Here is a 144,179-nt window from a genome sequence, read left to right as displayed (position 1 = left end):
TTGTTCTTTCAGTCTCCGTTCCCTAATTTTCTCCAAAATTTGTTCCTAAGAAAATTGGTATTCACCTCCTAACCCCAATGTTTCGTTTAAAGCCGAAATTTCTACTTGACTCGACATTTTCCTAATTTTCCTGCCCGATCTTAGAATCATAAACTATTCTCAAGATTTCTATATCCCGGTATAGAGCCCACAATTTGCGACTGTTTGTAAATTAACCCAATGTGCCACCAATATGCAACAGGCGCCCCCTTAACTCCCAACGCTACTCTCAATATCTGTTCCTTACGCTTCCCGTTCCTCAAAGAATGAATCCATTGATTGAGAACACAATATAATCCAATTCATGAATAAAGAAGGGTATTACTGATTATTTTAGTAACCGGAAATGTACTATTTTTAAAATTTTTCTAGATTCTTCTTCTTCTCCCTCCTTTACCTTCCACTATACTATCTATGCGTTCCTACCTGAGCAAAGACTTAATTGATTCCTTATCTTACCGTTCTCTCAAGGACTTCCTTCTCTTTCCTTTAACTTACTTAGAAGCCGGGAGTGCAAATTGACTCGCTTATAAGTAAAATGTCTAGGGGATTTTTACTTAACTAAATCAACTCTCGGATACGATTTTTTAATATAGAAATCATAGACACTTTTAAAATTTAACTATTTATTAACTAATTTAAAAGGTGTTAATTTATGAAATTCTAAGATAAAATCTAAAATTCCTGACTAGAATTCTTAATTGTTAATTGAATCTCTAGTTTGTCCATTCAGTGACTAATTAGGATGGGCCTGTGGAGTTACTAACTCGCGTTCACTTACAAGCTGTTAGTACACTCCTTAGTTAGTTTCTATCAGCAGTGCTAATCATTTAAAGAGTGCGTCATCTAATTCCCTGTCTTGGAACTCATCTTACCTGAATCCGTTCCACAGAGGAGACTAGCTAATAATTTAAGGTTAGGTATGGGTTAGGTTAAGGGTATTGTTGGATCTGTATATTGAATCCGGGAAAATTCTTTGATCAGGGAAGTACTCTATCGGCTTCGTCTATATTTCAAGACTAGGCGTCAAAATTATATGGAGTCCAGACTATTGGACTCTCACTAACTATTACAAACCGAGTACCCACTGTGTACTCGACTGAACATCATTTTTGTCCAATTCCCTCTATCCTTCTCTTATCCCTCTCTCATTGGGAAAAAAAGAAAAACTAACAAAATTAATTCCCTATCTACAACCCATCTAAAACACTTCTCAATCCATCCCAACGTAAATCGAACAACAAAATTTATAAAATTCAATATAACTGATTTACTAGAAACTAACTAAAACTAAATCCTTAACCTTGGTTCCGACTTAGAACCAAACCTAGGACCACATTACTGAGTGGTTCCCTATCCACTGACTACCTTGGTTCTCAATATGAACCATCCTCTACTGCCACATAACTCTGGGCAAAAATCAAAAAAAGTTAAAAGAATTCCGGACTAACTTGTCCTCATTCAAAACCTACCGAGCCACCTCATTCTGGGGCTGTCTTCAAAAAGTGAAGCCCTGTTACACAATTCCCGTCCGTATTTATAGCCGTTCGAAAAGACAAAGTAAGGGGCCACTCGCGGGGTGCGGGGAACTAAAAGTTCCTCTTGAAGAAGAAAAGAAAAAAATTCGCTCCGGCAGCCCCAGCGAGAAGTGTTTCCAACCTAAAGAAGAGTTAATTAAAATACAAGAATTTACCAGTTAAATACACAGTTTACTAGATATAATATTACTAAACATATATATTGATTAATTATCTACACCTATAATTTAAGACCAGGGCTGGTATATTTAATAAATCTATTCCATATTAATTTAACAAGTTAAAATCTACATAGTTTATATATATATATATATATATATATATATATATATATAAAGATATACGAATATATATGAATATATATATAAAATTAAAACCAGCAAGGTTCGCCTTGCACCATGACAAACACTTTACTATTTTACCTCGGTAAAGTGGCCGTGGATGTGTCAGTTGATGACGATGTGTTTGGTGGGTCAATGGTTCATGGCGGTTGTGGGACGGAGTGGATCATACTATGAGGTGAGTCACAGAGGGTGAGGGAGGGTAGTGGTCAGTGGTTGCTGGGTGATGGGTGGGCGCTGGGCCCGTAGGTCGTGGATCAAAGTTTCATTGACCCGCACCTTCTTCAGATTAACTGGTTTGCATTCAGTTTAAAGCTGAAACAGAATGTGTCCGTTTATTTAAAAAACAAACCCCATTTTGGTTCAGTTTTGTCAGAAAACAGACTCTATATCGCCAGTTTTCAGAATAACCGTATATATCCTGGAAAAGTTTTTCAAACGATATGTAACGGTTTCGTTTTAGGTCAAGTTATTATGAATCTGCTTTCTCAATTTTGAATGGAATTACGATTCCGCTTGTTTATTTTTCTATATATATTTTTTTATGAAAACACGTTAAACACGAATATAAAATACAACCGTTTTCCGATTCAGATTGGTTTGGGTTAACAGCTTGAAAATGAAAATCACACGTTTAATTTCCAACGATTATGGCTGTTAGGTTAAGGAAGACTATGATTAAAACAAGTGAATTATGACAGACGAATTGCAGTCATGAATATATAAGAGTTTCCCGAGAATTTCCACGAGCACAATGTTGTCCTTCTCAAGCTTACTTGCCTTGGAAAGACGCAGGTACCACTTCCATCAGATACTTTAGTAGGCGGGGTTCCAATTTTGATTCCCGGTAGGAGAGCCTAATAAAATGTCCTCTATGTATCTGTGTTCGTGTCCCTGTCGTTCAAGGTTACTAAAAATACCTGTAAAACGAGAATAACCGAATATAATAGGGAGAGTTACGAAGATACTCCCGGCTTTTTTTAAACTTGAATTCTCTGACAATATAATATTTTATCACGACAAAAATCAGTCTTCCATCGTTAATAAAATATTGGAATCGTAAACGCTGGAAAATATTTATGTAGACGGGTGTTTCTTGACTCTTACTTAAAAGAGTAGTCTTAATGTAGTGGCTTGAGAATTCGTTTCGTGAGTTAGGCGTCCGGGGTTCAATTCCATCCGAAAATATCCAGAAAAAATATTATTTAGAATGTTGAAATTTCTGGTGTATAATAGTTTGCAAATCCGTCAATTTCTCTCGTTCTTACAAGTTAGAGTTAAAACGTCTTCCTTCACATGGGAAAAACTATCAACATGACATCACATTCTACAATCTCGGTTACTATTATCTCAGAACTTCGCGTGTTTCGCAAACAATTCATGAATACAAACGGGTCATCAAACCTAGTATGACTCATAAATTTCTCTGAAATGTCATTGTGGAATTGATCCTAAGATTTTCCACTCCTACTAGAAATAACAATATTTTGGTTCCGCCATTTTCAACACATTCCATATATTCGTTCAACTAAAGTAGGTAAATAGGAACTATTCTTTTTATATTAGTATGTATATGTTTTAAAATATTGTGAAGACATGTGTATTTGGACATATAATGAAAAAAATTATTTCGAACTATGGCACATTTTATTTTAAAATTCATTACTGTGAAAAGCATAATCGTTCATTTAATGCTGAATCACTTATCGTTTGTCTTCTAAATTAATTTGCTTTTCCTACAAGGAAGTTTTCTTCTTGTTTGTCATTTCTTTCTTACACTTGTAATTTCTCAATCAATAAAGCAACATTTTGTTTTACTGCCAGCTTTCGTGTCATCACCTCACCTTTGGTTAATCTATAAGCGCACACTTTTCATCGAGACTGAAGAAATAGTGAACGTCTCACGATATTAACCCGGAGGGGACATGGAACAAAACCATTGCGACACTTTTGGGGAAGAAGTTGTTCGGATGGCAAGGGAGACGAGTCAACCTGTAGGAGCACGAACCACAATTTCGTTTTTACAAGAAGTTTATCTTGCTCTAACTTAGAGAGCACTTGGCCTTAGTTAACGTTGTACTTATTAGTTGAAATGGATAATCCGTCAAAGAGTAATTTCAACTTTGATTAGGTTTATGTATTCGCAACGTTGGTTTTCCTGCCCGGGTTCCGCAGACTCTTAACACACGACTACCTAGACGCTCAGCTGACCAGAGAGAAGGATGGACGGACATCAATCCACTGGAAGTATCATCGAGAAGACAACACCAGGATTTACAAGTAAGTGCAAGTAGATTAACCAGTCCTAAAAGTTACTCCTTTCTCACTCTTTTCCCCCTTTTTGACATTACGATCTGTTTCTTTTGTATACGTTTGATGTTATTTATATGCATCCCAGATCAGATCCTGTACTTTACGCTCTACAAAATTCAATGTTTACAAAATCCTGTGCAAAACTTGTCAGTTCTGACATCCCCAATTACGCTATCTACAAGCGCATCATCTGAGTTCTCAGACTTACAAGGGGCGGCCGCAAAATATCAGTATAACGCATACATAATGAAACATCTTTTACCCAGGGAAAGGGTGTTACTACGTATGAAGTGAATCCTACTTCTATGAAGACAAATCCTACTTAGTTTCTGTTAAGGAATCGGAAGGTTGGATTTTCATATTGTCCAGTAGCTGTCACCTACTCTTTTCCCCTCTTTTCCCCTCTTTTCCTTCCAAAGTATCCTTTATAAGGCAATTCGTCCTTATAGAGGATCCGAAAAGTTTCTTTTCATGTTCTTGACTTTAGTATGAGTATTTGCATTGAAATAGGACGTAATATTGAGGTCTCAAATATTCAGTAATAATAATAATAATAATAATAATAATAATAATAATAATAATAAGAAGAAGAAGAAGAAGAAGAAGAAGAAGAAGAAGAATAAGAATTTTAATAATAAATGTATTAAAAGTTTTTTAGATCCTAAAATTTGGTACCCCAAGAAAGCTATTATAAGCAGTTATAACGCCTCCACATAATCTATAATTGAAATCTTGGTCTTGTTCCAGGAGGGGTACCAGGGAGGGGAGACAGCGAAAGATTATTCTGTTAATATCAAGCTGCAGCAAAATTCCTTCACCCTATGATGACGGAGAGATATATTTGAATTTAGTCCAGGTGTCTTTTCTGTTTTTTGAAAGTAGTAGCGTCTACAAACAAAAGTGGCATTTGCATTCAAACTTTAAAAAAAATGTCGAAGATTCTTCCACTTAAGAAATATGTATACTACCTACACCTAGTACTAGGGTGTTATTGCTGGAATTTTAAACAAAATTCAATAAACTAATTTCCTGCAAATAAAGAAGCTTCACCCTTTATATAGATCCTATATATCTAATATCTTAGTAATTATAAGAAACAATATGTTGAAAGTTACTGTGCAAAAGAACAGTTTGATTTTAGACACAATTATAACTCTTATAATTGGTACTACAAGGGCAGAATTTTTTAACTGCCGTGAGCAACAGTAGCTCAGCAAGTCTTAGATTGCAAAATTCATTTCAGTGCTAAATAATCTATATACTAATTCTATAAATTGTAAAAGTGATTAGTATACGATCACAATCAATAGAATTTATAAATGTTTCAAGATACTCAAATCAATTCACAATATAACAGCGTTCTTAGACCTCTAGTGACGCAGAAGAATTCTGATTGATAATGTAATTCATATGGGAATTCAACTTGTATATAAATTTAAAAGAAACGAGACGAGGAGTGTGTTTCCGAGAATCTAGAGGGGATAAAAATTTTCGAATATTTAGGCAAGACACGACTATACTTCTACAAAATTTACGAGACGAAATAAAAGATTTACAGGAATATCTATTCAAATTTTATCTGAACATATTCGGGGTAATATTAAACGTTGATTAGCCAATGATTTCATTAAATATTAGTAAATATTATTTTGGGAGTCGAATTTTCAATCATCGGATTTGGAACTTAGAAATCGGCAGCAAACTCTAGATTTTCGACTGCATATTTTTGTTTTCAATTCTAGCCTCTTCATTTACATTGTGGCGTATCAGAGAGAAATAAGTTTATTAGTTCTTCCTTTATAATACCTGATCTCTTAGAACTACCTCCTGGGTGTTAATTCCAGGATGGTCAGGGGAACTAAGATAAATTATAAATTGCAAACATATGTCACTTTTGTGAACATCATTTTAGCAAATAGTGTCCCAGTGAGGCAGTTAACATTTTGATGTTGCCTTTTTTCCCTCAACATTCTCTCGAAGAAAGTCTGATCCTACTAAAGTAGGATATTTGTAAGTAAATAGTTAATACTCGTACTCAATGTCTCGTACATTTACAGATGAGATAGTTTACATTTGCACACTCACTTTTATCAAATAATTTATATTATTTTACTATTGGAATTCTTTGATGTTTCTAGTCGACGGCTTACTGAAGATTAGGCGTTTTAAAAAAAAATATTCCTTATCAGATGAGGGTGAATCTCGAAGATGGCCGCTGGCATTAAAAAAGGGTTATTTTCTTTAAATTTCCTAAGCATTGATCAGATTCTTGCTTGCATAATACGTAGTACACAAAACTCGATAAATTTACTGGTATGCATCCATATTTCCTTTTTTGTATTGAAAAAAAATACTATTTTAGAGCACCTTGCTCACGGAGAGCAGAAACGTTATATTAAAGTTCTATTATTGAATTCCATAGCGGTGGGTTGGAGTAACCTTTTCAAATTGGGTGCTCTGACACTTTAAGGGACGTCACTTCAAAGAATTTCAATTGACCAACCCTAATGATTGTTTTCATCATCCAGACTTATAGTTTAAGCTGGAGTAGAAATTGCGCAGACTTTATGATGTATACTTCAAGATTTCCATATGAAAGACTAAGATGATCATTTAGAAAATTATGTGTCTTGTACATGTACTTCTTCTTCATGACAGTATTAAGTTTATCCCATCTCTTCATTTTTGTACGATTCAATGTGTTATATTTTCCGTTAAGAGAAAAGTAGAATCATCTATTTTAAATGTTTAATAATAATCATTTTATAAAAACTACCAATGATGTTATCCCTTCAGTGATATCGTTATGTCTACTGTATACAAATCATTTAAATATATATTCCATCTTTAGTTGGCAACACTGTACGAGCTCCGTACTCCATCTTCCTTTCAATCTAAAATACTAATTTATGTTGTGTTGATCACTTTCACTTTAAAGTTTTTCGTTGTTGGATTGTGTGTGTTTATTTTTAGTCTAAGCCAGGTAGACCCAATTTTACCACTTACATTATTATTTGAGAAACAGTTTGTGTAGTGCTTGCATTTACTTTATGGGAAATTCAGAAGATATTTTCCAACAATACCAGCATTCTTCTTTATATAGATTGTTTTGTGTTAATGTAGTAAAATGGCTAGTAGATTCGAATCAAATGTTAGAAAGAGTCAGACATGTGCTAGAAAAGAAACGTGATGTTTTATGAAGATGATGATGATGAAAATGAATGTACTGATTCCTGTATTTACAGCGACTATGATGCTGATAGTGACGCGGAATCCAATAAGAAAGAGTCTGTTAGTGATGAAATTTACTGTTGTAAAAAAATATGGGTAAAGATAATGAAAGAAAATTGAAAAAGAATTGCGAAAGTAAATGTACCCGTGCTAGAAATATTGTGTCTTTTCGTAAAGCTGTGGAGTTCCAAACTTCAATGAATGCTAAGACTTTTCATAAAACATGATCTGTGTTTATAAAGTTGATATAATTTTTACTAACACAAATAATTACGTACATACAGAAGCTAGCTTAAAAGTATTCAGAGCAACAATTTACACATCTTACCAGTATTTCTGATATAAAAGAGCTCATAGTTTTGTTATATATGGCCTGTGTGTTGCATGCTGGATGTCTTAGTGTTGAAGAATTTCGGGAGCAAGATGGAACTAGGTGGAGACTTTTCGGCTACATTGTCCTTACAGAAATTTTCTCTCTCCTTGTTGTGATTTGATGAAGATGATACAAGTAAGGAAACAAAATTAGAGAAATTAGCATCAGTTCAAGACATTTTGAATTATTCGTAAATCCTTAGACAAATTGGTATGCTAACAACTTTGGAAGAGAAACTCGTCGGTTTTTTAGGAATAATATATTCCTATGTATATGTCCAAAATCAGATAATACTGACTTGGAATCGTACAGAATACTAAACGGAATTCTACAGAGCTTCAAATATCAGCGACAAGATTGTCTGAATTGAATTTGGAAGAAACTCCCGTAGCACCTCAGATTAAATGATCAGTTCATGTCTCAACGGTAAAAAAAATATTGGTCCAGCAGGCCAAACGTTACCATTTATGTGACTTTTTTCATGTTTATCCTGTATGGATAAGTAAGATAAACTTACTTTCTAACTAAATTATTTTTTTTTTGTTCAGGAGAAGGGTGATCTTCAGGGGGAAGTTTTCTTATTCAGATTCCAAATTAGTATAGAGTTTCACCATTCATAAAGCTTCTTAAACATAATAAATCAACTGAACTTTATTAAGGTGCCCGCATGTAACTTATGCGCAAACTGTAAAAATTTATTCACAGATGCTCTCCAAAATGTATTGAACACTATTTACCAACTTTAGCGGGATCATATTGATCAATGTGCACTTGGCTTCAAAATTTTCTAGACACAAGGTCACTTTACGGGTGTATGTCAATTTGACACCTAACAACTTGCACAAAACTTTGTTAAAGCGGACAATTTTCCACATTCTTTCTGAGCAATTTTCCGAACTTAGGTAGTTTTTTCAACGAGAATTTCGTCACCGAAAATTTTGTTATGATAATTTCTTCACAGGTAATTTTGTCCCAAACTGTTAGCATGTAGGTAATTCAATCACAGAAATTTTTTACATAGTAATTCCGTCATCGGTAAATTTATCACCATAGTATAAGCATATAGGAAACTTTGTCACGATTATTTTTCCACTTTCTTGAACTATGCACAGAAAAGTAAACGTCCAAAACAGCTTACTTCATCTCAATCAAACTTGAAGAACTATTCATTTCGTGTTATATTTTTGATTTTTCAATGTATTCCTATATCCCTATTAATCTTTGTATCTGAATAAAAAGCATGTGTTGGTATGTTAGGAATAGTATAGAGACGAGACGAAACTCAATACACTCTCGGTCTCGTTTAGAGTCGAAAACATAGTATCAGTCTCGGTTTTGTTTCGATAAATACATATAGCTTCTTGTTACGATCGCACAATAAATACAGGTCTACATCTCGTATAGCTCTCTCTACATCTCTTAATCTGATAGCTTTCCTCCTCCATTGATCTTGACTTATTCTGGAATTCCTACTGTCTGCCAATCTTAACATATCCTCAGTTTCAGAACAAAGTTGGTATAACATGATCAGTTGCAGTAAAAAGGTAAACATGTCTTTCCCAGGAAAATTTCTAAGCTGCATTGAAATAATGCTTGGAAACTAAAATATTATTTGTTTGTTTTACAAACCTAAGATTCAGAATATTTTGGCAACGTTGTTTTTATGTCGTTTCAAAGACTGGAATAAGAACGAGATATATTGAATCCCAATTCAACATTATGTGCTGAATAAAACATTTACAAAATATCAATTTGAAACATATTTTATATACAATTCGAGTTCAGTTTTTCCAATTTTAAATGCAATTGCATTTCATAACTTCAAGAATTGTGAAATTAAGTCTTTAAAGTACAAAAATAAAGTTTAAGAATTGAACACCGAAAACAAAAATACATGAAGTTGAGAGAAAAACGAGAGAATCGATATTTGTGTTACGGATGTATCAATGTGTTTTTATATTACATATATAGGAATGAGTAAAATTATTTGATATACATATTCATATTATTAAACATGCAAATTATTAAGGAACAAATAAAATTTTTCGAATAATGAAAACAAAAACCTCATATCGTATAATATGCGTTAATTCATTCAATCTTCGTTGCTGCCTTTCTCGATTAGAATACTACCAAATGTAGAACTAGTTTTAAATAAATCAGAGACGCAAGAAAAACGGATATCGTAAGCTGTGGCAAAGAAACGTTAAATGTTTTTACTTTGAGGGTCCTAAATGCTTTAAAAATACTGTCTAAAATAAGGTAAGTGTTTTACTTTTAACTTTTGACGCGTTTGTAACTACTTTTCTTTCCTGAAAACAGTATGTCTTAACTGAGGCTATTACAATACTTTCAACAAACTGTTAGCTTTGTGCGCGCTAATTTTTTCTAAGACATTTTAAAGTTTCCAACAATTAAAATTGAGGAAATTAGGAACGATGATTTGAAAGAAACTGACACTTACACCTATAGAATATCAACAAGATGTGAAACTTTCAAATTATTTCGACTAACCCCACTAGAATCTAAAAAAGAAAATAAATTAAATTTAGAACATATACGATAATATAAATCTGTAAAGAGTGTTGGCAGAGATTGAATTATTAGGGAAATTTCAGGTTGTAACTAACATTTTGTGTCAATAACAAGTCAATCTTAATTAAGGGCCACTTCCGCTACCTTACAAGAAAAGACAATTAAATATAAAAAAAGAATCATGAAAAACAGCTCTCTTCGTATACAGCTGCTTTTGTAAATGCGAGGGAAAGCACAGTTTCACGAAGGTTTTATCTGTGAAAAATCAGCTGATTGTAGGAAACTATAAATAAGGTCTCTGATATAGGCTACAACAGTCAGATTTTGTTCAAAGTCCAATCCTTGTTACTGAGTGGTAATAAACGACTAGACGATATTCAGAATATAAGAGAGGATTTGGGGGAACATCATCAGGTACCTTTAGGCGTGATTATTTAACATCTTGAGAAAGCCGGTAGTTTTAGAAAAATCAGAAAGCGAGCATGAAACTAAACAGGTACCATATACTTTCACCCGGTAAAATCATGAGTCGTTTGTTCTTTAACAAGAAGTAAAGAATATACCTATTACATGCTAGTAGTCAATATTATAGCGATCTTTGGTTTATTCCTTATCGGACGTAACGTGGTATTAACAACATTAACGCACGAGGTGGTCGCTGAGTGATTGCATAGTGCTTACGTACTATTCTTATATTGCTTTTAGTAGTTAGAAAAGACACTGTTTTTTTTTATTTTGAGCACTGTTTCTTTATTTTGGGCACTGTTTCACAAGCCAATTTAAAGACATGCATTTACATTGCACTATAGTTCTCTACGAAGGCACTTCGCCGTCCGCTCTGAACACATTTTCCACGCAACAATAACGATTGCTTTTTGCTGAATGTCGGACCCACACAAAATAAACACAGAGACACCACAAAGTTTTAGTACCTATTCACCACCCCCAACTCCTTAGGACCCGAGTACGGGAAGATTTTCGTACTTGTGTTCCTTCATGCACCGGTACTATATTGAGTTGTAATAATGGATTTTATATTACATATCAAATCTTACTTATATATACTTTTGATTATACATCAAAATATATTGCTTTCATGCATTACGAAATTATTAACATTTATGTTTTTCTGTAGGCATCAATTCCACTAAATTTAATTGCTTGCATCTTAATAGATTACTTTTTACGATAATTGTATGATTTTAGGTTTTATTAATCCCTGGTTAAAACTCGCGGTCGACGCGTTTGTACACTATTTACTTATGGAAAAACTGTCTCAATGATTTTAGCACTCTATATTTTGATAATTTATATCCGTCCGGTTCTCTTCGCTAAGAAGATATGACATCGCAAGTGAGCATCTTTGGATCTGGTGAATTTGTATTGTCTTCTTTCACTACAGTCATTTGGCAAATACATATTTATGCATTTAATTCATTTTAAGCTAATACTGAATGATTTTCTGGCTTGCAGCACAAATAATTATGATAACTACATTTCAAACGTTACTATGTTCATATGCACCTATTCGTCTTCTAATGTTAGCCAGAATAAGTTCACTCTTGCTAGTCTTTCCAAGCGGGTGCTCCCAGCTACCAAAGCCACACAATGGGTAACGTAATTGTTAAAAGTAACTAATATGAATCCTGTTGATAGGAATGCAATAAGATGGAATTTACCCTCAACATCACAGTTTATGACCATATTCAGAGAAGTGAGAAGACTTCATGCGTTGCAGAAGCACATGCATACATATACACTTTTAAACATAAATTAAACATAACTTTCTTACAAGGCTGTCTGTATTCTTTATTATAAATTAACGAGAAATGTAACAGTTTCGGAAGAGAAAAAGATGATTATTGATTGGTAGAGATAACAAATTATGTTATGTTACCTATGATTTCAGTTGAAATAGTAGTCTGAAGAAGGAAGTGATATACTTCCGAAACTGTTACATTTCTCGTTAATTTATAATAAAGAATACAGACAGCCTTGTAAGAAAGTTATGTTTAATTTATGTTTAAGATGGACACAAGGCCTTTTTATAAAAATATACACTTTTGTGTTTGCGAAGAGAAATTTCTCAGAACTGCCTTGATACAAGATTCACTTAAAAAGTTAAACATTTATATGACATCGCCAATAATGTCATAAAGGCGCACGCAGAGACGTTTGTTTGAAATGTAATGAAAAACAAACCGAACCCTGTAACGTTAATCACTCCACTATTGTCACAAAGTTTCTTACATTGGTCTTCAAAGGGTTAAAATTCATGAAGTCTGTTTATGATGAAAGAGAAGCTATGAAAATTTATTAAAGTCCATTCGGAAGTTTGGTGACGAACACGTGGGTCATACAAAACGAATTTTGAATTAAGTTTGGACCATAGTTTTAGTAAAGTCTTTTATTATTTTCATACCTGTTATTATTAAAATGCTTAACAGCCAAACTTTTAAACACATCAAAATACAAACAAAGTTATTTCTATTTTCTTTCAAGATATTATACTTGATTATTTGAATAACTAATTGTTGACATTATTTACAAATCACATTCTATTCATGAACTAACCAACTAGTTTCTGTAATATAAAATAATTACTAATGTAATGCCTTTTACTCTAACCTTTACATGTATTAAATTTATTACTATTATAAGGAAGTATTTATATTCAATATTTACTTTCATTAGCAACTTCATTCATATTACAAAACTAACATAATAAATATATGTCTGTATTCATGTATTTCTTATGTGTTAGTATTACTTTAACAATTATTACTACTACAAAACAATCATATTACACACAAATTTTATTCAAGCAAGAATATACGTAAATAGTTTCAAAACGTTGGGTTTTAATACCAAAATATACTTTAATATTCATGGTAACACTTTAATTAATTATGATACTACATTTATTACATTCCCGATACATTTACTAACTAGGAGTGAACCATGTCATGGATGTTTTTTCAGACCATTATACTTTTAAAATACGTACCACCCCAAATTTAAAAGACACCACCCACGTTAAAAATATATATGTTTCCCATTCCCGAGACGAGGGAGAATAAAGGGTTGAAATTAAAATAATAAAGATTTGAAAATTAAGAAAATTGCCTATGCTGGACATTACAAAAAATAATCCCAAAAACGTCACCTCATGCTTTAGTAAGCTACGTAGCATATTTTACCATCTTCAGTAAGACTTCGGAGGTACGGAAGTGACATAGTGGGACAACGGACGCCTATTGGCGCCGACATGAAATTAACAAATATATCAAAGCGTTTTACTCAACCTCTTTTCTTTATACCTTAATTTGCTCTGCATATCAATACTTCTGATAACATTTCAATATATTTTGTTTGCGTTTCATTGAAGTTAAGGAAGACCAATCCATTTTGGTTACACTGTTGAAATTTACGTACACTATTACATTAAGTTAATATTATCAAACTACAGCATGATTAAAGAAAATAAACTAAAATCATTGCAATCGTCATATTCATAAAATACTAGCAATCCGGCTCAAAAAAATTTGCTTTTATCCAACACATACTTTAGGTCTTTTCGACACAAACACAATTTCGAAAGACTTTATTTGCCAATAAAGAACTAATGTGGATTTGTAAGCTACTATATGGTTTCCACCAATTCTCTTAGGAAGCAGTACCTTTCCACACAAATTTTGTTTCACAATATTTATGGTAACTCCATTACACAGAAATCGACAAACTTCTTCCTGCTTGTATTGCGATTTTTTCTCTTTCATGATATTTCTCTGTGCATGCAAATTTTACTGATTTTGGATTGAACACTAGATTACTTTTTTCGTTTCACTAGGTTTTCCTTTTACCTATGTACTTAAACTTCATTACTGCATGACAATCAGCTAAATATTTGTTTTCAATTCTAAGAAAGGAAATTATGATAAACTTTATAATGAGTTAGCGATACTAAATTAGCAATATCTAAATTAATATACGGATCCAAGAAAAGCAGTAGAAGAATTCTATTCAGTAACTTAAGACATATTTGAGAACTGCATTCCAATGAAAAGGTCGACGCAAAAAGCTACCTTTGCTGGTTTAGTAACAGTATAATACAAAACTACAACTTAAATGGCAACATCGCATGGCTCAAGGATATAGGAACGACCAACCATCAATATCATTATAACTAGTACTGCAGGCTATTAGAGAATTGAAGCGTGAAAAGGCAATATCACAATGATTTTAAACTTAATGCTGAAAATAATATAACCGAAGACACACATTTCTGGACCTACATTAGAAGTAAATCCCGACATCTCTCTTCTAAGTCTATGGCCTATGACTGACGGAGTCTGACTAAAAGTGTTGAAATTGTGAAGCTTTTGCCTAACACTTGCAGTCCATTTACAATAAATCCTCCTCCTCAACTAAAAGTAGTATTGTCTCACATGAGAAAAAATAACCACAAGGGAAATATCAGAATTTATTTCATATCATGGAGATTAGTAAAAGAGATATTGAGAATGCAATAAAGAAACCGAACCCCAATAAGGCAATTGGATCAGATAATATACCACCTTATATTGTTAAGGGTTGTTATAATATTTTGAAATATCCGCTATATACCTTATTTAACCTCTCAGCAAGGACAAATGTTTTTCTGGACCTATCGAAAGAGTCAATAATATGCCCGGTCCCAAAACCCAGCAATAAAAATAGCATAGAAAACTATCGTTCAGAAGCTATATTACCAAAAATATCAAATGTATTTGAAACTGTCATTTATCATCATATCATGCATCATGCTAAATATTCAATTTCAATATATCAACATGACTTCCTACAGAAGAGATCCACGATTACTAATCTCATCATCATTTCGAATTTACTTCATCCTTCGATAATAATGGGCAGGTAGATGTAATATATACCAATTTTCATAAAGCATTTGACACTGTGGATTATGACACACTAATTCAGAAACTTGCCACTTTCAATTTTAGTCTCCCAATGATAACAGTTTTCAATTCATACTTGACTGAACGTAGGCAATCCGTTCTGTATAAATAATTTAAAAGCTTTGGTGTAAATTTCGGAGTCCACCAAGGATCTTATGTTGGACGTCTTTTATGTTTATTATTTATTAATGACCTACCATTTTATATCTATAATTCTCAGAAATTACTCTGTGCAGATGGTTTAATATATTTGCAAATGTGAATTCTGTAGGTGACTGTATACTCTTGCAGCAGGACTTAAATAATATACTAAACTGGTGTATTAAAAATAGATTTGAAGTAAATACTAATAAGTGTAAAACCATGACATCAGTAGATGTGAAAAAACGTATGACTTTACTTATTCGACCAATGTAATAAATTTAGAAAAATTACATACAAATAAAGATTTAGATGTAATATTTGACAAAAAATAATATTTGCGCATCATATGGCAATTATTATCAAAGATGCATATATAAATCTTGGGTTTCTTAACAGAACGTACAAAAAATTTATAAATGGTAACAGTTTAAAGTAGCTTTATTTTTCTTACGTAAGATCCAAAATTGAATATGTCTCACTTATTTGGAACACGACTGTGAAAACACGTAGTCAAAAAGCAGAACAGATACAAAGCAAATTCATACGTTTTCTCACGTACAAGAGGACAGCACTTTACCCTAAATTCGAACCGTAAGATAATTTACTTGACAACTTTACACCTCAGACACTTGAACAAACACGGCCGTTGAACGGCCTCATTTTCTCACACAGACTTTCGCGCAACAAAATAGACTGTATAGACATAACTGCAAATATAATGATACACGTTCCATTCCTCAAAACACGCAAAAGAAAGAGTGGTCTATTCTTCTCCAGAAAGACACAAATGCATTGAATATGTCACCTACATGGAGAATTTGTGCTACATACAATGAAATCATAAAAGATTGTGAAGTTAAAGATATATTTCATTCTTCAGAAAAGCTATCAAACAACTAGTATTGAGTGTTCTGTATAAAAAAGGAGGCACAGTAACTAATTTAATTTAATATTCTGTATTCAAGCATCAGGTTCATTATATATATATATATATATATATATATATATATATATATATATATATATATATATATATATATATATATATATTTGTATTCAAGTTTTACGTTATAATTATATTATAACGTAAGTTCATATGTAGACACTGTAATTGGGCAATAAAATGTTGTGTTATTAAATAAATAAATAAATATTATAATGTCACACTACTAATAGTAATTCCTGACCGACATTTGATTTTGCTTCTTAATTTGATTTCAAATCGTATAGTTGTACGCGACGTACTCACCCTCTTAACACATTCTCCTGAAAAGGTTTACGATTCTTATTAACAACATATAATACATGGTTGGCACCTTAGGAATTTACTACGTTGTAAACTTATAAGTTGTTACTGTTATTTGATTTATGATTTTAATGAGTTTTCTGAAAGGCATGTGAGAACGCTGCTTCTCGGTATGCGACAAAACAATTGCATTCACACTTTTTAACGGTGCATTACATTGACAACAACAATTATTTTTTCAGCGAAAATTTACGAACAAACTTTGTAAATTTACGGAAACAGTAAAACAAACATTTTATTCTTTATAATTTTTGTCTGATTTTACGCATTTTCTTTTTATATTGAAGGTCTTTTTTACTACAACGAACATATATATTTCTTTACAGTTTGCCAAACAAAATGTTGTGACCTACTGCAATTTTCTTGACAGTTTTATTTTGCTTTCTCACGTTAGAGAGTTATTGTTACCATCATAAAGCCTGCTTTGCATAAAACTATTTTTACTAGTTGCTAGACTCATAATTTGTGTGCGAATGACTACACAGAAAGTAACACACCCTAATTGTTTTACTTCTATTTCTATTACATTCAACCTACAGCTTAAAGAACTACTCCGCCTATGATATGTCTCAACCACCGTAACATACACACAAAAAAATAACAAGTTCTGAGAAAAGGAACACATTGTAATTTATTGGCTAACAAGATGCCGGGGAAGCAATTTTGCTACAACAAACACAACACACTACAACTATGTTTGAAAGGTCTATACCTACCTTTTTTAATACAATATATTACTATTTTAGTAAACCTCTTCGTAGTATGATGCTCAAGAACTTTCCTTCTATCTTCACAAAAGAATCAAGTGACTACAGAATCAGCTAGTCGCAGATTGACATATGTTTCTACAATGGTCGAAACTAACCCTGTCGTTGAGCGTAAATATCGAGTAACCGTTTTTCCAATATGTGGGTTGCATTTACTACATTTAACCGCAACAGCATTATCCTAAATAAGACACAACAAATTCCTGTGCCTTGTGTAACTTAACATTAACTTGACTAACAACAGGAATTATTTATTAATTTACAATCGGATATTTATTTAACCTGTTCAAATTTACTGTCATGAAATTGAATGGTAGCCTGACTTACAATAATAGGTTATGACTGAGGATTAAAATATGATGAAATACTACAACACTCAACCCATTCATTTTTCACTGTTTGTACGTATATTTTTGGACTACAGGGACAACGTTTTACAAAATGCCTTCAAAAAAAGGTAGAACCCATTTAGAGTTACTTTTAGCAAATTTTATGTTTAACTGTAAAATCTTACTCTTATAACTTTCATAATTTTGAGTACTTTCCAAATTACTAACGTTTGCAGAAGCTTAAATGTTACAATCTTAGGAGAATCAGCAAATCAAACCCGTTCTTGTAACACGACTTGACAATATATATATACTGATCATCATTGGAAGCCACATCATTACAAACTTTGTGAAACTTTAAGTACCGTTTTTATATCCTTTCAGCTTTCCTTTCTTTTGCAATTCGTACAATATCTCAATTTTCGTAATGAAATCTGAATCTATGCTTAAATTGGGACAAGGTAAGACTTCTCTTTGATTTTATCTAACAAAAGCCTACTCATCTTTAATGTCTTGATAAAGGTCAGATTTACGTATTTCACGCATTTTAGCAACAATTTTATCCTCAAGTTTGGCTCTATATTCTATTTTGTTTCTAAGATGGATTTTGCAATTTCTTTCTTAACTCTTTTTCGAATTTTACACTTTTCGTGACCTGCTCTCAAAGTATTCTGGACTTCAGGCTACGTAAATGATCCCTTTCAAAACTACTTTGATTTTTCTACTATTAAATATTCTGTTTCTACAGTATTTTTCGTATTTCATGGAAAATAGGTATTATGCCTCTATTTACGGACATGATGATTAATTTGTAAATGCAAAAACAACAAAGTTAAATAACACTAAAAAGGCAGAGCAATTCTTCTAACCAAAAATACAATTGCGCTTTTACTCAATTCTAGCAAATATTATATGAACATAGTGCAAAATGTCTCACTATTTACTGATTCTCGTGTAAAATCAATTCTAATATTTTTTTCTTCGCAGACAGACGAATATGTATATAAATATGTGAGTGTGTGTGTGTCTGCGACGGAAGCCTTGTTGGACCCTCTCTCTTCTCCAATTAAGGTCTTAAAATGCAAGTTTAAAAAATTTCGCCCTGAATGAATTCAACGAAAAGTATCATATGTTTTTAACTGTTACATCAATGTGTTGGATTGCATGTTTCTCCGCTGGGTAGAAACACGGCGAGCCGAAATAGAACAAGATTTTCTAACTTAAAAATGACAACAAATAATACCGCACAAATTATGATACATTCGAAATACAGTCAATTATATTGTCTGGTAAGACGAACAACCTATGCAATAAATACTGATGTGAATATTTATGATAATGTTATTCTATCTTCATAGTGAAACGTGATAAAATAAACAGAAAAGACAAACTACAAAATGAGTGAGTACACATCGTTACTGATAAAGTCATTCCAACTTTGAGAAACCAACTGCACAATGGAGAAATTTCTACATATCCATTACAAAAGACAAAATGGAAAGAGAAGGAAAATCCCATCTTCCGACTTCAATAACACATCCATGGAACCACCCAGGAATCCTCTTTAATTACATCAATGCGAATGACCAGAAAAGGTGTAAAACAAGTTAAAGAAATAATGTAGTGAAGTTCAATCGATATCGAACTGGCAGCAAAGATAATTGAGCCAAGCGTAAGATTTCATCATCGTATTTAAATCGCGTAAATTAAAGTGTCAAAGACTAATCGAATTTGTGTCAGTGTAGTTTTTTGTCATTAATTAAAAATTATACTAAAATATTATAATCTCACTTATTCTTTCACAATATTGTACCGCAATAATTACAATGGTTTTAATATATGTTCTAAGATTTAAGAGAACTAACTAACTTTTTCTTTTCAGTATAATAATATTAATGTATATACAATGTAATAATATTTATATTATTAAATTCTTACAGCATTAGCAATACAATTAGAGTGAGTCATAATACCTATTTCCCAAAATGTTCTGACCCGAACTCTGTGTTCCACACCGTAATGCTCAGTGGTTATATGATCATGATTAGACCAAGCCTTGCACATGAAAGAAAAATCTCGAGACCTTCTCTCATTGGTTTGGTATGTTTTATATATGAATTAGTGCATTTGCCTAAAACTCTACGCCCATATATGGTTAAACGGCAGAGGAACTGATCACGTGATTGCTGCATTTCTTGTAACTGTCTCTCTCTATTTGATTTTCGGGACTCTTAGTTGTCGCCCACGTACTGTTGTATTTAAAAGTTGATTGGACAATGATTCTGGTCATAATGTTACGAGTGAAAATCGGGATTTTCCTGGCTGACCATATACAAGCCATAGTTAACTAAAACAACCCTCAGTACTGTACACACTCTCTTAGGCGCGAGACCCGTTGTGGCCGTCATCCGAAAAAACACCCACGAAGGCACGCGGGATGCCTTGTTCTAAGGTGGACCTACGTTATCTCTCCATACACGCTCCCCTGTACGGGTTGAGCTATACAAGTTCAGTTATGATCCAGATATTAAATAGCTATTTTGAGTGTAAAGGGAACTTAGTATTGGTGATAACGAACTTATGAGCTTAGTAACAGTGATATGTGATACTTGCAAACGTTTTAGAGTTATTTCGTGTTGCCATATTTCGAATAACAGTGTGCAGATGAAAATTCCTTAAAGCTATATCTGAATTGCTGAATGGGAGAGTACTAACGCTTCAGCGCGGACAAATCTGAATCATCGTTTACGGAACCCAACAACAAAATTTTGGGACTGTCCAATGTGCTGCGCAGGAATTTTCTGTGGATGCCCTGCATTTAATCAGGACTCGATATCAGGACCAGGATCGTACCGAATAGGTTGACCGCTCAAAGATCACAGTGATTACGATAATGTGTTTCAATATTGTCACCAAGCCACCAAATATTTGAAACGAATAGTCGTAAACGTTATAATTAAGGATTTGTTTGGTATCATTTGATATGTCATTTTATATATCACCATAATCCGATGAGATATAAGTAATGTAACTCATCAATTGAATTTTCTTTTAGATGCTTACAAGATTGGGTTTAAATTTATTGTTTACTTTTGATTTAAACACACATATGTATTTAAATATTCAGTCATTTTACAGTTTTACGGTATTTATATTTTATCCACTGCCTCGCAGCTCAGGATGCGATAAAACATAAGTATTAGACAAATCGACTTTCGCCGTGGTATACCTGAGAAAACGAGAGAAGAAAAGCTAATAAGACGAGTGATGATTCGTTTGTATTGGTAGGAAATTCTAGTCACACGAAAGCCTAGATTACAATTAATTTTGGTAAAAGTTCCAAACCAACGTTAAAATTACATAAAATCAAACAAACAACTCAAATCCAAACTGTCATATGCTATATATGTCGTTAGAGGGAACAAAAATATCAATGGATTCAAACCCACGACAGGTACATTTAGCTGTCTCAACGATACAGGAACCTTGTACAGTCATAAAATGGTGCCATTACTAACAGAAACCATTTCTAGAATTGCGTAAAGACGACACTAATTGTATCTTTAGTTAGAAAAATTGTAGAGCCCTTTTAGTGGGAATTGAGAAAGAAAAGTTAGTTTAAAGAATATACAAACGCCATTTAGAGTACCACAATGTTCGTAATAATAAGGGTTTCAGTGTTGACCGGAATATAAATTGTCAAGTCGTATCATCAAAACGGGTCAGATTCGTAGATTTTCCTGAGATTGTAACTTTTGTACACGCTTCTGCAAAAGTTAGTAATTTAGAGAGTACTCGAAATTATGAAGGTTGTAAAAATAATGTAGTACTGCTAGACATAAAGTTTGCTAAAAGTAATTCTAAATGCGTTAAACTCACGTTCAAAGGCGTTTTGTTAAATATTGCCCCCGTAGTCCAAACATTATACTTACAAACAGCGAAAAATGAATGTATTAAGAATTGTACTAGCATTGATATTCTTGACAATAAATTTGAACAGGTTGAAGAAATATCTAATTTTTACAGTTATAATACTGTTATAATATGAAGCATATGACGAACGTAATACTAGACAAGAATACCGGTGTAAAGAAAAGAAAGTGCGCCACAGTAAAGATGTCGGAACAAACAGATCCCATGATATTGTAAAACAAATGAAATTACCTGCTCAGTTTAGACTTACTATTCAAGTCCAAAAATTGGTATTTCCCAAATACAGTGGGCTTCCTGAAAGTATAAGTGCTCGTTCGTATATTCAAGAATTGCGATTGAAAGCTAAAATTTTAAATATAAATTGATTACGACTTGATTAACATCATCCTTCTCCCTTGGATAATCACACCAAAGAGTGTAATAGTAACCACAACACTGGGTTAAAACTTTTAAAGAATATTAAGGTTCTACATTAATGCCTTTGCCTCTTAAACTACCGTAACTAGCCAAATCTCATCGTGCAGGATAATGAGCTTCGATACTAAAATGCAAGAGACATTTGAAACTTGCGATACACAGCAATTAACCGATTTAAATCTGGAAATTTATCGAAGACCATAGCTAAAATAGTTGAAATTTTAAGAATTATAAGAATTCAGAGGAATTAACTTTCCATCAATGTACAACATTTCAAAAGTTTTTAGATATTCTTACTAGAACAGAATCTCTAAGGCAGTCCTATAAATATTATATAAACAACAGTAACAATGGTAAATAGGCTATAAGCCTAATCTACAGCTGTGTGCACACAAACAAAGCGAGTTAGGTAATCATTCAAGTAGGTACCTAGAAGTAGATGACAAGACAGAACGCGTAATAATAGTAATAACAGAAATAACATGTGAGGTAAAGGAAAATTTTAGTAATAATATTCGTAATTACGCTCAGGTGATCCAAGTGAATAGATCAGTAGAAGTAAAACCTGGATCCAACGGTGACAGCAATTCGGGAAATAACAAGGATGGAAATAACAATATACACAACAACAAATCAGGAAAAGTTTGTAATGACAGGCAAAATTGGAGAAATAGGAATTGGGACAGATGTAATCAATAAGAGAATCAGAATTGAACTCAACAAAAATCTGGTAGAAATCTGAAAAAATTTAATGAGGGTAAACTTAAATTTCAACGAGTGATGATCGCTAGATTTGAAGACAATCAAGTTCCCAATAGCATTTATCGTGTAAAAAATTTTAATTACAGTTCAATTCTAACTTAGATGAAATGCTAGGAGTGACAACGATGACAATGAGAAAAATATACTTTTAAAGCATATTGTTGACTATATTCTACATACATTCATGGTCTTCTAAACAGAATTGTAGTCAAAATTCTCTTGTATAGTTACAAAAAGAAATAAATTATGAACTTTATCTTATCAATTACATCTGACCGAAAATGTTTTAGTTGTTGATTATAGTGATAAATCAAACGGTCAGTCCACTCAAAATCGATTTACTTATATCCACGCCAGAAGTCTTCGTAGCAATCGATTTAAATAAAAAATCAAAATTCGTCTGAATGCCTTTGAGCATATCAAAAGCTTTATGAACTTGAAAACATTGACCGCCATGTGAGCCAAATGAGGCTTACACTAAACTGCTCCGTAAGAACCCGTGAGGCAAACATGACTCACACTAAAACTACATCTGGGGGCTTTCGAATTTTGAACTTGAGGCGTGGAATTTTGTTTGCAGTTATCTGAGGCCCTCCAAAAATGATTATGTTTTCTTTTTCAATATGGTGTTTTGGATCAAGTTTGTGACTATACTGCATGCACTTTAGCTTTTCTAATTATACATTCATATCCAAGGAAAAAAGTAAAAATGTTAACTTGTTGAAAATGTGAAAATGAAGTATGCTTGGGCTCTTATTCAGCTCTGATACTTTGCATTTTAGAATTCAGAATACTCAAATAATACGTACCTTGATACCTAAATATTTAATACTCCAAATTTCTTTTTTGAACCAGATCTGGCTTCTGACGGGAGAAAATGCATGAGCATTAAAGAGCTCACCGTCCTCAAAAGAACAAACTAGACATTGTGAGCCATATGTGGCTCATGTGAGATAAAAGAATTTGACACTTTTGCACTAATAGTACATTGTTGCATGCCATTACAAATGAAGTATATGCAATAATGTATTGTTAATTTAAAATGTCAATTTTTTATGTGAGCCACATATCTCTCATAAGGCCTAGACGTAAATTCCTTCCTCTGAGGCCTCGTGAGCCACACGTAGCTCACGCATTTTATTCCATCAGCAGCCAGATTTAGTTCAATATAATTGGAATATTGAATATTGATGTCCCTATGTATGAATTGTTTGAACATTGACTTCGTGACTTGGTGGTGACCATAGGGTAAACAAAGGTTTGGTGCATGGTCCAAGCTCAATAGTGATCATAGGCAGCCAAAGTGTTAATAATGAGAATGTAGAGTAACCCATGCAGTAATTTGTACCCAGATAGTAATTCGCACTTTTCCAGTTAATTTTAAAATAATATGAAAACAAATCAGTTTTTTGAATGTATCCATTAACGGATAACATCACTAGTCTTTGTTTTTACATTATTTTCTGATATCTTTGTATTCGAGTAAAATTCATTTTGGAAAAGGTTGATATTTTTCCTAAAATTAAATGTGGTCTTATCTTATAAATTTTTTAAGGATGTTTAAAGAATATTTACCATCTTTCTGACCTATTAAATGTTACTTATCTTTTGGTTTATTGTGATTGCAGGTCAGGAACTATCAAAATTTGTTTCCCTTCAAGTAATCTTCTAATATATATCTCCATTGTTGAAAACATGGGGGTGCCAATCACTGTATGAAAAAGTATGTGTGTAGATAGTAATTGGCAATCCCCTGCCAATTACTATCAAATTAATATTTTGTACATGGTTATGATATAAGGCTTTTAAAAGCTTTTAATTAGGGAATCATAATCATCATTCATCATTGAACAGAACGCTTTCCTTCCGGGAGAAGGGAGAACTTCTTTTCTAGCAGAGTTGCTACTCTACCCTTGCAGTAGATTTGTCATGTGTTATCGTGTCTTACGTCTTGTGTGTCTGTCGATTAGGCTATATGTCTAACTCGTGCAAGTGAGATGCGTCTCGTCTGGTTCACTTAATAGGTAATACTTGTTTCTAATACTTTTCTGTCTGACCTCATACATTTGATACAAAAAAGTTATAAACAGTGTTGTGTGTATTGTTATATTATTTGTTTGAGTGTGTGGTATTGAAATGAAATGAAATCTGAGTTTTACTTCCCACGGTTATGACGGTTAGCCTAAAGGAGACGGTGATGATGAGTGATGAATGAAATGGTGGAATGAAGAAAGTGGGAGGAAACGAGAGAACTCCGAGAAAACCGACGCACACGGTGTTTGTCCACCACAAAGTCCACTTGGCGGGGTGTGTGGTATTGGTTTCAATTATGGAAAATAAAAATGTACTAAATTCTCATGTTCCTACGTTGACTCTTTCCATTTAATAGTACCCCTGACAATTACTGTATATTGTGGTGCCTATCTCTGTAATTGCAAAATAATCAAATTGAAGAAAGTTGATAACTTGAGCTCTTAGTTTCGATCGCGTGTAGTGATTTTTATTTCCATGGCTTGCCAAATAGAGTAAGCCATAAAACAGAAATTCAAAGAAGTGACGTTTTGCCTATTGACGCAAATCACTGTCCGTTTTTTTTCCTTTCTTTTCTCAATTGAATCATTGAATTTGGAAACCTGTCATAACCATCGAAACAATTCTTTGCAGGATATGGCGCGTTTTCAAACTAAAGAAACATTTCAATGCTTAATATTTTCTACAACCAGTTTGAGGAGATGACTTGTTTTCAGTTTAAATGGTGTTCCCACATCAGTTGAGCTGGAAAATGGAAGAATCTGAATTTTGTTAAAAAGTGGAGATGACTGGTGTCCGAATTCATCGATTCAATTTATATTTAAGGCGGTAAGTTGTGGTCATGTAAATTATTATATCTTGTACTGAAGCAATTTCTGTTGGTTAGGGACCTAGCCAAATACTGCAATATGCCAAGAATTCGAACTCTTAAATATTATAAGGAAATTCTCGAAGATGCTCTCCAAGCAGTTTCAGAAACATAGAAACCAAAAGCGCCTCGAAGATGTACGGTATACCAAGATCTACACTGTAATTCCGTTAAAAATCCTAATTGGAGAGTACATGGAGTGTTCTAGCTGAAAAGGGTACCAAGCCATCTATCAAGTTAATGCTAAAGATTCAGTAACAGTAATGTTTCATCTAACGGTGATACTACTACATCAATGATAGTGTACCCTTATGTCCATATTCCAAAAATGTGGCAAAGTCTGTTCCAAAGGGATGGGGTTTTGGACACAGTAACAACTGTTGGATGAAAGGTGAGGTATTCTACGAATACGTTGCTAATGTGTTATACAAACAACAAAAGATTAAATTTCCTCCAATCATTTATTTTGTTGGTGGACATAAGACGCACCTAACGCACAAGTTGAGTCCACCATGCTGTGAGTTGCAAATAGAAGTTATTGTTTTGTACCGAAATGCAACGCGAGTATTTCAAACAACATATGTTGTAGCATTTCGAACAATAAAGAAGGGGTGGAGAAAAGTGGTTCGGAATCGGAGGCATAACCATCCTGATGAAATGGTAACAAGCTGAATTTTATTTTTCTTTTTAAAGAAGTAGTAGATAATTATATTTCTCAATCAGCTATTAAAAATGTCTTTTTCTCCTTTGGCTTGTTTCTCTTTGACCTAAATAGAACAGACTATAGTAAATGCGTTAGAAACACATGTACATCCTCACCAATTTTTGCCGAGCATTCTTGTACGGAAACAAACGAAGCTATTGTCTTAACAGCTGATCAGTTCTCAGACATTGTAAGAGTAGATGTGTTGCAATAGTTGGAAAACACTAAAGTGGAGGACTCGAAAAAGAATCGTTGTGTGAAAATGTCAAGCTTATATTGTTTGTGGAGACATTTCAAAACATCTACACAAAGCGGTAACCCAGATTCGTTAGGGAAAGGAATTAATCCAAATGTTCTTCAACATTCTCTAGTAGAGGAACAGTCAGTCAATTAAACAGAAGAAATACCAGGTGTTGCCACATACAAACAAGAATCAAACGCATATACTCGTTATTAAAATAACTCCAACAAAGTTAGACCATCATTATTTTCCGGCATTACAAATGCAGAGACATTTGAGAATGAAGTCAGTGCATTGTGTTCAGAAAGTGATGAGGCGAGTAAAGGCTTAAGCAGGTAGTTGAAAACGCAATGTACATTATGCGTCATTTGATCATCTGCATTGGCCAGAGACACCTAAACACAAGGGAAAACGTAATATAGAGCGCCTACCGTTTGTTCTTACCTCAGAGAAATACGAAGAAATGATAAGGGAGGATGAAATCCGGAAGAAGCAAATTGAAGAAGAAAAAGCCAAGCGGAAAAGAACGAGAGAGGAATCGAAGGCAGAAAAGGAAAGGTAATGCCAACAAAAATAGGATATAAAGATTGTTCAGCCACAAATGAATCGAAAGATTGTACAGCCAGAAAGGAACCAGTAATAGATGGAGAGTAGTGCCAGGACCGGAAGCATTTCTCCTCAGAATTCAAAACAGGAGCAAACTAATAAGAAATCTGTTTGGTGCCCAAACGAATGTCAGTAAGAACTCCAATAAATCATGTCGAAAATGTGTACTACCGTTAAACGCTTACAAAATGATAACGCGTTCTTTGTGTAGGAATAGTTTTAATTTATAATGCATTCCTAGAGATCACAAGATTCATATCCCAGAAGACCTGCAAGATGATGATTTTGTGTGCCATATTTGCTACGTTCTGGACGATAACAGCGAAGATATAGATATACTAGGTTATAGTGATAGTAATATCATTCTGTCTCTATAATTGAAATCGTGTGACCCTTGTTACTCGTTTCCTTTTTAAATATTCAAAGATTTATTAAGATAGAGCTAAGAACCATGGGTAAATTTACCTGAATTTAAATGCTATTGTTGTAGAACGTTATAAACAATTCTAAGTGATTTTTTAATTATTGTTGAATGGGTAACCTGATAGTATTTTATTGCTGCACATACTGTAAAACTATGTTGCCGTTTATAAATAAAAAAAACATTTGTGTTGTGGATTACTAGCAGTGCCAATCACTATACGAATAAGTGCCAATTACTGTATTTTCAGTGCTAATTACTATAGTTTTATACGTGTGTTCACTATAAGTTCTGCAAACATTTTCTGCTTCTGAAATATGTACAAATATACAGTCAATGTATATTTAGAGAAAAATGAAGCGAATATATTAAAAAGATGAAAGATGTAGACATCTATATTTTAAAATCTTTAAAGTGCCAATCACTTTATGGTTTACCTTACGTTAAGAATATTGTGACTTCAATATTGTTGTTCGTTATTTCCTATTGAATCTCAGGAACGTGTATGTGCTAACAACACTATTGTAGAGTTATATGAATATTACTATCATATCTCTCTGGAATGGATTTCTTACTAGGAATCGGTACCATAGTCTTCTCCAAGAAATTTGTTGGTCGCTCGTTTGCTTTGCATGGCCCATTACAGGACAGAACTATTATTTCTTACCCTTAAATACCATGTTCTTAATGAATTCGATTGGCATATCCCTATTCCTCTTGCCTTACCATTCCTAATACTTGATAAAACGGTTTAAAATTCTACTAAGAGGAAATAAACATTCCTCTGCGTTCTAGAGGTTTCTTTTGTAAAACACTTTCCTAGCTCTGTTTCCCTTTGTAAATATTTTAACTGCTTGTACATGTTTCTTTGTTGCTATTTATTAATTTGTTTCCATGCGATATTTTCCCCCAATTTCCGCAACATCTGTTGTGAAATCCTACTACTCTTTCTGCAGCCTGGTATATGAAAGTTTAATATGCTTGCACCTTCTGTTAACACCTGCACCTGCTCTTCCTGGTGTATTTTTATTCTAATATTTCAATGATGTTTTCTTATTTCGTCACTTTTTATCCTGTCAGTATTAAAAAGTTTGTTGCCAGTTTGCATTTGCCCTCACTTTTCATTTTAATATCCACTTCGCGTGCATATGGTTATAGGAAATGAAAATGTGGGCATCGGGAAAGTTCTTTGTGTATTCTAAGATTTTGCGATACCTATCCCGAACCACAACATAGTGTAGTTGATATCTTCAACTGTCTATTGAAGATCTCCATGTATATCTTCTTCCCTTGTGCCGGTTTGATTACGTGTTCGCAATTATTAGTGAAATATGTCTATAGAAATTGACCAGTGTGTCTCTCCATTTCTCTCCCTTAATCCATATTTTCATACGATACTTGCTTTCTTTCTCTCGTAACTTCACTCCTTGTTTCCCTGTATGATTTGTTATATCTTTTACATAATTTTCATTGAGTTCGTTAGTTTTTTTTTTTTTTTTTTTTTTTTTTTTTTTTTTTTTTTGCTGTTCGGTTCGTATGTTTATATCATTATTAGATTTTGCATTTCCTAAAGTCTCAACATCATTATTCTGCCGTTAAAAATTCGTTTACACCACATTTTAAGTGCTTATAACCAATTATTTAAAATAAAATACTATAAAAGCCGTTTTCGTTATCTGAGTAAAATGTTCTACAGCATTTGCTTTTCAATTATGCATTACCTCCCCACATAATTTTCGAATTTGCTACCAAGTTTAATTATATTGTTTCATTTCTTCTTTAAGATTATCAAAATTTTCTCCCTTTACTAGAGTACTTACATTCCATGTTCTTATAACAAACATTTTGTTCTTGATTGCCTTCCTTTGTCTTAGTTATTTCGACATATTGTTATTCTATTGTCTAACAAAAATCCCAAGTTATCCTCTTCCAAGGTATCCGAAGGAGCGGTATCATCGGTACTATATGTTGACTTGCAAAACCTTTTTGTATATATTATCTTTCTCGTTTAAAATATAAATAATATCCAAACCTTTTTTTATAAGTGTCAGTGAAAAATGATTATTGATTATATCTAGTTTTGACACTGGGTAAAAATATGGTCACAAATAGTATCATTGTAGATGCCGCAATGTGGATAACTCCGAGTAATAAGGGAGCCTCCAAATCCTAGAAACAGACTTGAATTGAATAAATTTCTAATAAAATATTCGGTAGAGGATCCACCACCGGAAATAACACAGTATACGTAAATATTTTTAATATTACTGGCATTATAATTTAGATTCACAAACTTCAAATCAGCCACTCTATTTCAGAACGTGTATAAATGCAGAAATGGGAAGACAATGTATTGTAGCAGTGATATACACAAAAATTCTGTTTGTTGTAACATTCGCTTAGGAAGTAGTCTACCTGACAATTATTTCCCTGCAGCTGTATTTAATTTTACCGGTTGAAAATAAGACTTTTGCAAAGCATAAATTAAACAAAACACTACTAAGAAACACTGCCATTCAATTAAGACTAAATACTCTAGCATTATCAATGTTGAAAATGAAACGTATCGCAAACTTGGTCTTTCGTGTGATGAACAGATTTCTGATCGTGAACAAAGGCGATTTTGAAAACGTTCATCTTGTGAAGGCCCGACCAGAATGAAATTTTTTAGTTTCAGAAGGAAAATCAAATTTTTAAGTAAAAAATAAAACAATTCCGTATTTCAAGAAATCATTTAATTATTTATGCTTATAATTATTTATACCTTATCTACGCGTGTGTATCAGTTTCAACACTTTTGACGTCATCGTGACATCATGGATTAATAGATTCGCCATCAGTCGTTATTACTTATGTATTTCACTCAAAATGTATTCATATTCTATTGTCTAAAGGAATATTCTACAATGAAATAAAAGCAGTTCTCTTACATGTACACATGTCTGGTTCGATGACGTAATACTTACAAGCCATATGTTAAATAGTCACTATTTACATATGGGAGGAATTTATTGATAAAAGTTCCTTCAAAAATTGCCTCCTTCCTTGTGTGGACTACTGACAAAGAATTATTTAGTTTTCCTGTGTTTTTTCTGTACTTTGCAGTACGCAGTAAGTTATTTCGTCTTTCTTTCTGTACATTACAACAGAATTAGAAAATATATTTCCCCTTGTAACGACAAGCAATACGGAGTGGTGCTTAGCGAATATATTAGAATGCCTGCGCACACTTTTTATGATATATTATAAGCATGTACATTCACATGTGGTAGTCCTAGACAGTGCAGAAAATTTCCAAAAAGGAATTTTTGGAGTATGTGTTTCCCGATTTTCCCCATTTCCCTATCGACGTACGTTACAGTGCAATAGGCATTATACCATCCAAATCTTGGTTTCGTTGTAAACAAAATGATATGTCAACCAACAAATTCTGACTAGTAGTACTGATACAGTACCTACTTTACTGAAAATCTACAATTTCCTTTGGAAAACTCAAGTACTAAAATGAATATTCCTAATTTCTTCTCTTACGAGGAAATGATGTTTATATTCATAGTATTATGTTCCTTACGATTAAATATACAGTACATATATAAAAACTAAACACAGTAAACTAAACTGTACTATAAAAATAAATAGAGTTCAATGCCCTGTTTAGAAGCAGACTCTACCAAAAATTGTGCAAAGCTATTCATGCCTGAACTTATACAGAACAAATTTTCATAACCAGCACGTACCACTACTTCCATAAAATGGTTATCTATTCTTCTTATTTGTATGATCGAGATAAAAGTTTTCTTTATTAAAGTCATCCAGTTAAAAATTTGTTTTTGTACACTTACAGTAAATTTAGTAAAGCTGGTAAAAATGTAGAATCAATTGTTTTGAACAATTGGATATACTTGAGGTTGATCAAGTGTTTAATATGAACTCTCAGGTTTTTTCCGATTATATGAAACGTACAGATTTCACAGTTTTTTAAATTTTTAAATAATTTTCTAAAAATTATCCTAACAAAACAATATCCGGATTCACACTAAACCAATTATAAGGATATGATCCTTTAAGTCACTATATTCTGGTGGCTTTTGGTTTATAATAGTGAATTTTGCAAGCAACTGTGGTGTCAGTAGGGCCAGTGTGAAAATTGAAATAATCAGTCAGTTTTTCGTATTGCCTTTTGACAGAAACATCGGGAAGCGAGCCATTCTCTCTATCAGCAGCCCTACCCCCACTGGCTAAAAGAATATCAATGTCTTTCCAACATCACGTGCAACAAATTGGGGTAAATAAGGCATAGTTTAACCATTATGCTATCTTCAAAATGTTACTGTGACTGCAAGGATTGGCGATTACTCTATGTTTTCTGAAATGACTAAGAGGTGCGGAGAAGGGACATTTGTTACGATTGCCTATCAGCTTCCTTGGAATGATTTACAACCTCACAAGTAAACCTTACGTTTGGGTGAATCGAGTTGCTGACTGAGACACATATGAGCAAGTAGTACTAAATGTGGGCAGTATTTCAGTGAAGTTGTAGGTGCGAAGCTCCAGGGGCTTAGAAGATACAGGTACCAGAACATCATATGGAAGTACAGAATAGTCTTCATATAGTTGGAAGTAAAAGCCCTGTAAGACCTCTTGTAACGACAAAAGGTGAATAACAAATATATGGGTACATATTAGGACTAGGGGGAAGTCATATAGTAAGGGTATACCTGACGGCGGCCATCTTGAAATCCGCCATTTTGAATTAAGCTTAAGTTTTTAAAATAGGAATAGGGTCACGTGATACATGATTTAAGGCGCAAATTTTAGTCAGGAGAACAATGGTGACATTAATTTTGATTTATGCGCAATTGGTAAAAAGTTACAGGGAAATTAAATATTGTTGCAGCATATGTATTAGTCCTTTATTCCACCTTGTAAATTTTGTGTTAATGATAATAATTAAATAAAAAGCAGGTGAATACATATTAGGTCTACGGTAAGAGTTGGCTTGATGGCGGCCATGTTCAAATCCGCCATTTTGAATCAGACAAAAGCTTTAAACAAAACGTATAACAGTGACACCTTGTAATAGCAAATTTTACCATAAATCCACCGGTATAAGCATTTCTGCTTTATCATTACCAGCACAAAATTAAATGGGAATAGGGTAATGCAATAGATGACTTCGGGGTAGAAATTAATCATAAATATAATGGTGGCGTAACAAATGCTGGTTAATGATAAAGCAAAACTGGTTATACCGTTGGATTTATAGTAAAATTTGCTATTAATAATGTGTCACTGTTATGCGTTTTGTTTAAAACTTTTGTCTGATTCAAAATGGCGGATTTGAACATATCCACCAAGCCAACTCTTACCATAGGCCTAATATTCATCCACCTCCTTTTTATTAATTATTATCATTAACACAAAATTTACAAGGTGGGTTAAAGGACTAATACATATGCTGCAACAATATTTAATTTCCCTGTAACTTTTTACCAATTGCGCGTAAATCAAAATTAATGTCACTATTGTTCTCCTGATTAAATTTGCGCCTTAAATCATGTATCACATGACCCTATTCCTATTTTAAAAACTTAAGCTTAATTCAAAATGGAGGATTTCAAGATGGCCGCCGTCAAGTATACCCTTACTATATGACTTCCCCCTAGTCCTAATATGTACCCATATATTTATTATTCACCTTTTGTCGTTACAAGAGGTCTTACAGGGCTTTTACTTCCAACTGTATGAAGACTATTTTGTACTTCCATATGATGTTCTGGTAGCTGTATCTCCTAAACCCGTGGAGCTTCGCACCTACAACTTCACTGAAATACTGACCACATTTAGTACTACTTTCTCATATGTGTCTCAGTCAGCAACTCGATTCACCCAAACGTAAGGTTTACTTGTCAGTATCGCACAGATTAACAGAGTTATTACAGAATTATCACACTGACTGACGGAAAGAGTACTGGGAAATTCAGAACTTCTTAAGCATTTATTGCTATGGTTGAAGGAAAAAGCGATATATCTTACCTGGTTAGACTAGGATGATTTTCCTGAATGTCTTAAATACTCCCTACGCATAGCTTATAGTGGGCACTGCTTAACTACAACTGCACTGACTGTAAGTACTGTTCCGTCATATGCTATCGTTCGCACAAGCCATCTGTCTCTTGGGCTAAATAATCAGGTGACGGACATTATGCATTGTTTCATACCTTGTAACTAGTCTGAGGTTCTAGCATCTTGCTTTTTTGTAAAATTATTCTTCTAAGTAATAATAGTAATGCAGATTGTGTGAAAAAATAATTACAGAAGTTGTAGCGTACATAGATGAAGCTCGGAGAGATTTTCAAGCTCCGAAATTTATACAATTTCATATAGCTATGGATGGATGGTGGCCCATACTTATGTTCATGATGTTCGACTGACTGTAGTATGTGTAATACTGGCGAACTTTTATCGTTATAGCAGCGCTGTGTAGCCTAAGAATAGGGATAATGGCCACTGAACTTAGAACTGTCAGCATATTTGCAGGCAGGATTTGCTATAAGAACTAAACATTCCCGAAGCTCTGGATCACTGGACTTGGGTTTGTAAACTGGCACGCTCGATCTCCCAATGTTCAACCACCTGACTGTTTCTTATGTGTGTTTTGAAGGAGAAAGTATATTAACATGACATAAGCAATGCGGTCGAAATACGAGAAGCTATCACAGAAGACTTCCAATTTATATTAATACCGGCATATCAAACTTCTTGTTACAACGTTGCTCTTCGTCTAAAGGCATGTATTTATTTGGGTGGCACATTAATCTATCGTGAAATGGAGAATAGTGATTAAAATTGATCTAAGTAAGGGCATAACAGTAATGCGTTCTTATTCAAATTTATGTTCAATTTATGTTGCTAGTTATGTTGCTAAAGGACTTCGAACCATAATGTCATGTTCCATAGGAATGTTGAAATACTTTCATGAAATATTGACGGCTGAGATGAAACAATTCTTTCTTGATGGCTGAGGTGAAACAGTTAAAGAGTAAGAATGATGCAAACGACGCTTATAAAAATAATTTATTTGCTTCAAGTATGCAAGTCATTATTTTCGACCATAGGAAAAATATTAACAATAGGAAGTAGCACACAGTTGTATTTAACATTACAAGAAAGAGACAATCTATGTACTATTAACAGAATACATTGCCATAAGTTAGAATGGTAATTATCAAATGGAGGCGGAAGATCTTTCGGGCAGCAAGTAAACATAATCTACAATTTAACTCGTAATTTCTATTGGTACCGATTCGATTTATAGAAGAATACATATATAAATCAATTACTTTGAAATGCTCATAGTTTATGCCTTAATTGCCCGACACAAACGGATGTTTAAGCACAATACGTAGAACAACTCAGAAGATCACAATGGTGAATTGCACCTTGGCAGTGTACAAGTGTATAATCAAAAGAAGAAATGAATCAAAAGTTCCCAAATTTAGTTTCTTTTTTGCTCACCCCAACATAGTTTTAAGAGGCTAATTGGAGGATGTAAGGAACTGTTTACTCCTATATATGGTATTGCGAAATGTTTACTAGTATGAAAATAAAAGAATCGTCGTGTATACCAAAAATACAAACGTTGAGTTTTAGGTATATATTCTATATTTTGATATGTGTAACATTTAATCTTTCTTTAATTCATTAAATTTTTATTTACACTTTATTTAAATGTGCTAAATAGCATTCTCAAATATGGGTAAAAATTTGTTCTCTTAAATGATATTACGAGGACACACAGGTTATATAAAATTTTCTAAAGATCATAATTTATATACTTATTTGTTTACACTTTCATTAATTGAAGCAACAAATTACCAAGTATATAAATCGTATTTTTTTCTCTTTCTAAGTTCACATTACCAAAATGAATTTGCTAATTTGTAAAAGAGGAAGATAAAAGCCTACACTTTCAAGTAAAATACAAGAACGGGGTATCTATTATAATAATCACCAAATACAGGTAAATCAAATTTCATAACGGTTTGGTTTGTTATGTTTTTAAAGTAAGATTCATTTTAAACAAATACGTTCCTTGTGGCTTAACGTTAGTGATGAGTAAATGCAAGACCAAGACCAAGACCGGGGTGGCCTTGGTTTTGGCCTTGGTCTTGCACATCTGGTATTGGTCTTGCTCTTACATTGGAACCCTTGGTCTTGGTCCTGGTCTTGGCCTTGGTCTTGCAAGTCTTGCATTTAAGAAATCTCAAGCTTTTCATAGTTAAATTTTACTATGGATATAAGGGATAATAAGCTCAACAATGCGACAATACTCATGGAAATACGATGTATATTTCTAAATGTAATTTATTTTAACTTCGTGTAAGTATAATTATAATGTACAACATAGGTGATGACTTTTATTTTTTTAATCGGTGCCCACGCTTCACTACTTATAAGATATGCCTAAATCACCTTTCGTAATGTTTCTATATTTTTTAACACATCCAACACTCAAGTGATTCCCAAACTGGGGAGGCTACCCCTGAGACGAATGAAAAAAATCATTACAGCACAGATTATTGAAATACCATGAATAGCAAAATTATTTTTACACTCTAAAGTCGTCCGTTCTTTCTTCTCAACCATGAATAGCTAATTCTTGTATTATACAAACTTCCAATTAACTGTTAAGATTTCGTTTAACTTATTCCAATATGCACTATATAAAGCAGAGACATTGACATTACGCAAAAACGATGAAAAAATTGCAGGTTTTCGAAACACGTGCATGGAGAAAAAGAATGACTTAGCTGTGTTGAACGGAAAATGAATGAGAAAGTGTTAGAAATATTAGAAGTATTGGCAAAGAAGAATTTTAGATATTGTTAAGAGGAGAAAGAGGAACTATTGGGATATTGGCTGAGGACTGTAACATAACATGCTTCTGGATCTGAGAAGAAGAGAATGGATGGTTACAAGAAGGAAAATTGTATATAGAGCATTATATTTTCTATTCAAACTAATATTGTGAATAATTTTCAGTGTTTAAATCAATTATATTCTCTTTGTAAAAAAGTCTTCTTTTTAGAAAAAGAAGAGAAAGTAAAAAGTATTTAAAAAAGTTGAAGGCAATTATGTAAGGAGGAATTACCTTTGAAAAGCTAGGCTATGACAACTAGAGAGAGAAAAAATGTGTTTGCGCGTGTTTACGGTGGGCGTGGCTTGTCTCGCCGATTCTTAATGGCTCGGTGACTCAAGGACCCGTTATCTAGTTCCTTGAGTGAATCCAGAGGTGATGAAGTTGTTTGTGGTTACGTGTTCTCGATTTGCTTGTGTGTTAAGTAGGACATGTTCTTGAGTGCGTATACGTGGGCAAATCTAAGTTCCGTGCCGGAAAAGCTTTTACTGCTATATATTATTTGTGAGTTAAGTGAAGTAAAGTATCACGATTTGTGGAACAAGTTCACAGTTTTTCCGGAAGAAATTGTCAAAGAAATAGGCTTTTTGTGCTTGTGAAAGTTACAGAGTCAGAGAGGGAAAGAGTGTATGCAAAGTGAACCCTCATTTCGATCTATCAATTGTATTCAGAGAGTGAATGTGCATTTTGTGCCTGTTTCATTACTCATTAATCTTTCTGAAATATTTTTTTTTTCAAAAAAAGAAAATTATTAAGGAGAGAGAAATTTGGTAGTGTAGAGCAATTCGTAATAAAGTCTGAAGTGATTGCTAGTTAAGAACCTTTTTCTTCTGGCAATTCTAAAGAATTGTCCTGAGGAGAATCTCTGTAAATACGTGATTAAATGTTTGAACTTGTCAGAACTTCGTAAGTTGAATAGCATAATTTCTGGCACAGAGCAAAGAATTTCGTACGTGGCTAGTCAACCGTTAGTCAAAGAAGCCAAATACCCAACGAGAGGAAAGAAGCTAGTAGGTAAACAATTGAGTATTACTGAAACTGGGTGAGTTGCTATTCGTATTTTTACCTATAGTAGTTGTGTTCGTTAAAAGTGTGGATACTGAGGTTGTCTGTATGTTGTCTCCAATGGAATTAAACTCGCGGGCCTTTGCTTTCCAACAGTAGTTAAAATCCTCCCAGAAAATGTGGCGATTATTCTTTCTACTTTGACCGCGATAGTTGAAATAACATTTGAACCACCTGCAGATCCAAGATTTCATTTAATTTAAGTATTTTTTCAGCTGTTTAGCTATATGTTCAAAAGGAGAGCGTGATATATTTTCTCGTACGATAAATATAGACATACTTTTTCTCGAAAGTTGTCATAAGCCATGAAAGTAAAGATTTTGATTCAGAATTAAATTTGACTGCTTTTATTTAAATGGGTTAACAATTTAAGAACTAGAAGTATTGTCAGAATTATATTTAGAAATATTTTTCATTTTTGAAAGAATTTACCTATGAGTTGTTGATGTCCGTAAAAGTGGACAGAAGTTTTGTAACTGTTAAAGTCAATTTTTGGTGAGAAAAGTAATTATTGACTGTAGATTCTATTTGAAATACTATTGCTTTTGAGTTGAAGGAAGATTTGAATCTGCTAATAAAGTTAAAATTGAAATTTTTGAGATTTAATCAAATTTGCCTAGAAATTAATAATTATTAGGATAGTTGTACATTGCACGTTTCATCCGAGTGGATATGCGCTATTCAAAGATTTAGTGTATATACATCACCTTCCATTGGCAATAAAGTTGTTATCTTTAAAATTGAAACACAGTTGTACATGTTTATTTTGTTTATGTTTGAAGTGTTTCCCTTTCTGAAAACAGAAATATTGGATCTGCAATTTCAGCTAATACGTGTTAAGTTGATTACGCGATACTGCTTGACTCCTCTCTCCCAAGCCCTCCCTGCCAGGCTTTGCCGTCTGAGACCATATTCACAGTTTGTTTAGTTTTTTTTTGTTTTTTTTATAAATTCTCAATGTTGATTCGATTAGGCGAGGCTAGGTGGAAACGGGCGTTACAATTCTCAAGGAACTAGATCTCCTCTAGATCTTTATAAAGTTTTTTGGTCTAATAAGAGAGTAAGTTTATGTTGCATTTATACTTAGGATATATTTTACATTCTCATTCCACTAATAGTTATAAAGTAAAATAAGAGGAAATATTATTGAAGTAGAATGTCCTAAATTATATTTTGGTAATTTTTCTTTACCATTAGTATTCTAGTTAAAATCTTTATTGATTATTAAGATTCCTCCAGCGTTCTCATTCCACTTGAATTTAATATTGAATCTAAAGATAAGATTGTGAATGTATTGGAATATTGGCTGATTTAAATTAAATTTTTAGTATGTTTTTACATTTTTAAATTGTTAGTTAATATTTTCCTCCAACATTCCCATTCTACAAAAAGTTTGTAATGTTGTTAGGACTTTGATAAATAGAATGTTAGTTAAAAATATTTATTTGAAATTGAATTTTGAAAAATATTTGTTCTATTAAAGATTGAGATAGTCTTTTCCTCCTACATTTTAATTCCACCAAAATAATTTTTGGCATTTTTGTTAAACATTAGGAATGTTGTTTAATCATTGGATGATTATTGAGAAAGACTTTCAATTTTGTTTAGGTAAATGTTAAATTTCTCATTTTCCTCCAACATTATCATTCTACTTAGTGTTAATAATAGTATCTAATCTGTATAATTTGAATGAATTTGAATTATTTAGTGTTTGTGAATATCAATCCTGAGGGTTTTATGATTATTTTTCCAAATATTGATAAAAATATATATCGCCACTCTGTATTGAGTTGTTTGAATTTGAAGATCATTAACTGATCGAACTATTGTAGTTTATGAATAACTTCAAATCACTTCCTATTTTTTTCGTATCAATTTCTAGTTTATGTTCCTAGTAGTATTTGTAATTTAGTATCTGTATATGACTATTTATAAGTATTGTTTATATATTGTGCTGTTTTGTTTTATTTATTTTTGTAATATGGAGAACATTCAAAGCGAACGTGATTACGTCAGCATAGTCATGCCAGATTCCGAATTTGTTACTATTGATGCAACTGGTCATCCGAGTTTAAATTCTAATTTCGGCTCTTTGAGTATGAGTTTAACGCCGCCGATGCAAAATAATTTAGGTGTTAGGTTCTTTCCTACTCCAGATAGGAACAATTTGAATTTTTTAGTAAATAGTTCAGCGGGGACTTACGGTTTTAGTAGGATAGCTAATCCTCCTAGCTTGAATATTTCTAGACCAGAACATAGGGTTACTTTTAATGAACCGTCTATAAGAAGAGAGATGGGGACTTCTCCTAATTTAAATTCATCTCATGAAATTAGATCTCGAAATAGATATTTAGAGTTGGGTAATTACTATAGTAGAGTTTCAAATATTCTCAGTTCGACTCCTAGAGTGGGAATAAATAATATACAAGCTGGCAATTCTAACTTTGTTCCAAGTAGTAGAAATCTAGAGGGTAGAAATATTGATATTGGAGTACAATCTGATGTAAATTTAGATGATCATCATTTAGAAGCTAAATATGAAAATAAATTAATGTTGAAGTATACCCATTCTAGATCTTTAACTTATTTGGAGAATAGATTTATGAATATTAAGAACGTGAATGGTAATGATAGGTTGCACATTTTTGAACTATTATTCAAGATTGAAGAAATTCTAATGGAGAGCAGCTATTCATTTAACATTATACTATCAGTTCTAATTCCGAAATGTAATGGGATTGTTTTAAGAATAGTTACTTCGGCATTGAATGATCATTTAGATTGGAATGTGTTTAAGAATAACTTACTGTCTAGATTTATTACTCCAACAGCTGTTCATTCATTAGTGAGTGACAGAATTTATAGAAAGCAGAAGTTATCGGAACTCATGAATGAATTTGTGAAATCAGTAACTATCTCAATGAATGTACTAGGATTAAACATGGAAGAATGTGAATTAGTTAGAATAATATTAATGGGAATGAACCCAAACCAAAGGAATAGGATGCTAGGAAGTTATTTTCCTAATAGCCGTTTAGAGCTACTAGACATAGCCGAAAGATTTATAATGAGTACTCGAGAACAAATTGAGTATAATAAAGCAATGGAATTGAAAAGTAAAAATCAAATGGTTCTTTCAAATAATTAATCGAAAGTCAGTGAATATAATCAGAAATATAATAACATTTCAGAGAATAATGTAAAATCGAATTGAATGAATGAATATTCCGAGGTTTCTATTCCTTCAGGATTCTCAAAAATTAATAACAATAGAGATCGTTCAAAAGTTATGGGGAAGTCAGTATACCACAAAATTCCTTCGGAGATGGACGGATTAGTAGTGACTTTCGTTATTGGCAAGATTAATAATATATTAACTAGTGTTTGTGTAGACGGAGGTTCTAGTTTTAATCTTGTAACAAGATTGTTAGTTCGTCGCAGTGGAGCCGAATAACATATACGTACCGTGGAAGAAAAAACAGTGAATGCCCCTTCGGGATTACATTTTTCCACGGGAGAAGAGATTACTTTGAACGTCAACTTATCCGGATATTTCCAAATTGTGAATTTTCGAGTTGTGGAACATCTACCATGTGTGTGTTTGTTAGGAATGCCTTTCCTTAGATCTACATCTGCTGTTTTGGACTATGAGAATCATATTTTAGTTTTGAACGGAGGAAGAAAGAGAGTTCGTTTAACATTTCAGAAGAACGTGTTTAAAAGTGGATTGAGATCTGTATATCCTCAAGACCAGCGACAATGTATAAGAAGACCATCGGGAAAGAAATCAATAAATCAAACTTCATCGAGTGTCTCTTCGATCTTTATTAGAGCGGATTACAATTCTTCGGGATATTGTGATAGTTAATTCAATGTGAACTTGAACTGAATAATTTAGAAGATCAATTACTTACCATTGAAGTTCCAAATTCATCACAATTACTTGAGATGAAGAATTGGATTGAGTGTGATCTTTTGAGAACTTCCAACACCAAGGGAACTCCAGGGAATACAGTTAGTTATGTATCAAGATCTCCTGGCGTAAATGGTGAAGAAATGGATCTAGGAAGATTTTCAACCACCCATACAGAGGAAACACCTGGTAGAACAACATATGTCGACATGGCTATGATCTCGACTCATGTTAATGGTAGAGATTTAGTTCAAACTCAGCCAGAAGAAAAGGAAAAGCAGATAGCCATGAAGAAGAACAATGAAATTGATGGAAGAAGTGTCGAGGTGGATCAATCTTCGGGTTGTTTGAAAAAGATTCCTTCAAAGAAGTCAAGAAAGAGGAAGACTAAGAAGATGAAGAATGTAGATCTGGTGAATAAGAACGATATTCGGAGATCCAAGGTTAATAACATCAATGTAGATATTCCTTCTGCTTTGGAGGTACGGGCAGGACATCATTACAGTTCATCTGAAGCATCGGATGTGGATATTGAACAAGCTGAAAACTTCCATAAACTTGTCAATAGAAATAAAAAGTATATAAATAAAGATTATCACCAGGGAGAAACCAAATGTATACGATCTCCACAGTTGAAAATCCCGTCGAACACACAGGGGGAAAAATCTGATGAAGAAAACTGGAAGTATCGCAATCAGGATGTTAACTCATTCATAGATTCGATTAATAAAGATTATGCAGATGTTATCACAGAACGAGTTGGATGCATCAAAGACTTCACCGGTCATATTTATTTATTAGAAGACAAACCATTTAAACAAAATCCATTTCCAATCCCAAAGGAAATGAAAAGATTTTTGACGAACAGACTCGAGAGTTGGTTGAACAGGGTATATTAGAGGAAGTGGACCATTCCAACAATGCTAGCAGTTGCTTCCTCGTTAAGAACAAAAATAATACTTTTAGAATTGTCTGAAATTACGTTAAGGCTAATTCCTTAATAGATAATGATCCTATTCCTGCTCCAAACTTGGAGGAATGTCTAACAGGTTTGTCAGGGAAGAAGCTATATTCACGCATTGACTTACGGCGTGCGTACAATCAGATTAAACTAGACGATAACTCGAGAGACATTACAACAATAGTTACTCCAAAGGGTTTATATCGTTATACACGAGTGCCAGTTGGAATTAAAACTGGGAGTAACCTATTAGCACGTGTGATGAAAAACTGTTAGGAGATTTGGAAAAAGATGGCGTAAAGACGTATTTAGACGATGTATTGATATTTTCAGATACAGTAGAGGAACATAAAGAAACAATAAGAAAGGTTTTCGATATATTTAGAAAATATAATGCAACGGTCTCACCTGATAAATGTTTGTTTTTCTATAGTAAGATTAATTACTTAGGTTGTGTAGTATCAGGAGACCAAATGGAGATTGATCCGAAAAGGGTATCAGCAATCAAAAATATCCCTCCACCAAGGAATCGTAGGGGTCTTATGAAAATTCTCGGGTTGTTTAGTTATTATTCTAATTTCGCGCCCGAAATGCAAGAACTCATGGGACCATTAAGTGAACTCAAGTCTGTCAATAGAAAATTTGAATGGAATCTAGAACATCAAAAGATTCTTGACAGCTTGAAGAATTTATTGGTGGAGAATGTTGTGTTAAAAACTCCTGACCTCAATAAACGTTTTATAGTAAACGTGGATGGCTCGGGAAAGAGTATTGCTGGGTGTTTGCAGCAGGAGAACAGCAAGGGGGAATATCAACCCGTCACGTTCTTCAGTAACAAACTGTCGGAAGCTGACAAACACCGCAGCATTTATGAAATTGAGTTTATTAGCTTAGTAAAAACGATTGCTCGATTCCGCCATTACTTGGCAAAGGAATTCGACGTACTAACGGACAATAAGGCTCTAACTTGGATTCTCAGCAATTCAAAGAGACTAATGAAGTATGGACCATTAGTTGAGACCCTTTGTCAATTTAATTTTCAAATAAAGTGTGTTAGATCTTCCGAGAATTTAGTAGCAGACACATTGACAAGGGTTTACGATCCCTTTGAATTTAATCCCTTTCAATTATAAATGGGCCTATGGGATTAGCTGCCTTTAACGAGAATCTAAGGTTAGTACATATGTGGAGACTTCCGTTGATAAAAGAAATGATCGATGAGCTGCAGAGAGAAGACTCTGAACTTAGAGATATTATTGAGAAGATCGAAAAGGGTGAGTCAGTTTCAGGCTATATCCTGAATAAGAGAATATTAATGAAAAAGACGAACTCGGTGAACAACCCTTACAAGATTGTTATTCCCAAGAATCTAAGACATGTGCTAATCGAATATTATCAAAATGATAAACTGGTTGGCGGCCATTCTGGCATTTATCGAACTTTGAAGAAGCTATATAAGAGTTTCACTTGGGAAAATATGAAGCAAGAAGTAACGGAGTTCGTTCGATGCTGTCATCGATGTCAGTTGACAAAAGAACAAAATAAAAAGAAAATGGGACACCTAATCTCTGAATATAATAAGAGAATTGGATCATACTGGATGATTGACATCATAGGAATTTTACGCACCTCTAAAGGCTTTAATTATATACTCATTGGAGTAGATAACGCTAGTAGGTTTGTGGTGTTGGAGAAGTTAAGAACTTTAACTTCAGCATCAATCACCGAAAAACTAATGTATATGTTCAGTAGGTTGGGATTTCCTGAGGCAATATCTACTGACAATGCTTCAGTGTTTGTTTCTGAGCATTTCAGAAAGTTTATGTTTGGACTTGGCATAAACCATATAAAGCTTAGTCCATATCATCCAGAAGGAAACATTTCTGAGTGTTTCATCAAGACCTTGAAGGCCTCAATTCGAGCTTATTTTTCAGATAAGCAACACCTTTGGTCTAATCTTATTCCCGATTTGCAATACACATTAAATATTAGTGAGCATTCTGGCTTAAAGTTGTCTCCAATCGAGATATTTTAAGGACGTCCTACCAACACACCTTTGGAGAACCGATGGAACATCACAGAGTCAGATATTGGGGGTAAATCAACCCAAGAGCTCTGGCTAAATGCCATGCAGAATATGGAGAAATCGTGGAGTAAAATGAAAGAAGTTAATGGCTCAGACGAGAAGGGAAGTATCCATTGGATTAGGAGATAAGGTTCTCATTCGCCCCTTGTAAAGTCATCTCTTAAAGACAAAATAGCTACGTCTCTTAACGACAAATGGCTCGGTCCATTTGTAGTCCGTCGTTTCCTGACCCCAAGTACAGTATTAGTATCGGATGAAGAAAATAGTTTGAATTCTTTCCGTAGAAGTCATGTATCGGAATTGAAAGTATATAGAGAACCTAGAGTACTGAATTAATAATAGAAATGGAAGAGATATGAAATTAATTTATTTTTCGTAAGGAAATATTGAATATTAAAAACTATTAGTCATTTATTTTATTATTGCTATTTGATCTTGTATATTTGTATATAGCTTTGTTATTGCTTATCAGATAATTTCCTTGCATTTATTTACCATGGCCATGGAATTCAGAAAATTTTTGATAATACTAAATGCACTTAGAGATCTCTAAATTTTGTAAATTGAATATAAATAGTAATTTATTGATTTAATTTTTAGATTAATGAATTGCATTCAAAGAATTGTATATAAATATTTAATTTATTATATTTGTAAATATGTTGGTGACTAATAGTTTGTTTTTCTATTTTATAGATTTCCTGCAAAAATATAGCTTTCTATATTTTTTTCATTCTAAGGAGAGGCGGACGTAACATACCTTCCTTCTGGATCTGAGAAGAAGCATGGATGGTTACAAGAAGGAAAATTGTATATAGAGCATTATATTTTCTATTCAAACTAATATTGTGAATAATTATCAGTGTTTAAAACAATTATATTCTCTTTGTAAATAAGTCTTCTTTTTAGAAAAAGAAGAGAAAGTAAAAAGTATTTAAAAAAAGTTGAAGGGAATTATGTAAGGAGGGCGTGGCTTGTCTCGCCGATTCTTAATGGCTCGGTGACTCAAGGACCCGTTATCTAGTTCCTTGAGTGAATCCAGAGATGATGGAGTTGTTTGTGGTTACGTGTTCTCGATTTGCTTGTGTGTTAAGTAGGACATGTTCTTGAGTGCTTATACGTGGGCAAATCTAAGTTCCGTGCCGGAAAAGCTTTTACTGCTATATATTATTTGTGAGTTAAGTGAAGTAAAGTATCACGATTTGTGGAACAAGTTCACAGTTTTTCTGGAAGAAATTGACAAAGAAATGTTCCTTTTTTTGTGCTTGTGAAAGTTACGGAGTCAGAGAGGGAAAGAGTGCATGCAAAGTGAACCCTCATTTCGATCTATCAATTGTATTTAGAGAGTGAATGTGCATTTTGTGCCTGTTTCATTACTTCTTAATCTTTTTGAAATATTTTTTTCAAAAAAAGAAATTTATTAAGGAGAGAGAAATTTGGTAGTGTAAGGCAATTCTTAATAGAATCTGAAGTGATTGCTAGTTAATAACTTTTTTCTTCTGGCAATCCTAAAGAATTGTCCTGAGGAGAATCTCTGTAAGTACGTGATTAAATGTTTGAACTTGTCAGAACTTCGTAAGTTGAATTGCATAATTTCTGGCACAGAGCAAAGAATTTCGTACGTGGCTAGTCAACCGTTAGTCAAAGAGGCCAAATACCCAACGAGAGGAAAGAAGCTAGTAGGTAAACAATTGAGTATTACTGAAACTGGGTGAGTTGCTATTCGTATTTTTACCTATAGTAGTTGTGTTCGTTAAAAGTGTGGATACTGAGGTTGTCTGTATGTTGTCTTTAATGGGATTAAACTCGCGGGCCTTTGTTTCCAACAGTAGTTAAAATCCTCCCAGAAAATGTGGCGATTATTCTTTCTACTTTGACCGCGATAGTTGAAATAACATTTGAACCACCTGCAGATCCAAGATTTCATTTAATTTAAGTATTTTCTTTTTCAGCTGTTTAGCTATATGTTCAAAAGGAGAGCGTGATATATTTTCTCGAACGATAAATATAGACATATTTTTTCTCGAAATTTGTCATAAGACTTGAAAGTAAAGATTTTGATTCAGAATTAAATTTGACTGCTTTTATTTGAATGAGTTAACAATTTAAGAACTAGAAGTATTGTCAGAATTATATTTAGAAATATTTTTCATTTTTGAAAGAATTTACCTATGAGTTGTTGATGTCCGTAAAAGTGGACAGAAGTTTTGTAACTTTTAAAGTCAATTTTTGGTGAGAAAAGTAATTATTGACTGTAGATTCTATTTGAAATACTATTGCTTATGAGTTGAAGGAAGATTTGAATCTGCTAATAAAGTTAAAATTGAAATTTTTGAGATTTAATCAAATTTGCCTAGAAATTAATAATTATTAGGATAGTTGTATATTGCACGTTTCATCCGAGTGTATATGCGCTATTCAAACGATTTAGTGTATATACACCACCTTCCATTGGCAATAAAGTTGTTATCTTTAAAATTGAAACACAGTTGTACATGTTTATTTTGTTTATGTTTGAAGTGTTTCCCTTTCTGAAAACAGAAATATTGGATCTGCAATTTCAGCTAATACTTGCTAAGTTGATTACGCGATACTGCTCGACTCCTCTCTCCCAAGCCCTCCCTGCCAGGCTTTGCTGTCTGAGACCATATTGACAGTTTGTTTAGTTTTTGTTTGTTTTCTTTATAAACTCTCAATTTGGATTCGATTAGGCGAGGCTAGGTGGAAGGGGGCGTTACAGGAGGAATAGGAACTTATTAGCATCTTGACTGAGGATAAACTGTAATATGAGGGACGTGCTAGAGGATATTGTGGAAGGAAAGAGGGGGAGGGAGCAAAGGAGATTAGTTGAAGGAAGGTATTAAAACAGAAAGATGCTATGTGTAAACAAAGAGACTAGTTGAGGACCGTCCAACCTTCTCAGTTGAAGCAAGGAACCGGTCAATAATGGCAGAATAGCTATTATGATGATGATCATATATTTAGCAATTTTGGGCAAAAGAAAAAAGAGAGAAAATTAAAATAATAATTATTATTATCAAGCCTCTTAATATTTTAGAATAATTTGAGTCAAAACTGGGAACGACTCATCCGTCTATGTCTTATGTGTAAACTCGATTTATATAAATCCTCTTGACCTGTATTAGAAATACAAAATAGCGGAATCGAACTCCAAGTTATTTGAAGTCTTACTTGTGAATAGGGATTACTAGCATCAATTGCCCACTTCGTTGGGTTAAACTAATAATAATAATAATAATAATAATAATAATAATAATATATTTCATTAGTCAGTCACTTTTCACTATCATAAAGCGTTCTCTAATATCGGTAATTTTCGATTATTTTTATGTTTCTCTCCCCTCCTAATCCCCAAGTCGCGGGGTTGAATTTTGATTTTAACAACATCAGAAGTGTCCCTTATTATCTCAGCGACCGCCTAAACTATAGATTCCATTTTAATATCGGTAATTAACGATCATTTTTAACTATATTTTCCCTCCTCCTCCCCTAAACTGCACCGTCAAAGTGATATGACAGAACCATCTCAGGTCTGGTTCTCATCTATGTAAAAAATTCGTTAATCGAGTCTTAGTCACAGGCTAGTTAGTAGCATACGAACTCTTTGCTAAGAAAGGTGCACTTTTTGGTACTCAGAGTCTACTTTGAGTACAACTAAGAAGACGATTTGAGCATGATTAACTTATATAACCCCAATGCATCGGGCGAGAAAAATAAATGTGTCAACTACGGAAAAGTAGATCAGCGCATGCGTAGACTGTAAAAATGAAAACACATGAAATACGATATACGAAATGTTGTGTCGTACGCTAAACCGTGGATCAAAGATTAGCCTCTGCTTTAGATTAATTAGTCTCAAGTGATTAACTTCGTCAAAGACTACGTCCTAATCAGATTCTCTGAATACAATTTTGATAACCATTTGTTAGTCAACCCCATAGTATGGTGATAATCAGGCGTCAAAACGACTCTGCATAAGGCCCATAAGTATAATTTATTTTATACATAAACCTCCCCCTCCCTTTATGCTCCCCTAGCTTCTACCATCAAACTGAAACAAACTCTAGAAAACATTCCAGGACCAAACCTCATACATGTTAAAAATTTTGAGATCGGTTCAAGAGTTATTAAGTTAGAAATTCAGTCACTTATATTTTCATTTATATTGATTTTTGTACATCTGCACATCCTCCTTCATCCCTACGTTGCTCCGTCAAAGTGAACTGACAGATAACGGTCCAGGCTTGAACCTTTTCTATGTTAAAATGTGATCGAGATTGGTATTTTGGTTCAAGAGTTATTAAGTTTTTTTTATTATTTGTTAACACCCCTTATTCTCTCGCCGAAGATTTACCGTCCAAGTGAAATGATGTAGTCGACACCTATGATGTACGGTATTACCGATGCTCATTACTCCATTTCTCGTTATTTTTGGAAGACGAACACCACTAATATACTTTCAAAGGAAATAAGGAATGTAGTTTAACGTCCCACGATTGTTCACCAAGGCTAAGGTATACGGTAATGATGAGAAATAACTGAAATGGTAGAATGAAAAAATCAGGGGGAAACGGAAAAACGCCGAGAAAATCAACGTGCACAGTGCTTGTCCACCAAAAAAGCTCACATGGCGCAAAATGACACCTCTGTGGCTTGAAAAAGAGACCAATATCTACAGAAACCATTATTTGCAGAAGACGCGAACACTCAATTCAGAAAATGACATACTGTTGCTATATGCTACAGGGGAAAATCGACTCACAAGAATTGCATAAACTATAGGGAACACATCAACTCCAGCAGCATTTTAACTGAAGCCAAAAATTATTCTTCATCTTTTTCACATTCTATAAGTAGTTCCGTAACTTTGCAAGAGTCTTGCGCAAGAGTCTTGGTCTTGGTCTTGCAGGTATGGACTTGGTCTTGGTCTTGGTCTTGCACCCCCTGGTCTTGGTCTTGATCTTGCCTCGGGATTCCTGGTCTTGGTCTTGGTCTTGCATGGAAGATTCTTGCAAAAACTGTAATACCAAGACTCTTGCGCTCATCACTACTTAATGATTAGTGTATGGGTTTCCAGCGTATTCAATAAAATATAATATAGTAATGAAACACATATATCTACGAGAGTGGGCATTCCGGTTAGGACCATAATATTAAAAAAAATTTTTTTCAATATTGTATAATTCTTTATATTTTGTAGGACAGGCAACGAAGAAAATTACATATTTTTACAGATAGAAGTAAATAAAGTATTCGATTGAAGAGGATATATTTTATCTTATTATCTTATGCGTATCGTATTAACGTATTAACGTGATAACATTATCGTAATCAAATAAAATATTGAAATTTGATAAATGTGTAATGTTACTATTTGTCCTAATGTATACTGGAGTGTGTCTCACCTTAGTGTTAGCTTCCTCTCATGAAGTTTACAATATAAAATAGTGGTAAATTCTAAAATCACTCTAATCAACTTTGGGATATACAAAGCTTTTTCTAACATTAGCAGCATTATTTCTCTGTTAAATTTTGTAACTATTTTCATACTGGAAAAGATATCACAATTTACCTTATAATGTTTATTCAATACATATACGGCTAACATTAAATAAGCGCCATAACTTATCTAGTTTCAACTAGTCTTTGCAAGTGTTGTAGTCAGTAGACTATAGTTTCGGGTAAATGGTTTTACTACCTTAAATTAGTAAGCAATAAAGTAAGAAAGGTATTCTCAGACAGTAATTAATTTCCTCACTTATGGATTGCTTGTATCATTTCAAATTCATAAACAGTGCAGTTGACTTTTGATGTAAATGATAAAATGCAATATTCAATGCATAATAATAAAAATATTATTTTCATACACGAACACGAGTAAAATTATAATGTAAGTCACTGGATATTCCAATTGAATATAGTAAGTATATTAACGTTTACAAGAACAAAGCATTGCATTATTTAAAAATGAAATGAATGTTTTTTGTTTTACGTCCAACAGTTATGCCGGTTAGGCTAAAGGAGACAGTGATGATGAGAGATGAATGAAATGGTGGAATGAAGAAAGTGAGAGGAAACGGGAGAACCCCGAGAAAACCCACGAACACGGTGTTTGTCCACCACGATGTTCACTTGGAGTTAGCAGGATTTGAACCCGGGACCCCAAACACCAGAGTTGAACGTTCTAGCACTGAGCCACGCATAATTTATTAAATACATTATGCTTTATACGATAATATGAATAAACATAATTTTTCATTTGCATTTAAAGATATGTAGCAATATCTCTTTTGTTGTTTATATCGCTTATATTATGTTTATAAATAACGCTCCCTAGTCAACGTGTTTTATAAACTAATCAGTGTACCTGGAAATTATCTTAAGTTCATGGCACATATTTTTATAATTAAAACACGTCAGTTCAATCAGCAAAACAATCTGAAATATGCTATTAAATTACGAAAAATAGATCGTTCCATATTTTTTCAATTACCATTTTTTATTACTTGGAACATAGTCACACGCGTATTAAAACGAAACAATTTTAAAACTAAGTAGGCCTAGTTAGCGAAGCAGTTATCAGGGGATCATATCTAAAATGTGTTTACTTTTTGAATAAATTTTAATTCAGGTGTAGAAAAACTGATAAAATAAAGTAAATATGAATTACGGATTTATCAACCTACAAGAAAATGATTATCAGACAATTATTTCTTAGAAATAAGGGCAGGAATGCAGATTTTAACGGGTTGCAACATAAATGCAATTTTACTGTTTCATTAATCAAAAAGTCTTATCAAAGAAATGCAATTATAAAAATGATTCACTGTTTCTTAGAATGTTACAAGCTTAGTATGTTGTTGCTCTTTAGTTTCGTTGCTATGACTTTATGCGTATTACTTTTTGTGGTAAAAGCTACATTCTTAGTAGCAAGTTCGTTCGAGGAGGACTACAGCGGAAAAGACAATGTTGGTGAATCAATAAATATAGAACCTCAAGGTTCTTTAGAAGATAGAATAGGAGCTGTTCCTGCCGGTTTCTTTGAAGATTTTAAAATGCTTTTTAATCTGTGGTATGAACTTCCTACTATTCCCATTATTTCGTTTCTATCCTTTGGATTTCCAACTTCGGATGCATCTAGAGTTCCTACGAAACATTCTCGACCTGCAGGATACGTAAATAAGCAGTTTTACTCTTCAAGTTTGACACAGCAGGAGGATCTACCATATACTGACAGTATCGAAGATTATAACCAACAGTACCATGAAGGACCTGGTCAACAGCAGCTTATGCAACATCAGTCATATAATCCACATCTGCCACAAGAGCAACAACTCTCTTCTGTAAACCAACATCAGGTAGCAACGTTTACTTTTCTAATCTCTCATAAGACGCACATTCCTTTTTCGTTAATTATGTGCATTTAAATTTTATTACTGAAGATTAATATATCAGCCTAAAGACCATTTTTCACTTGCATTATTATAATTTTTACGATTTTTGTTTCGTTCCTATATAAATACATAAGTTATTAGATAGGTAATCACTTATAAATTATTCATTATTGCTTTTTGAAATTCAAGATTACTAATGAAACTGCAAATACGCAAATACTTTCTTTCAACACTACGCACTTCATACAAGGATGGAAACTGATCTCACGTATATGAAAATTCGCGTAATGCTTTAATATTCTCAATCTATAATGAGCATTATGCCTTTTAGGATTTCTACTTTTTGAGGAAAATTTTAAACTTTGAGTCAAACAGCCAGTGCTTAATTACTGTTTATCACTGAATCATGGTTCATACCACGTTCTTTTCTTTTTTTAAAAAAATAACAAAGTATCCTTTCCTAAGGTACTATTCAATTGTTAGCATTACGCATAAGAAACGGGAAAAGGGGAGTTTGTTTCGATGTTTTCAAAATTTTCTGCCCCTCAAGTACGGGCCTGGTTTATATTAGGGACCTGTAATTACTCGAAAAATACGTAGTTATATTCGCAATGCGCATGCATAATTTCAATGTTGTATCTTAAAAACAAAAGACGGAAAAATTTTTGACACTCTGAAGGTGAGCACTATATGTATGTAATAAAAGTTACTGGGTCATTACAGAGGTTATTCAGCCTACGTTCTTTCCCCTCCCGGCAGAATGGACTACCGCGACCTTGCTCGTGCGTCCTGCAGTTTTGTGCAGTTGCTTCCTGGGAACGAAGTTTTTTTTTTTCTTCCGCGCGGACGACAACAACGCACAAAACACAACCATTGTTGTGAGTGTTGTGTTAAATTTGTTTCCAAGTGCGTGGGTTTCCGCTCTGTGATCAAAATGCCGCCCAAACTAAGCCAGGTTTTGGAAGGCTATGTTGCGGATCTTTATGATGCCCACTTTAGTGTTTCTGTCATTAGACAACAGTGCAAGAAGAATGGTTGCAACATCAGTTTAAGTGGAATAAAAAAATGTTATAAAAAGTACAAGGGCAACGAAGCTGCACAATTTTATCACCAAAGAAGTTGTCTAGGAAGCGGAAATGCACCAAGGCCACCTCCACCATGCAGAGGAAAGTTCACAAAATGGCAATGCAAGAAAATCCGCCAACGCAAAGGTGTATGGCTAATCGTCCTGACGTGTCTTTGGTGATTGTGAGCCGGACGTTACACCATCAACTCAAGCAGGAAAAGGTCATGAATGCTCGCGGCCATCTTCTCACGGATGCCCACCAAAAGGAATTAAAGTGTAACGCCCGGAAGCTGTATGAACGGCATCTGACCAAGCAAAGGTGGGATGTACGTTGTAACGCTCGATGAAGCATGGATTTACCTTTCCGACTGCGGCAAACCGAGAGCAATCATATACTAAGAGACAGGCGCCAAGAGCTTCAGAAGTTAGGTGTCTGTAAAGAATCCTTCCCAAAAGGGTTCATGGTCGTTACTGGCTACTGTTACCGAGGTAAACTGAAGATTCGTAAGGTAGCAAAGAACTGCAAAATAAATTGGCAGTATTTACGTGACAACTGTGGAAGGAATTTGGAAAGCTGTGCAAAGGGAATAGGACAAAATTCCCCTCCAGTTCTTCAGAGAAGCCTATTACAGTGAAATTACGCTGTCGGGCTATTGTTAAGAATCAAGGGGAACACACCGAGCAAATACGGACCTGGCAAGATGGATTCTTCTAACCTTTTTAGGTAAGTCTAAATTGGCCAAATGTAGACTGAACAAACTCTTTATTATGTGTCCTAGAGTTTTGGTTCAAACACGATTTCTTCAGCATAACGTCCCATTTCAAACGGTCGTACTCACATGTCCATATCATATACCTGAACCGGAATTTTCTTGGAAAACAGGAATTTTTTTTAAAAAAAATCACACCCTCGAAATAGTAATGCCATTCAGGCCCAAGCAGGTGCTTACTTAGGGAACTCGAAAACATCAGGAAATACTTAAGTGTGCGTACAATTTAAGTGCGAAGTTTCAATCTGATATATTGAAACCTGAGAACGTGAAAAATATTTGAAATGTTTCTTAAGAACAAGAAAACTGTCATGCTTCTCTGTGCGCACTTTTCCCGCCAAGTTCACCATCAGGTTTCAATACGTATCTAGGGTGTTTATTGGTCCAAGTTTAACCTGATGAATTTAACAAAGGGCCTAAATACCTGGTATAGCATCCAAAAAATCAGTCAAACCCAACACTACTCCATGGCAACAAAAGTTACCACAAATCCTAAAAGATTATAATCTGTGTTTTTGTGCTTAAATTTTTTTATTCTTATTTCTGTAAAATTAAGTTAAGATTTTAATTGTGTTTAGTGTTATATATTTAGATATGGGCAATGAGTTTTGTGGATCGTATCATTCGGAAAAACATAGATTACAAGAAGAAGAAATTTAATTAATGTAAGGGTTATCCTTTTTCTTAAAAAAAAACAAAAAAAATAAGTATTGAGTTCCGAGACGATACGACAAATAAACGTATTCAAATTAATGTTTAATAATTTTTAAATATTATGTTTAAAATGTGTGGTAAAATAGAATAATATTATTCCTGAAGAAGTAAGATTAACAAATAGAGTGATAATTTCTATTTTAAAAAATGTTTATTTTGAAGGTGGTAAATAGCAGAACCACGGGAAAGTGCTAACACATTTTTGGGCGGGAAGCTAATCTTCCCAAAATCTCCTGTTTCACCTAACAATATTCAATCTTAAAAAATAAACAATTAGCGATTGGCAACACAATTCATCTTTTGTTATTCAATATGCATATCCAACTTAAATCTACATAAGCTACTATGAAAGTGGATTCATAAAATGGCAATATATTCCTATAATGAAGCAATGTGTTCGCAAATGTATTAATAAATTGTAATACATCCTCAGTTGTTCTAACACCTGAATAATCGTATATTAATCTGGTATTTTACTTTACGTGGAGCTATGCTGCAAAATAGATATTCATCAGCAGCGATATGTGATTATAATGTGTGTATTAAGTATGTAAGTTCCGGTACCAAAACGTTGATTTCGATTCGCTGAAAAGAAAAAAAGTATTTGATAATTAATGTATGTAAGAAAGAATATAAGAAGCTAAGTTGCTATAAGATAGTAAATAAAAAAATAAAAGAGTAAATATAGTATATGAATAATAATTAAAGGAATTTAAGTATATATAAATATGAGAAAGTAAAATAAATTGAATGAGGTTTCCATATAAGGATAAGATTTTAACAAGATACTGGGGTCACTTCGTTACTGTTGATACGTCTGACACTCCTAATACATTCGTGAATCTGAAAGAAATAATGGAATCTTAATAGTAAAAACGAGCGATAAATAAAATAATTTTATAAAATCAGAAACCAGCCAGCATACAGCATACTGGGTATTTAGAATGATAGACTTTACAGTAAGTGCTCAAACACTTGTTGAGTAGACACTCAAACAAGTATAAAGAGACATAGAGAAATTGTGAAAATATAACTAGCGGCATATTCATTACACGTTCAACGGTTTCACTCAAGCTTGCTTACATAACAACATATGTAAATTTTCTTTGTGAAGATTCTTTCGGTGTTAATAAATAGAAAGGTTAGCAAAAGAGATGCTACGTTAAGATATCGGCATCCTAAGGCAGCGTAGTCATATTCGTCTGCATTATACTAATCATGAAAGGAGAAACTAGAGGGCGGTCTTCCAAATGGCTTCTTCTTTGTAAATGATATTCTTGAGACTAGTAGGTATCGAAACAAATGTTATATTTTTAATTACTTGCTTATTTAATAGTACTAGAGATTTCCAATTTTTTCGAAAACTGAATTGTCCGAAAACAGGAAATGGTAAATGTGAAATTTTTCCAGAAAAGAAAAACGATTTTTTTTTTGGAAAACGAAGACATTCGAAACGGAAGGACAAAGTTTGAAGATGGAACACGAAGAGACAGATGTTTATGAAAACCAAAACTGAAGAGAAATCTTATGTTGCTGATGCGGCGTGTTCTAACCGTAATAGCTATTTGCTACTACTTTTAGTTAGCTATCTCGTACTCGCCTTTGCTGATACGGTACGTGCTTTCATATTCTCTGTGACTGCATATTTTGGTAACAATAAAAGATTGTTGTATACAGAAAGGACACTTGTCTTATGATATCAAGATTTCTGATATATTTATAGGTCTAGTAGGAGAAACATTAGTTCGTTACGAGGAATACCCAACCGACGTTTATTACATCAATTACCAGCGCAGAACTTGTTTCGAACTGCAATGGTGTAATTGGTTCTTTACCTTGAGAAAATATAGGCACTATATAGGAAGAACTGCAAGAAAATATATTTTCGGGAAGTATTTACAAAGGGAAGTCGAACACATGGGAACATTTCACTCGCGAAAAGAGTGGTGTTTCTTGAAAATGCAATTAATGTGGAAGTATTATCTAGAATTGAAATTCAACGACTGGCTTGTGGTACCATTTAAGATCACGACATGTTGGTGTTATACAGGCAACATTAACAAAGGAGCCACTCGAAAAGATTTTTGAGGCCGAGGGAGATCCAGAGACGGAACCACAAAAGAGACAGAGGTAAATGATTATACACATAATTTTGTGCCATTTGAAGCTTCTGCAAACCCTACCGAGTTATATATCAGTGGCATGAATAAGAGTTATTTAGAGCGCACTCGTTTTTAACACTCTTAGAGTAAAAATGAAAAATAACATGACACGAACACACTTACAAGACTATTTATCTTAATATTACAAGGCAATACATATATATAGTATTGAACATTTTATTCCATACCAGGAAAGATTATAAGCGATTGTAAAGGACTGCCATCTATATTCTCAGAAGAAAAACATACGCAGTAGATTCTTTAATAATTAAAGGGGAACGACGAAGATAGTAAAGAAGAAAACAGAAACATTTATCTTTTGACAAACGATAAACGAGTTTTTCAAAAAACCAGGAAACAGCAGAATCGAAAACGAAAATGTCAAAATTTCGAAAATCAAAAACGATTTTTTTTTTGGAAAAACTGGAAAATGAAAAATCGAAAAACGAATTCTGCGAAAATCGGCAAACAGATTTTTCGAAAAAGGTCATACTGAAATCATACCCTAATTCAGGTTTTGGTGTTGAGAATGTGCACAAAACATAAAAGTAGAAATACTCATATAACATGACTTTTTTTAAACGAGCCCAAAACATGATGAGAGACAATTGAAGACCTGAATTGCATAATATCCGAAATACACTCTTTTTCTTCGTATTTTGCATGTTTTATTACTTTATGTTAGCATTTATGATTTAAAATCCATTCACTTGCATAATAAGTAAATTCAAATCAAAAGCTTTTATTAAAAAAAAAAATACAAAATAATTTCAGCTAAACCGAATAGAATGTCATGTATAATATTCTTGTCTTTCTTCTAAAATCACAAAAGTGCTTCAGTGGACATGAGATTTTCTGCACTTCCGGCTTTAAATTTTAACAAATTTTGACAGTGTTTTCAATCCACTAGAATAATATCATATTGAATTAAGAAAAGGAATTGAATTTTAACTCAGCACAAAACATTTCAATATGCTCTCTTCATACATGATGATTGTAGCGATTTTGAGATAAAATATTATTTTAGTTATGCTGTTGCAGCATTTTGTTCCTTACAATTACGATTTATTAATGTACTTCAAAAGTTGAAACGAAATTCAATAAATTTACAAGACCGAGAGAGTCCTGAAATAGGAATAATTGACAGGAAGAAATCTTAAAACACACTCTTTTGTTATTTGATTCGGAATTTGAAAACAAATAATAGCACGACTTCCAGAATACAGGGAGCATTTGTAAAAAGTATTGTTTGTTCCGCAATTACCCCTAAAATTAACAAATATTTTTGATTTGACATATCTTGATTATATAGCTTATAAACTGAATTTAAGATTTTTAAGAAGATTCAATTTAAAATCAAATTCAAAATATTCATACAATGTTGATGAATGAATATGTACAAGGATGACATTGTAGACAATTCGTTATTTCAATTTTAGAGCGTTCACCTCCGGTGCTTTGGGTCCCTGGTTCGAATCCAGCTCGCGCCATGTGGACTTTGTGGAAAACACCGCGCTCATTGGTTTTCTCGGGATTCTCCCGTTTCCTCCCACAATCTTCATTGCACCATTTCACTCATCTCTCTTCATCACCGTCTCCTTTATCTTAACCGACATAACCGTCGGACGTAGAACTAAAGATTTCATTTCATTTTATTTCATTTTATTTCAGTTTTAAATCCTTTCATAAGCATAAGCACAAAAATAGTCTACACCTTGTATAATTACATACCAAGTGAGTGAGTATAGTAATAGTGGAATCTTATGTTAACTTTTTTCTCAGTTGTAAATAATGATTTTTTTAACCTAAACATATTAATGAAAGTTATATTAAAATAAATATGATTTTATTTTAATAAAATTAAGTATTGCGTAGAACATAACAGGAACACACCATAAACAGGAAATTACAAGTTAGAGTAGATTTCCTTTTTGGTTCCACATTAACAACTCACCTTTCCGTTCAGAATATTTAAAAAACAAGTTCTAAAAGGTATATGGCAGGAATTATGATTATTATTAATCTGTTTTAAGAAATGACCGCTTATGAACATATTTTTTTTATTTGTTTTAAAGCATTTCCGGTATATGCATCCTGTGGTAATGCTATTTTATAATTCTCATGTTTTGTAGTAATATTCTTTTACCAGTATATACAATTGGAATCAACTTGTAACAGATGATCTCATAAAATGTTCAATACAAACATTCATATAAATGTATAGTTCTTGAGAATTTAACATGTTTTTTTATATGATTGTGACAAAATTTATGATATACATTATCTTGAAGAAAATACCTTATTTTATTATTGATAAATTTTAAAGTTGGATAATATTCTTTTAAAGCACAAAATGTAATGCAAAGCTTGGTTTCCATTGTTACATATGTCATTTTATATGCCATAAATTTTGTAAATCTTGTCGAAAGGAGCACTTTGAAATTCTTCGCATTCACGAACAAATCATTCTAAAAATTAAATTTTATGCTCTTCAATTTTTCAATTTTATATTATGTAGTAATTTCTAATTCCTTCGAAATGCTTCTCCTCCACATTTTCGATCATATTTAAATATTATGTGCCTTACCAGTTATTATATACACGTATTTATTTACGACTTCATGAAAACATTTCTTTACATCCCGATACACATGAAAAAATTCCAATAAAATACTCTGGGAAATCTTTAAAAATATCTTATATTTCACATCGTATGTAAAATTCTTCTGACGAATTAATGCTACATAACACATTGTATCGCAAGCTACAGATTCTAAAAAATTTGGAATATGTTTATGTTTGTTCTCGCAGTAAAAATGCGTACTTTTTTCTACTACAACTAATATTATGCATTGGTATCACTTAAATAAACTTCTCTGGTTCATAATATAGTTCTGCTTTTTTATGAGTTATTCTATTTCATGCACAATTATCTTCACACATTTTAAAATAATTCTTTTCGGAACAATCTGTAACTTGTAAGATCATATTTTGTTTTTGGAACATATCTTTGGAACGTTATTGATATATTTTCTCCTCAGAATATCTAAATTTACAAATATCTTTATTTTTGTCTTTTTTCCTACCTGTCTGTCACATGAAATTGTGTTGAAGTAAATTGTGTAGCTTCAACACCCTCAAGGAATGAACCAGATACAGATTTTAGAATGCATGCCAGATGTACAGTTTTCTTATATATAATGACACGTATCATTTTTCTAAGTCCGTTAATTTTGTGAATTTGGTAACAACGCACTCGAACTTGTAAGAGGGGAAGTAAGAAGAAAAAGACTCGTGAAGCCATCCCAACAAACCTTCTTGTTTGCTGTTTGAAATATTCAGATCCATTTTCATTACTTAACATAATGCGGGTTTCGATGCAAAGTAGTACCTTGGCAAATGTAGAAAACTTTACTTATTTACATATTTATATATTTAAAGAAAACATCGAAACATTTTATTCCGAAAAAAACCGTAAGTAAAGAAAGAGCGTTTTAAGGAGTTCCACCAGTATCAATAGAACTGAGAGGTTCATTACTGTGTTTAAATAATTGTTGCCCATTAGTTCCTTCTCTCGGATGGATTTCAAATTTGTTGAACCTGGTTCGAATCGTACTGGGTGATTAACTAACTAACTCTATGGCCTATGGAACCCGGAGGTTCAATGCCGCGTTCACAAAGGCTCTCCATTGACTTCTATCCTTAGCTAATTGCATCCAGTTTCTACTTTGTATTCCTATCTCTGCGAGATCCATTTTTATGTTGTCCTCCCATCTGCGCCTAGTTCTTCCTAATGGTCGTTTTCCTATGGGTCTACCAGTCAATACTTTGAAAGCGTTTCTACTTTCTTCCATTCTAGCTACATGACCTGCCCACCTAAGCCTCCTAGACTTGACGACCATCACAATGTTGGGTAAACCGTATAAACTATGTAGTTCCTCGTTATGAAGCTTCCGCCATTCCCCATTCTCGTTCCTCTTGGGTGATTATATTTTATTTTTAAATAAACTTTTCTACTCCCTTTTGTTTATATATACTGATTTTCGAATTAATTTAATTCTGTCTTTCTTCAGGAGAAGTTATACTTTCTAAAGTCCCTAACGGATTAGAGTTTCTATCTCAGATTTCTCAAACACCTAGGAAATGAATAGTCTGAGCATATTTTTGATTTAAATGTTAAGTAGAACCTACTAACTTGTTACTAATATGAGTTAAAGAGTATGTTCTTCCCAGTGAGCGTATTGACGGGGGAATGTTGAGCATTTCACTCTGACAAAAATGTGTTCTCCTTTGAAGAAGAAACTTTTTCTCTCTGATACGGTTAACTTCCCCCCAATCTAGGATGCTTTTGAAACATCAAGAGGATAGTATTTTAACCTCAACGATTTTAAATTTTGGGTACCTGCGTACAGCACTTACGGTCGTTTTCTTAGTAAGATTACTGAAATTTCTAATAACCCACCCCCATTGAATGGGTACAGTTTTATTCACATAATCAGCAAACACAATCGCAGTCCATAGGGAAACATATGTCGAAAATTAGCACGGCATATTGAATCTGGACACCAACATTAAAACTAATACTGTAGTAACTATTGCTATATTAAATTATATATAATTTAGATGCTTTACTTCCTAATTACGTAATTCGTTTCACTTGACTACCTCACTGCATTTTTGGAGGATGCAGCATGATTCGGCCTACACATTCTTGTTGTTGAAACACACCATACGTAAAAGTGACAAAGAATTTACCCCTTGGACTGACATTCCATTATTTCGAAACAAGATAGATTTCGATTACTTTTGGGAGGAATTCAAATGGTATTACATTCGATCCGTTAATACTGGTCTGCTGACAAACACAGTCCTTCACCGTGGAAAAAGTACACGTCTCCACTACAGAAGAGACTGTTACCTCCAGTGTGATATCGAAATCTGATAAATCGCATTTGATGATATCACTAGTACCAATGCACGTGACCGTTAGCGCCCAGCTATGCTACCTGTTCTTTGCTTCTGACACCGAGAAATGGTATGAATTTTGGGTTCAAGTGCATTGTACGTTTAATTTGTCCTCGATGTAATATTTCTTTAGGCAACTCGATGCATCGTAGATTTTCTTTGTTTGACGACAACCTAATATTCTTCTTAACCTCATATATTCGAACATCCGCCTTATTTTTGCAATCGCCGAGAGTATTTAGTAGATCGCAAACTTCTGTCTTGATTTCGTCAACGACTTCTTGACGAAATCAAATTCCTTTACAATATTCATCCTTTCATTTATTACTTGCAACATTTCTATTTAATAATTTTCAAATTTGTAATTTTGAAAGTTATTCCCCTCAAACCTGAGAACTGTTATTCATATTCTTGAATTTATTAATAAGAATTAAGTAGTTTCTAACTAAACCGGCCTAAGATTGCGGCTAAATCAGCTGGAGGTACAGTCGAAATTGTAGACACATTTTCAGTTGTTTCTTGACTCCTTTTCTCTTTATTTGAATTATTCAGTGATCCATTGGTACATAACGTACTACCTTCCTTATTGAAATTTACCCGTTCACCGTCACTTAAGTTTTAATGTCCTGATGACTCCGACAGTGGTATTCTATTAATTTGTTTAGTCAAACAGGGCCTACACAACAAGGGTTCATCACTTTTATCTAACTGTTGCACTTGTTCAGTAATTACCTCATAGGTCAGATCGTGCATTCATAAATAACATATATTACAATACAGACTGTAAAACTGAAATAGATTTTTGCAGCACAAATACTCTTTTGGGTTACGTGATTCATTACTGAATCTGCTACTTGCAGGTGTTTTCACTTTTCATACACTTGTTTCCCAGAAAGTACAATCATCGTTTCCTATCAGTGACCTTGTACAACTCAATGAGTCAATTTCGTAATAATTTCCATTACACACTACGGTGTGATTGTTTCCTTTCCGTAGCAATCGCGTGAAATAGATACAACAGAAATACTGGTTGTGAAAAGCCAATTTGTGGCGCAATTGTGGCCAAACGAAAAGAAAACCTGAGGCATTTTTAAAGATCTAAGAGAATGAATTTGCCTTCTGTATTCGTTGTGTATAATTCCGGTGGCAACTGAGAAAAACCTTTGAATATTTCACAGCTGTAATCCGAAATATTTTATATACCACTCTATTCATTTTCTGTGTCCTAGACACATTTATAACCTTTACTAAAGTTTCAGCTACATGAAACTAGTAAGTTGGATTGACAATTGTACTTAGAGAAAATACTATATTCGCGGCTTCTACATTTTATTTTCAGATTAAACTTATAACTCAGTGAGAAATATTACAAATATTGAAAGTAAAGTTGAAATAAAAAAAATACTCAAATTAAGTGCTTATAGTTTAACGCTATACTATTTTCAAGTCAGGTATTAGTTATCAACAATCATCATTCGTTTATATCATTTCACAATATTATTTAAAAGTATTGTATTCTTATGTAATTATAGTATTTCTTATGGGTCCAAAGTGAAAAACTTTAAATTAGTAGTTACACAAAATCAAATACTCCAAGTCATCGTAATTAATTAAGTGGTGGTGTGCTAGAACGTTTATTGTCTCACCTTCCTTGTTTATCTCGTCTGTCAGACTTCATGGCTAAGATCGGCTGTAGAATTTACGCACTTTTGCAACTGCACACATAGCTCTGAACTATTTCACTTTTAGACTATATTTTCATTTCGTAGACACTATTCTGACTCATACGCGTACAATGCAATAGAATGCAAGAAAGACACACAAAATGTGATTAACCTATATCTACCCAGCCTATTCTAACCTAATCTAAACTAATTTAACCTACAGGAAACAATAAAAACATATATATATATATATATATATATATATATATATATATATATATATATATATTAATGGATGTTTTCCTTTTTAAGCAAATCATTCCTTTATAGCACCACACTTCTTTACAAAAAGACGCGTCTGTAATCAGAGCTACTTTAACCCGAAACTACTTAACTGTTATTAATAAATTTTAATCTATGAGTGGTAACTTTGTGGTTTGAAGTATGATAACTTTCAGAATGACACATTTGAAAATGTTAATATACAAGTGTTTCAAGTGATAAATTATAAGATAGGCACTGTAAACAGAAACATTCGCGTAATCAGGAGGGACTTTCGTGATTTGCAAAATATTCTCGGGAATAGCGAGAATACGGCGGAAGTTTGGATAGACGATTTAGAGGAAAATCTTAGGTTGTCGGTACACAAACAATATCGACTATGTGACAAATTGGCTAAGGGTATATCAAATCTCAATTCGACTTCTAATGAAACGTACAATACATTTGTTGCCAAACTGTAAAGCATTTCTTTGTATCAGAAGCAAAGAAAAGTAACATATTGGGCCCAAACGGTCACATGGCACTAGTACTAGTAATATAATCGAATCTGATGGATTAGATTTAGACATCCTAGTGGAGGTGATAGTCCCATCTGAAAGGGAGACTCGTACTGTTTCAACGGTGATGGTTTGTGTCTATTTTAGGTCTGGTGTGTGTTACGACAGCAGGAATGTGTAGATCGAATAATGCTGTGTTCTCAAACAATCTGGTGGAAAAGACTCTGAATGCTCAGGAAGCAATGTGTAGTCATACAGTGGTTTCGATGGCAAATAATGTGATTTTATATCAACATTTTCATATATATCGAATTTTGGATAAACTTTTTGAAATGGGAAGAGCCCCGTTAATGACTGTAACTGCCAGCAATTGTGAATGCCAGCAATTACGAGGGATGCACAGGTAGTTGTGACTTACAATTAGGATTGTAGAATTGAAATTTGCAGAAGAATATGGTTTAGAAATATACTTCTTACAAAATTTCAATCAGACTTTAAAGTTTCTTCTTCCTAACAAAAGAAATTACTGTTAATATTTTGCTGTTTAACATCCGATACAAAAACTTGGTTTCTACCAGTCAATTGGAATATAAGAAGTTATTTGGGCTTCCCACGGCTATTCAAGGAACCTTTTTCTCCATCAAAATTTAAAGGCTCCAAAAAAAGCTCATACGAAGCATAATGCTCGATTGTACGAAATAATGTCGAATGACCTAGTTTGCATGGAAGATCATTGCATAATATTTTGTGGTGGTCCAGAACGCAGGTGAAACCGAGCTGATAGAAATCGTGTTAGATTTCCTACCTGCTAAAACGATAATGATGTTAAATTTCTGAGAGCTGTTGAGCGTAAAACGTGCAACACTTAATGGTCAAAATTGCGGTAATAGAAGGACACCCAGAGGAACTAGGACCGTTTACCGTTAAAAAGTTTAAACAATTTCCATGTACAACAGGCTAAGGTAATGCGGAAACAAGAGGAAACAGCAAAATAACTGACTAGAAATACATATTCACAAACACAGGAAATACAGATGGTTGAGATACAAAATGACGAAAAGGAAAAAATATTCCGGATCAGAGACCGTAAAATAAAATTTTCAACCTCGAAGACCTTGTCCGAAAAAGAATATATATAATTGAGGAAATGATCGTGGAGATGAATAAAGAACTTCGGTTCAAACCGATAGTTCCATCAGGGAGCGATGAAAATAGGGTATAATTGGGGTGTATTCCAGTATTATGTGCATAGTCCAGGGTATAATTGAAGTGCATCAAAGTATAATGTGCATAATTCGATGAACCAAACAGTTGCACATGCTTATCCAATGAACTGTTTTCTTTGGAGCGTATGTTGAGAGGCAACTACTACTACTACTTGTTGCCCAGCGGTGAACATGGTTACATCTATGGGAGAGTTACTGTGTAACATACTATTTATTTTGTCGATAGTTACACCATCACAAACTTATGTTTGAATTTCCGAGCAAAACAGAAAAAAAACAGAAGTCATTAATAGAATAACAACCATTTCTGTAACATAAAATAACATTTTGTATTAGGATAAGTTTAGGTTAACATTAGATTAACGATACAGTATTTTATGAAATATATAGGTATTCATGTATTTATATCTAGGACTAAGGTCAAATTATATATGGTCTTTCATTTCCGTCTATTTTTCTGTCATGTAACATACATACAAAAACTTTTAAGCTCAGAATTTATTTATCGAAAAAATTCGGGAGGATGTTAACTTCACACATGAATATAGTGTGTCATTATCCATGACCTCCTAGACACTCTGTTTATATATTCACTTGTTGTTACGAGTAGAAATTTGGCAATATATGTAAGGATTCATTGTTACACTTTAGGATTATTCAGCTCACATTTAGAATTGACGTATAAGGTGTGAACAGCAGCTGGAGCATGACTCATAGATCTCAAATTTTGACTTATACTCTTTCTCGCCGGCAGTTTCTTTCTCTCTCTTTCTCTCTCTGTATATATATATATATATCTTTTCATTCTCAGCCATTTCGGATTTATAAGCACAGGACGTTTTATCTGATATAGGACCCACCTTTTGCGGCGCATTAAAAACGGCGACCCAAATCGAAAATTGTTTCCTACAAAAGTTGTTTCGTTTTTTAAGTAATATTGAATGAGGTATGATTCAATACATGTTCCTATTTGAAAATTTGAAGTTGGCCCCTGGGCCCCCTTGAAGGAGGGCCCTGGCGGTCACCACATCAACACCATGTGATGCACCCTATGACATTTTCCTATCTCACTTTTTGTTTCATCTTTTTATTCGCAGCCGTTTCGGATTTATAAGCACTGGACGTTTTATCTGAGACACAAAATATATATATTCTTAGAATTTTCGTTATTTAATCAATAATATTGGGTTATTTAAGCTAGTAAAAGTGCATTTACTAGTTTTCGATGTTTTTTACTTTATTTTCAAAGGGATGTCTATGTATGGAATTTTCATAAGGAAACATCAAAATTTAATTTCGTAATTTCTTGGAAAATTTCCAGATTAGAGAATTCAATCATGATGACTTCTTGGCACATTCCATGTTTTCGGTGGAAATTATTTTCATTATAGCAGAAAAATCTTAGTCTACTTTGAGATTCAGCTGGTATATTATGATTGGTGTGGTCCCTTTCATCTAAAGAGGGTAATGTTTTTATCCGTTTGTTGCCTCATTACAGAGCCAATTAGAGCTCTTCTTTTTCTTATTTTTTTGTCTTTTAGCTGAACTTATATCGGAAGCTACACTTATCTTTTCCTTAATCTAAAAAGTGAATAAAACTCATAACTTGCGTAGTTTTCCTGGGATGGATGTTTATTCCAGAACTCCGAAGCCCGAGTCCAACACGTTTTTAACGTAATAGTCCCTTATTATGAGTAACTTTTGATGAGTTTAGACCTCTTGTCGGCCGTGTTAAATACTTACTGAAGCTCAGTTCTTCAAGAAATACTATTAACATAACATCCAGCGAAGAGTAAACGTACTTTTGCATCTTGATTGTTGTGATTGAATTCCTTCGTTTGACCACTACACGCTCGATAACACATATTTTGTTTAGATGAATATTTTGTTTATATAACTAATTTAACAGAAGTGTTCTTGTTTTAAGCAAGTAAAATGAATATAGAAAATTTTATAAGAGAACAGTTTAGATCCCGTTAGGAAGGTGAAACTGACGATTCAAATATAGATCCTGATTTCGAATTTAAAAACAGGTGAGTACATGAGCAGTTCCTTGATGTGGAAAATCAGCGACCGGGGCGGGAATATACGACGTCACTCTCCTCCCTATAAGTGAAGTCAACAGACCAGCCAATAAAAAAACAGCAACATATTTATCTTTCCTTTTTCTTCCCGAATTCTCACAATAAAAGAACTCAGCGGTCATACGCAGCGGAAATGTTATTTTCCAATTGTAAATATTTTTCGTCTCTTCATACAGTACATATTTGAAACAACAGTGTAGAGAACTACCTCTTCTTATATCACAAAGTTATATATTCATAATAAAATCTAAAATCCAAAAATTTGTTTCCAATGCTTTTAGTGCGAGTATTATTATTTAACAATATGCTATATTTAAAAAAAAAACAAGACATAAAACCCCAGAATGGTGGAATAAACAAGGTCAGATTAGCCCAGGGTCGAAAGTGCTACAATTCAATGGTTTAATGTTCTACAAATAAAAAGTGGATGATTGTTATATTGCTGAATGGCCAGCTACTCTGATTGCTTGTACAAATAACTATTTGTAACAGCGAACTGCCAGCTGCTAGAAATTTTGGAAAGATTGAAGAAAGTGCTATGTAAGATCGTCTCCAAAGAATATTTTTCAGAATCATGACAGGATTACATTATTTCAAATTCGGTACGTATGTATTCAATTAATTTCTTGAAGCGTGATTAAGAAGAACTTTAATATCTATGGTATCTACTACCTGAGATGTTGTTATCCTTTAGGGAAATATCATGGTAAATAACATTTTTATGATTATGATCCAGTGAGGTGGGAACCCAAATTACGTAATTGGAAAGTGAAATTTTTAATATGTATCTATCTATCTATCTATCTATATATATATATATAAGTAGGGGTGGGATGGGAATTCTGCGCCACCTCATCATCCCCAATAACTTCTAGCACACCCCCAATAATTTTTAACCAATTCTAATAATTCTAATCTACCCCTAATAATTTCTAGCGCACATCCTCTCCCAAATAACTTCTATCACATATCAAATAACTTCTATCTCACTCTTAATAACTTCTATCACATTCTATCACTAAATCTAGTTACAACAATCACTAAATCTGGTTATAACCAGTTTTGACTTCAAAAAATCATTAAATTTGGTTACAAAAAACCAAAAAAATCACTAAATCTAGTTATAAAAAATTACTAAATCTGGTTATAACCGGTCTTGACTTCAAAAAATCACTAAATCTGGTTATAAAAAGAAAAAATCACTAAATCTAGTATCAAAAAATCACTGAATCTAGTAAATTAAATTACAAGAAAACTTTTATGATTTTACCATAAAAGTTAACTAAATTCTACATAATTACATAATAGTTACAAATTAGTATATTGATAGTTACAAGTTCGAATACTGATAATGGAATCTTCTGCTAACCTCGTTCTCTACAGGAAACAATGACTTCTTAAATTCTGTCCACTGATCATAATTCAAGCTGAATAGACAGCCGTTAATATCTAAAGCTACTTCAACTTCGGTTTGCACATTTTTCACAATTACATTGAAATTATTAGTAAGAATAAATTTCTTTTGAGGATCCATAATCACCACTCCATTTTTTTACATCTGAAGACATATTCTAGTCATTTTTATGAAAAAATTCACAAAAACTATCCTCATTTGAAATTTCCCTACAAAATTCAACAGGTGGATAATTATCTTTTAAACCAGTATATTTGATTTTTAATCCATCTTTAACGATCTCATCAATCATGTTATCTGTTAAATGTTTTGTAAATCTAGGTGGAAGGAAGAACTTAAACTCTTCACATTTAACTTAATTGCTTTTTCCAAACTTAGTTTTAATCCCTTCCATTTTCACAATCCTATATTCTGTATCTAATTCTAATTCTCTTAATCCAATAACTTGTTTTTGTTCAAGACTTCCAAGCTTATTTAAAAGTTCAATATGACTCGCCATCGTATTTATTATATAGAAAATCAACAATCACTCTTCAATTTCCATCTTCAACAAAAATTTTTTAATCATATATGTTAATTTTTGAAAATCATCCATAAATGAATGATTTCTAAAATTAGCATATAGCCTCTATAAAAATCATAAAAAATACATTTAACACTAAAACTCTTCTATTACTTTCTCATTCTTAGGGTCATATGTAAAGTTCTTTTCTCCAATTAAAATTGCATAACATATCGTATTAGCAGCCACAGCTTCTGCAAAGTCTACTACAATCTTTATATTTGTTCTTTCATTTACTGATACATTATTCCTTTTACTACAATTAATTACATACATTGGTCTGTTATTTATAAACTCTTCAGGATCATAGTACATTTCAGTATTACCACATGTTATTCTCTTAAATGCAGTATAATCTTCATACATTTTAAAATAATCCTTTTTAGAAATATCTAAATTTCTTGATTCTTTCGGAAATACCTCATTCCTTCCATTCTTAAGATACATATTCTTTACCTTACAATGATCGAACTTACTTGCATCTGCTGTTTGTTTACCAATTCTATCAGTTTGGAATATTATAACTACAAAATCAGGCATATCAAATTGCCTAGAATTAAACTGAGTAGTAATATCAAACTCCAAAAAAGAACTTACAAAACTCTTCTGAACACATTGGTAAGTATGGAATGAAAACATGATTTTAGGTTCTTAAAGAATATTCAACTTCATCTTGCTTTCATGATTAGGCTCGTTTTCTACTATTGGCTTTCTTATCTCTATACTCTTTATTGTTATTTTTGCATCATGAGGTGTTTGTGCACTTGCTCCAGTACCAGCCCACTTATACAAAACATTATTAATATTATTAGCGTTTGTAAATGTTATTCTTAATCCCCCTTTTCACATAACTTCTTTATAATCACTTAAGAATTCAGGTATCAGCCTTAATGGAAACCAAACACTAAATTTATTTCTTAAGCCTAGTTTATCATCTGTTTCAAAACCAGCTTGATTATAGTATAATGCTTCAGGTTTAGATATTTTTAAAGTTCCAATTACTGTAGATGTTATTCCTGGTAATTCAAACTTATCAATAACAACTCCATGCTTTCTAATTTGTATTTGTGAGAAAAAGAATGGGAAAAATATTTACAAGCTTTATTGTGTCATTAGCACCATATGTTGCGCCAACTTCTGCACCTACAACTTCAAATTCCATATGACAATCTGCCCTGTGAGGGTGAAAAAACCCTTCGCCCACATCAAAATCAAACTCAATATCTTTATTAGCTTCATTTAAATTATTACATAATCTTGTGTTAGATTTAAAACTCTGTAACTCATAACTCTCAATACTATCCAGTTACTATAAAAAATCTTAAAACAACACTTTTATAAAATATACCCATAAAAGATTTAAACATAATAATATTTACTAATAAAACATAATAAAACTTATAGTCCCCATCCTAACTTAACTTTAGCATTCATAGCAGTACCAATTCCAAAAGCAGCTAATCTTTCACCAATTGACGCATCACTACTAAATACCCTTTTCCATGCTTTAGTTTCTAATTCCTTATCTGCAATATGTCTTGACTTTATTGTCTCTATAATATATATCGTGTTCTTTACAAGCCTCATCTAATGGGTTTATTCCTTTATCACCTCTTTCTGACCTTTCTTGAAGTTTAGTCCCCGGACCACATACGACATACCAGGAATATGTAACTCAAATAGAAGTTTATTAATTAAGTCATTTACTAATCCTTTTCCAAGCTTCTGATCATTCCAGAATCGTGGTGGTAATGTATTCAAGATCTCAATCAAATAACCTATACCTTTATTATCATTAGGAATAAATTGTGAAAGCTTATTATTAATCATACTCACTATACCTACTTCCTCATTATAAAAGTTATTATTACCAGCCTTTTCTTCACCATCTGTAACAATTAACCTATCTATAAGTTTTCTAACATCATCCATCCAAATGTATTCTTTAGATATCTCTGTATATTGTTTAAATAATTCACCAGTCTTTTTAGGTGGTGTTCTTTTAGGAGTTGGAGGTAAATAGGGCTTAATATATTCATCCCAAATAGGCTTGATAATATTATTGTACTTGGAATCTCTATTACATGCTACTTTTTATCTCGATCATATTTTTGGAAGGCAGCATCCAATTCTATTATTATTTCCTTATAGTTTTCAAAATATTCATCATCATAATCCTCAAAGATTTTATTAGTATTCATCGTTAACAATTCCCATAAACCTTCTGTTCCTTTATACTTTTTTCCATTAATTATTAAATCATGACCACTAACTTTAACTTCAGAATTTCCTATCTTATTTATTATTCTTCCACCTTCTTCAACAGCTCTTATTCCAAATACACTATCCCTACCACTTTTCTAGAGTAATATTTTGATGCAATCTTACCAAATAATTGTGCTGTTGCTAAAGGCTCTACTCCTTAACTTTATCTTTAATTTCTTTTCTCATTTGTTTTATTTTCCCAGTTATAGGTGTATCACTACTGTTTTGAGGCCTGTCATAAGTTATGTTTTTATGTGTTCCTAGTAAACTAGGATCTATTGAAGCCGTCTTATACACAGCTGGAAAAAGTTCAGTTATTAGATTTTTATTTTGTTCTGCTACTTCTTTTATCTCACTTCCTAAATTTTCGATAGCATCAATTACAGGTTGTTCTTGAGTTTTAAATTTATCGTATATTCCTGCTCTTTCTTTCTTCCAAGATTTCAAGCCCTTTATCAAGAACTCCTTTACCTTAATATTCTTATTAATTTCTTTCTCATCCATTTATTATATAGAAAAATAATAAATGTTAAAATCATCAATAAACGTCAATAAACACCAATCGACGTCAAAAAACGTCAATAAACGTCAATAAACAACAATAAACGTCAAAACGTCAATAAACGTTAATAAACACCAATAAACGTCAAAAACGTCAATAAACGTCAATAAACATCAATAAACGTCAAAAACGTCAATAAACGTCAATAAATATAAATAAACGTTAATAAACATCAATAAGCGACAAAAAACATCAATAAAAGTTCAAAAACATAGATTGTTAAAACGTCAAAAAACATTAATAAACGTCAAAAAACATCAATAAACATCAAACGTTTATTAAGTGTTTTATCTTGTTTTTATACTTACCATTGTTTACCTTCCTTGTCATATCAATTACTATAAAACCATAATAATCTTGCTAGCATTTTCAACATATCTCTTTAAATTTATCATAAGACATATGTACCCCAACAAACTCATTATACACATGTTTAAGGTTAGTATCATCTTGCCTAAATAAACATTGGAAGCTAATTTTATCTTTTATAAGCTGTTTAGGCACTTTTGAATATGTTTGTGTAAGATAGAAGCACTCTAAATGTTTATGCCTACCTCTTGTAAAGTAATTTCTAAAAACATATTGATTCTCCAAAATGTAATCATCAAACAGAACGACAGAGTATTTTTCACATTCGTCAATAGGTACAATAGAGTCATTACTGCTTAAGAACGTTGCTATTTCCTTCTTGAACTTTAATTCTGCTATTTCAAATCTTTCTTTTAATTGTTCATACTTTGGCTGATTCATAGTTTTAGAATATATGTAGAAGTAATTGTTGTTTAACCAACCTGGCTGTAATAAAAAGTTAAAAACAGAAACGTCTCACCACACCCAGATGGACCCACAATAAGACTACGAATATCATCAGGTATAAGTTCTCCATTTCTTTTCTTAGGTGTTGTTTTATTTATCATCACTTTTTTCATCGCAATTAATAGTTTTCTAACTCATTTATTATAAAGAAAATTTTGATTTAGACTTGATAAATCCTCAAATCCTTTATGATTTTATATTTTTAAGTTGTTCTCTAATCTTATGCAACGTATCTTTTATATATTCTTCATCCATATCCCTATTTATGTTATTATCATCTCTAACTGTTCTTTAAATGAGATAATACAAGTGACAATGGCTTTATATTCGTCTTTTCTTTTGCTTATGTTTAACTTAGATGACAAACCTGTTATAATAGCACTTCCAGTTGCAAGAGATGTTGTTAATATTGAATAAATTGTTACAGGTATAAAAATATTAACAAATCCAGTTGTTGCAGCAAGTATAACCGATATAGTAATCAAACTGTAATATGCATATCTAATAAATCGTAGTTTTCTCTTTTTCTTCTTTAAACTATATTATAACTTTTGAATAATATCTTCCATTAACTTGATTACTTTCTCTCTTGGAATATCTCTAGGTAAATCAAACTCATTCATTTATTATATAATAAACGGCTAAGATATTTAAATTAACGAGTGATACTTCTGTTTTGAAGAAAAAACTCCATTATGAATTAGACAACAGTAACAACTACTTAAGCATAGGATTAGTTGCGTTTTACAGTACATATCTAACTCCATACATAACAACAGAAAAAAAACAGTTTATCATATGGTGATAGACAAGTTTTTATACCAGAAGGGCAATATAAGTTAAAATCACTTAATGAGTATTTAAAATCTCAATCCATCAACATAACATTATCAGAAGATCATTTAAGAAATAGAGTTAAAATAGAAACTTATAGCAATGATGTTACAATTGGGGGTATAGGTACTGTACTCGGGTTTAATGTTCTTGAAGTTTTAGAAAAGAAGAAAACACATATTGGAAGTAATTTGCCAAAGTTTCACCCGTTTGATACAATTAATGTTCACTGTAATATAGCTGATGGTATGTTTGTTAAAGATATTATGGAATTAAAGATATTATGGAATGTATGTTAAAGATGGAATTATAGCATCATTTAAAACAGATGCTGAGTTTAAACATAGTATTATTTATGAGCCTACTTATCCATTATTTTTCCCTATATCTAAAGACAAGGTTGACAATTTTGAGATAATTATAACAGATGAGAATGATAGTTTAATTAATTTTGGTGGTTGTCAAACAACTGTACTTTTACAAACTAAGATTTTCTTAAATAAATAGGAAGATGTGTTCTATTAAAGGTCGTATGTTTAGTGTTCGTTACAGTGAATTAAAGAATTTAAATATCGATGATGTATTAACAAAGAAACAACTTAGCGATAAACCTAAGAAAATTAAAAAGGTAAAGGAATGGATTTAACTTTAACTACTGCACAAATCAAAAAGATTAAGAAAGAACATATGGGTGGTTTTATTTTTACAATTTCAGCCATTTTAGCAGCTTTAGGTGCAGTCGGTTCATTAGCAGGGGGGTGCAGCAGCGATTACTAAAACTGTACTTGATGCTAGGAAAAACAAACAAGAATTAGAAGAACAAAAAGGCACAATAAGGTTATGGAAAAAAACAAGGAACAGGTATATCAAAGAAGTCAAAAAACTAAAACCATTGACGAACTTCGATATACATAGTTTGGTTAAAGAATTAAAGATAAAACGATTTAGAGGTGTATTTATGAGTGATGAACTTCCCAAAAACCTTATATAAATGAGTGTGGTGTAGTTAATTTTGATAAATCAGAAAACATTGGCACTCATTGGATATGTTATTGGAAAGGTAGCAATAAAAAGTTCGTGTTTGATTCGTATGGTAGTGCTCCCCCTGAACAACTAGTACAATATCTTGGTATTGAAAACTTATTTTACAATGATGAGCGAATACAAGACTTTAATTCAGTTATAAGTGGTCATCTTTGTATTAAGGTCTTAAACTTTCTAAATCAGGGGTATTCTTTTAACGATGTTATCTATATGATTTAAAATGATTAAATATTATTAGGTTTAAGTACTTTTATAGTTTATATATAAAAAATGTTTTTGTTTAAGATAAGTGTGGATTAATATATACAATAATTTTTACATTATTTTGAGGACATTTTTCTTACAATAAATAAGCACGGATATTTTTGGTAATGTTAAAGATAAAAAAGATGTTTCAAACGTTAATATTAGTGAGAATCAGCTGCAACTGTTAAGAGATTTAGATAACGTTGTTAAGAAAGAACTTGAAAGATACAAAAGAGAAATTTATTATGTACATCAAAATTTAATAAGTCGTACAAATTTTAAATCTGAACTAAAAAAAATGTCACAACAAATTATAGATCATGGATTGATTTTACACAGAAAAGAATAGTTAATATAGATAATGGTATTGATCAACAAGATGCTGTTACATTAAACCAACTCGAGTCAGTGAAAAGTGATATTAATAACCAATTAGAAAGTAATGGACACAAATTTGAAGATGTACTAAAATCATTACAAGACATACATATAAAGAAAGGTAATATTGAGTTTTTAAAAGGTGAATATATGAAATAATTTAATAAGACCAATAATAATGTTGCTATTCTATTTAAAGCAAAAATTCCTGTTTCAGAATTTAATCAATATAAGTCAGAAATATCATCCCTATTAAATACACTTACAACAAAAGAAGATTTCCAAATGATGAAGAAGGATAGTTTTAATTTAATTATGCAAAAACAAACTATATATTTATTATGGCGATTGAGAACTAGAAATGTTCCAGATCCAATTTTCAGAATATTTAATCTTTCTAGTGGTTAAAAGTTTCTCTACAATGGAAAAATAATGCGTACGGAATTAAGTTTGGATAGATACTTTCTAAATATATTTTTGAGCGATACTTTAATGGTAAATTTTCCTTTAAACATTAAAAAGGGTGATATAATTATGTTTCAAGCACATAAAAGTTCAGCTATGGAAGAAGGACAATTATTACAAGTTATTATGTATATAGAAAGAGAACCTTAATGATTTTCTTTTAATAAATAATGATGTAAGTGTAAGAAATCAACAAGTGCACTGAAAGGTACCATTAGAGTAGAACAAACAAAGAATGGGAGATATGTTAAGAAAGGTATATGTGTTGTATGTGGTACTAATAAATCCCAATTCGTTAAAAAGCCTGATTGACTAGAAGAAGGTATAGGTATTAGAGAAGACATTATAGAAGTAATTCATAAACCAGCAACGAAAAACTATCCTAGACTAAGTGTTGTGATTAAAGGTATTGATGATCTTTGGCAAGCTGATCTTGTAGAAATAAATAGTGGAGTACTTAAAGGTATTTCCAAAATCAATAAAGGGTACAAGTTACTACTAACAATAATAGACGTGTTACCGAAATATGCATTTGCTGTTTCTGTTAAAGATAAGAGTGGGAAGAATGGTACAGAAGCATTTGAATCAGTGTTAAAAGTAAGATAACCCAACAATTTACAAACAGATCAAGGGAGAGTTTTACAATTAAGAATTTGAAGATTTGATGGGAAAAAACAATATTAATGATTACTCAACATATAGTGGAAAAAAAGCTTCTGTTGTTGAAGGATTGAACAAAACACTTAAACAAAATATGTGGAAGAAATTTACTGTTCAAGGTAATTATAAGTGGTTAAAATATTGCAAGGTTTGGTTGATGAATATAATAACAAAGTACATAGAACAATTGGTGTGAAACCTGTAGAAGTGAATAAGAAAAATGATCATGAGATATTGAAAAAAAGTATTTATGAAAGAATATAAGGCTGTTAAGTTAACGTATAAGATTGGTGATTATGTTCGTATAAGTAAAATTAAAGGTTTGTTTGAGAAAGGTTATAAACCAAATTGGTCAGCAGAAGTGTTTGTTATTAATTAGGTTATACCATCTAATCCACCAACATATAAAATTAAAGATTTAAACAATGAAGAAATAAGAGGAAGATTTTATGAACCAGAATTATTAAAAACTAAATATGAGGATGAGTATTTGGTGGAAAAAATATTGAGAAAGAAAGGTAATAAGGTGTTTCTTAAATGATTAGGGTTTGATGATTCACATAATAGTTGGATAGATAAGAATAATGTAATATTATAAATGTTATGTTTTATGGTTTAATAATTCACATAATAATTAAATAATATAATATTATAAATGTTATATTTTATGGTTAATTAATTCACATAATAATTAAATAAATAAAAGTAATATAATATTATAAATGTTATATTTTATGGTTAGGGTTTAATAATTCACATAATAGTTTGATAGATAAGGAAAATATTGTAGTGTAAATTTAATGTGTTTAACTTTTATGAATATTTTCATAAAAGGTAATAAAGTGTTTGTTAAATGGTTAGGGTTTAATAATTCACATAATAGTTAAATAAAAGTAATATAATATTATAAATTTTATAATTTATGGTTATTCCATAAAAGATAATTGGATAAGAAGGTGAGTGATGAATATGAATATAATAGTGATGATTATGATGAGTGGGATTATGAAATGATTTAGTTTTTATAATATTAATAGTGACTTTGATTGGGTGATCCCATAAAAGTCGTATAGGAAGACAACACATTAATATATGTAGAAAATGACAGGGGTGTACAAATATTAGCAGTTGTCTTAGGAAAATGAGTATGCTAATGTTGGTATATATAACATGAAAAAATATTATGAAAATGATCTAAAAATTTGGTGAATATAAAAAACGATACAGTATTTTTCTATATAAATGAAATGAGTATATATAATGTTAATTTTACTGGTGAGGAGATGAAGGAGATGTCGATTACAAAACTAAAACTAATATGTAAAGTCAAAAAAATCCATGACTATAGTTCTTTAAATAAGAGTGAATTAATCAAAAAAATCGAACAATATCAAAATGAACCAGATGAATTCAAAGTTATATACACAATGAAAGCAAATGAACTAAAAAAAACATTGTAAATGGAAGAGGATAAAAGGTTATTCCAGATTAAGAAGGACTGAACTTACTGATCTTATTAAACAACATTAAGATGAACATAACAGATCACAAATTAGAAATATATTTCCATTTAAACAAGATGTTTTTGAAGAATCGAAACCACAACGAATACCAATTAAAGTAGAAACAAAGGAAACAACAATACAGAAACGATTACAAACTATAACAAATGAAAACATAGGAGGATATAAAGATCCGGTGAAGTTTTTAAATACAAGTGGGAAAGTTGTTATTAACAAAATCAAGGAAGAATTAAAGCACCACCCACTTAAAGTCAACCTTGTATTCATTTGTGATTATATTAAAGATAAAGAAGTACAAGAACGCAATTTTAAAGCTATGAATAAAAGAATATTACAATCAAGTGACCTAGATGAATAAATAACCCATGCTAAACAAAAACTATGTAGAGAGATGGAGGAATTTCAAGGTAGAGGATCAGGATGGTCATTACATCAAATTAAACATTTAGAAATCAGACTAAATAAATATGTACCATTGAGAGCTTCTTCCTATATTGACCTTCCTAAACCAATTAAAGATAAGAAAGCAATAGTTAATGTGCAAAATAAAGATAATAAATGTTTCTTGTATTCTATTGCAAGTTATTTAAAACCTATAAACCGCCAATCACATCCCCAACAACCTTCACATTATACAGAAATTGTGGATGAATTACAAAAGAAGTATTTTAATAGTATTGAATTTCCCGTACAGTTAAAAGATATAGTAAAGTTTGAAAAGAGAAGTAACATATCCATTAACGTGTATAGCTATGATGATGAATATAATATATACCAACTTCAAATCACAAAAGATATTCAGGACAAACACGTCAATTTATTATATGTGAAAGATGAAAATAACGATCATTTTTGCTGGATAAAGGATCTATCGAGATTAATAAGAAGTCAAGTAACAAAGCATAAGGAGAAATTGTACTTCTGTGATAGACGTTTAACGAGGCACTTTCGAAATGAGAAGCAGTTGCAAAACCATGAGCTATATTGTAAAGAGCATGAGGCTGTTAGAATAGAACTTCCAAAACCATACGACAATCAAATAGAATTTCAAAACTATAATCGGTTATTAAGAGTTCCATTTGTGATAATGGCTGACTTTGAATGTATCTTATGTAAGTTAAAAATAGAGCATAATTGTAGTAAAACAGTAAAATATCAAAAGCATGAACCAATGAGTTTTTGTTACTATGTCAAATATTCAAATGGGAACAACAAAAGTCCTGTTAGTTATATTGGTTTAGATGCTGCAAAGGTGTTTGTGGTGAAGTTAAAACAAGAAGCAATAAAAATAAAGAAAATATATAAAAATTTGAAATGACCCCGCTTAGTGAGGAGGAAATAGAAGCTTATAACAGTTCGGATACTTGTCATATATGTGAAAAAAACTTGAATGACTTACCACCAGCTGTTGAGAAAAAATAAGTATATTAAAGGGGAAAATACAATTCGCTAAAGATAATGATAGCATGATTGAAAAGCAAGAAGAATAGAAACATGAAGTAGGAAAATGTTTGAAGGAGATAAATAAAAATTAAGCAAAAATAAGAGATCATGATCATTTAACTGGAATGTTTAGAGGTGCAGCTCACAGTTATTGTAACTTAAGCTGTCGAAATCCTAATTTTATTCCAGTATTTATTCACAACTTAAGTGGTTATGATACTCACCTGTTTGTTAAAGAAATTGCTTATGATAAGAATGAAATAAAACTAATTGCAAATAATGAGGAAAAATATATAACATACTCAAAATATGTGAAGGTTGATAAAAAGAGTGGGGTCCATTTACGATTTCTATATTCATTTAGGTTTATGTCAAGGAGTTTAGCAGAACTAGCAAATAACCTTACAAAAGAACAATATAGAGAAACGTCAAAGTACTTCCCTAATGATTTGTTAGATTTAGTAATTAAAAAAGGTGTGTAACCATATGATCATATTTACTCAATTGGAATATTAGAAGAAACAAAACTACCTTCAAAAGAAATGTTCTTTAATAAACTTACTAAAACCCACATGAGTGATGAAGATTATGAGCATGCGGAAAATATTTGGAAGTCATTCAATATTAAAAATTTAGGAGAATATACAGAACTTTATAACAAGACAGATGTATTAATATTAGCTGATGTATTTGAAAGTTTTACAGATGTGTGTTTAAAAGCATATGGTTTAGATCCTGCTTGGTATTTCACTGCTCCTGGTTTATCGTGTAATTCAATGTTAAAGATGATTAAGATCAAACTAGAAATGTTAACTGACTATGACAAAATAATTTTAGAAAAAGGTATAAAAGGTGGAATTTCACAATGTAGTAAGAGATATGTAAAAACAAATAATAAGTATACGAAAAATTATAACAAAGTATTTAGCTTATCTAGATGCAAATAATCTATATGGATGGGCTATGAGTCAGTATATGCCTTACAAAGACTTTAAATGGGTTCAATCTTACATAAACATAATGAATATTCCAGATGATTCAGAAACTGGCTACATATTAGAAGTTGATTCAGAATATCCAAAATACTTACATGAAAACATTCAGATCTACCATTAGCTCCAGAAAGTATGTGTCCACCAGGATCGAAACATTCAAAATTATTAACAACGCTTTACAATAAAGAAAGATGTGTTATTCATTACAGAAACTTAAAACTATATATGTCACTTGGGATGATATTAAAGAAAATTCACAGAGTATTGGAGTTCAAGCAATCAAACTGGTTAAAGGAATATATTGATCTAAATACAAATATGAGAACAAGAGTTAAGAATGATTTCGAGAAAGATTTTTACAAGTTAATGAACAATAGCGTATTTGGTAAAACAATGGAAAACATTAGAAAGAGACCATCTATTACCTTAAAATGTGATCCAAGAGGGTGGAAAAGTTAATAGCGAAACCGAACTTTGATTATAGAACAATATTTACTGAAGATTTGTGTGTGATACATATGAAAAAAGAAAAATTGACCTTCAAAAAACCTATATGTGCTGGTATGAGTGTGCTAGATTTGTCAAAACTATTAATGTATGACTTCCATTTCAACATAATGAAACCTAAATACGATATCGATATAGACTTATGTTACATGGATACTGTTAGTTTTATATATGAAATTGATACAGATGACTTCTACAAAGACTTAAAGGAAATGGTTGATCTATTTGATACAAGTGAATATGTAAAGGATAATCAATATGGAATACCACTAGTAGACAAAAAAGTATTAGGAAAGATGAAGGATGAAAACAATGGTAAAATAATGACAGAGTTTATTGGGTTAAGATCAAAGATGTATGATTTTAGGGTTGAAGATAAAGAGAAGAAAAAAGCAAAAGGAATAACGAAATGTGTAATAGCAAAAGAGTTACAATTTAATGATTATAAGTGAACCCTACTCAATGATACGAAAACATACTAAAATATAAATCTAATTCGAAGTTGTAAGCATGATGTGTATACCATAGCTGTAAATAAGTTACTATTAGATTCAAGTGATGACAAAAGATATATACTAGAGGGTGGTGTAAGTACATTAACTTGGGGGCATTATAAGATATAGTTCAAATGTATTTATGTGTAGTTTAGTTTTAGGTCATATTTAATTAACTTTTATGGGTACTGTAGTTGATAGGTGTTAGTGAGTAATTATGTATAGTTTAGTTTTAAGTAAAATTTAATTAACTTTTATGTGTGGTGTAGTTGATAGGTGTTAGTGAGTAATTATGTGTACTTTAGTTTTAGGTAAAATTTAATTAACTTTTATGTGTGGTGTAGTTGATAGGTGTTAGTGAGTAATTATGTGTAGTTTAGTTTTAGGTAAAATTTAATTAACTTTTATGTATGGTGTAGTTGTTAGGTGTTAGTGAATAATTATGTGTAGTTTAGTTTTAGGTAAAATTTAATTAACTTTTATGTGTGGTGTAGATGATAGGTGTTAGTGAGTAATTAAGTGTAGTTTAATTTTAGATAAAATTTATATTTTTAAGTCATAAAAGTTGCTTTTGTAATTTTATCCTTAATCCTAGGCAACCAGTAATACATGAAAATAATTGTTTTGTAGTCTAGTACTTATATCCTGTTTACATTTCCTAAATACATTCTTAAATAGTGAAGATGTTTGATTTTTATAATTTTATCCTTAGACATAGACAACCAGTAACGCGTTAGAAAAAGAATTATAAGAAAATAGAAACCGTTTACCGTTTGAATTTTTAAAATCGTTGAATATTTGGTGGTTATAACAAAATCAAAAATTCGGGAATTTTTTACGGGTTTATTTTTGAATTTTCGGGAAAATGTTATTCTTTTGAAAAGTCTCAGAATTGTGTGTTGATTATGCTAGTATTTTTCATTTTTTAAAACTGACAAATTACCAGAGTTACAAAAATTTAAAATCGTATCCTTAAAGATAGACAACCAGTTATGCATCAGAAAAATCACGTCTTTAATTTTATTATGAGACCCGTTTCTATTTTCAAAATATATCTATAAATAAGGATAATATTAAGCATTTTTCATTTTCCCCTGAAATTCCAAAGGTTATGCAATTCCGCAAGACTTGCCCTGGAGTTATGCAACCCGCAATACACACATGGGGTATTCAAAAATGTAATCAGATTGCCAAAATATTCAATAGGAACCAAGATATTGATAATCTTATTACTACTATATTTTGAATTTCCCGGCTAGATGAAACAAAGAAAGAAAAGTATCCTTGCTACACTAGCGCATGCATGTGGCACGTTTTGGAACTAAATACTGACTCTGTCGACAAGGATACTCACGGCGAAGATGCATTCGCTTGAATTCTGATCGTTACGAGAGAAAAGTTGAGCGATGAATGCTGCGCTCGAGCTATGCTTAGCTGTTAATCCAATGTTATCTATATGGGAGGCGAAGAATACAACGTCGATACTTCGCTGTTAGTCATTTCCTCTCTGTTTCTATTGCACAAACCTCTCTGTCTTTCAGAGTTAAGTTGTGTTGGGTTGTATAAATACAGGGGGTAAAATGCTAAATTCGTTATTTTTTATCCGATTTTGGTAATTCAAACAACATTTAAAAGAGTATGTGTCAGAGTTTAAAATGCAATTGTTCATTCTTGTTAAATGTTGTTAGATTTAGTGATTTTTTGCTTTTATAATTAGATTTAGTGATTTTTTATTTTTGTAACTAGAATTTAGTGATTTTTTGTAACCAGATTTAGTGATTTTTTGTAACTAGATTTAGTGATTTTTGTTACTAGATTCAGTGATTTTTGAACCAGATTTAGTGATTTTTTGTAACCAGATTTAGTATTTCTTTATTTTTGTAACTAGATTTCGTGATTTTTTTGTAACTAGATTTAGTGACTTTTTTATTTTTGTAACTAGATTTAATGATTTTCTGCAACAAGATTTAGTGATTTTTTTGCAGTCAAAACCGTTTATAAGCAGATTTAGTGACTTTTTATAACCAGATTTAGTGATTTTTGAAGTCAAAACGGGTTATAACCGGATTTAATGATTTTTTTGTAATCAGATTTAGTGATTTTTTTGTTTTTGTAACCAAATTTAGTGATGTTTTGAAGGCAAAACTGGTTATAACCAGATTTAGTGATTTTTTGTAACTAGATTTAGTGGTAGAATGTAGTAGAAGTTATTAACAGTGAGATAGAAGTTATTTGATATGTGATAGAAGTTATTTGGCAGAGAGGAAGTGCGCTAGAAATTATTAGGAGGGTAGATTAGAATTATTAGAATTGGTTAAAAGCTTTTGGGGGTGTGCTAGAAGTTATTGGGGATGATGAGGTGGCACAGAATCCCCATCCCACCCCTACTTATATATATATATATATATATATATATATATATATATATATATATATTTAACAATAGTATGGTTTTAATGTTGGTGTCAACATTCCGTATGTAGTGCTAATTCTCGACTTAAGCTTCTCTAGGTACTGAGGCTATGTTCGCTGACTATGCGAATAAAACTTTACCCATTCAATGGGGTTTGTTGTTAAAATTTCAGTGATCTTAAAAAGAAAATGAGCCTAAGTCTTGCACGTAGGTGCCGAAAATTTTAAAATTGTTAAAATTCTTTCCTCTCGATGTTTCAAAAGCATCATGAGAAAAAAGTTTCCACTTCAAGGGGGAATACATTTTTTTCAGAGTGAAATGCCAACATCCTCCCGTCAATACGCACACTGGGAAAAATAAACTCCTTAGTCTATATTACTAACAATTTAGTAGTTCGTACTTAACATTAAAATCGAAAATATGTCCAGATTATTCATTTCCTAGGTGTTTGAGAATTCTGAAATAAAAACGGTAATCCGTTAGCGACTTTAGAAGGTATGACTTCTTCTGAAGAAAGACAGAATTAAATTAATTCGAAAATCAGTATATGTAAACAAACAGGAGTAGACAAATTTATTAAAAAATAAAATAAAAGCACCCAGTGCGATTCGAACCACGTTCAAAAAATTTGAATTCCATCCGAAAGAAGGAACTAAAGAGCAACAACTATTGAAACACCGTGATGAACAACCTCTCAGTTCGATTGATACTGGTGGAACTCCTTAAAACCCTATTTCTTTACTTACGGTTTTTTTTTCGGAATAAAATGTTTCGATGATTTCTTTAAATATGTAAATATGTAAAAAAATAAAGTTTTCTACATTTGCCAAGGTATTATTTTTTTGCGAAACTAGCATTATATTAAGAAATAAAATGTACCTGGATATTACAACATTTAAGAAGATGTGCTGTGATTGCTTCACGAGTCTCTTTTCCTTATTATTTTCCCTGTTTTAGCTTCGAATGCGTTGTTGCCAAATTCACAATACTAAAGGACTAAGGGAACAATTCATATGTGGAATTATACGTTGAAAATTTGTATATGTAGCGTGCATTCTAAAATCTCTTTCTGGTTCATTCTTTAAGAGTGAAGAACCTACGCAATTTATTTCAAAACAATTTGATGTGGTTGATTTTAAAACTATAGCATTGCAAACAGGTGGGAATAAAGACCAAAGTAAAGATATTAGTAAATTTGGATATTGTGAAGAGGAAAGTATTTCTTTATAAAGTTCCAAAGATTTGTTCCTAGAACAAAATAGAAACTTAGATGGTAGAGATTGCGCCGAAAAGAATTGTTTTAATGTGTGTGAATTTAATTGTGCATATAAGAGATGCAGAACTCATTGAAATGCAGAACTATATCATGAAACAAGGAAATATATTAAAATGAAAAAATGCATGATATTAGTTGTAGTAGAAAAAGATCGCATTTTAAATGAAAGAACAGAGAGAAATAGTGTTGTAGATTTTTTTAGAAACTGTAGCTTACGATATAATTTGTTATGCAGCATTCGTACCATATGCAGCATTTGAATTTCCTTTCAATTTTGAAGTATATTAATAAATAATAATTGTAGGGAACATGATGCTGCTACAGCATTCCTATAACAATAACTATATCTTAAAATCGCTACAATCATTATGTATAAAGGTAGCCCGTTGAAATGTTTCGTGCTGAAAGCTAAAACTGAAATTTTTCTTACTCAATATGATATTTTCCAGTGGATTGAACACACTGTCTAAATTTGTTAAAATTGAAGACATGAAGTTCAGAACATCCAAATTCCGCCAGTTTACTTTTGTGATTTTAGAAGAAAAACAAGAATATTATACGTGGCATGCTATTCTGTTTAGCTGAATCTATTTAGTATTTTTTAAAAGATATTGATTTGGATTTACGTGTTATTCAAGTAAATAGCCCTTAAACCGTTGATGTCAGCATAAAAAAACAGAACACGCAAAATACGAAGGAAAGGGGTAGACTTGGGATGTTAGGGAATTCAGGTCTTCAATTGTCTCTCATCACATCTTGGCCTAGTTCAAAAGAAGACATTTGTGATATGAGTATTATTACTTGTATGTTTTATGTGCTTCCACAACTCCAAAGTGTAAATTAGGATGTGGTAAAGTAAGCAAGTAATTATATATCATTTGTTTGGATACTCATAAGAGTTTCATTTACAAAAGAGATGACGTTTGTAAGACCGCATTACACTTAACCTTTCATGATTATTGTAATGCAGATGAAAGTGACTACACTGCCTTCGGGTGCCGATTTCATAAAGTGGCATCTCTTTTTCTAACGTATATACTTGTTAACAACTAAAGAGTCTTCGAGAAGAAAATTTTCATATCTCCTTATGTAGGCCAACTTGAGTTAAGGACCTTTGCACCTGTAGTGAATACGCAGTTAGTTTCAGCCGTTTGACTATCCCTTTCACTCTCTCTCTGTCTCTCTGGTACAAAACTTTCTCTTCTGTCTACAGATTGTTTAACAAGATGCAAGTGAAATAAATGTGCTCTTGTCTACCATTGTTTGTATAAAAAAGAGGAATGTTTTGTTTGCTTTCAAGTGTGTGTGTGTGTTTCAGTTGACATTCAACAGAGATGGAAATATGCAGATATATAACCGTGTAATATTTTTGTTTCTTTATTATTATTCGTTATTCAAACTACATTAAAAACTAAAATGAATTTATATCTTTAAATTTTACGTCCCGTGATTATGCCGGCTAAACTGGAGGCGGCGGTGATGATAAGAAATGGAGAAAATAGCGGAATGAACAAAGTGGGAAGAAAAGTGAGAACTTTGAGAAAATCATGCACATAGTGTTAGTCCACCACACAGGTCACTTGGAGATGTTGAAAAGTTAATTTAACAGCAATATTGATACTTAAATATTTCGTATAAGTTGTGCATAACGCGGTAAAATGTGGATGGTTTTGAAGTGTTATGAACAATTAAATAATCATAACACTTTTATATAAAGTGTATCATTAACTTATATATACAACACTCTTTAAAAAGTAAAAGAAACTTGTTAAACTTTGTTTCTCGTAACTCAAGGTGGATACCTATAATTGCCAACATACTACATTAAGCCGGTTTGAAGATCATAAATTACCAATTTAATTTCTGAAAGTTGTGTCCATATAAATATATTTTTGGCTATTTCTTTTTGAATACCGGCTGAAACAATTAAAAACACGTTAAAGAAAGTTTTGTTACTCGAAAGGAGTCCCTAGAATTCTTGTGGGCGCTCTTTATTTGTGATTAATTGACATTTGGAGCATTGTTGTTATGTATAGTATGCTACGTAATGTAAATACTTAAATATGCTTTCGGATGGTTTGATGTGTTGTTATACAAATGACATTTCAGGTATGTAATTACGTATAGTGTTGAAGTTTTAGGCATAAGTTACCTTTGAATTTAAACGCCATGAACTTGTGTTTGATTATGTTGTTTTGAGCATATATTTCGGTTATGTTCTTTTCGTATCTCAAATAGTGATCTGCATATACGAAACGTGGCCAAAATAAAAAAGTGGCAGGCACAGTTCTATGTACTTATCTTTATTATTTGATATTTCGGTTTCCTAATGCAATTTTCACACCTAATAACAAGATGTTTTGATCTTGCCTGATTGCTTAACGAAGAAAATATATAACATTATAATTCTGATGTTGAAAATATACTAATCTACAATTGATAAATCTCATAAATCTCAATACTTCCAGTGTGGGACTGACACATTTGTGATGGCAAGAGGTATCATTATTAGTTATTTTAGTAGGGTACATGTTCTATAAAGGTATCCAAGAAAGTTCTCTCGCTTTTCGCTCACCACATTCGAACATCGATATCAGACCTAAGATGTAGCTGGAAGATCAAAACTAGTTCTCGTCAGCATCCACGACCTTCTGTGAACGTTCTGGAAGGTCAAGGATTCCATTGGCGTAGAATTTGAGGAGCCGTGAAGCGAAGAATGTATCAAGTGCATTTAGGATCTCTAGCGTTGTCCTGTAATAGGATGGCCGCTTTGTGATTCAAAGTGCTGGCTCCAGAGTTTTGAGCTTTTTTGCACACGGCTCAACTGCTGACAGTACATAGTTGCATTTATGTTTTGACTAACTTGTGGCAGCTAACATTACACGATGTCCTTCCTCAGACGAGACAGCCAAGCAACACATGTGTCTGCTCTCGTTACCTTCTAGCCCGGAGGAAAATCATTTCGGAATCATCGACCCACGTGTAGTGCTTTCCAAGTTGATGGTGCTGCTTCTGAATGGGTCCTTCACTTACTCCCACTGAATTGTAGTCCAAGTTCCTCACATGTCTGGAAAATCTTAGCCTCAATTGCTGTCTGAATATCTTCATTTTGTACATGTGTTGGTTTTCGAGTGTTTCGTCACAGTATTTAAACTTGTTGAACCATCACTGCACCCTCCAAGCAATGACGACACCCTTACCAAAGGCCTGTAATATCTTCCGTCCGGATGCAGTGGCATTTTACCACAGTTTGAACTCCTACAGCACACACTCAATTATAACGCTCTGTAGATGTCCTATGCTCACTAACCTTACGCAAGTTTTCCATGTAGCAACTGCCACAATTAGGTAGTATGTTGGATATACCTACACCAATTGACCTTCTCCTTATCTCCGTTTGCTTTGAACTCAAGGTATGAGGAACTATTAAACACAGACCTCCACAGAAAACGACATAACGTTTTTGGTTACCTTTATAGTTCCTTTCATAGTGATTGCAGGTCCTTCTTCTTCTTTGTCTGACCTGTACGGAGAAGGAAAGAAATAGTAAGGTAGATACTGTTATGCAAATGTATATATACTGAGTGGAACATTTATCTTGATGCATTCTTGTAATATGAATACCAATGGGCATAAAACGTTAAAGTGTTTCTTATATATATATATATATATATATATATATATATATATATATATATATATATATAGATAGATAGATAGATAGATAGATAGATAGATAGATAGATAGATAGATAGATATATTGACAGAGGAACTTTATTTAAGTGAAGATGTAACACAACAAAATTAGGAGTGTTATCTACCAAATATAAAGCTGAACTTTTTGAAATCAATAGTCAGGTTATTTCATTATTCAAATCTACATGTAATACGTGAGCGTTTTCTCCACACGTATTATGCAACGCTTCAAGCTATGGATACTACAGTATTAAAACATTGAAAAGTAACGTAAGCTTTGACGGTTACAAAACAGCAATTACTCAATATCATGGTCGAATAACGCTCATACAAAATACCATGATGCAGAATACTAGCCACTTTTATTATATGCCGTATTTCGAACAATGAGAAATACATTTACAAGGCATCGATTATTTTTTTTTCTTAAATCATCATTTCGAAATTGTTTCAATAGTGTTTAGAAACGTTTCATATCCAACAACAAGATGATTTTCGAATATCATAATGCTGTTTCAGCAATTTGATATATCAAATAATTACAAATATTTGGAGAAAATAATCAAATTTAATAATTTGTTTATTTTGGCGTATTTGCAGAAACTCTTCTAAAACACTTTTCAATTTCCTATGCTTTTTCACTTTACAATAATACTTTTTGACATGTAAATACGAAGATCTCTCGAAGTTTCATTACTGAATGTAGTTTTTTTAAAATTTAAATAACCCCACAATGGTTTAAAATATGATAATAGAGAGAAACGAAACATACCATTCATACGTATCGAAATCCTTCTGTCCTATTGAAACGTACTTATCTAAGGAATTTTCTTTTAATAAAGTCTTCTGAAGAATGTTAGGTTTTCTATCAGATATATTAGTCCCCATTCATTCAAAATCTGTCATCTAATGATTATTTACCATTAGGTAAAAAGTACTCCGGAGGTGAATCCCCATTAATGCAGACATATTTTAGGTTATTGCAGCATATGTTGATTATCACGGAAGCTTTAAACCAAATAACCTGATGTGTTTGAACAATATTACGAAATATAATGTTTCAAATAATTTTGAATTAAAAAGTAAAATGGTGATGCATTTCTTCTCAAATACTACTTTTCTGTTATGTAACTTTGAAGTATAGCTCCCACTAGGAAAGGTCGCAACAACATAGAGCTGAGTTATATTTTACTCTTTTTCAGATACACCATAGAGAAAATGCAAGGAACAAGGTTATATGCAGTGAGTACCAAATTTTATTAGATCTGAAATACTGATAGAGTTGTCGCCATACGAATAATATGACATATTTCTAAATATATATCCCTTTATCATAGTAGATACATTTTTATATATGTTATTTCTTATTGAAGAATGTATGTAAAACATACTCGTACATTTAAAAGGCGATGTCCATTTATTCAATGGAAAGGTTTAGTTGGCAATGCCATTACATTCATTTGACTTTCGCGACGTAAATAGAAAATCATTTTGCACCGCTGTGCATTGTTATATTTATTTGGCCTCTTGAAGTAATAAATCACGTGACACATTGAAATACGAAGTAGATTTTCTTCAGTAAGGGTCTAACTCAATTCACATATATAGAGTAGTATAAGTGACCCGAAGTCTTAATAAATGATTTTCATACGGAAAATGAAGTGATATTAGAAACGCAGATAAATGGCAAAATGTATATTTACGGGGATTGCTAAGTTTATTTAAGTACATATGGCAATATTGAATTCCTATCTTCCCAGGACAAATTATCTTCATTCCCAAATAATAGTAAATATTATTTGATGCAATTAGATCAATTATACATTGGTAAATGTCCGGTTCTTGTATGTCAGTGGTTAATGAATTCTTGTTGTACGTTTTGTCTTCAATTTCCTCTAAGTACAAAAATTGTAAATTAGTGTTACGTAAAATTTCTAGTTAAGGTGTTGCTTAGCTTTTCAATAATACCATAATCAATACCTACAACAATCAGTCGCTAAATATATTATAATATTTGTGTGATTTTTTAGTGCTGCAAACACTAGTTTCCCTTTATATAATTAGTTTTATTCTTTTTTTGTTAGCAGGTAGATTTTTTTCGTTACGACAAATTAGTTTTCAAACAATCTGAAAAATGAATTTTGTTTCATAAACTTTACGACACACATTATTTTGTTAAAACATTTTGATTCAAAACTTTTATTTACATTTATTTTAATATGGTACTCAGATTTTGAGCAACCATTTGTTTTCAGATATCTATGTTTCAGATTTTTTTCAATGTAACAAAAACTTAATTTAGTTTATAGTTCTCAAATTTTCAAAAGGGGACTGCGATAAAGTGGATGCTTATATAATGTGTTATTGAATCCTAAATAATTAAAATTTGTACTGTAGATATTAAAATTTCTACTGTAGTATTAAATATTGACAAACACATAAAATAATTAAAGGTAAATATTTTATGTATCTGCATTCGGTACGCCGTTACTTTCCAGTTAGTAACGGATACAGAAGAAGAATGTGTGGTGCCATTGTATTCTCTTGAGCACCGTGCAAAATGTGGATTATATGACATCGTGGCTTGCTCTCTGGTCATACATAAGATGAAAATGGGGCTGGTTATTGTTCTTCGCCTCGGTTATGATCGGAAGTAAAGTTTTGGTGGTAAAAATTAATATGCTCTTGAATATTATTTTCTTATCAAGTTTTCTTATATCCATAAGGTACTGTTACTGAATTGTATCGTATTAATCGAAGATTCGTAATTAAAACTCTATTTATTTTCTACTTCTTTCTTAAGGAAATTATGGTCCGGTGTCCTGAAAGTTTTATATGGGGTATTGTGAAATATTTATCTCGGGGCTGATTTAGAATCATTTCTTCTAGGATTTATCAATTGGCTTTAGTTGTAGTTAATTGCAAATCATTGCATAAAAATTGTAGTTTGTTGTATCAATGAGTTGGCTTCATTCTTCCGCTTTAGATCCTCTAAATACGAATTTCTTGATGTATAAGTAAATTTCAAAATCAGCTATTTCTTTCGTAAGAAGCCAAACATTCCATGTCAATAAATTAATATTCAAAGGTAGTTGTGTAAATACTACATAGTGAGTGCCGAAATATAATACTCTTTGGTTATTGTTTTTAAACTATATTTAAATATTTTCAATTGGAACTGTGTAGTGCTGAAAGTCCCGGGAATGATATTAGAATTTCGCGTTTCAACTGGAATGCTTTCTTCATATGCCAAACAAACATAATATACTTTTTACAGAAAGAAAAAGTAATTCTTGTGTTTTTGAACCTGTCAGTTTTTGATTCAGTTCTTTTGAATCATAAATTATAGTGGTATATCTGAAATTGCTTCGCATACCAAATTGTTCTCATATTTAATTCAAGGACAGTTTTGCTAGACTAGGACATGTAGTATTCATAATTCTATTATATGCACATAGGGTAATTCCGTTATATGGTTGCTCTGTACGAATACGTTGTTACGTTTCTTCTTCTGTGACATAGCTGGTTGTTCTACCAGAGGTTTCAAGTTTGAATTCAGATACGTCTTTATTTATTCAAGCAATAATCTGCACATCTACGTTTCAGAACAACCATTATAATATCGTAATCCCAAATTTCGTATACTTCAGTGACTTGACGTCCAAGTTGTACAGCTTTTCGAGTTTGGAATTACATCTAACGAGGGAACCTATCCAAGTGTAACTCTGACTTTGAGTCGAGACTATGGCCGTTGGATACCTTGTCCCTAAAGAACATAACACTAAAAAGAATACATCCTCGATCGCAAACGTTGCGAAGATATAAGCGTGAAAATTTAGAAATTGTGCTCCATACTATACATTACAAAGTCAGATTCCGGGTCAGATTTTTCGGAAACGGTCGGGTAAGAAAACTCAGCGAATACATATCAAAATTTTTGTGTGGAGCCCAGCACCTTTTGAATGAAAAATTTGTGTCCCTGGGGCACTCGCTGGGTCCCAGGCGGGGTCCAACTCAAAATTTGCAAGTGGAACCGGGGGTCAAGTAACATATTGTATGAAAGCTATTGTTAAATAAAAGAAGATAGAACAAATCTCACTCTCTACGATACCCTGAGGAAACGCGAAACTGGTCAAAATGTTAATACAAAAAATGAACTGAAATGAAATCTTTGAGTTTTATGTCAAATGGTTATGCCGGTTAGGCTAAAGGAGACGGCGATGATGAGTAATGAATGAAATGGTGGAATGAAGGAATTTAGAGGAAACGGGAGAATCCCGAGGAAATCCACCCACATGGTGTTTGTCCACGACAAAATTTACTTGGCGGCGGATAGGATCGAACCCAGGACGCTAAGCACCAGAGATGAACGCACTACCACTGAGCCACCGCGGCCCCCAAAATGTCAATCAGAAAATCTATGGCCATGCTTCTAAATCCATTAAGATACTACAATAACAAAACAGAAAAGCAAGTTCAAAAGTGCAAGATATTAAAGTAAAGCAAATTGCTGCAGAGTTTCTCTCTCAAAAGCACCCTCCGATATATTTTATTTCTGCACCATTATTCCAGTTTTCTCCAACCCCACTCCTCTCCAAGTTGCCTCACAGTTTCAGATCAGTAATTTACCATCATATTTCTCGTTCAGCAAATCCCCCCATAAAAAATTCACAGTGCAATCTGTGAATTTGGGGTCCCGATGCCCGAAGCACATACCGTGTGACGATGTGCAGACTCTTTTTAATTATTTAGCTCGTTTTATTCCACCATAATGTAGAGATCTGCTCACGCTAATTCTGTAGCGGATGTCACAAAGAAATATACTTAAATTACACCATTATTTTCATGGGAAAAGGTGGTTTTGATCTAGGGGAATGACAACATTATTTATAAAAAGTAAGTTTATTACATAACTAAAATGGTAATATATAACAACATTTGATTTAGTGATTCAACAAAAGAAATGGAATATCTGATAGTTCATTTGATAGATTGATACCTTAACTTATATATATTGATTGACACGCTAGAGACTGAAATATTAAGTTAGAAGAAACGGAAGATGAAACACAAGTATGTGACAACAGTTCTTAATCTTGAAAGTTTTATGGTAGGTACACAATTCATTTTGAAGTACCGCATGACATCTCTAAACTTGAATTTTATGATGCAACAAGGGATTATACATACCTTATGGTAGTATTCTTGTAACTCTTAGAAACTTTGACGATGATTCTGTCTGGTCACAACCGACGTCTCGAACCTCAGCACCTTTGCACCGGAACTTGTGAACTTCTCCGTCTCTGCACACCCGTTTGAGACCTTGAGGTTCTTTTATATTATTCTCGAGGGTCACACCCAAGCCTCACATCCGTCAGTACATCCGTTTTATCATCTCCACAAATATGGAAACTTATTGCTCTTTTGCATTCTGATTGGCTCTTAGAGACTGCCGCACCCAAAATACGTGGCGTGACACACATGTACATACGTGTACTGTCACAGCCGGAAGAATTAAATAGCGTGATCTCTAGATTTATCTATAGATTCATATCTATATAACTAATTTCAACATATTAATGCGGTGTCACGTTGCCAAAATCATGATTATGTATCCTGTAGGATGACTTATGAGTAATCTTCGACAAGTAAACTTCCTACAAAATTGCGCAGCAAAAGCAACATTAGTCACTTTCAGAAAGTTTTACGTATTTCCTGTTTCTGTTGCTAGCTTGTAGCAAGTCAAGAGAGAGAAAATGTCTTTTATAATGCATATTAATCCAAAATAGCCTTCTCAATTCCTTCAATAAAGAGCAATGTAACCATATTTTTGAACTCAGCGTCACAACCGTTGCCTTTTGACCTTCTCACCCTACACGACTGTTCCAATTGACAATGTATCCTTTCTCTTCTAGGACACGGAATCCAATGGTCATGGTTATTCTATAGTCCATTGATCATTCGAAGTCACACTTATACTTGGATAAGATCCGTTGTGCGACTCTGTCAGAGACTGCATGAATTTGCTTTACTTCAATACGTTTCACTTTTAAACGTGTTGTTCTGTTTCCTTATTGTCGGAACTTCACGGATTTAGAAGCGGGCCATAGATTTTCTGATGTAGGTTGTGTTGACATTTTGAGCAGTTGCCCGTTTGTAGAGGGTTATCGTAGAGAGTAGAGATTTGTTCTATCTTCTTTTATTTAGCAATAGCTTTCATACAGTATGCAACTTGACCCCCGGTTCCATTTGCAAATTTTGAGTTGGACCCCGCCTGGAACCCTGCGAGTGCCCCGGGGACAGAAATTTTTCATTCAAAAGGTACTGGGTTTCACACACAAATTTGATATGTATTCGCTGAGTTTCCTTACCCTACCGTTTCCGAAAACTCTGACCCGGAATCTGACTTTGTAATGTATAGTGTGGAGCTCAATTTCTAAATTTTCACGTTTATATCTCCGCAACGTTTGCGATCGAGGATGTATCCTTTTTCGTGTTATGTTTTTCAGGGACATTGTATCCAACGGCCATAGTCTCGACTCGAAGTCAGAGTTACACATGGATAGGTTCCCTCGTAAGTGATTTTCAAGCGTAGGTTGGTGTCAGAATGGTTGCATGAAAGATCTTGATTTAATACATTGATATATGTAGTACAAAGCAGAAAGATCAGCTTCCTATTGGTTTGAAGTACAAGCAAAAATCGGAAATACTTGTTGTTGTTAATATCCTTAAATTGATTAATCTATTGATATATTTAGTGAAAGGTATTCCTTGAAATTCTGCATGATGGATATGTGGATCCTCTAATGGGTACCGTCCACAATTATATGAAAGGATACTAAATAACAATGCCCATGTATATAATTACTTCGTTCTCAATGTCATTTGTCCCATGATAGAATTTAATGGCTATGAAATATCTGCCATAGAAAACTACTTCTTGAATCAATTATACCTTGTTGGTACAGATATGTGTGTTTTAATAAGATATTAATATTGGATTAGATCTTAACAGTTTATGTGGTTTGTACTTTCACATTTTATAAACTTTTTATCCAAGAATCCGTAATAACGCCATTTTACACTATGTTCTTTCGCAGTGAAAATTAGTGATTCTCTTTTAACTTTCATAGAGTAGCTGATCACGGTCTGTGTGGAAACACTGCCATCAATTGTGAAAATTTAAACGTTGAATTTCATAAGCATGTTTTTTTTTGTCCGAATTTATAGTATTCGTCTAAATCAAAACCATCAATTAGATGTCCTTTCTTCTTATGGCATGCATAATTTCATGTACTTCTGATTTCTATTGGTGCGCAAGTTAGAGAAGTGGTTGATTATCTTGATGCCGGTATTCAATTGTAGTAAGGATGTTGTTGGTGTCAGATTTCGAAGAACTTCAACATTAAACAATATTGTAGGAACTTGATATTGGCATACTCTCCAGGATTTCTATGGCTTATGATCGTTTGCGCTTTGAAACTGACCATAAAAGATAAAAACGGCTAGACAAGGTATACTTATGTCTTGCCTGCACACAGTATGTCGCAATTTCTTCTCCAAAACTAATGGTTTTGTCATATTCTTTTGTATAAATTCACGATCTTCTGTTTTTCGTTTATTTTCATTTTATCAGTGCCATAATAACGGATGGCCGGTAGCCTTCCAAATACTTTCGATTTACGATAGTATTGAAAATGATTATGAAAATATCCCTTCATTGTTGGTACATGAAACACTGGATAATTTACGTACTGTAATGGTACTAAACTTTAATGGATTTTTAAATATAAATTGAAGCTTTTCATGCTTAAAAATCTCTTTTTTGTTCCGGACGGTCTGTTTTATTTCGTGCTAAACATCATAGACTGTGAAATTGTATCCTATATAATTAATATTCTTGATGTGAGAATAAATGTGCTGTATATATCTAAGGAATGCACTGTTTTGTTCTTCTCGAGAAATGTGTTCAAACTTTCTTCTAATTTCCAGCGATTTTCGCGACTCAGTCTTCAATGCAGTTGTACGTACATGTTGGGCAAAGAATAAATTACTTTACGAGTGAACACGTAATCACCAAATATAGTACCTTGAGACCTTCAATGTCATAAAACATAACCATGGCCTTCTTTGTATGCAATATCAATGGACCTTCATGTTTTACTGTTGTTGTACTAGGCGCCGTATAACAATAATAGGACGGCGTGTCTATAACAAATATTAAATAGTATGTAAACATTATGTTGTCCTCAACTGTAGAAACAATAAATACATACACATTAGCAACAATGTTTCACCATCTTGCATACCCATTTGCCTTTATGATATGGTAATGTAAAATTTATTTGTATAGTTTACTTCACCGTTAAATTCTAGATTACACTAAAAGCACATCTCAGCATTTATATTGTTGCATGTTGATTTCTGAAAATATTTGACATACATTGTCCGACAGTCTATGGTATTTGTCATGATGACCACTTTTCTTTTGAGAAAGCAGGCGCTAGTGATGCAATAATATCGTACTGATTGTTGAGCCCAGTAAAATTATTTGCAGTTTTGTATTCACCACCTGAACTTTTATATGGGATATCTTCGTCTGGAAAACTTGCATATAATGTAGGGGTGTGCAATTTGGAACAGTGAGTGGGCCAATCACAGAGCTCTAAATGGCGTCGCGGGCCTCACTTTAAGTATATCATTTTTACGACAATTGAATAGTATTTTTATTAAATGATGGAACATGCTCATCGTAATTTACATCACAATAACACAAAACAACTGTTACACTGGTAACAAAAATGTTCACTCGCTAAAGAAAAGCAGAATAATGTATGTAAAACTTTGAAGGTACATCTGGCAATCCTTATAGCGAAGGAAATTTACCCCAAGTATCTGATCTTGCCAACTGCCTGTTTTCAGGGCGTTACTACGTTTCACATTGTGTGATAGATGGAAAATTTCCAGTTCACTCGTAACAGGTTTTGTAAATATATATATATATATATATATATATATATATATATATATATATATATATATATATATATATATATATATATAAGTCTAAAATGAGAGTCGCCAGAAAATCCTCAAGTTCGTCAGATTACATAACTGACGCAGATGAATATGGTGTCTAGAATAATGTGCAAGATAGACCAAAGAAACGAAACACCCAGGAGCAAATTCTAATACGTCCATATAAAATGTTTAAAATTAATCTCGGGATTGGATTTTGCACTGTGTAGGAAGTCAGTTTCTGGAAATTGTAGTTAAAACGTTTAACGTAGTTGTGGAATTTATAGTTTAATCCAAGAGAGGAGATTTTGCGCTACCTTGTCGAAAAGATGTCGTGTGGGTCCTGTATCAGATAAAACTTCCAGTGCTTATAGGCCTAAATCAGAAACGGCTGAGAATAGAGAGATGAAACAAAAACTGAGATAGAAACGATGATAAAGCATATCAAGTGGTGTTGTTGTGGTGACCCTCAGGAAACTCCGTGAAGGGAGCCCAGGTCCCACCTTCAAACTGATACAGGACTTTTGCGGCCATTTTGAAAACGGTTCCCCAAATCGAAAATTGTTTCCTACAAAAGTTGTTTCGTTTTTCAAGCACTATTGAATGAGGTATGACTCAATATGTATTCCCATTTGAAAATTTGAAGTTGGCCTCTGGGCCCCCTTGAAGGAGGGCCCTGGGGGTCTCCACAACAACACCATGTGATGTGCCCTATGACATTTTCCTATCTCAGTTTTGTTTCATCTTTTTATTCTCAACCATTTCGGATTTAGAAGCACTGGACGTTTTATCTGATATAGGACCTACTTTTTGCGACTATTTTAAGACGGTGGCCCAAATCGAAAATTGTTTCCTACAAAAGTTGTTTCGTTTTTCAAGTATTATTGAATGAGGTATGAATCAATAGGTATTCCCATTTGAAAATTTGAAGTTGGCCTCTGGGCCCCCTTGAAGGAGGGCCCTGGGGGTCTCCACAACAACACCATGTGATGTGCCCTATGACTTTTTCCTATCTCAGTTTTGTTTCATCTTTTTATTCTCAACCATTTCGGATTTAGAAGCACTGGACGTTTTATCTGATATAGGACCTACTTTTTGCGACTAGTCCTATTTAAAAACGGTGGCCCAAATCGAAAATTGTTTCCTACAAAAGTCGTTTCGTTTTTCAAGTATTACTGAATGAGGTATGAATCGATATATGTTTCTATTTGAAAATTTGAAGTTGGACCCTGGGCCCCCTTGAAGAAGGGCCCTGAGGGTCACCACAACAACACCATGGGATGCGCCCTATGACATTTTCCTATCTCAGTTTTTGTTTCATCTTTTTATTCTCAGCCGTTTCGGATTTATAAGCACTGGATGTTTTATCTGAAACACCCTATATATACATAAATATATATGGTGTATGAGACCACCAGCCCCAGGAAATTTTCTCGGCTCGTAGTACTCGCAGACATTTCAAACAAAACAATTGAATTACGAAATTTTAACTGAAGAATCAAATGTTGATGCTTCGATATCAATTGGCGTTGCCTGAATACTACTACGAGGGGCGATTCCGAACTTCCAAATGGAAAGTTGTATCGATTTTGATTTCTTTGGAAGCACTATTTGAAAAGAAAAAAAAACTAATACAGGAAACATTTTTCGTTAAATTTCACGGTTTGTCATCTACGTCTGTTATGTATTGTAGAACTGGTATTATCAGACCACCCATCCCATGCGTTTTTCTCAGCTCGTAAAGTCCACTCATGTCCAAAATTATTGTCGCGTGTCTATAAATATGTTGTTGTAGGAATATAATTTGATAACGAATTCGCAAAGTATTTCTTATAATGTTAATGTGTGTATAATCTGCAAAGACATGTATGTGGCAAATTACATGTCAAAAGAGCAGTAAATAAGAACAATGAAACGGAAATAAAACATTCTTGTCCATTTAGCAACATTGGTTTTCCTCATTCTAATTTTCGTATTTATTATTATTTTCCTATGAATTTACCACAAATATACATTACCCGATTATACATATAGTAGCAGTATTAAAAGTATCCCGCAAAATCATTATCAAATTATATTCTTACAGCAAGACAGTTATAGATATGCGACAATCATTTTGGACATGAATGTACGTAGACATTTCAAACAACAACAAAACAAAAATTAATTACCAAATCGTATGTGAAGAATCAAATGGTAATGCTTCCGTATCCTGTGGCGTAGTTAAAATACTACTACGGGTGTCAACTCCAAAATTTCAAATGGGAAGTGGTATCAATTTCGATTTCTGTGGAAGCACTATTGAAAAACAGACAACTTTTACAAAACCACTTTTCTTTAAATTATATGATTTGGTATCTACGTCTGTTAGTTGTTGTAGAAATGCTACTATCAGACTACCGTCCCAGGCATTTTTCTCAGCCAGTAGTGCACGTACACGCTTCAAACAAACAGATATGGTGCACGACAGAGTGTCACAGTGAAAACAAGCAATGGAATTATGTGTTGCATGTAAGTTAGGAGAATCGAAAATACTTGTCCCGAAAAGTATGGAAAAGAGCTGAAATGTCATTTGAAGCAGTTAACTGATCGCTGAATAACATTATCACAAAAAATACCTGAAACTTGTTCGACTTAGCCGAAGATCTGAAATGAATCACAGGTTCAACAAAGATAGATGGAGTTATGTAAATAATATTTACTAAGAGTTTATGAAGTGACATCCCGATTTGTTTTTTTTTTTTTTCGAAATCCTGTATCTACAAACATATTAAGAACAACAAATTTCAATAAGGAAGAAATTGCAAAGTACATTTTGAAATAGTGCACACTGACGAAGAAATATTATTTTCCGCAATCACAAACATTGAACGTGGATAAGACCTATATATGGTAGTATAATCCCAAAGTGATAGGTGAAAAACGGAAACGAGTTGTGGGCAAGTTGACGTCGGGCGAAAGAGTTCGAAATATAAAGTTTATTTTCTAGATGAGTGAAACTGGTGAGTTTGTACCGCGCCTCTTCATAATTCCACACCAGAGAATGAGTGAGAAGCAGATGGTTGATGCTCCACCCGGGAGCGTTACTGTAGCAGAAAGTACTGGTTGAACAACGTGTGATACTTTACTAACATGATTGCAACGCTTGTAAAACTCTGTCATCCTTTCTCTCAGAACTGAATTCTGCTAATTGTTTATGAACATGGCAGCCATCAATAACTGAAAGTGATTGAATATGCGGGGTATCACAGTACTCAGGGCTCAGTACTCCTCCACATACCACTCATAAGAATCGAGGAACTGACAGGTACTTTATGAAACCCTTTAAATACGCATACAATTAACCTTGTTCAATGTGAATTCACAAGAATGCTGGAGTAAAGATAACAGAATAAAATGTAGCACAACTTGTTTCAGACGCATGCCGAAAGATGTGTCGTATGGATTGCTCTCATTTGATTTAGTGTGCACCGGAATATATTTACTAAACTCTCAGATATTCACCGACACCAACTATCTGTTCGCAAACGTGATTCGTGTTTCAAGATGTTACACTAAGCCTACTTGTGAAGACCCACAACGTTGAACTTCGGCTGCGGTTGAGGAAAAGGGGGCTACTTCCTGTTCGACGTCTGCAGCGGATCCACGTTTTCTACTATGGCCAAGAAATCAGAATCTTCTCGTCCATTAACTAGTAAAAAGCTCTCCATTAGTGAACAGTTATTATCTCTAGCGGAAAATCGCAAAAGACGTTTATCACTACGAACCAGAAGAACTGGCGGAAGTGAGTTACTAATATTTTCACCATATAAGACGTAAATTGAAAGAAAAATGACTTCAGCCAAGAACTACCAAAGGAAGGTCGCAAAAAGCTAATGAAACACCACACCGACAAAGAGAAAATACCACCAGAAGAACAGAAAGGGGCAACTGAATGCATAATTTGTTGTGAAACGTTCAATGAAGGATGGGTGTAGTGTGAACCCTGCGATGGCTAGGCTCATGCAACTGCACCTGCACCCTATCGAATCAACAGATATCCATCGCACATGTGATCACTGTAAGTCTCGTGGATAGGTGCTATTTATTGTCCCTTCTAGTGAAGAATATGTTTCTAAAACAAGGTAGGTGCAGGTAAATACGCTATGTTAAAGGTGTTCGAATTTTTATAACCTTAATGTTCATGAATCACAAAGAACAAGACATGTCAGTTGCAGAGTAGCTTTTCTGCGTGTAGAAGAAAATGTGGCAATGATGAGACTCAATTCTGTTTTCTACACAAGGCAAAAGAAAAAGGTATTAGAAAGTGGCGTATTTACTAAAACGTACATTCAATTACGCAAAGTCTAGAATACTACCAAGAACATGTAATAAATCTTGCAACAGCTTCGATCATCTGTATTATACGAACTCAAATATTACTACAAGGATGGCTGAAGCAAAACATAGAATAACCAAAGTTAGGATTGCCATATTTCAAAAATGCAAATGCGGGATGATACTAAATTACGAGAATCATTGAAATGCTTGAAATGAAAAGAAGTGTTATATATTAATTTACTTCCTTATTTTTCTTCCTTTCATTAGATAGAGTTGTTCTTGTATTACGTTATCACATTTATAGTTATTTCTCTTTACCTTCTCCCTAGTTCAGCAAGCGTAAGCAGATCATTTACTCCCTCCCCATGGTAAGCAAAATTGCTTATCTCAGGATCTTTTATATTTACAGGTTTCCAGAGACCGTTTCAGCTGATTCAAAGTATGATGTTTCTTTTCACAGGCTGTATTTTTTGTACATATAGAACGATTGTTTCATTGGAAATATGTTCTGACGGAGTTTGTTGCGAGTTCTGAGTTAGCACGGTACTAATAATAGATGCCTATCTTTAGTGAAATTATAAAGTGCTTCCCGAGATAAACAACACTTTACGTCGTGGCGTGGTGGTCTCAGCTCTGTCTGCCGGAGTATTTGTCAAACTGGACTTGTACAAGACCGTGCCACATATTGGAGGCTCATTCAAGCGGATTTCGTCGGAAAGGTACAAGGCCTGAACACTACATCACTACCGTACATACCTGCAGTTACATTATCCTACGTGTCCGGTGGTACCCATCAATATTCAAAATACGTGAAAATTAGCGATTTGTATTGTCGCTTGTTTATTTCATTATTTTTGCATTTATGTCGGTATCTTCAGTTTGTTGATAAAGTTCACATTCAAAATCAATATTTCAGGCTTATTTTGGAACAATTTTATAGCTTATTGTTAAGAGGTAAAACAGTGTATTAAAATGTTCGGGGCTATTCCCTTTCCCCTAAGAATTTGAACTAGTATTCACATTTTCAACTTGCTAGATTTACTTTCGGAAATTACTTTGAACTCTTCAGTTAAATACTAATTTGTGCAAAATTAATGGTTCAGCGCCTTTAAATTTCCCACCTGAAATTAGAGGAGACATTGCCTCCGTACATGTCCCTTCCGTCTTGTTACGGCACTACGACCTTTATGAACCCTGATGCACGCCTGACCATGTTTTAAAAACATTTGTGTCCGTTCAGCACAGGCTGTCAGTATGGAAGAAATAATTAGGCCTGTATAAACGTCAATAATACGGTCAGAACTTCGGCATTCACTTGGTCCACTCTTGAATCCAATTTATAAAATATGGTTACTTCCTCTTCCAACAGTTCTTTCTAATTTCCTATGTGTATGCAACGTGCATTCTTAAATCAGTGTACAAAATCATTTGTACTTGCTACAATTAAATACTGTGCATCACATCAACGAAAGATACGGAAATCGCAGCAAGAAAAACTACAGGAAATCAATATGTTCCTTTCACAAATACTGTCACTGGTAAAATATAGACGTTATCAATATGGCTGCGTTACTTGCGGAAAATATCATTGTAGGTATCAATGTCCAGTTGGAGATGCACAATGTAGGAATTGCAACGAATATAATTTTTTGCACATTATTTTCCAAAAGAAGGACACAAATAGGTACAAAAGAAGAATCCGATGAAGACATTCGTATGGAAGACAAGACCTTCATCCTTGCTGAATTACAACAAGCATTAGATGACATAGAAGCAAAAACGAATGAATAAGGTGAACAAAACTCAATGGAGATATAATGATAAGTTCCATTCAGGTTGGCAAAACTGAGAATAAAACATAGCCAATGGAAATTAATTGCATTCAGTCAGAATAAAGAAATTCAGAAGTAAAACACGAGAATTTTGAACATGAAAATCGATGCCAGATTAATCAGGTCTGTAGGCGCCACATCTACAACACGATAGAAGAAACAAAACATCTTAATATGAGTCCGGCAATAACTACGACTTCAACAATAATAGAAGTAATAGAAGAAGTTCAAGGCAAATATGGTAAACAAGTAAGCATAGAAAATAAAATAATGAAAAAAGACACATAGAAAGAAAACAATACAGAAAAGTAGATCGTAAAACAATGAAGATGGGTAAAGATAAAAGAGAAGGAGGAGAGATGGAATTAGTCTAGGAGAGAAAAATGAAAATTAGAAATTGAACTGAAAGAAAAAGCACAAAAAGGAGGAATGATTTAAGGAGGTCTGAAGAATTAAAACAAACTGTTGATATACAAGTGAAGAAGATAATCAATAATAAAAAGAATGAGACACAGATGAAGAAGCAGATCAAGAAAAAAAGAAGCTGTAAAAACGGAGAGAGAGAGTGAGACAGGAGATATTTTCGTATGATTGTTATTACTGGCGAAAATATATTAATTGGTGCCACATGACAAAGTGGAGAAAGAAATGAAAACTTCCGGTGTAAAACACTTGAATATTTCTTGATTGTAGTTTAGAGATAAATAGTTGAATGTTTGTTGATTTTACTCCTATTGCCTATTATTGCGGGTGATTGAGGGAATCAATATATTTTTTAATACAGAAGTTTTTGATATGTTAAAGCTGTTGGATGAACGTCGGCAGAATTATAACAAGGAGCGCGACTGTATGATGAACAGTTTCCCGGCACTTTGTTTCCTGAGGACTGGCCATGTCCTTCCTCACCACACAAAATGTCACTAGATCATGTGCCGTGTTCAGGATAAACTGCCTCCCGACATCCATGTCGCAGTACATATTGATCAGCAAATCTCGACAATACGATCAGCCAGGGAGGCTGCTATTAGCCACATGAAGGTTTCGAGGATTCTCCACAAGAATGCGTTTCATTTTTACCATGTTCATCAGGAACTTCGAGAACAAGATTTCCACAATTGTCTGGGGTTTTACAGTGGGTGAGCGCCAGTAACCCATGTTTCCAGCAGAATATTTTATGGACGGAAAAGACAACCTTCAAGAGTAATGGACATGTTAACATACACAACGCTTACTACTGTTCCAGCTAGAATCGTCACTGGATACGTGAAGTTGACAATGATTATATCAGAAGTTTGGATGTTTTGTGTGGTATAGTGAGAGGCCAAATAATATTGATCCCCATTTCTACGAAAGTACATTAAAAGGGGTATGAAACGAGACTTTTTTGTGGGATGTTCTCTATGAGCTCTTGGAAAACGTCCAAGTAACAACTCTTGAAATACTGTGACTATAACAAGAGTGTTGTCCTGCTCATTTTGCAAGAGTTGTTGGACGAACTGTTGCTCGTTTATTCCCAAACAGATGGATCGAAAGAGGAGACCAGTTTGCTGGCCAGCTCGTTCTCCACACTTGTCTCCGCTCAATTGCTTTCCTTTTGGGGATGTCTCAAGGACCTGGTTTACCAAAGACATGCTATTACAAGGGACAACGTGATGGAGAGGCTCCGTAATGTGTGTCATGGAATAAGTGTAAATGAAGTGTTAAGTTCAGTCAAAAAAGTCCCGGTTTATATTTACATGTATCCTTTGAAGATTTATTGATAGTTTTCTTTAGCTCCAAGTGTGATATATTGATAAGAATGTTCAGAACCTGCAGTTCACTTATTTGCTTTATTTATTATTTCAGTTTAATTACACTGTTCAACAAATTTTGATCAAAAGTATGTAAATTCTTTGAAATTGCGACTTTTACATTCATTTAAGCATGATATGAATGGAAATGATAATAGAAAAAAATTCTTAGCTCAGGTTGTGAAAAAGCGCCCTTGTACAACAGTAGCTGTATATATACAAATGTATTAATATTTATAGAACATTTAAGCAAAATCCTTGTAAAAACCTACATTTCACTTTTTTTTATCTATTTCACTGTGATGTGATAAGCTGGGGAGTTAAGAAGTACCCTAACCTATAGCTTTCTATACCTTTGTACTTCCTTTTTCAAAATTGCGCAAATACCAGTTTCAAAGCGATACAGAAAATAAAGTAACCGTGCTCAAGTTAAACATTAACCATTCCTTAATAAAAATCAGTATTAACATCAAAACATGAAAAATATGTACAAATACCTTTTTGTGCAAGAACTACACTGCACTGTAGACAAAAGTTTCAAGTGATTCCTTGTACAGGATTATGTTTATTTTCTTTTGAGCGTCTTCGCTTGGCTTGCCTTGCCTTACATCTGGAGCATCCCTTGCAATAGTCCAACAGTAGTCAGCCAATATGTTAGAACTCCACTTTCCCTCATATCTCTTCTCCATGGCTGCAATATCTAGATGGAAACACTCACCATGTTCGTCACTTACTGCTCCACAATCTTCGGGAAAGAAGTCGAGATGTGAATGAAGAAAGTGAAGTTTCAGAGACATATTGCAACCAAGATTTTCGTAGCACAATAACAACTTTGCTACCAGTTGTTTGTAATTTGTTGCTCGGTGTCTTCCCAAGAACTGTGAACAAACACTCTTCAAGCTTTCCCACGCAGCTTTCTCCTCATCTTGGAGAATTTCGTCGAACTTGTGATCTTTGAATAGTTGCCTAATCTGTGGCCCTATGAAAACACCCTCTTTAACTTTGGCATCACTTAATCGAGGGAATTGTCCTCTTAGGTACGTATAGGCCTCATCCTCTTCGTTCATGCTCTTAAGAAAACTTTCCATAAGACCTAATTTAATATGTAGAGGGGGAAGCAAAATTCGGTTACGATCTACCAGTGGTTCATGCTGCACATTTTTCACTCCCGGCTGAAGAGTTCTCTGGTTCCCCAATCAGTTTTGCGGAATGAGATCAACGATCTCTACTGTCCCATTCACATGTAAAGCAACAATACTTTGTATACCCTAACTGCATACCTAGCAACAGTGCTATTACTTTAAGGTCACCACAAATGAGCCACTGAAAATCGTAATGTTTAATGGCTTGAAATAAACGTTTCAAGTTTTCATAAGATTCCTTCATATGAACTGCGTAACCTACAGGAATTCAATGAAGTTCATTTCCAATATGTAAAAGCACTGCCTTTAAACTCACCTTGGTCGAATCTATAAAGAGCCTCCACTCCGTACGTTCGTAATTAATTTTAAGTGCCCTCGTGAGACCATTTACATCTGTACATGCCATAAGTGTGTCTTCCATAGTAAAAAATGAAGTGAACATCTTCTTCCTATTCTGATACACTGAAATATTTACTTTTTCTTGCAATAAATTCAATTGCTTTAAGCGTGACGCTAAAATTTTGGCTTTGCTTTTCGAGAGGTCCAAGTCTCTGATTAGATCACTTTGCCTCTCTTGAGTAAGTCTATGTGGTTCACATGGAGGTTCTTCTACAACAAACGTAGGGTCCTTCGAAGTACTTGATTCAGGAGCTTCAACTTCTTGATCATCATCAGAAAAAAGATCGTATTCTTTAGGTGGGTCCGGAACAGGTAGTCCTTCTGCATGTGGAACAGGGAGCATTGCAGAAGGAATGTTAGGATAGATCAAGGCCCGCTTCTTCTTCGTGGAAATTCCCTTGTTGACATAAGGAACAATACAAAAGTAACAGTCTCTAATGTGGTCGCTTGGCTCCCTCCGAATCATGGGCACTGCAAAAGGTATTGAGCGTCCCTTCCCATTAATCCAATTTCTTAGTTTGCTGGCACAAGTGTATAACGTAAACGTTGGTCCCTAGTAAAAATAAGTGAGTTGCACACGTATTAGATTAGCACAAAAACTGCAACAGTTGCTTATTCGAATGTATTTATTGTATAGTAATATCTAGGGTGTTTACAGCCATAATACCACAATGTATTATATAGTTGCTATCGATACACAATGAACAATCTAAAATACAAAACATTTATATAATTATATTTTTTTTAAAGTATAAATAACTTTTTCTTCTAACCTGTATAAAATAATTAAATAGTTGACTAGTTTATAACACCTTTGATTAAAATGTGTAAATGGTGCAGGTAAAGAATAATACAGGCATGGCGAATAATACATGCTGTCGAATGCTGTCGTTCTATCTTTAATGGCTCCCGACAGGACTTCTTGAAGTGATTTAGCACTTCTAGAAAGAATTCTGGACCGTATGACAACTTTACAAAGATAAGTATACATTAATTATTGGATAGCCCTCGTAGATACAAAATTCATAATACATATAAATACATATCTTTATATTAATTTTTATTTATTCTTTACATCAATAATGTTCTTTTGTAATTAATTATACTTCAAATTCTTTACAATACCGTAGAGGAGGGTCTATTCCAAAAATTATGAACAATTAAAAGTTTGTTTTTGGTCCAAGCATAGTTTTTTTCTTAAGTAACATGGACGAGGCTCTTTGAATATGAAAACTCATTATAAATAGGGATGTTACGAAATATATTTCCTGCACTTGATAATTAGGTGTCCAATATATTCATTACATAGGTAAAATACAACATAGATAATATAGAATTCAGAAGAAGAAAAATAAGAGAAATTGTGATAGGAAAAATCAACAAAATTGATGTTAATTAAATTATAAGATAACGTGGTTTGATATTGAATCACAACGGATTGAAATGAAATTAACAAAATCCTAAGTACAATCTAGAATATCAAATCGATAGTTTCCATCATAATAGGTCGAGCGCCAAGAATAAAATTCCTCTGTTATGTGTTTCTTATATTGACTTTTGTTATAATCTCAGGGGGAATTAAAGTCTTGACTAAGTCTATCTATCGCTTTCTAGTATTTTCCGTTGGTTGCCAAAGTTTTAGTTCCTCAACATTTCGTAATCCTAAGATTTTCCCCGTTTTTATATCCATTAATTCAAATACTTTTGGGTTAATTTGTTTCGTACACAAAAAAGGCCGGCGTATATGTCACAGAATTTATAGATCCATTTTAATGAGGCGTCACTTTGAGGATGTAGTCTTACAAATACTAAATCATTAGATTTAATTTTCACTTTACCTACTTGTTGCTCTTCAATTTTCTGATTACGATATTTGAATTTTTGCGTTCTCCGAAGGTGTATCATACTTCTGAGATGGGAAAAATCTATTTCACCATTGTCGTCAAGTTGAATTCCAAAATGTTCCTCAATTGGAGAAACAAAATCAGTCCCATTATGAATATTAGCAGGTGCCACTCCCAAAGTATCTGACACTGAATAATTCAAAAAATATGTAATCTTCGTAACATATTTGATCCAATCGGTGTGTTTATTACGACAATAATGTCGAAACAACATTCCAAGATTTCGGTGGACATTCTCTACTATCGAGCTACTGGGATGATAAGGTGTTACAAAGTGTACCTTAATGTTGGAATTATTCATGGCACTAAGAAAAACGTCACTCCGGAATTGACCTCCATTATCACACAATATATGCTTGACAGGTCCAGAGTGAGGTATGTATACATTTAGAATGCGGTGAACGATTGCTGACGAAGTAGCTTTACGTAGGGGATAAGCTACTATATATCTCGGTAAAATGTCCAAAACGGTGAGAAGAAAAGTTTCACCAGAAGATGCTCTCGAAAGAGGCGAATACAAGTCAATAGAAATGAAAGAATGAGGACGATCAGGTATTACAGACAACATTGGTTTATATATAGATCGATAGTTATGTTTTTCATACACTCCTCGCAATCCTTGACATAGTTCTTAATTTGAGATCTTAGCGATTTCCAATAAAAAGATTTATTAATCAGAGAATATGCTTTTGAATATCCGAAGTGTCCAAAATTATCATGATATGCTTTCAATATTTCGGGTACTAATCGTGGTGGTATACAAATCTTGTTCCTATGTTCGTACTTGAAGTCTTTAATTACCAATACATTATTAGACATTTTATACAGTGTTCCACGAACGAGGACAATCACATCCTTTCACACATGAAGTTAAATGTTTTATAATCTTTGCATACGGCTCGTAGTTTCTTTGAGATTTTTGTAACTCACCCAATGAAATGTTAGAAATTTCTTCCTTAGAACAAGACCTGAAAAACATTTATCGATAATACACAATGATTTTCACTGGAAAATAATCTAGACAAGGTATCCACCGGTACATTTTCAATCCCTTTGATATGTTTCACTTCAAAATCGAAGGATTGTAATTCCAATGACCATCTTAATAACCGACTATTGTAGCCTTGTATTTTCTTTAAGTGACACAATGAGCTATGATCGGTAATAATTGTAAAGTGACATCCACTGATATAAGGTGCAAATTTTTGTAATGAAAAACGCACTGCAAGTAGTTCTATTTCTGTAATAGCATAACCTTTTTCAGCATTCTTCAAGGTCCGACTCACACAATGAATTACCAAGGGTTCGTTAGAATCAACGTTCCTGAAATTCCAGAGAGTGCCCCATCACATTTCCCGAAGAAAGGACGATCGTAATTCGGATGATTCAAGCGTACGTTCTTCATAATACACCTCTTCAAAGATTGAAAACTTTGCTCTTGTGATTCTTAACACTGCCATAAAGTTCCTTTCCGTGTTATTGAAAATAAAGGTTCGGCTATTTCGGCGAATTTAGGTATTGATTTTCTAAACCAGTTGAAAGGACCGAGTACCTCCCTAGTTTTCTTTATATTAGTGGCAGTTGGTAAATCTCGAATAGCTTGAACTTTAGAGTCGCTGTAACACATACCATTTGCGTCAATAGAATATCCTAAGAATTCAATTGATTTTTTGAAAAATTTTGATTTCTCGACATTTACGGTAAGAAATGAATTTTCTAAACGTTCAAGAACAATGTCTAAATTTCTCAAGTAATCCTAAGGAGTTTTTCCCATTGTCAAAATGTCATCAGCATAATAAATTACATTGTTACGTAAATCTTGACCCAATACTTGATTTAAACATGAAGCTAAGGCGGCACAACCGTTAATCAATCCAAAAACTACTCCATTGTACTCATACAATTGTTTTTCAAATGAGAAGGCGGTGAAAGGTTTGGAGTTTTCATCCAACATTATTTGGTTGTGCGCCATTATTAAATCTAAATTCCCAAATATCGTATTGCCTTGTAATGTTCCAAGAATTTCATCCATAGGGGGGTAACGTACTTGTTGTATTTTGATATGAGAGTTTAACTTTCTGAGATCCATTACCACTCGTAGATGTTTGCCGTCTTTCTTGGGAACTAGATGCAATGGGCTTAAGTGAATACTTCGTGAAGGTCGAATAATCCCATGAATTAACATATCGGCTATTTGTTTACGTACGTTTTCTCGGAATCGATAAGGAATAATGTACGGTTTAGTCACTATCGGATGTTTGGTGTTTACTTCGATGGTATATACAAAATTTTTACAACATCTGGGGATAAAAAACTTTTTATGTCTATACGTTATATACTTAAATGATAAATTCACTTCTGTATCCATAAAATCCAATGAATCTATGATATGATCTACGTGTTTAGAAAATGAAAATTCCTCATCTATAGTTAAAATAGGTTTCTCTTCCATTTCGGCATCATGAATGTTTTTTTTTTTAATTTGGAAGGGTCAATTTTTGACACATTGTTCACGAAAGTTTGACATTGACTGGCTATATCATCTTTCGCTGGAATTAATTTTTGAACTATTACGTCATCAAGGGTCTTTACAGTAAACGTTTTACTCTCAAAATCTAGAATAGTACGCAACTGTGTTAGGAAACCCAAACCAATTAAAACTTTTTCATTCAGTTCATTTATGACCAAAATAGGAATGTTAATTTTGCAACCCTGTATATCAATTTCAACTTGAGTTTTGCCCATTACTCTCTTTTTATGCTTGCCGGTATAATCAATTAGTATTAAATTTTCCATGTTTTGCAACCTGGGATTGGAATAATCCTTCGTAATTTCACGCTAAAAAACGTAGGATAAAAGCGACACAGTAGCCCCCGTATCAATTAACGCATGCACAGGTATTTCATTAATTTTTAACATAATCCGCGCTGTGGAAAAGGTTTTTAGAAAAACTAAATCATTTTCTGCTGAATCTATATCTAGTTCTAAATCACCATCGAATCTCCAAAAGCAATTGACGATCAGTAGGTGTTGATACATTGCATTAGTGTGCCCAACTTCTAATTTAGTTTCATCCTCAATAGATTAATTAGATACACTTAATGCTGATGTGGTTTCAACCCAAGCCACATCAGCACCATCTAGTTTAAATTAAAAGGATTAGTAGACTCTAATAAAGTACATTGTATTCCGCACTCTTGAGTATGTTCCGATCGATTACATTAAGTTCCTGAATTTGAGTTTCTGTTACTGCAAACTTGTCCATCTAGGAATCTATTTTGTAACAAAGTACGCTGATTCGTATTGCGATTTCTACTAAGATTCCTGTTATAGTTCGTGTAACTTCTGTTACCGTTAGCGTATCTATGATTTGGTTGAGTTAAATTGCCGTTACTATTTTTATTGTTTGTTCTAGTACCAAAATAACGGATACTATTTCCTGGAGAATTAACATTATCTTTATTTTGAATACTTAAGTTTCGAATATGCGCATAATTAATATTATTACGACTAGAAGTAACCTGACTTTTTTCTGTATTTCTGCTATTTCTTTGTGCTAGAAGTTGGCTTTCGTAACACTGAACTAACATGATTAAATGGTTGAAATTGACACATTGAACGGTCTTCAACATTTGTTGTAATCTAAATGGTAATAAAATACGGACAGAAGCTATTATACGTGATTCTGGTTGGTTTGGGTTAAGTGCTCTTAATTCATTATATGTGGCCACTACAAATTCTGTAACATTTTTATGTATCTTAGGGTCAAATGATTTCGTCCTTAGTAATGCGTCCCTATTTGCTAACATGAAATCGTTCTCGTAGTTCTCCAATAACGCCTCTTTAAAATCAGAGTACCCATTAATGTTATCTCGGATTGCTTTGTACCAAGTCAAACATGAGGGCAATAAGATATGAGGAAGACGTTTCATGAATTTTGATTCTTTAACTCCCATTAATTTACACTCGTGCTTGAATTTTTTCTATAAATACCTTAGCTGGGATATCCTCAGGCACACCACTGAATTTTGTTAAGGATTTTATTTCACTGAATCGCAAAGGCGTATCAGTACTATAAGATTTAGAACACTTACAGTTACCGTGAGAGTTCCTACTCTTTCGTGTAGGATGTTTCGCTCTTCTTCCTGATTCGGTGCTCTCTTCACTATCATCCGATGATACGCTATCTTCAAAAATTGCTTGGGAATGAGGTGTTGGTTCTGTCCCATTATCAGGAGGTCGATTGATATTCCTAGGTCCATCATCACGCTCCATCTCCTTAGCAGAAATATACTTTTCTTTGAAAGTATGAAAGTCCTCTTGAAGTCCTTTAATCCTATTAGAATGTTCGTTTACAACCGATTCTATAACTTCGACGGCCTTTTGTACTCCGGTATAGGTTTCAGCTACCTGTTCCATTTTCTGTTCGCATTTCTAGAGTCTGGCATTAATTTGTACATTCATTTGGTTTTGCTGCTGATGTAACTCTTACCATTTATGGTCGTTTCTCTGCTGTAACTGTTCCAGCCGCTGCTAGTTTGCGTTGGAATCGGTTCATTTTGTCATCAAATTTTTCTTCCAATTTATGTTGCAAATTATTCAGCTTGTCATTAAATTGATGTTGAGATGTATAAATTTTTTGTTCAAATTGCTGTTGCGACATCTCCATTTTATGTTGTAATTGCTGTTGTGATTCGTCCATTCTATGTTGCAAATTGTTCATTTCGTTCTCGAACTGCTGTTGAGACACATCAATTTTTCGTTGCAAGTCGTTCATTTGACGGGATATTTGTTTGAGTACATCTGCCAAATTCTCAGATGCACCAGTTTCACTTTGATTAGTCCTAATATCGTTAACTTCTCTATCTGATAAATCCATCTTAGTATTTCTATATATTAACTTTCCACTCCTCAAGATGGTATAATTTTTAATCGACTCAGTGATGTATGTATTTAACTATACTTTCAAACAGTACACAATGAATAAAACAACTTCGTAGCACTCACTTGGGTTCTCTGTTAAACTTGGTTTACTAAATTTCTTACCAGTTTTTAGCTATTCCCGCGTTCCGGTCAACCATTATATAACGTAAACGTTGGTCCCTAGTACAAATAAGTAAGTTGCACACGTATTAGATTACTACAAAAACTGCAAAAGTTGCTTATTCGAATGTATTTATTGTATAGTTATATCTAGGCTGTTTACAGCCATCATACCACAATGTATTATATAGTTGCTATCGATACACAATCAACAATCCAAAATACAAAACATTTATATAATTATATTTTTTAAAAGTATAAATAACTTCTTCTTCTAACCTATATAAAATAATTAAATAGTTGACTAGTTTATAACACCTTTGATTAAAATATCTAAATGGTGCAGGTAAAGAATAATTCATGCATGGCGAATAATACATGCTGTCGAATGCTGTCGTTCTAAGTGTTACACACAATGTGGGGTGCCCAAGATTTATCTTGGTCTCCAATTTTACAACCAAAGTAATATTGATAGGCTTTTCTTATTAGTGGTGTTATAGTCTGCTCTTGTGAGGAAAATGTCACTTCTCCACACACGTAACAGAAGCTATCCGCGATGTTTACACAATTTCGCGCCATTTTTGTTTATTGAAATCCCCAAAATGTCACTAGAAATATTTCCGACAACTATTTAAAAATATACATTCGAATTGCAAATATTTTTGCGTACTTGTAGTTGTATTTTTATGTCCTGCACTACACAAACGTCACACCCAAAACGCTGATAACTGCACTAAACCTGTCTTTTCTAACAATAGCAGAACACTACTGATATAAGGAACACAACCAAACCAAGCGTTCATATAGTTTCTCCATTGTTGCCAGATCAGTGTAACATTTTCCCCCTAACGAAGCGAATATATTTATTTTTAAAGCGTTATTATTAGACATGCCTTCAAAACGAAGATTGGAGCTAATATTCGAAAATAACTTTCAAATTCGTGATCAGCACCACAAAATCAATAAGAATTAGCAAATTTTGTTCAATGTACATTTTCGTTGTTGAACAGTGTTATTTGTACTCTTTTTGAACAATTATTTGTCCAATGAGTTTGAATTTTTTTCGATGTTTTATTGCTGCGACTTTATATCCAAAATTGTTTCTTACATAGTGATTTTCTCTGTTTTAACTTGGTTCTGGTCCAGGATTATAAACTACGTATTGTTCTTTACTGCTGTACACATTTTTTTGATACGTACAAGAGATATGTCGTAACATTTGATACTAAATGCTGTAAAGAGTTTTCAGCAGTATTGTTTGATAGATCATGTGTTATCTGGTGTTCTTTTGGAGACATTGCCAACTATATAACTGTATTTCTGTAGGTGTAATTGAAGAAGAAGTAACATACGTCGATGCCAAACCGTAGAATTTGACGAAAACTGTTTGTTATAGAAGTTGTTTCTTTTTCAATATTGCTTCCAAAGGAATCAAAATTTATACCAATTTCTATTTGCCATTTTGGAGTTGACCCCCGTAGAGGTATTCCTGCTACACCACTGGATATGGAAGCAGGAGCATTTGATTCTTCACATGCGATTTGGTATTTTTTTAAATGTTTACGTTCATTAGGAGCTGAGAAAAAAGTGTGGGACGGGTGGTCTGCTAATAGCAATTCTACAATAAATAAAAGTAGTAGATCCCAAACCGTAGATTTTAAGGAAATGTGTATCCTGTAAACATTGTGTACTTTTCAATAGTGCTTACAAAGAAATCAGAATTAATACCACTTCCCATTTGAAATTTTGGAGTTGACAGCCGCAGAAGCAACAAAATTTGATTCTTCACATACGATTTGGTAATTCAATTTTTTGTTGGAAATGCCTACGTGCACTACGAGCCGAGAAAAATTCCTGGGGCTGGTGGTCTGATACACCCTATATATATATATATATATATATATATATATATATATATATATATATATATATATATATATATTGTCACGGTATGCGTGTCACGTTACGCCAAAATTATGGAAGATGTTAAGATCTAAAATTTATTCATCTCATTAATTGGTTTCAGAAGGAAATATTAAAATGTTTGTTTATTATTTTTAAATTGTTGTAATCAGGTTGCAGACATGTTATATCATCGTATTACGCATTGCTGATGCTTGTTGTTTCTTCAAGGAATAGACACGAGTCTGCAGTGTCATAAGAATAACAAAAACAAATACGAAACAAATAAATGTAAAACGTTGTAGAAATTATGTCAACACATACACATAACCAAAATTAGGTAAAAGTGTGAATTTCGCAGACATAAGCTGTCTGGAGAATTTGGTCAATGAAAGAAAATGCAGAAATTGTGAATAAGCACAATTTCGGCTCAGAGATGTAAAACTTCAGAATTTGTAATCAAAAACAACAAAATTCGTCATCACGAACACGATGATACAAAGCTAATGTTTGACGGAATTGGGATCAGTTTCCAAGGATCAGTTTCAAAGCATCAGTCGTTAGGGATCAGTCTTGGACTAGTTTCCATGATCAGTCTTGGACGAGACTTTGAGGATTATTCTCAATAGAGCCACTATTGGGAATCAGCTGTTAACTACGTTCCAGTGGACATTCATCCACTGTGAGGAAGTCAGAAGACGAACTTCGCAGCAAGAAGTTCGAACCTCCGTTCGTCAAGGTATGCTATAATACATCTCTGATATTCTAACGTTGACATATTCACCAAACAGTTCTGTTCATGTGATTTAATACTTTACGTAATATTACACATACAAACATCTCACTCTCTACTATTAATTTAATAAATGCCTATTTAAAGATTAAACGCTCGTAGTCTCATTGAGTCAATCTATTCAACCTACGCAGAGTTATATAAACATATGACCGTCATAAGGTCATCATTTGTTGTCATGGTGGAGTATGCTGTGAGGCGTATGCCGCGTAGCGTTCTCAGTACAGTGCGAGTTAACAAATAGGTCATTGGTTCAATCCCAGATACAGTTTATACTATTCTCAGTATTTGTTGACATGGTGCAGATGCTTAGGAGTTCGATTCCCGGTAATTACCTGTCGCAGGCCAGGAGTAATTAGAAAAAGTAATAACATGCGTTAGGTTGATTATGGTCAAAAGTTAAGGCTGAAATTACATATATATGCGATAAGTTAACATTAGATTAAACCCACACCACCCACCCATACTGATAGTTGTAAGTATTAGAATAAGTTATAACCATGTTGTCTTTACTAAACAATCACAAAGAACATTATCCGGTTCTTCAGGATAATGGTGAACTGGCAACGATGTATTCAGACAGTCGGTATTATAGATTAGATATGGGAGTGTTAAGAATTTTTAATGAATATGGTTCGACGTATTCTTCAGAAACAGAAGAAGTAATTCGAGAGAAAAGACAACTATGGAAAAAACAGAAATGGTACATGGTTACTTTTCAGCGAAAAGACTTTGATGTCAATAAGCTGATAGAGTTAGGATACCGTAGGCATTTTATGTCGGTAGTATCAGGTGTGGTGGAAGTGTCGTTAAGTTTAAAGAACGCCACGTTCTTTGGTTTAAAGTTGGATGGCTTATCGTATCAGATATGCGGAATTTTTAGAGAGTGTGTCGACCAGGCGAGGGTCAACACTTGTCTAGAAAAGTTTAAGAATACGTATGAATGCTCTGACGCAATTCAGATTGCGGACATAGTAGGGACTTTTGGCTCGCTAGAGAAAAAGTCAAAGATAGTTATATCAAGGGAGAACATGCTGTTAGACACAGTAGCGTTCGCAAATTTCTTTCTGGAAAGAAGTAAGAGGCGTTATGGTAAATGCTAGACTTAGACATGTAAATAGAGAATACTAGACTCATTAGAATGTATATAGCATTATTACTAGTTATATTTGTAAGTTTATATTATGGGTTTCGGTTAGATATATAAATATAAGTAGTTAAGTAAGATTATAATAAGAGTAATTATAAGTAGTTTTAGGAATAGGATTAGTCACTAAGAATTATTATAACAGGTAGATAGATAATAAGGTTAAGGATTTGTATATTATTGTAGTTTTTAGGAAGATTTAAATAGAGGTAATTATTAATTATTAGGAATTTAAAAAATGAATTTAAAAAGAGAAGTAAATACTAGAATTTAAATTTAATAAATAAAGATGTCTTTATGACATAATAAACGATACATTATTAAAGAAATAGGAGTTTAAAGTGTTAAATATGATTAAATAACAAGATAATGGAGGATAATTTTTATGACTAAGTAAGCTATCTGAAAAAAAAGAATAAGAGCATATTAGTAAATATTAGTAAGTAAGAAGAAATAAAGGCAAGAAAGAATAAAAAAAATGATTGATGAAATTTAAATGTGTAGTGATTAAGTTTTTAAAATGTAGTAAAAATATTCATCGTAATTAGGAAATTCTTAATAGGAAAACCTAGGTAGGTTAGAAATCACATTTTCGTGACGTTGAACTGGGAGTGCGCCAAACCTCTCACGAAAATTTTTAGGAACACATAAGTCTTCGGCAACATTAAGGCGGTACAGAGAGGAATTAGATACCCACTTGTCGTTTCGCAAAGCAGTGAATTTTTTTTTAGTGGATCTTACCTATTTAGCCGAGTACTAGAAAGATCAAAATTTTGATTTTTTTTAATTGGATTTTAGGCATAGTAATAATTTAAATGTTTAAGGAAATTAGGAATAGAAAAATAAGGCTTGCTATCTAGCGATGAAGTTAGAGTAGTTAAGTTCTAGGATAAGGAAAGGTACAAAAATAGACTTATCACAGGCATTTAAATAAGGAATGAGAAAATGAGAAAGAGGAGAGATGGAAAGATCTGGAAAGAAGAAGAAGAGAAGGAAAATAGTTAAAGATAATAGAGAAATAGATAGCTAATTTAATAGAAAAATAGATTAATAGATAATATATTATGGATATGACAAGGCAAGATTTTGATTAATCTTGAAATATTTTATTATAACTGGAATTGACAATTATTAATTATTAATTATTAAGTATTATTCTGATTATTATGTTATTAAATTTATGATTATTATATTATAGTAATGTTAATGAAAAAAAAGAAGCTAGCTAAATAAAGAAGTAAATGAGTAAGCAAAGAATATATATACTAGTTAAAAGATAGAGAGCTCTAGCTATAGCTATAAGAAATAAAAGAAGCTTACTAAAACAAAAAAGAGAGATTTTTAGGGGAAATAGGACTTTGCTATATGCAGTCAGCTAAGAAACCCTTAATAGATACAGAACATTAAGAGACGAGTTAAAGTATCATGTTTATTAAACTGATCGGAGATATCGTTTCAACGCTTAGGCCATTTGGCAAAATGAATTAATTAATTATTATTTAGCGCCAGTTAACATTACATTATTATTAAGATTATTATATTATATTATTAATTATTATGATATTATTGATTAAACCTGAAAGTGACAATGGCTTAGATAGTTTTTTGTTACAAGGCCGGTAACTAAAGACGTTTAAGTTAAGAACTAAGAATAGACGATTATGGAGTACAATAGATGTACTATTTATTATCGAAATAACATCTAGATATATCGATTTTATTTGATTTTATACCCGATTTTGACAAACTTAAATAAATAAATATATGATAAAATATTTTTGAATATGGAGAAGAATGGAGATTTAAATTAAATAATTTTTTATATAAATAAATAAATAGTAGTAACAGAAGTTAATTAAATAAAGAAAGTAACTGTATACAAAATGGATTTATAAGATGTCTTGCGAGGAAGGCCGCAAGGAATCATCCAAAGCCTATTCCCAGGTTCATGGAAATATGAATCTGCATCAGTAAAAATCCCGAATCTGTAAATACGTTTTGTGTACAGTGAATTGTGATAAAAAAAAATGATTTAATAATAAGAATAACTAAAGAAAGTCGGTTACGGGAAACATAATTAATAATAGGAATACAAATATTTTTAAATAAGACATGTATAGTATTATAAATAGTGTTTAAATTTAATAAGCAATATCAACTAATAGAAGGATAAAAGGTAGAGTACTTACCATTAAAAGTAGAGATGATGTATAGCACAATAAAGGATGTGAAAAAAAATGTAACACTGTCACACACGTAATCACACATCACGTATGCACACTTAATTTTTTTTTAAAAAAGTAATATAGTCAGAATCACATTTAGTTCACATTTGGACTGTGAATTGGTTAATTGAAATATCGAGGTAGTATTATGCAGTACAACTGTAAGAGTGATTGGACAAAAGAGTGGATCATTATGTGTTGGAAGGACGTTTACACGTTGAGCGGATATATAATCTGGTCAAGGTTAAACGGAAGTCGCAGAAAGAGAATGAGAAAGATGAAGTTTTGCTAAGGTCATCATTTTAGCATAAAAGCGTTGACGCGAAGTTGACATTGAGTTGCCAACTATGTTGTTCAATTTAGGTCAAGTTTGCTGAAACTATAATGCTGTTTATGTTAGTGAATTAGTGTTTTGGTGAATTTAAGATGAAAAATCATAGTGAAAAGTGCATAGAAATATACGATAGTGTGTGTGTATATATAAAGTGAATATCAATATATCAGTTTCAATTTCCCTAAGAAAGGACTTAGGTTGGAAACATTCGTTAGTGTGTTAATGACAGACAAAGTTCAAGTAGTATTGAATTTCCACAACAGATGGCAGATATATGCAGTATACTGTTATCAAACAGATTTAGATTCATAAAGAGAAAGAATTGAATGAACTTTTGAAAAAAAACAGGAAAAAGGAAAATTCGTGAAAATTAATAATCATTAATTTTTGTTTGTTTTTTCAACAATAATTTTGGCTTTCAATTTAAAAAGAATTATTTTGTAAATTTTCACATTAATTAATAATTTTGAAATTTCATATACAGTGAGTTCTCCGAAAGCCGATCTTTTTCAAAGATCTAGTCGGCATCGGAGATGCCTCAGTTTAAAGTGGGGGCGTGTCACGGTATGCGTGTCACGTTATGCCAAAATTATGGAAGATGTTAAGATCTAAAATTTATTCATCTCATTAATTGGTTTCAGAAGGAAATATTAAAATGTTTGTTTATTATTTTTAAATTGTTGTAATCAGGTTGCAGACATGTTATATCATCGTATTACGCATTGCTGATGCTTGTTGTTTCTTCAAGGAATAGACACGAGTCTGCAGTGTCATAAGAATAACAAAAACAAATACGAAACAAATAAATGTAAAACGTTGTAGAAATTATGTCAACACATACACATAACCAAAATTAGGTAAAAGTGTGAATTTCGCAGACATAAGCTGTCTGGAGAATCTGGTCAATGAAAGAAAATGCAGAAATTGTGAATAAGCACAATTTCGGCTCAGAGATGTAAAACTTCAGAATTTGTAATCAAAAGCAACAAAATTCGTCATCACGAACACGATGATAAAAAGCTAATGTTTGACGGAATTGGGATCAGTTTCCAAGGATCAGTTTCAAAGCATCAGTCGTTAGGGATCAGTCTTGGATTAGTTTCCATGATCAGTCTTGGACGAGACTTTGAGGATTATTCTCAATAGAGCCACTATTGGGAATCAGCTGTTAACTACGTTCCAGTGGACATCCATCCACTGTGAGGAAGTCAGAAGACGAACTTCGCAGCAAGAAGTTCGAACCTCCGTTCGTCAAGGTATGCTATAATACATCTCTGATATTCTAACGTTGACCAATTCACAAACAGTTCTATGAAATGTGAGTTAACAACTTTACTTAATAGTACACATCACAACATCCTAGTAAAACTCTACTTTAAACGCTAACTTAATAAATGAGTTCTCTAAAGGTAAACATTCTCAGTTTTAATTGTATCACCTTTCGCATGTTATACTATAAAAATCCTACGCTGTAGGTTGGTGGAGATAGAAGGAGTTTAAGGTTTCCTACCTGCTTCAGATAGTAGGTAGAAGCAACGGATACTGTGTTGTTATACTTTACATCCCTGCATTTTAGGCACAAAGCACAGTATTTGTTGACAATATATATATGAGTACTCTGAAATATGAAAAGACAAAATTCAACCTGAAATCAATGTATTGGCGAGTGAGTGAAAATCATTCAATCGATATTATAAGTGATTCTTTTTCTCGGGGATCCTAGTGTACCAGCAAAAGGAGAAACAAATGTAAAAAAAGTCTTATTTGCTTTAATCGGTGAAACTAGAATAATTATTTAGTACAAAGCTTTGTAAATATGCAAAAATATAAATTAATAAAATTCTAACAATGAATTCTTTTTAAAACATTGAAGGCCATGCTCGTGGATAACACGAGTGAACTATTTTGTCCAAGTCAGACATGCACATGCATAGCACGAGCAGGGTAATTTTATTATGCTATAAAATGTTGCATATTTCGTTCCAGAGACGTTAAATATTGTTGTACATCATCGATGTAAATATCTCTGCAAGCTGCTAGATTTTGTGTGCAAAAAATAAACTCCGTTGGTAGGAAAAAGCAAGAAAAATAAGTTGCTTTATTGCGCGCGTTGCATACTAAAGATTTCGTTTGCAGGTTAAATCGCATGATGTTTAAAAACACAAGTGAAGGCAAAATAGTGTAAATCTACAGATCGTGGATATGTCCTGCATGCAGTGTGAGTTTCGCGTGAAAAAATATTTCATACCGAGAATAAATACGCTTAAAAACTCATGCAAGGCCTTTTTTCCTATATCGAAAATAATGTCAGTGGTAAACAATTATAGCTTGGCTAAGGATACATGTATGTTTGCAACGTTTGTTTAAGGGTGTAGAGGAGGCCACGCCCTTTAATTTGATGCAGTAAACAGACCTATAGATCTGTAGAATATTTTGGAATTCTTTAATGAAAAATATCAAAAAATGGTCGGTTTTCTGTTTAATTTTTCAAAAAACATCCCGGTTTTATCTTTCTTATTAGCCTATTTTTCCTTTTTTAATAACGACTTAAGAATCCTATGTTTCTTTCAATCGATGGGAAGTATTAGTATAATATGCGTAACTACGTTCTCACACTAAATACATAACAATTATTCTTGCATTTTAAATATTCAAATTTCTCTTTTTCGCAGAAGGCTGAATTGCTACTATCAGCTTAACATATATTTCCTGATTCAAGTTTTAAAATTGAGAAATATTTCTTTTCTTTTAACGGTTCACGATTATAAACTGAGGGTCCAAAAGACGGAAATGAGAACACTGGTGGGGATGTTAGTACCAACACAGTAAGAACAAAAGTGTGAAAAAAGGAAACAATTTAGACAGCACAAGCAGTCACAGCGGTTGTCCAGCAAATATCATCAAACTCATGTTGCAAAAAGATCATTATATTTTTTATAAAGATTTAAAATTTAAAAGATTTTTTTTCACCGAGCTTGTATTTGTTGTTATGAAAAATAATTACAGTTATTTGATGCAGTGGTCTGCAGAAAGCAAATTACAAAAGAGTTTGCCTTCTTTTTAGAATTAAGCGCCCAATTTAAAAAAAAACGAGAGTATGAAAATGAAATTCCCTTATCTCTAGCAATATTTATTCCAGTATTGGTTTATCTTTTGCTGCAACATATTCTAACATATAACTTTAGTATGGCTTAAAAGTTGAAACGCTGACATTGTATGCCATGTTAAACCAGAGAATTGCAAATGATTTGCAGAGAACAGCAGCAATGCAAAAACATTTTTTTTAATTACTCTACTGCTTTCGACGGGTTTCTCATAAATTTCTTTTTTGTTTTCCTTCCAAATAAGTAACCGAAAAAAGGCATGTTCTGGGAATACTTCCAATTGACATTATAAAAAATTACAAAAGTCTAATGGAAACCGTTAATCGTTGTGTTATGTTTGAAATAATGCAACCTATGCACTGGATGTTTCGTACTTCAACAGATTTATAAATAATTATATATTAAATATATCAAATTTCGAACTTAAAATACCATACATAGCTATATTAAAGCTATTTTGTATGTATATAACGAAATTATTAATGCACATACTGGAATGATATGCTTCAATTGACACATATTGACTGAGCTTAAAACTGGGATGAAATGTATTACAACTTAAAAGAATTCGTCATGAATCCTCTAATTATCCTCTAATCATGGAAGCTTCTTCCTGAATTAATAGGCCTAGGCTTAGCTGAAATTATACGAAAAAAACAATACTATTTCCATAATATATAATATACATTACTATTACAGGATTTTGATTATACTCTATATATGTATAGTACTTATTTTAATTAAATGATTAAAATGTTATATTACTTTATGATCATTGAATAGATGATTCAATTTTGATATAATTTAGTGCAAATTACTGTGTACTATGTTTTCTTATTTTAATTAAATGATTAAAATGTTATATTACTTTATGATCATTGAATAGATTATTCAATTTTGATATAATTTAGTGTAAATTTTCTTCCAGGCTTCAGAATAATCCACATTATTTTCAGAAAATGTATTAAGATTGGGGGTCTAAATTTATTAACTCCGAGTTTTAAAACTCAGTTTCCAAATAAATTTAGTGATCGTTATTAACATTTTATTCATAATAACGTAAATATATATAAATGTAACAGTTATTATTTGCTACCCATATTTGGATATAAACAACAAACAGGACTAACATCTCCATCAAGATGTTCTTATACTACACACACACACACACACACATATATATATATATATATATATATATATATATATATATATATATAAACTAACTAACTTTATGGCCTATGAAACCCGGAGGTTCAATGCCGCGTTCACAAAAGCTTTCCACTGACTTCTATCCTTAGCTAACTGCATCCAGTTTCCACTTTGTATTCCAATCTCTGCGAGATCCACCTTAATATTGTCTTCCCATCTGCGCCTAGGTCTTCCTAATGGTCGTTTTCCGATTGGCCTTCCAGTCAAGACTTTGAAAGCGTTTCTACAATCTCCCATTCTAGCTACATGACCCGCCCACCTAAGCCTCCTAGACTTGACGACCCTAACAATGTTGGATGAACAATATAAATTATTTAGTTCCTCGTTATGAAGTTTCCGCCACTCCCCATTCCCGTTCCTTTTGGGACCGAATATTTGTCCCAGGATCTTGTTCTCAAATACTTTCAGTGTATGTTCTTCCCTCAGAGTAAGTGACCTTGTTTCGCAGCCATACAAAACAACAGCATAATTATGGTTTTATATATTTTAAGCTTCAAATTCCTTGACAGAATTTGCGACGACAAGAGATTTTGAACCGAATAGTAACACGAATTCCCTGCTTTTAGTCGACATTTAATTTCTCCGTGAATATGATTTTCGTCTGTTAATATTGATCCTAGATATTTGAAACTATCCACTTTATCAAAAGTATTATTTCATATTTTAATGCGTCCATAATTTGCTGTATTTCGGTCCCGACACACTTCCATGTATTTAGTTTTCTCTGCATTTACTTCTAAACCCATGTCCCTGGAAGCGTTTAATAAGATCTCTGCATTTCTTTGTATTGTTCTCCTTTTATCCCCTATTAAATTTACATCATCAGCATATGCCATAACCTGGTGAAAGCCGTTCAACTCTAGGCCCTGGTTGCTATCTTTGACTTTCCTTATAGCGTATTCCAGAACGAAGTTAAATAATAATGGCTACAAGGCATCTCCTTGCTTCAGTCTATTTTCGGCGTGAAAGCTCGTGCACAAAGATTTTCCTACCCGGACTTTACTTTGGGATTGATTTAAACATATCTTAATTAATCTAATTAGCTTTCTCGGTATTCTAAGTTCTGTGAGAACGTTGTATAATGTTTCTCTCCTAACTGAGTCCTACGCCTTTCTAAAATCAATAAATAGTTGATGTACCGGTGTATTGTATCCCCACTTTTTTTCGAGTATTTGGCGAATAGTAAATATTTGGTCGATGATTGATCGATTTCGTCTCAATCCGCACTGATAATCTCAAATAATTTCATATGTGAATGGGATCTGGTTTGCTAATAAAATATTTGGGAGCATTTAATAGGATGTTGACAGAAGAGAAATGCCTCGATAATTATTACAGTTAGTTTTGTTGCCTTTCTTGTGAATTGGAACAATGATTGATTCTTTCCATTCATGTGGCAATTCTTCCTTGCTCCAGATAAGGAGAATGAGTTTGTGTATCTTGTTCCACAATTTTTCGCCTCCAGCTAAACTTAACTCAGCCGGAATTTCATCTACACCCGGGTATTTGTGTTTCTTTAATTTTTTAAAGCGGTTTCTACTTCTATTCGGTTAGGTTCTCGAATATACGGTTCTGCGGTGTGTATCTCCTTTTCTCTACGCACATTAGTTTCTGGTTGCGTATTAAGCAAATCGTGAAAGAAATCTTTCCATTTAATTAAGATGGTATCCGTGTCAATGAGAACTGTACCGTCAGATTTATTTAATATATGAAGGGCTCGGTGCAATAAGGAGCTAACCCTCACTTTTGTCAAAATTGAGATAAACAGTGTACTACATTAGGCATGAAGGTCTGCTTCATTCATCAACAGATGGTGCTTGTGCTGTGTCGTCATCGCGCGCAATCACGTGATATCCTTCTTGAGAAGAAACGTACAAGCGGAAAGTTGTGTGCAACAAGGTGTTAAGCCACAGGAAAATGTCAGTTATCGAGAATGTTATGCAGAGCAGCTCCGCACATATTAGTGTTTCTGATGAAGAAGATGGCCCCCTACTCGGTGAAAACAGCTTTGATGACCCAGAGTATGTGTTTGGAGTGTCAAGCAACAACAGCACCGACTCTGAGGTAAGAAACGAGTTTTATTTTTGTTATTTTGTTAAAATGTTGGTTAACACCTTATTGCCTCAGATATAGGCTTGTAAAAAACGGTCTTTAAGTGTGAGTTTTTACGTGCATCTTAATACGCAAATCAATTCCCTATGCATTCGTCAGGACTCTAGCGAGTTGGTACAGAAAAATCTTGAACTTTTTCTGATGACAACAGCTGCTAATATAATGAATGTTGGTTAGCGCCATATTGCTGAAATAATTAACCACAAAGAAAGCGACATTACACATGTACATTTTTCTCTGATTATGACAAATTCTGACAATGTAGCGTCAAGAACGGTGCTGTAAATGCTATGAAATGAGAAAGGTAATAAAGCAATCATGTCAGGACAGTGTTGCCACAGTCCTAGGTCTGAAGGGAGCTGAAAAATAGTACCAAATTGAAACAAAAAGGGTTGAATTTATTCCAGTGTAATACATGACTCTGTAACACGAAACTAAAATAAGTAAATTTCTAGACCTCCCCCCCTCCTCTTTCAAGGGTCCAAATCAACGCGTCGATACAGATCTATAAAACGGAGAAATGTTCGGGTATCTTTATATACGTCAATATGGCGTAATTAGAAACAACTTACCGCGGTAAGGCAGGAATTATGTCAATATATTTTTCGTGCTATTTTCGTTTGGTGTAAAATCTTTGCAACGACGCATAAATTATAGACTTATTTGAGCATAGGCTGGTTTTCTTCAGAATATTCAACACTTGGTTCAACGTATTTGTGTGTTATTATTATTATTATTATTATTATTATTATTATTATTATTATTATTATTATTATTATTATTATTTTAAGAATATATTTCCACAACACTGTTACTTTCTCGTCTAGTTCATACGGGGCTCGGATGCGCCAATGTATCGTCATTTATTTCCTGGTATAGTTTCTAGCGTTAAGCGATGCAACGTCAAAGAATGAATGTCCAACAGCATTTTTTAAGAGTCCAACACACAGTATGAGTACTGTAAAATGTAGGAAAAGTCTTATTGACATTTTTGAAAATGTGAGAAGTATTTGTTACATTGGGTACAATTGGGTACAATTGTACCAACTTTTTCACAAAAGGGGATGAAAATGGGCCGTTGAATGACAAAGTGCTGAATTTGGTACAATTGCACCAAGTGTGACAACACTGTGTCACGATAAATGATCAGAATTGTTTTGTCATTTTCAATAATGAATTTGTTTCGAATATTTATGATTTTCGAGTGGATTGTACAGTCAGTGACAAAAGTTCTTTCCATTTCGTAAAATTATTTTGGGAATAATGCTAGTGTGGCTGGAATGTACAGAAAATTACAGTCTTTTCAATTTGCTAAAAATGTATTCAAATTTCCCTTACATTCTGAAGTTATTTACGAAACAATTTTCATCAAATGGAAATAATTTTTGTTACTGACTAGGATTTTTGCTAAATTTCGCGCACGCAGAATAGCAGTGGGGTTGAGACGTCATATCGGTTTAGAAATACAGTAGATTCAATAGCACTATGGCCAGAATATTTTCATTAGGTATTTCTAATTTCCTGTTGTAAAGAACCTAGTGTGTATTTATTAAAATCGTACTCTTATCCTTTTCAGAATGACCTTCACATCACAAGGACGACAGAGGGATCTCCAATCAAACGTCCTCCAGCCAGAATGAGACGATGTGAGAGGGATAACTGGGAGAGAGTGAAGCGTAAGAGAAGAAGAAATAAAGGGGAGCAATATACCTCCAGTCATTCGAAGGATGTTGTTTCAGCCAGGAAAGTGGGTGAACCATGTAAATGTCCAAAAAATTGCTGGAAAAAAATTAAAGGGGACATAGAGTTTATTTTTCATTCATTCTGGGACTTGGCTGATTATGCAACACAAAACACCTACCTCATGCAAAATATGAGAATTCAGAATACGAAACGTTCCTACACAAAAGGACAATCTTCGAGGAGATCATTCACGTTTTCTTATAATTTGAAAATTAATGGTGTAGATGTTAGTGTGTGCAAGAAGGCCTTTCTTGCAGTTCATGGACTTCACCGCAGCAGAAAACGAATACAGCTACTTCAGGAACAAATCAAGGGTGGAAACATCACAGCCAAAAGTGATGGAAGGGGTAGGCATCACAACCGGCCAAATGCTTTTACAGAAGCCAGTTTGGAATCTGCAAGGAAGTTTATAACATCCATACCGAAATATGCCAGTCACTACAGCCGGAGCCAAAACGCGAACAAGCAGTACCTGGACTGCGATCTCACGATAAATTCTCTATATGAGACAAAGTATACTCCGTGGTGTGCATCTCAGCAGACAACGTCCATTAGTTCTGACAGATTCCGAAGGCTTTTTTGTGAGGAATTTTGTATAGGGTTTAAATCACCTAAGTCAGACACTTGTTCCTTTTTCGACTCGAATAAAATAAATTTGGATCATGCTAAATCTGTACATGACGAAAACGAAGCCAAACAGTTAGAAGCCAGTAGAGCGCTACACCTAGCTAGGGCAGAAGCCGCTAAGGAGAAACTCACCTATCTCTCACAGCTTGCTTCTTCAGATCCTACGAAATATCATGTAATCTGCGTTGATTTACAAAAGACCCTCCCAACTCCAAAATTAACGGTTGGTCCTGCTTTCTACAAGAGAAAACTCTGGAGTTATAATTTCGCAGTTCATGATTGTGGCTCGGACATTGGCTTTATGTTTCTCTGGAGTAAAAATATAGCTAAACGCGGTTCCTCTGAAATTTCTAGTTGCATACTTAAATACATTATGGGAAATAACGTGCAAAGTGAAGAACTTCATATTATTAGTGACAATTGCAAAGGGCAAAATAAGAATTGGACCTTGATTGCCTTATATGAAGCACTGCTTCGGTGTGGACGATTTAAGAAAATTTTTCATCATTTTCCAGTCGTAGGCCACACACAACTGCCATGCGATCGTGATTTTGGCCGCATAGAACTGTACGCACGTAGGCATCACCCCATTGTGTATACAACAGATGAGTGGGCACATGTAATCAGCAGTGCCAACAGAAAGAAGAAATTTCATGTAACTCGCATGCAGCAAACCGACTTCAAGGATTTCACACCACTTGTGTCATCAATTTCCAAGAAAATAACCACAGACACCAAACAGCCTCTCAAGTTTTCAGATGCAGCCGTGTTTAAGATGGAATCAGCTACTCCCTATGTTTTGCATGTAAGCTATTCGTACCAGAAGGAAGCACCTGTATGGACTACGTGCAACCTAAAGAAACGAGGCCGCCCACAGCCAGAAGTGAACCTCAACGATTTGCCATGCAAGTACCAGGAAGGAATTCCTATAGATATCCGGAAATACTCTGATCTAATGTCTCTGTTGGAATGGATCCCCCCAATATACCATAATTTTTATCGTAGCCTTGTTCCGACGGAAGTAGCTGAAGAAGAGTGTGTAGAAATGTTGGATGGACTTGATGATTGATGCATAAGAAGGGTCAACCTTGGTTGAATTCAATGTAATTTGTGACCTGCAATAATATGCCACTATTTCATGACAGCGCTAAGAGCATTGTGACTGACTTACATATTCATTAAACTTGTAAAGTATTTAGTTTTCCTTACATACTTCAGTTTGATTTTTCATTATTATGTATATTTTTTGTTCACAATATAATTCTTGTGCATTTATGTTAGTTGTTATCCCACAGAACTGACTCCTAAAATTCTGATGCAATAAGGAGCTAACCAACAATGAGTAATATTGAATTACAAAAAGAACATATTCAACCTCTTTTCATTTTAATTGTACATAATTTTATGTCTTTATATAAACTAGAAACTTTAGTGAAGCTTTTCGAATGAACTGCACAACATAAAAATAATAATTCCGATTTATGGATTTTTTCAAACTTTCAAAAGCTATTATCTCGGAAACAACTTTTTGAGGGTTAGCTCCTTATTGCACCGAGCCCTTCATATAAGCACGAGGTTGATAGCCTTTCTTAAATTCGTTCATTCCCTTATACATATCCCGGCTGTTTTTATTTTTACTATTATCTTCAAGTTCCTTAATTTTAGCTTTCAGAAAATCGCGTTTCTTTGTTCTAAAAGTTTTGGAAGTTTCAAGGTGTGTGTGTGTGTGTGTGTGTTTATGTGTGTGTTATTTTTCTGCATATATGGCATGCTATTTTCTCAATAGTTTTTTTTTAAGTTATTCGTATTTCTTTCTAGCTCAGGTCAGTCAAAACGAGGAATTCACTTCCCTCCGCTTAGAAATTAGAATATAAACTTCATGAAACAATACTTAAAATGATTTGAATTTAAGAAGAATGGCTAACGTTCTTCTGTGCACATTACCGATTTTTAAAACCAGCAAACTTGCGAGGGTACACTTGAGTGGATTATTAGTTTGCTAATATATTTCCATGTTTTAATATTTCTTGTGAAAACATTCTACAGGAAATGTTCTCTATGCTATTCATGTAACCATCACTCATATCTAGATAAGGACGGAATAAAAGTTGAAGTACGTATATACTAAAGTTTGAATACTTCCATATGTTCATCATTATTCGCAAATATACATAAACAATTTCTTATAGTATTCTTGTCTCATAAAGGAATATTTCTCTTTCTTCTGATATAAACAAATCTTCATCGAATGTAAACATATATTAACCCTAATTTTTAGTACCATCAAAAATGTCGCGATTGAGCAGCTTAGCAAACTCTTCTTCTGAAAAAATATTCCTACATAGTTACATTGTATTGTTTGATGATTATAAAGTGAAATTTTATTAAGGTTACTAGTGAGAAACGGCTATCAATTTCTTCTTATAAATCAACGGAAATCATCATTATCATTCCTGTACACCTTCGTTAGAAAAAAAAGCATAAACCAAACATTAAACGAAAAGAATACACTGAAAATGAACAGTCCAGGTTTGAAACTCATTTAGCAATCAGAGCATCATTTAGAATCTTAACAAATATACATGAGCTCCACTGAAATAAGTTCAACATCAGTAACATTTCTTAAAATAATCGTTTATCCAATTTTAAAATTACAATGTGTGAATATGCATTTCCAAAAGTAAACATGTTCAGTTTTAGGGTTGGGACAATATATAAAAAGGTACCTTGCAATCTCCCTGAAAACAGGAGAAGCTTTAAAATTCCATCTTATTAATGTTTCTTCACCATTTTCAAAATTGCTAAAGGATAAGTAACCACAACTCAAGCAATGTTTATAATATCACCAAACTAATTGTTGAAAAGGGTTTATTATGAATAAAAGCAAATTCATTATTTGTATTAAAATGATGACAAATTTCTCACGCGAAGCTATTGTTTTCAAACTTTCCGAAATATACGGATTTGCTACTTTACTGTTAAGTGGGTCTAAGGTTAATTTTCAAATATGGACAAGAAACAAATACTATATATTAATTGACCCATTATCTCTTTACTCCGCAAAATGTGCGAATTGTGAAAGAAACTGAAATTGTTAAAAATTATAACTTAATAAAAAAATTGTGGTGTGTGATAAGGCACAGGAAGAACTAAATGTATATTTCCTACACATAGTCTTCAGTTACCATTTTTATCTATTAAAATAGTCAATGAGATAAATTGGATGGAAAGAGTATTAAAGAACAAAGTGAGAGTAAAAACAGAGTAAGTTAAGAGTGAAAATTAAAATAGAAATGAATCAAATGCCAATCTCCGAAAGTTTCTGCGATTGAAATTGCGTTGAGTCTTGCAATTATTTTGAATCTTTCTTCCTTTCAGGATGTGGGTTAGCTGAAGAACTAGGTGACAGAATTGTTGGTGGTACAAATGCAACTTTAAAATATCCATGGATGGTTAAGTTGCAGAACGTGGTGGGCGATAAAATATCGCATTTTTGTGGAGCTAGCGTTATAGGTGATAATCTTGTTATCACAGCAGCTCACTGTTTCCCAAGCGTGCAAGTAAAAGTATTTATTTTGTGTCATTTTTTGCTATAAGTGGTTCAAAGGGTATTTACTTAGTATGTATAGAACTCTTTTCTATTTGAGATTTGGTATTAAATCTAGAAATTCTATGTTGGTTTATTTTATCCCGTGTTTTGAACTATTATTATTTTTCACAATAAGTGTTACCTAAGAGCTACGTTTTTCTACTATGTTTATTTGAATGTAATTTTAAATTTAGTAGTATTTAAAAACTCAAGAATATAGAAGAAACGAATAATATCTTGCGGTCAGATTTCAATCCAATGGGTCCTATGCTTAACTTATCAATGTTTTCGACAAATTTCCTTTTACTCCATAATCTGAAGATTTTTAAAGTCTTCCAGGGAAAGGGAAAGAAGAAAATACTGGGGAAGGAAGGAAGCGGACTGGGGCCTATAATTTAGGTACCACCACGGCATTTGCCTGGTGTGAATGAAAAAACCCAGCAAAATCTCATTCAGTGTGGCTGGCCAGAACAAGCGTGTTACAATTTTTCGACGGAAGTAGAATAGAATAGATTTTTTAGGGTAGACATTCTGAGTCTGTTTACCTCTCCTTCATTCTCTCACAACATCTAGACTCTCAGATGTTATACTTCTGGTCACAGAAGCGTAGAGTGCCTTGCAGAAACTAACTCTGGAAGGTCTAATAGTAAGATATGACCCTAGATCTTGAAAAGTTTCCTTTAGGTCTAACTCTTTCTCCTCGCACATTTGCCAGAATTAGAGGTAGAATTTTAATAGTAATATTGCATCATGCATATAACAAATTCATTGTGGATAATCAAAATAGGTATAATACAGAAAATTACGATAATTTTAAGTCACAAATTAGATAGTTTTCAATTTAGTACGATTATATAAGCGATGGGGTAAAAGGAAATACTTAACTACAGATATGCTACAATAATTAACAATGTGCTATACGCGATTTACTAATTGTTTCATTATCAATTTCAGTGTTACAAAAACATATCTTAAAACGATATTTTATTGATAAGTAAAGACTTGTTTAATCATTTTTCTGCAAAATCCTTCAGCAACTAGTTTTGTAATTAGTATTCAAAATAAACACATAAACAAGACGAAAATAATCTGCATAATTGCAAACATTTTGAAGACTTTATTGTTCCTTTTATCCCTAGTGCTAATCATACGTTGATTTCATGGTAGACAGACACCGTAAATGTGGGTGATGGCAAATTTCATTTTTTTCTTCCAATTTTCTTCATTCTTTTATTATCAATTCTCATTACCACCGTCTCGTTTATCATCGGGGCAAAAGCGTAGATCATAAAACTAAACAAAAGTATTGATTTACTTTTAAATCAAATCCAAGGAAAACGTGTTAAATCAAATCTCATGGCAATCCTAGATTTTGTTAGGAAGAAAAATTAGAACAGTTTTAGTACTTTATATGTATGTATTTTTTAACAGTTTGCTCTTAGTAACGGTCCTACATTCGATATTTAAAACTAATAAGAAATTTTACACTTTCGCTTAACGTTCCTTTGCCTTTTAAAGGATACCGGAAAATATTTTTTCGTTCATATTGCAGTTCTTTTTATTTGTTTAATTGTTTCGGACTGATGTTTCTACATCAAATTTTCTTTATGTTGCTATCTTAACAAAATGCATAACTCTGTATCGATCCCAAATATGATATCAATTCTTCTCTCACTCCAATTTCGGATATATTATTCACTCAAAATTCTATCTGCCTTTAAATTATCTTCAACACAATACTGCAGTATTGTAGTAACATTATCGTACTACATATTATATTTATCAAGTACACCATAAAAATAGCTTAAAAACGCGAATTGTATATTGCAGCCCGGCTCACAGTAGTACGAAATGCTAAAAACGTGTCAAAAATGTAAAATCTGTTTTAAAATGCACAAAACTGGGCATACTGTGGTTTCTCACTTAACTGACACGAATTGATATTAAAATGAAAACTTTAAAATGGTGGATCACATTTTGAAGAAAGTAGAATATACAATTAAAAATTTTATACTAGAGATTTTCATATAGCTGAAAACAGATTTGATATCAAAATTTGAATATTAAATATGATGGATTAAATATGGAAAATTAAATTAATAAATTTAAATATGTGGGTTTAATTTAGTGTCGTTTGCCAGCGCCCTGTTTCTCAATGTTTGGTATCTTCTTCTTGATATTCTCATGTGAAGAAAAAGAGCTAGCACTTCATCATTGGTGTACATATTCATGTGTAAAGACATTAATGTCACAGCTTTCATATATTTCTTTGCTCTCGATGGACTTGAAGATGAAACATCTCTGACAACTTTTGAGGCACTCAATTATCCAGAAGAGCGAATACTAAAATGCTTAGTTTATGCCGGTGTATTAACATGATTATTATTGCGAATTGCTTCAGTTCTTCTTCGTTTTGAACGTTCGATAAAAATTCCGAGGAATGTGGTCGACTTTTTTCTTACCTTGATCTCTTCGCAGTATTATGTGGTACACAAAACAACAACATAACACTTACACATTCATTATTCTTGTAAAAAAAAAAAAAAAAAACTCGATCAACCTCTCTATTGGACACTTGACGTTCGTTCCTCATTCTATAAAAAGAAAATGCGATATCTATCTTCATATCGTCACACATCTTAATAGAACGACCACTCCTCGAATTGAGGTGATTTTCCAAATTTTCAATTATGAGTTGTAGACTGCTTTTCAAATGTCTTTCATCAAAACAAATATTTCTTTTCTCGATAATTGGATGACTTCATATTTTGGACCCAACATAATGTAATTAATATTTTTAAACAATGAATTCTTGTATAACTAAATTATTTAACTTTATTTACTTAAATTTACTGTATATATTTGGAATGAATTATAGAATAATTGAAATTAAAATAAGTGTATATCGACTATTCTTTTCTGTTATACTGAAGCATTTTTCTCCTTTTTTATTTGTTGCCCTTAACCATCTGATTTGCAAGTACCTTGCAAACATCATTTTCGCTTATTTTATAATAATTTTAGCTTTGTTTTTCAGTTTTTGTTTAACATTACCAAAATACTTAAGTATCCATTAACTTCAACCTTCTATTCAATCGTAACATACAAAAAAGACACAGCAAAACGGATTTGTTTTTATCATGTAATCAATTTGTCGTCTCTTTTCGGGCAAACATTTATTTGTAATCGACCAGGTATCGGGCCACTGTTCGGGCTGCCATTTGATTGTAACCGTCAAATGTATCGGGTCACAGTTCGTGGTTGTGTCCTCCGTGGTCCTGCCGATGGGTATTTGCTGGAGACCTTGACTTACCTGGGTAGGACGATGAAGGACCTCTCAAAGAAAAGATTAAGAAATTATTTCCAAATTGCTCGTCGGCATACGTATGATAACATATTTAAGAATTTGGAAAGTGAGAGGGATTCTAAAAATAATTTAAAAATTTAAAACACTTAATAAAATATAAGCTCAGAATATCTTCCCACTGCCTAAGTGTGTAGAAATTTCACCAAAATTTCAAATTGCTTTCAAAATGCAATTCCGTTACGCATGCAGAATACGTTTTTACTATAAATCTTAAATCCAAACATCTGAAAAAAATAATGACATTAAGCTAAATGTAAGTTATTAATAAAGTTTGCAGCACTTGTATATAGTTGAGTATATTAAGTACGACACTAAGCAAGAAAAAGAAAAGAATCAATCAGCTGTGTGTTACCCATTATTCATAGCCATAAACACAAGTGGTCGAAAATCCAGCGGTTGTCTTATCAAAACAAAAGAGGAAAACGCAAGAGCTGCTCTTCGGTGAACAGTTAGAAGCTAAAATCAAGAAGAAAGAAAAATGAACACATGTTTATCACCTAAAAGTTGAAAGAAAGATTACAAGAAACACGTATTTCTTTCCTCTCTTTTTCTTTCTTTTTTCTTTTTTTTAATTAAGTGAACGGCACTTACTATCTGTTTTAATTTCTTCTCTCTACAGAACTGCTTCGCAATCGTAGTCCACCGGTAAGGTTCTGTGCGATCAATGGAACACATATAGGCTCCCAATATGGTGAATTGAAGTAATAATGTAACCAAGGAACTTCTAATTAAAGAGATAACAAACGGGTAGTTGATAAGCTGTTGATCTGTAAAAGATTTGAGTTATTCTTATCACACTTGTTTACGGATTTAGACAATTTGATTTCTCCACTAGGTTAAAAAGAGATTGGTTCTTCAGTTTCGTTAACAGGTGACAAATTAAGATCATGCAGAAAATCTTCTGGTAGTTGGAGACGTGCCAAGACCATTAAAATTTCACGGGTTTCTGGCGTAGGTTCCCATAGTTTTGTCCCATCTATGGAATGAAGTCTTAAATATTCACCTGTAGAATGGTCAACAAGTTCAACAACGCTGTCATTAAAAACCCTAACACATAAAAGGGGCCCTCGGTACAAATAAAAAAAATTCGAGATTTCATCTTTTAAGAGACTACACTGCTCTTAGAAGAATTAAACTCCTTGTTGTATCCGTCGACGCTGTTGTTGGGTTTCGTTCCATCTTGCGTTCCTTTTTCAATGATGGCTTTTCGTCGGTAATTTGACATAAGTAATTTGTTTGACCAACTAATTCCATCTTCCTTATCGAAGTCTTCAGATACCTGTAAACCAAAATGCTTAAAAATAGAACGTGAAAAATGAATATTAAGATACAAACTTGCTGGTGAAAAAACCAAGACTTTCAACGATGGTATACTTATGTAATAGAACTGCTTGCGTCAGGTTTTCGGCCCATTTGTTATGTGATTGGCAACATAATAACCTAAGGGTAGATACAAAAATTTTATTAAAGTGCTATGTGCTGTTACTCATGGGATGATAAGGTGTATGAAGAACATTAATATTGTACTCCTGCACTTTAGATACAAACTTTTTGCTATAAACACTGCAGAGTTTTAAGTCAGCACCGCTTCCACGATACCTAAATGAAGCATGTATATATGAAACGGACTTGATAACTGAAGTAGCAGTGTCGTTGTTCAAAGAGTAATTTGTACAATAATGTGTAAGCACATCAACAGTAACCAGTGCGAAGCACACGCCATGGTTTCCTGATGGGTATGGACCTAAAAAATCAAGGGCTAATAAAACTCTAGATGCCAAATAAGGATTAGTGGACAAGAAACGGGCTGGTGGGTGATGATTTGATTTAAATTGCAGACACCTCACACAATCTTTCAAATGTTTCTTCACATATGATCTCATTTTACTCCAATAAAATGGTTTTGAAATGATCCGAAGAGTTTTATCTATCCTGGGTGATCTAAATCATCATGAAAAGCAGTAGGAACGTTTCACACTAATAACCTGGGAACACAAATTTTATAAGTGTGGGAAATGAAAACTGTGTACAAAAGAATACCGTTGTCAAGTTTGAAATGTTTTCCCAAATTGCGTATATTCCTTGGAAGCTCTTCTATTTAATTGCCTGCTAAGAAGAAACAATGGAGAAATAATCAGGATCTTCCTTTTGTGCCATCTGTAGCCCTTGAACTGAAATATTTTTGATCGTGTTTTGAATAGTCTGTAAAAGATCAACACGTTTAGTTGGTAATTCATGGAATGGAATAGACGTGAAAGCGCGTCTGCAGAAAAGATTATCGGAACCTTTCTGGAAACGTATTTCGTAGTCCAGCTGTTGTCATTCCAGAGACCATTTTTAAAGGCGAGTGTTCCGACGATTGGCCTTATCTAACCAACTAAGACTTTTGTGTTCTGCAATAAAAATAACATGACGACCAATTAGTAATTGACTACGGACACTCGAGATGTATAGCGAGATTCAGCAGGTGTTAGAGTTCGACTAGCGAACTGGATTACTTTTTTCTACTGCACTGAACTCCAGGCGGGATGAAAACCGATTCTAAATAATAAGATAAGTTAAAATCAGAGTGAGACAAGAGAACATCTTTACAAATATCGTCTTTAATTTGTGGAAAAGACTGTTGGTGTTCTTCAAGCCAATGCCACCATTTTCCTCTTTCGAGAAGCTGAAAAAGAGTTTGCATTTTTTCTGAGAAATGAGGAATAAAATTTCGTGACCAATTAAAGAAACCAAATACAAATTGTAAAGATTTAATATTGATGGGTCTGCGTAAGTTACGAACCGCTTCTATGGTTTTTGGATCTTTTTTATGCCTTCGGGGTGTAATCAAGAAACCTAAAAATATATTTAATTAGTACAAAACAAACATTTTTCAATGTTAAGGTAAAGTTGTGTTCTCTAAACTTTTCAAAGATTTGTCCGAGCAATGCAAGATGTTTTTCGAAGCTATCTGTAAAGCAAGCCAAATCGTCGATATATCGTAAGATTTTAGCATGTAACTCTGATCCCAATACTTTTTGGAGCATACTGCTTAATACACTGCTACCATTCTTGTAGCCAAAACATGTGACAGGATATTGGTAAAGCTGGCCTTCGAAATTGAATCATGTATATTCCTGTGACTTAGGAGTAAGCAAAGCTTGATTATAGCTACTTACAAGGTCCAGAGAGCTAAGGAAAGGTTTACACCTTACTTTTAATAATTAGTCCTGTATGCCCTCAGATTTTGTTTTGCGAAGTTCCACAAACTGGTTCGGCAAACGGAGATCAATACATATGCTTGGTTTCCCGTTTTTCTTGGGAACCACAAGGATACGATTGCTGTGAACAGAATTGGAATGAAAAATTAATTTTAACTCTAATAACTCATGAATCACATCTCGTATATCTTGGAGATACTTATGCGGTATGGGATATGCTTTACGTACCATGGCTTGTCTGTATGCACCTCCATCTCGTAAACAAAGTCTTTACAAAGGTCTGAATAGTTTGTGAAAATGTCCCTATATTGTGATAAAAGAGAATATAATGTCGTTTTATGTTCGTTCTTTAAATTAAAAGTGCGGTTAAGAGCATCTATAATCTGTTCGTCTATAGCACATTGTTTTACAGAAGTGGCAGCTGAAACAGAAAAATTATCTATTGTGTCTCTTTCTTCATCATCGAAGATTTCCTTAAAGTCATAATTTTCTGGTAAAAGATTAATGATGGGTTTCAAATTATTATATTCCATTGATATCGTGCCATCCAAAAGATTAATTTGGCTTCTCAAGTGCATCAAGTCCCAAAATGAGATCTTGATTAGGAGATTCTGTAACAAACATTTACATAAACAGAAATGTTATCAATTTGAATAGTGACTAATGTGTAACCTCTTACTTTCCTTCTGGTGGGCCCACTGAAATCGACTAAAAGTACATCGTAGCTGGAGTGAGTTAGGGTGACGCCACATCTGCACTAATGCGTTTCCAAAGCGCTAAAGACATGACGCACGTGTAGGAGCCTGTGTCCGCCAGACACTCAACTTCAGTATTGCAAATAAAACTAAGTTTAGCAGAGATAGGGTTCGGTTGCGCATTGGTATAATGGTCTAGACAGTCGGTGTCCGATTCACAGAAACTTCCAGCCAAATCTGGATTATTTGCACTACAACTGTGATTATGAGATACACAAAATGTTTAGTTGGACTTACAGTGAGATAGTGTGTGTTGGCCGGTACCCGGTCCACAGTATCGCTTTCTAGTTGGTTTCCGAGTGGCCAGAGTTCTGTTTATTACGTCGGTTTGACCGGTTGGAGTTGTTCCTATTGTTATGATTTTGCCTATTGTTGTTATTTCTACTATTATTATTGCTCCTTACATTATTGTCGGTATTATTTAGTCGATTTCTAGATTTATTGTTCTTTCGTTCAGGTCTAGTGTTAGGATTATCACGCGAGTTGAAATTCCTGTTTCGCTCCTCATTATTGCTCTGATCACTTGATCGCGGGTTCTGTTCCCACTGTTTCTACTATTGTCATGTTTCTACGCGTACGACATTGGTTCTGATTCCTGCTAATTCTCATGTTATTTACACGCTGATCCTGGTACCTTTGATTATTACTCTTATTACACGACCAAATTCGATGGTTACCTTCAAAACTGGAATTTTCATTATCGTATCTTTCCTCCTACGATTTTGCTGAGCATGTAAAGTGTCTAATTTTTGTATTGCGGCCAAAAATTCCCTGTTATTGTTACACGAATGAAGGAAGAGTTCAGTTTTAAATCTATTAGGCAAAGTCTTTATTACGTCTGTAAGTATGAGAAATTCACGCAACTGCGGTGTCAATTCACGAAGTTTTTTGAATTGATCAAGCTTGAAATCATGTACGGAATTATGTATCTTGGGATCAAACTGAGTGCTCTTGGCCCAATTTCTAACTTGCCTAGGAATATCTGCTTCTACTTGGAGTCCGGGTTCCGGCGTTCTATTTTCTGTACTGTCTATTATCTGAGCAAGCGCTGTCATATCACTCCAACTTTATTTTATATTCTTATCTATCGCCCTTATTTCAACACGACATTTCGCGTTAGACAAAGTTTTTACTTTCATATTATAATCTATGAGTTTTTCTTCGTACACCATCTTAGTGTCTTTTCCTTGCGTTTGTACGCGTTCGGAAATTTCCTCAATATGGTCATGCATCTCATCTAATTTATCGAATTTATCTATATGTATACTAACGCAGCGTTCCTTATTAGCCTGGCACACATCTCGGCCTGATTCCAACTGACCCTGGAGGGATTGTGTGCATTCGTGCAAACCTGCTAAATGATTCTGGATTTTACAAACTTTTGTCTTTACGTGTTCTACACGATGGCATTTTTCTTCAGTTTGTTGTCTGAATTCGTCGATGGTCTGTGTGGCAAGTTCGATTGCATGTTTCGTACTATGACTGGCTCCGTGAAGTTTGTCATGAATATTATGTATTAATCCATCATATTTTTGTTTAAGGATTTCGTTCTTACCTTTACTCTCGGCTTCTACAGTTCTAATACTTTATTCTAATCTTTGGCTATTTTCGCTACATTCTTTTTCTACAGCGTTTAACTTCTGACCTAACTTACTCTTTTACTCTTTTTCTAATCTGTCACTATTCTCTTTATTCTCATTTCTTAGTTCAAGCAAATTCTCTTTAAACTCAGCCTTGCTCTCTTCATGTTTATTTTCTAATCTATCAAAATTCTGCTTAAAAAGTAAACTTATCTTAATAAGGACCTCTACTTCCTGGTGTGCCATCTTGCACAAGGATAAACTTAAAACCTATGATTAGAGTATAATATACTATCACTAATGAATATGATAAAAATCACATGATTTTTTTCAAATTCCTGGTACTACTCTGAAAGAGAAATGCTATATTAAAGTATTGCTCTTATAAGTATTCAAGCACCAACGGTCTCTATTCGCGTCCGTTGTTCGGGCGTCATTTATTTGTAATCGATTCGTCGTCTCTGTTCGGGCGAACACTTATTTGCAACCGACCAGGTATCGGGTCGCTGTTCGGGCTGCCGTTTATTTGTAGCCGTCAAGCGTATCGGGTCACTTGTCGTGTTTCTGTCCTCCGTGGTCCTGCCAATGGGTATTTGCTGGAGACGTTGACTTACCTGGTTAGGACGATGAAGGACCTCATCAAGAAGGGATTACGAAATTGTTTCCAAATTGCTCATCGGTCTCAATGACGAGATGAACATTAGGCGCCGAGAGGTTCGGATGTCTCCGCTCGAAAACCTCACGGATGACAGTAATCCAGACCATAACGCACACAAACATCATTCACACATACAACGAAAACACAATGAATTAAATGACACGATACTTGTTTAATAATATAATACTGTATTAAGAAATAGAAGGAAGAGAAATGATCACAACACTTCACCATATATCGGGTGTTGCAAAATAAGTGTTAAAACTCGTGGGGGGTGACTCCTGACACTGAGACAAGAAAAAAGTTCTCTTGAAGCTATCGGACATAGTTCCACGTCTACAAGGTGCCGAAAGCGTGGGAAAATGACTTTCGGACGCCAATATTTCGGAAACTATCCAACGTAAAGAGAGCGGGAAAAAATTCACTGAGAAGTTATACCTGCTGTATTCAATTTTGGATGTTTCACAATCCTACCATGCACGCGCAAGGGATTCCCCCCAAAAGTAGGGAGTCCCGAATAATCTGCCAAATGAAAATTGGTCTAAATGGATATGAACTGATAGGGTTTTGTACAAGGTAACAATAATTCGTTTGTTTTAAGTCGATATCTGGAACATATACAAAATGGCGGACACCTTCATTCCCGTGGTGTGCGGTTGCATAATTACCAGGTACGGATGCTGGCCAACAGTGACGTTCTGAATGTTAAAGTAACGAATTTGTACTCAAATGCTTTAGAAAGACATCTGGAGTGTCGGTAGAGCACAACAGATGAAGTAGAGTGATTCACGTGGTTGGTAACACGTAACGAAAAATGCCCAGATATCCAATAAATACTCAGTAAACGTTAGTTCAAAGCGTCGGAAATGTAAGTAATAGCATCAATAACATGAAAGCAATTGTCAATTCACCAATAATATTTCATCAATCCGATGAAATATGATCTGTACGGTTGCATACCAATGAGGATGCAACAACTGAGGCAAAGTTGAAATTGTGCAAGGGAACTCACTAAGAAGCTGGGTAAACTCAAGGAATGTCAGTAGTGGGATCGCATGATCGATATTAAAATGTTGCCAATGTGTTTTGATATCAGCATGTAGCTAATGGACAAATGTCAACATGTACTACCACTGGTGG

The 144,179-nt window shown here is 33.2% G+C and overlaps 1 protein-coding gene across 1 annotated transcript; it reads left to right on the top strand.

Annotated features, from left to right (window-relative positions):
* Positions 1–51,703: 51,703 nt before the first annotated feature.
* LOC145685402 (uncharacterized) lies at positions 51,704–134,943 on the top strand. The gene is made up of 4 exons (XM_081757797.1): positions 51,704–52,180; positions 90,443–90,482; positions 133,266–133,447; positions 134,908–134,943. Exons 1-4 carry the CDS (start codon positions 51,704–51,706, stop codon positions 134,941–134,943), a joined length of 735 nt encoding a protein of 244 aa, XP_081613923.1.
* Positions 134,944–144,179: the final 9,236 nt, after the last annotated feature.

The sequence above is a fragment of the Thermobia domestica genome, chromosome 5 (genome assembly GCF_964235325.1).
Source record: "Thermobia domestica chromosome 5, izTheDome1.hap1.1, whole genome shotgun sequence".
Taxonomy (NCBI): Eukaryota; Metazoa; Arthropoda; class Insecta; order Zygentoma; family Lepismatidae; genus Thermobia; species Thermobia domestica.
This window is presented reverse-complemented; position numbering and strand designations above follow the sequence as displayed.

What these genes read in the sequence shown, in the direction of transcription:
- LOC145685402 (XM_081757797.1), top strand. Translation starts at nt 51,704, where the DNA reads ATGACTTTATGCGTATTACTTTTTGTGGTAAAAGCTACATTCTTAGTA. An exon ending in AAGGAACAAGGTTATATGCA is followed by an intron (nt 90,483 to 133,265) that starts GTGAGTACCAAA and finishes TCTTCCTTTCAG; the next exon opens with GATGTGGGTTAGCTGAAGAA. An exon ending in ACTGTTTCCCAAGCGTGCAA is followed by an intron (nt 133,448 to 134,907) that starts GTAAAAGTATTT and finishes ATTTTTTAACAG; the next exon opens with TTTGCTCTTAGTAACGGTCC.